General features: G+C 41.6%; 2 protein-coding genes across 3 annotated transcripts; both read right to left on the bottom strand.

Annotated features, from left to right (window-relative positions):
- Positions 1-32,213: 32,213 nt before the first annotated feature.
- Positions 32,214-103,837, bottom strand: MTX2 (metaxin 2). Of its 2 annotated transcripts, XM_075831146.1 has the most exons (11): positions 103,671-103,837; positions 89,439-89,486; positions 78,540-78,556; positions 78,381-78,427; positions 62,041-62,113; positions 53,180-53,256; positions 51,540-51,632; positions 41,815-41,853; positions 41,341-41,466; positions 37,170-37,246; positions 32,214-32,597 (listed from the first exon to the last, which is right to left on the bottom strand). In XM_075831146.1, exons 1-11 carry the CDS (start codon positions 103,805-103,807, stop codon positions 32,387-32,389), a joined length of 945 nt encoding a protein of 314 aa, XP_075687261.1. In that variant the 5' UTR covers positions 103,808-103,837; the 3' UTR covers positions 32,214-32,386. The 2 variants fall into 2 exon arrangements, with proteins under 2 accessions (XP_075687261.1, XP_075687262.1); XM_075831147.1 differs by lacking the exon at positions 78,540-78,556 and having other exon boundaries at positions 103,671-103,820.
- A 28,679-nt stretch (positions 103,838-132,516) lies between these two features.
- HOXD1 (homeobox D1) lies at positions 132,517-133,976 on the bottom strand. The gene is made up of 2 exons (XM_075831505.1): positions 133,406-133,976; positions 132,517-132,848 (listed from the first exon to the last, which is right to left on the bottom strand). The coding sequence occupies exons 1-2, from the start codon at positions 133,974-133,976 to the stop codon at positions 132,517-132,519; spliced, it is 903 nt and encodes a 300-aa protein (XP_075687620.1).
- Positions 133,977-144,179: the final 10,203 nt, after the last annotated feature.

Raw genomic sequence — 144,179 nt, 5'->3', positions numbered from 1 at the left:
ATGCTCCGGGACTCTGTGGATTCCCCTGACCTCGCTGCCCATATATGGGCAGCAATGTCAGGGGCTTCCCCAGAGCCGGAGTCCCGGGCAGAGCGCTAGTATAGGCTCTGCTCCGGGACTCTGGAATCCCCTGACATCACTGTCCATATATGGACAGTGATGTCTGGGGCTTCAGGCTCTGCTCCGAGATTCTGTGGAATCCCCTGACATCACGGTCCATATATGGACCGTGATGTCAGGGGCTTCCAGAGAGCCGGAGTCCCAGAACAAAGCACTAGTAGTGCTCTGCCCGGGACTTCGGCTCTGGGGTTGCCTCTGACATCACAGTCCATATATGGACAGTGATGTCAGGAGCAGAGCTGGAATCCCAGGCAGAGTGCTAGAAGTGGCTCTGCTCCAGGACTCCAGCTGGTGGCAAGACCCTGACATCAGTGTCCATATATGAGGAGTGATGTCAGGGGCTTCCCCAGAGTTCCAGAGCAGAGTCTATACTAGTGATCTGCTATGGGACACCGGCTCAGGGGTTGCCCCTGACATCACATTTCAGTCCAGGAGAATCCCCTGACTTCACTGTCTATGGACAGTGATGTCAGGGGCTTCTCCAGCAGAGGAATCCCCGGCCAAAGCATCGGTAACGCTCTGGATGGGGAATCCACTCTTAGAGGGAGCCCCAATGGATCTATTCACTGGGGTGGGGGCGTACGTGTGGCATTTTCTACAGAGGGCGCTGTGGCATTATCTACAGAGGGCATTGTGGCAGTATCTACAGAGGGCACTGTGGCAGTATCTACAGAGGGCACTGTGGCATTATCTAGGGGGGGTGGCATATTCAGAGGGCACTGTGGCATTATCTACAGAGGGTACTGTGGCATTATTTACGGGTGGGTGTGCAGCAGTATCTACAGAGGGCACTATGGCATTATCTATGGGTGGGTGTGGCAGTATCTACAGAGCCCACTGTGGCAGTATCTATAGAGGGCACTGTGGCATTATCTACAGAGGGCACTGTAGCATTATCTACGGATGGAGGTGTTGCAGTATCTGCAGAGGGCACTGTGGCATTATCTACGGAGGGCACTGTGGCATTACCTACGGGTGTGTGTGTGTGTGTGTGTGTGTGTGTGTGTGTCAGTATCTACATAGGGCACTGTGGCATTATCTACAGAGGGCACTGTGGCATTATCTACGGGTGGAGGTGTGGCAGTATCTGCAGAGTGCACTGTGGCATTATCTATAGAGGGCACTGTGGCATTATCTGCAGGTGGGTGTGTGGCAGTATCTACAGAGGGCACTGTGGCATTATCTAAAAAGGGGCTGCCCAATCTTGACACTCGTGTGTCTGTCAAACGCTGCCAACTGAGCCGCCGGACTGCATTTAGCAACATTTACACTGGAAAACTGGAGTGTTAAAACAAGCACATGGAGAAAACTCGCAAGTTTCCGTTAAGTTTAAACCTAGCGGTATTATTATAGTAATGTAGTATTGTTATAGTAGGTCATATAACTAACTGATTAACAATAATTTTGTATTGTATAACATTTGAAAGTAATGTGGCCTGTGAACTTTACATTTTTTCAATATGTGGCCCACTTACCTGGCCGAGTTTGAGACCCCTGACGTAGAGAATATTATTCGTTATATGTATATGTAGTAATAATCCATATGTAAATCCTGACAAGCCACTGACCACTTTCCTCTTCTCAGGAGAGAGGTCTTAAATTAATAGTCTGTTTTCCATGACCTTTCAAATGTCCTTAACCTTTGTAGGATATGAAACAAGCCACTTAGGCAGCCCTCTAGTCCTCTACAAGAGAAGTGTTATATGATAAATGAATCTTTGACCTAACCCTGCGTCTTCAGTAGCTACAGCTATCTCTAAGCATATAAGGAAGAAATAAGGACCAAATACTGTAAAACCTCCTTAAATGATATATAAAATAGTTCTGATACCTCCGAAGGGGGGAGGGTTAGATATGTTCAATTTACAAAAAGAAAGTTAGAATAGCTGCATATAAGCATTAAAAAGGATTCATGCACACACCTCCGTACGTAAAAAGTCTGATGGAGCATGCCATGTTTTTTTCTGTTGGATACAGAGGTACAATGGACCCCATACGAGACCCCATAATTCAGACCTCAGCTTCCAAAATTCAAACCCCAGAACAGACCCCTTTAATTACTCACCTCTCTCTAACAGGGCCAGGATATCATGCATGTAGAAGAATTGCCGGGAGCGAGAAGAGGTGAGTAATTGAAGTGGTATGTTCTGGGGCTTAAATTTTGGTATCTGAGGTCGGAACTATGGGGTCTAATCTGGGGTCTGAATATTGGGGTCTAGTCTGTGGTATGGTCTGAGGTCTAAATATTAGGATCTGCATTATGGTGTCTGGTCTGGGGTCTGAATAATGGGCTCTGATCTGTGGTATGGTCTGCGGTCTGAATAGGTTTGGGGTCTTAATATTGGGGTCTGGTCTGGGGTGTGGTTTGAGGTCTGAATATTGGGGTCTGGTCTGCGCTCTGAATATTGGTGGCTGAATTATGGGGTCTGGTCTGGGGTCTGAAGTATGGGGTCTAATTTTTGGCATCTGGTCTGGGGTCTAAATTTTAAGGTTTGGAATAATTTTTGGATCTGTTCTGGATTAAAGGGTTTATCGAGGCTTCATAAAAACTGTTACTTTAAGAGCAAATGGTATTTGATATCATTGTTGCAGGCAATATCCTCCATCTATACTGTCCCCATTGTAAGGTCCTTATTGTGAGGACAATACACAGGAAATCTTAAGAAAAAAAGGAATATTTTAACAAACTCCGCCACATGTCAAGCCACGCCCCAAACAAACCCCGCCCCATAGCAAGCCACACACCCATAAACCACGCCCTATTAAAGCAAACATTTTGCTAACTACGGAATGTTACTGACAATAGATATTTATTGTCTTTACAAGGGAGGAAGAGGGGGTTAATCCTCCACCAATTCTCCTTGTAGCCGCGGTCTCTAAGATGAGCACTTTATAACCAAACTCTTAGGCCTCATGCCCGTAATTGTGGCCCACGATTGCAGGCACGACCGTCTGCTGACGGCCGCCCGCATTTTCGGGCCGTGCTCCCATACAAAGTGTGGGAGCACAGGCCGTAAAACACGGGGGAAAAAAACATGCTCCATAATTCCCGGCACGAGTTCTACGGCACGGACACCCATCCATACACGCAGCCAACAGAACTGAATGGGTCCGTAAAAACCGCAGACCATATGGTTGTGTGCATGGGGCCTTACACATAGTATATTAGCAATTTAAAACAACATGTGCTCTGTTAGCTAATGTGTATATATAATAATAGAACCCATTTAATAAATGGGTACACCTCAAGTGTTATCCTTGTTTCTGCTACTATTGTACACACATAGGAGACATCTTTATAAAATAATCCCAACAATATGAAAATGTATAGTATAGCCATAGTATAGTACAACAAATAAGCTACAACTACTCCCTGTGAGCGGAGCATAGGCTGCATTCTGAAGACAACCACTAGTTGGCGCCTTTTGTTAACATAATGATTGTTTGAAGAAGAGAAATCAACCAAAGCTTATCTGTGCTTTATAAATAAGATGTTCTGGGGATCTGGGGGTAACAGTGGTAAAGTGCTTGCCTCGTAATATGTGGAACGTACAAAAATGCTGGGACGAGATAATGTAAGGAAATAAAAATGATGAACTATATAAAGATCATGTATTTCCAAGCAAAGATCCTGTGTGGGGGAGGGGAACAGAAAACACAGAAGGAAACATACACTCTGGATAATTGGAAATCCTGTGACTCTTATCAGCGTGGCACATGGACATTATCAGCTGCAAACAGCCACAGGTAGCGGTAGAGGAGATACAGACATTTGCTCAGATGTGTTATTTCCTGCAACTTGTAAAAGTGCAATTAAAATGAATTAAAATCTTTGTTTGTCTTTTTCAACTTGTTTATTTATTCCCATTTCTTATATAGCAGTAATATATTCCACAGTGATGTGCACACAGTTCATTTCTTGTCTCGTGGAGCTAACAATCTATTTTTCCTCCCTCACAAACACTAGGGCTGATTCCATAGAAAGCCAAATAACCTATTATACTCTGTTCCCATCACGTTTTCTCTTTACGTTTGGCGCATTCTCCAGGTCCGTAGGGCTCTATGGATACATTCAACTTATGCGCTAGGTAGGGAGAGACATACCATATTTCCAATGTGTGCATCTGCACAGGGGCCCAGCAGGTAACGGGGCCCTCTGCCATCTTTAGGGCTGCTAGCAGAATCCTACTGTCTGATAGATTGCATGTAAGGGACTCCTAGCTTACAATTACTAGTGGGTTGTTAAAGCAACATTAGGGAAATACTCTACAATAAGGGGGAAGCCATATGATTGGAGAGTAAAGGCCCTTTACACCGGCCGACAATCAGCCGGTGCAGCGAGTACCAATCACCGAGACATCGTTGATCGGCGCTCGTTTGCTCCTGTCACAAGGTGCTAGTTACTCTGATCGCTCGTTCCTATACATTATTATCATGTCTGCAGCGCGTCCCCCTGTTTACACAGGGGGATGTGCTGCCTACAACGATAATATTTAGCTTTTTTAAAACGATACGATCAGCAGATAATCGAGCGTTTGCTTGTTCATCTGCTGATCGCTGTCCTGTTTACACAGAGCAATCATCAGCAACGAGCGTTATATGAATGCTCTTCTGCACGATAATCGGCAAGTGTAAAACCCCCTTAAGGTCTATGTCCGCCGCTCGCGCTAGGTGTATCTCCCAGTGCACACAATAAACGTGATATAAGCAAAGACTAAGTTTGTTTTATTCTCATTCAAAAGATTTTTATTTTGTGAATTAAAACAACATATAAAAATACAAACACAAAAACATAAACGCAAGTACACGATGTGATCATGAGAAAGCAAAAATGTGACACACAGGTTTGGAGACTCAGAAGGAGATGAGCACATAAACAGGAGAGCATTCATGTAAAATTACTATATCAGACCCAATAGAGTGGGTATTAGAGAGTTAATACTGAATATCCAAGTATATTTTTTGGCGTGTGGGAGGAAATCGAAGTAACTGGAATAACAAAGAAGCACGCAAGCTTGAAGGGATATCATACCAACTAGAAACTAAACTAAAAATGTATTATAATAGTACCTGCACAGTATGCTGAACCTTCTAACTTGCTTAAAGACACGCAGAGACCCGTCAGTGCCACTGATCCGGCGGATTAAGGTTTCAGCGCTAGATACAGCTGCTCTATATACAGGATACAAAGCAGCTGTATCTCAAAAAGTAAAAATTATTTTTAATAAAAAGTAAAGTTCGAAAGTTGCACCAATCACACTGATGTGTGGGCAGAGTAAGAAGGACTCACAGGCTTTCTCTATGAGTCTTTGCAGCATTTAAACAGCTTTTTACGTGAGGATAAAAAAACAAATTATAGGAAATGTTATATCCCTCAGCCCAGAGTCTCCCCTCTATGCTATGCTGACATCAGATAGGGGAGCATAGGAGACCTGACAGATATGCTTGAGGTAGGATTTAGCTTGGGATCATGTTTTTAACAAATCAGAGATTTTCTTGCACGAAAAAAAAACAACAGCACCCTAATATGTAGTAGAGTGGGGCCACCCTGTTTGATGGCAGGCCACAAAGGAGGGAATTGCACTAGTTGAGTCAAAATATAATAAGGATATGAACTAACATTGTAGGACAGCACAAAGCAAGAAAAGCAGTTATGGTGGTGTTGGCAAGAGTGAATGTTATTCTGGGCAGGAATGTTAGAGAAGATGATATAGTATGATGATGAGTTAGTAACGTTTTTAGAATAAATTTTTTAAATTTGCCGTGAATTTGCATTATGCAACGCAGAATATAATTTTTGAAGATTTGCTCATCAATGATTTTGCTTGTACTTTGTTGCGGGTTTCAGTAGAGTCTCAGCCCAAAGACCTTCACCAATGTTATATTCTGTGATGTCTCAATGACACCTCAGAAAAAAATTCAAATCCCTTTAACTCTCTGAACTATTTGGTTGGTTGTCACAGGTTATTATAAACTGAGTATATAAGACCTAAGAAGTAATAAAAACATTAAACCTCCTAACAATGATCAGTATGATGAAAGTTAGATACCGCCTGTCAGGAGGAACCAAATAGAAATACTCGTCCACAACAAAATACAAATATTTATTTCTATTTTTGCAGACTAAAATATAGGTTATTTCTGAAATCTGTGGACCATGACAACGACTTATTTTATGTTTTGACTTACAATGATCTGTTTTGACATTCACTTCTTCAGATCATTGCTGTTGCTATGTTTTGAACAGATTTTCTCAGGTATGAAATCTGTACTATTGAAATTTGCCTGCCACCCAAACACTCTAGGGGAAATAGCAGCAGAGCAGAAAAAAAAATCATTATAATGTTATCGTAGAATGTTCTTTTGAATATATGGATCGAAAGTAAACTATACATTATTATATAAAATCATTTGTCTCCATGTGCTCTACCTGCAGACTACAAGGCTGGATTACTACATTCTACTAAACCTATTTTAAGAGATCATTGCTAAAACTGTGAAGCTTTAAGAAATAATAATCAGATCAGAGCTGAAGGCAGCGATGTACATAAAAGAGATAGAACCTCGCAGCAAAGATCAAGATGGGCCCCCATTATGGTTCCGGGTTATAACCTAGTGTTTGTTTCACCCTCTACTGCTGTTTTAAGACCCTTTGGCCAATACCCCATATTTGCACACATTGCAGTATCTCTGGAGAGGGGAGTCCTACACAGGTACTCGCCTCCCAATAAAGTGGACAACCAGGGATGGGCCCCCTCTCTCCAAAGGCTCCTTAGCAGCCACATTGGCTGCTTCGATAAGTGCTCTTTAAGCTGGAAGATGCATAGTGCAGTACACAGCTTTTACAGTTCTACAGATACATCTCCCAGAGCAATAACATGCACATTCAACCTAGCTAGACATGCAAGTTAAAAGAACACTAAACATACAATATGCACAAAAAAAAAAAAAAAAAAAGATTTCCCAGCAGTTCCTCTCTTAATCTGTTGCCTTCCTTTGATCCTATTTTGTCTCAAATTGCAATTAATATTGAGAAATATATAAAGAAATATTCTCTGTGTATTTCAGGAGATCAGCCATTAATTCCATCCTTCTACTCACTTTCCTTTGTCTGGCTGCAAGACAACTGGCTGCAGCAGGACCCTCCACCCTCTTAAGTCTGCCCCTTTTGCTAAACTCAAACCCCTCAATTGTTCACTAGTTGAAAATTGAACAGATCAACATAAAATTAACCAATGCAGACTGATTAATAGTATGGGCAACTTTATCTCTTATTTCATTTCATTTTTTTCTAGGTAGTCTCATGACTAAGATAGCATCTATTTCAATAGTAAACATAAAGTTAACAAACAGTCAAATACATATTTATTTATTTTTTACAAACACACCTTTGTCCGCAAACCTAGAATCCATGCCAGAGTCTTTGTTTAAATCCCGTTGCTATTAGACATGGTCTGGTGGACGGCATGTCTAGGCACTACGCATGCTGCGCAACATAATACAGATAAAGCACTGCAGGGACCGCTGGTGGCTGGACTCCATTTTGCTATACCAGTGCTTTAACTGTATTATGTTGTGCAGCATGCACAATGCCATCCATCAGACTGCTTCCATAAAGAATCTATGAACGGTTCTGGGCATGCGCAGTCAAGAGAAGGGGATTATGTATGAACTATGAAAACCTTGTGGGGCTACGTCAACACGTTCTGCACTCACTAGAGATCCTGGGATGTGGATGCAGGATCATACAAATCGGGTGCGACAGGGCAAATTGTAAGCATGCCCACAAACATCGCCGTGAATCATGACGCTGAGTTGGGTGGAAATGGGCATAATAACTACTCAACCTATCTTTTATATAAATAACTTTGTTAAATACAACATTTGGGAGACAATGTTGGTCATGATACAAACATTTTAAGTGTTCGTTTAATGGGAGAATCAGAGGAGATAACTGCAGGCGGAGGAGCATTTGGCTGGCTTATCTAAAGTCTTTGGAAAGCTTCAGTTTGCAGAGTATTTCCTTTATCAGAACAGTAGTTTATGCTTCAGGGCTCCTCTTCCTACTATAAGTAAAGCCCCTATTACACCGGCCGATTTTGGTCGTTGCCGCGAGCGCCGATTAACGAGACATCGTTGATCGACGATCGTTTGCTCCTGTCACACGGAGCTATGGATGGTGACAAGCGCTCATTACTCTGATCGCTCGTACCCATACATTATTATCATTTCGGCAACGCATCTCCCTGTTTACACATAATCTTTTACTTTTTTAAAATGATACGATCAGCAGATGATTGAGCGTTTGCTCGTTCATCTGCTGATCGCTGCCCTGTTTACACAGGGAAATTATCGGCAACGAGCATTCTATGAACGCTTGTCTGCCCGATAATCGCCCAGTGTAAAATCCCCTTTAGGCCAGGAAATTTAAACCACAGTCAGCCATTATGGAAGGTATGGAGAACTGTATTTGTTTATCCAGTTACATCCCTGCTGTCTGTGTCTTGTATATGTTACTCCAATTGATAAATACCTCATTGTGTCTTCTGTTCCTTCTTGGATTAGCATACAATTGAAAGGCATGCTGATTTAGGGGTAGTCCACATGCAACCTATGACTGCTTTCAAAAGTGCTGCAGTGTAAAAAAAAATCCCTATTTAGTATAAGAGGTAAGGACTACGATATATGCACCACCACCAAATTCTGTGTGCTCCTACAAGGGAACTCTATTATATACATACACTACTCGCCAAAGGTGTGTGGACACCATTTGTGCCGAAGAGCTCAGTGACTTTAAACATGGCACATAGGATGCCACCTAGCCACAAGTTAGTTTGCACAATTTCTGATCTGCTAGATTTGCCCTGGTCAACTGTAAGCATCTAGGAGTAACAACAGCTTAGCCACAAAGGGGTACCTCATGCAATCTTACAGAGCAGTGCCGTCGAGTGCCAAACCATGTGGTGCGTAAAAACACCTATTCTTTGTTGCATCACTCAATACAGGGTTCTAAACTGCCCCTGGAAGTGACATCAATACAAGAACTGCGTGTCAGGGGATTCATGAGATGGGTTTCCATGGTCGAGCAGATGCACACAATAATTAGATCGTCATGCACTATGACCAGCGCTAGATGGAGTGGTGTAAAGCATGCCACCACTGGACCCTGGAGCAGTGGAAACGTGTTCTCTGGGGTGATGAATCACGTTTCACTATCCCATAATCTGGTGGACGAAACTGGGTTTGGCAGGTGACAGGAGAACGCTACCTACCAGAATGCATAGTGCTCACTATAAACTTTGGTGGAGGAGCGATAATGGTCTGGGCCTGTTTTTCAGGGTTTGGATTCAGCCCCTTATATCCAGTGAAGGATAATATTTATGCTACAGCATACAAAGACATTTTACATAATTGTTTACCAATTTTGTGGCAACACTTTGGGGAAGGTCTTTTCCTGTTCCAGCATGACTCTGCCCCGGTGTATGAAGCAAGGTCCATAGAGGCATGGTGTGATGAGTTTGGTGTGGAGCAAGTTGATTGTCCTGGCCTAAACCCCATTGAACATGTTTGGAATGAATTGGAACGCTGATTGTGAGCCAGAATTCCTCATCCAACATCAGTACCTGACCTCACAAATGCTCCTTTGGCTGAGTGGGCACATATTCCCACAGACACACCAAAATCTTGTGGAAAGCCTTCCCAGAAGAGTGGAGGCTGTTATAGGTACAAAACTCCATATTAACACCCATGGTTTTGGAATAGTTTGTCCAACAAACTCACAGAGGTGTGATGGTCAGGTGTCCATGCACGGTACTTTTGATAGTGTATGTACAAAGGCACAGGCATTAGTTAATGTACACTCAAAATAGCATCAATTTGATATTCAATTTGGCCACCACTGCTTTAATCCTATGTACACGAGCCATTACTTTTGACTTGTCTATTTTTTTATTGCAGCTCTTGTACAATTCCAAAAAGTTGTTTTACATATGCGTGAAAAATGTAAAATCAGTAATAAATGTACTCATACAGAAAGTACAGCCAACTGAATCCCATTTCCTACTGTACATGATGATGGAAATGAATGTCGTAACTGAAGAGATAGAAGGTCAAATATATAAACAAATGGAGCGGGCTGCACAGGCGGGTACTGTTGTGATAATGGGAGATTTTAATTATCGGGATATTAATTGGTGTCATGGTTCGGCTTCAACTGCAAAGGGGAGACATTTCCTCAACCTGTTGCAGGAAAATTTTATGTGCCAGTTTGTGGAAGACCCGACTAGAGGTGAAGCTCTGTTGGATCTGGTCATTTCTAATAATGCAGAGCTTGTTGCGAACGTCAATGTTCGTGAAAACCTCGGTAACAGTGATCATAATATAGTTATATTTTACCTATAGTGTAAAAAAACAAACACAGGCTGGGAGGGCAAAAACATTTAATTTTAAGAAAGCCAATTTCCCCAGGATGAGGGCGGCAATTCAGGATATAGACTGGGAAGAACTAATGTCAAATAATGGGACAAATGATAAATGGGAGATTTTCAAATCTACTTTGGGTAATTATAGTGCAAAATGTATTCCTATAGGTAACAAGTATAAACGACTCAAATTAAACCCCACATGGCTTACACCTTCTGTGAAAGGGGCAATACATGACAAAAAAAGGGCATTTAAAAAATACAAATCTGAGGGTACATCTGCAGCCTTTGTAAAATATAAAGAGCTTAATAAAATCTGTAAAAATGTAATAAAATCAGCAAAAATACAAAATGAAAGGCAAGTGGCCAAGGATAGTAAAACAAATCCTAAAAAATTCTTCAAGCATATAAATGCAAAAAAGCCCAGGTCTGAACATGTAGGACCCTTAGATAGTGGTAATGGGGAGTTGGTCACAGGGGATCAAGAGAAGGCAGAGTTACTAAATGGGTTCTTCCGCTCTGTATATACAACAGAAGAAGGAGCAGCTGATGTAGCCGGTGCTAGTGCTGTTAATATATCAGTTGATATACTGAATTGGATGAATGTAGATATGGTCCAAGCTAAATTAAATAAAATAAATGTACACAAGGCCCCGGGACCAGATGGGTTACACCCTAGAGTTCTTAAAGAGCTTAGTTCAGTTATTTCTGTCCCCCTCTTCATAATATTTAGAGAGTCTCTCATGAGTGGTATAGTGCCAAGGGACTGGCGCAGGGCAAATGTGGTGCCTATTTTCAAAAAGGGCTCTAGGTCTTCGCCGGGTAATTATAGACCAGTAAGCTTAACATCAATTGTGGGGAAAATGTTTGAGGGGCTATTGAGGGACTATATACAGAATTATGTGACAATAAATAGTATTATAAGTGACAGCCAGCATGGTTTTACAAAGGACAGAAGCTGTCAAACCAACCTGATTTGTTTTTATGAAGAGGTAAGCAGAAGCCTAGACAGAGGGGCCGCTGTGGATATAGTGTTTTTGGACTTTGCAAAGGCATTTAACACTGTCCCTCATAGACATCTAATGGGTAAATTAAGGACTATATGTTTAGAAAGTATAGTTTGTAATTGGATTGAGAATTGGCTCAAGGACCGTATCCAGAGAGTTGTGGTCAATGATTCCTACTCTGAATGGTCCCCAGTTATAAGTGGTGTACCCCAGGGTTCAGTGCTGGGACCACTATTATTCAACTTATTTATTAATGATATAGAAGATGGGATTAATAGCACTATTTCTATTTTTGCAGATGACACCAAGCTATGCAATATAGTTCAGACTATGGAAGATGTTTGTGAATTGCAGGCAGATTTAAACAAACTAAGTGTTTGGGCGTCCACTTGGCAAATGAAGTTTAATGTAGATAAATGTAAAGTTATGCACCTGGGTACGAAAAACCTGCAAGCATCATATGTCCTAGGGGGAGCTACACTGGGGGAGTCACTTGTTGAGAAGGATCTGGGTGTACTTGTAAATCATAAACTAAATTTCAGCATGCAATGTCAATCAGCTGCTTCAAAGGCCAGCAAAATATTGTCGTGTATCAAAAGAGGCATGGACTCACGGGACAGGGATGTAATATTACCACTTTACAAATCATTAGTGAGGCCTCATCTAGAATATGCTGTCCAGGTCTGGGCTCCATAGAAAGGATGCCCTGGAGTTGGAAAAAATACAAAGAAGAGCAACGAAGCTAATAAGGGGCATGGATAATCTAAGTTATGAGGAAAGATTAAAATAACTAAACCTATTTAGCCTTGAGAAAAGACGACTAAGGGGGGACATGATTAACTTATATAAATATATGAATGGCACATACAAAAAATATAGTGAAATCCTGTTCCATGTAAAACCCCCTCAAAAAACAAGAGGGCACTCCCTCCGTCTGGAGAAAAAAAGGTTCAACCTGCAGAGGCGACAAGCCTTCTTTACTGTGAGAACTGTGAATCTATGGAATAGCCTACCGCAGGAGCCGTCACAGCAGGGACAGTAGATGGCTTTAAAAAAGGCTTAGATAATTTCCTAGAACAAAAAAATATCAGCTCCTATGTGTAGACATTTTTTACTTCCCCTTTCCCATCCCTTGGTTGAACTTGATGGACATGTGTCTTTTTTCAACCGTACAAACTATGTAACTATGTAACTATGTAAAAAATTACTGTACGTAAAAATGCGGCTATGCATGTGGTTTATGACAGTAAAATACAAATGAACATAAAACATGCAGTCAATTGAAATTAGGCTTATGATTTAGTGTGATGGAGTGCCTGGTGTGTATCTGCCTGTAATTGTATTTTTATTGCGTATGCAGGGGTTCATAATTAAAATCTGGGTCATAAATAAGTGTGGTAATAATTAGAGCACACTGGGAAATGTAATTCTGTATACCAACTGATTGACAAAAACAGTTGGATACAAAATAAGTACAATTCATACTGAATCAGAAAATAGCATTGTATAGAGCAAGGCTTGTGATCATCTTAGAGGAAATATGTGTATAGCAGAATCAAATCTAAAGAGAACGGTGCTTACAGTACATTACAATGGGAATCCTACATGTGACTCATGTTATACAAGCCGTGGGCCTGACAAGAGAAAGGCCTGTAGATGAACCATGCTTCCCGCAAGTGCAGATCTCAGATTCTGAAATCAGCATTTGGGTTTTCAGTGTTTTGACCCGAGTCCCCTTGTGCTTCTTTAGGACCTACAGCTCAGTTTGGACATCTTACCCTCAGAGTTGCTGATCTCAGTGTTTGTGGGTCATGTTGAGCGTTTGGACTGAGAGAAACGGGGTATCGCTGGTAATATGTTCCAGATATACACCATGAGGGGAAGGCATCTTTATTTTCATATGACATCCTCCCTGTCGAAAAAAACAAACTATATTATAAATTGTGGTTTTTCTGGAGTATTACAATTGACAGTAGTCATTTTCTGATCACATTCTGTTGATTTCAGTACCAGAGTAATTAGCAGTGGGTTGTTGATAAAAAAAATAATTTGACATTTAAGATTGCTTCAAAAAAGTCCCTCAAGGACTACATAGAGGGCCATTGTCAGCACTTGGTAAGGAAGGGAAGATTTCAGGGCCCACATTGCCTTGGAGGGGTCCACGTGCCACCTGGACATTCCGCTGTCCAACAAATACACTGCACTGCACTTTGGGCCTTTTGGGCGCATTGCACTTTGAGCGGATTGCTTTCTACTGACAAGCTAGCATGAGTAGCCAATAGACTCCCTTGTGGGCTGTGAGTGAACTGAGGTGACATCACTATGCAGTGTGCCTAAGGGTTAATGTCAGTTCTAACCCCAGCACTGGCTTGGTATTATTGTCATTCCTTGGACTTGGTACACAACCATAACTACCAGGATAACAATATTAGCAGCTGCTATGGGACCCAAAAACTCATGGACTTGGATATCACCGTGTGCCTTGTCCCAGTACTGTGACATCATCGTGTGCATCATCCCAGTATTGTGACATCACTGTTTGTATGTAACATCACTAGAATAGTTTATCCTTGCATTGCGACATCACTTTGCACATTATTCTACTACTGTGACATCATTGTTTCCATTATTCCTAAGGATCAATTTACACCATAATCAATTTGTAAAAAATAAGTGTCGGACGAGCCATTAACGTTTGGAAGGCATATATTTATGTGTAATAATAATCGTATGTTTTTTTGTTAATACGATCGCACTTGAGATCGATTATCTTTCGAGACAACAATTCCGCACCTCCTGTCTCGACTGCTAACAACTAGCTGATGCTTGTTCACAAGAGATAATGTACCGCTGACAAACGATCATTTATAGGTCATCATAAAAGATTTGATCAATGACAAATGAGCCATTATTAATTTTTTTTTGCTGATCGGGCAATTGCTGCACATGCTTACATTGGCCAATGTTTGGGAACTTTTACTTGATATTAAGATTATTCGCATGATAAAGGCTTTTAACTTCATTGAGTGACGGTCATTATCCTTTTACTATAACATTACTGTGTGCATGTAGTTTTGCATAACTTCCTTACAGGGAAAATTCCTTAAAAATGGGTATTTATGATTGTATTAATTCATAAGGGAATTTTTCCGCTACCTAATGTGTTTTGTATTATCCACTATATTTGCTGGGCCAAGCAACCGGCACAGCTGAAAAACGATAAAAATGCAGCAGCTGAGGAGCCCCTTATTACTATATAACCAGGACTGTAATCTGTCAGTCTGAACAAGCGTTGAGGGCTGCACCCAAAATTTCTGCGTGGGAAATGGCTAGACAGAACTGGAGTGGCAAATATAAACTATTTATTTTATGTTCTTTAATGATAGGCAATGTGTAAATGGGCAGTATCTACTATATACACCAAGTGGAGATCTATAGGAAAGTGTAGTATGAAAGGGGTCCAATGTGTATGTGACCCCCTGCACTGACTATACTTTAGACATTTAATCATATAGAATGACAAACTTTCACAATAATTTGTTCCTCAGATGGTGACAGATTCATCACAACTGCTAGAAACTTTCTGCAGACAGATCAATTTATCTTTGTCTGCTACAGACTTAGTAGAAATGTCTTCTGATATCCATTGTACCACATGTAAAACTAGAAGGAAGGCGCAGATCTTTCTGATATAGTGAAGAATATTTCTATAGGTTTTATGTGAAGAACATTAATGAAACATTGGTTTAAACGCGTTAATGACTTCAGAAGAGTCAATGTAGAACAATAGAATTGAGTGTTGGGTTTAATCCTTGATCAAGTGCAATGACAGAAAATATAGTGGGTTGTCAGTAATTCTATTATCTTTATTTCGCTCCCTCTATGTGAAATTAAGAATAGTTTTACACTGCACCAAGAGTATCCTAAAAGCCGGGAAAGGAGGCAAATCCATTATCTAATAAAGTCCAACATTTAATTGTCACAGATGTCTATCTAGAGCGTCCCTAGACTTTCATTAAAAAATGTTCAAATAAGCAGAACTTATATACAGCCAGTCTGCAATGTTTTCTGTTAATGTTGTTTTCTGATATTTTGCAAAACCCCTATATAAGCTGCATATGGGAAAACATAGGCATATACTCACCTCACAATCCCTCCTTTGTGGATCTTTTTTAAATTGGCCACAGCAATAATGCGTTATGCTCTGCATGCTACCGCAGCGGCCAATCATTGGCCGTAGAGCTGACATTTTTAAAAAAGAACGGTTATAAAAAAGACATATGTCCATCCAGTTAAACCAAGTTAAGGAGAGGATGTGAATGAAGAGAAGGGTTAAATCTTAGAATTGTGTTCTCTACTATTGATCCAGAAGAAGGAAAAAACAATAAAACATGAGCCAATCTGGCATTATAGTAAACAAAAATAAAAATCTTGTTAACCTATCCTAAATTTTATCAGTATTGTAGAACTAGACATGGACCGCACATCCACTTGTAATACATTGATCTAAATGGGTGGACTGGTAGCACACATGCTGCCAGGCCATGCCAAGCCTTCTTGGCTCTGAGCCACATACCCCCACAAGTGCAGCACCACAGCGACAGACACAACCACACAGTACCACAACAAGTGCTTTTGGGCCTCTGGGTTGCTCCCTCTGCAGGAGTGGTGTTGCAGTGGCAGTGACCGCCATGCGGTGCTGCAACCAATAGAGTAGGGACCCACTTTTAAAGAGGTCGCCGTGAAGTGGCAAGTGGGCTTATACAATTTCTTCAAAATATTAACAAAGAACCTCGTTCATGTTTATACATTTTTGCCTAGCAGCTATAGATCAATGTATTACAAGTGGATGTGCGGTCCATGTCTAGTTCTACAATACTGATACGATCCTAAATTTTGCTGTTATCAGTGTACCCAGAAATCATATCCTTAATAAATTCTAATTCTTGATTGGCTCCAAAACTTCTGCTGGGGTTCGGGGGTCCATTACCATATCAGAGCCTTAGGCTATCGGTGGATTGACCGGTAATCTAGTGGGACACTAACTGTGAATCATTTTTTAGCTTTTATCAGTGCTGTCAAAGTATTTCTATTAAGGGGGTTGTCCCACAAATAATTCAAAAAAAAGAAATTAGGACATAATATAGTGCATGACAATCTATTTCTAACAGGGCTAGAACCAGCCATGTATCTTACATGGATTCAGAGTTTTCCCCATTCATTGCTCTGCTAGATTTTCCACAGGCAGGAAGCTCAGGGGGCGTGTTCTTTCTGCTGAAGCTCCTCCCCCTCCGTCAGAGCTTGTATAGGCAGATCATCCTGTTTCACTTCCTATGCCACCTCTCTAGGAGAAGCTTTACAAATGGCCCCATTACATGTCTTTTTAGAAGGAGAGCCCAGCCTTATATAACTGAAGAAGAGGGAGAGCCTGCAGCTTACACACAGTGAGAGGATGAGCAGGGGAGGGGAGAGCTCAATGCTGTATGTAAGCAGTGCTGTATGCAGGCTCTCTTTTCATCTAAGGAAACTGCTGGCTCTCCTGTGTGTTTCTTAGGCCCCATGCACACGACCGTGCTCGTAATTACGACTCGTAATTACGAGCATGGCCGGGCACGGCCGGCCATGGGCAGCCGGCCGTTTTTCCGAGCTGTGCTCCCATTATAAAGCATAGTAGCACGGCCCGTAAAATAAAAAAATAGAACATGTTCTATCTTTTTCAACGGCACGGGCACCTTCCCGTGAGAAAACGGGAAGGTACCCGTGGCCAATAGAAGTCTATGGGCCCGTTATTTCGGGTCGTAATTACGACCCGTAATAACGGGTGTTTTTACGGTCGTGTGCATGAGGCCTTATTGTGTGAGTCTCCATCCACACTACAAGCTGTGTTTCTGAATAAAAGCTTCTTCTCTACTTCTTTACTGACAAGCAGAGAAGACATTTTCTATTGGCTGGCGGCAGTTGGAGAGTGGAACTGAGCATGTGCGTCCCTCCTCATTCAGCTCAGTAGGAGGATCTACACATTACTATACAGATTAAAAACCAGGGGGCACCATTATAATTAAGTAACAGTATTATCTCTCAACTGGAGCATTTTTGTAACATAAGATTAGTTATAAAACAAAAGGGAATGTGTTGCTAGAAATTTTTTTTTTTCAGTTAAACAATTAGTATTTGAGTGATTACACATTGTTTTAATTTTTTTTATTTTTTTCACAAGTCAGGAAATATTATAAATTATATTTTATAATATTTCCATGTGCTGGCCACTAGAGGGAGCAGTTCCCAAAATTGCAGCATGGTCACTGTGGTAAAGCAACCTCATTGATTTATGCTGCAAATTTGGGGTGGACACACTCTCCTCTAGTGTCCTCACACAATCCCCCCTCCCTTCTTCTGGCTAGTGCCAGGAGAAGGAAGGGTTTGAATGTCTTCAAACCTCCTACACTGTGTGCCGCCATTTTCTGAGCGACTGCACAGTGTAGGAGGACTAGATACAGGGCTCAGCAGACAGTATCACATCACATACACGAACATAAATTACCTGCTCCTGCCGCCGCCTCCGCTGGTCTACGCTCCTTGCGCCTTCGCTTCGTTGAACATATGGCTGGAAGCCGTCATCTTACTGTCTGGCAGCGGCTTCCAGTCCACATGAAAATGGTGCCGGATTTCGCTCTACGAACGAGCTTGGTTTTGGTCTGTGTGGGATCGCCGCATGCGCCGTTCCCACACAGACGGCGCACGCTTCTGAGAATGGAACAGTACCCGTTCGCATTCTCTATGGGGTTGTATGTGCCGTATTCCATCTTTCTATGTGTCGTTAATCGACACATACAGAGATGAAAAAAAAATGGCAGAACCCATAGAGAAGTAAAAGTAAGAACACAGTAAAAAGTTTAGTCACAACACTAATAAATACAATTTTTGTTTATATTTTATTAAAAGCAATATAATAAAAAAAAATTCATGACACATTCCCTTTAAGGGCAAAAAGTTCAAAAAGACGACTGGGAGTGACTCATTGGCCACCCGTGAGTTGCAGGAACACTTTTTTTTCTCTTAATCACAGGCCTAGTTAGTGTCTAGTTAAGAGAGAACACAGTCAGGGGCAAACATTGCAGAATTAAACATTCTTCTCTTTTGCCAAAACCATCTGAGCTATGTGGGCCATAGCGATCAATCCTATGATAATGTTAGAATCATGATAAGGCCTCATGTCGAATGCTTTGTCTATCAGTTCATGCCATCATGAGTCAGTACTTGGGAAGGGTCCCCCTTAGCCACATAGCAATGCAATGGTGTTTCTCTATGGTATATACTCTGCTGTTGGCTGCGGTGGAGAGATAGTGACTAATAAATATTAGTATGGAAAATGATAATCCAACAACAGCAGGTGCAAGAACATTCTACTTCTAATATACAGTACTTTATTCCCTTGCTGTATTTTTTCTCCAATTATCAAATTTTGTCGCTTTAAAGAAAATGTATACATTTATGACCCTATACATTAATATATGTATTCTTAACCAGTGGATTATATAATTGTTGGAAAATAGATTTTACCTGAAATGTAATATCTCTGCCATGGTGCGGCTACAGTCTTCTCTTAATGTTAGAACAATGAAAATATCAACAAATTGACGCGCCTGAAAGGTTGTAACAGCTTCTTGTATGGTTGGCTTGCCCCATTTCATGGGATGAGGTCATGTGAGCCCAGGAAACCTTGTTGGCACCAATGAATCATACATCTGAATTATCAACTCCGTTGATAGTATAGATCATGATGATTTATGATCGATGATCAGACGCTGACATATTTACTTGCTGCGCGAGGCTTAACATTACGCATGAAATGTTATGATTTAGAAACACGTTATATTTGAGCGTTGGTTTAATTCAGATTGTATGGAGTTTTTATAATATATGTAACATTTTTAGAACTGTCCAAATGATTCAATGAGTAGACAATGGTTTCATCCAAGTATTAGAATAACTACTACCCACTTAATTTGCTAATTAATGATTGGATTTGGCAAAACCCATTTCACTAGTATACATTTAATGTTATGATCTGAGTTTAGCGCCGTCAGTCAGATGTATTTTCCAGGTTGATTTATTAGCACTTTATTATTTTATTTTGGGTATGGGGTTTAAATCCGACTAATGACAAAATTTGCATGTAGTTTGTATATTCTCCCTGTGTTTGTGTGGGTTTCCTCCCATATTCCAAAAACACATGGGTACGTTTTTTGGCTTCCCAAGGGCCCTTTTTACATGGGACAATGATCGGGTAAATGAGCGTTCATAATGGACACGCGTTCCCGATTATTGACCTGTGTAAACAGGGCAAAAATCAGCTGATGAATGAGCAAAGACCTGGTGCATCTTTTACGCGGCTAAAAAATAGGAACAGGGAAATGTGCTGCCGACATGATGCAAATGCATTGGCACGAACGATCATATTAATGAACGTTCTTCTCCTGTTCCCAATCTTTGCTCCATTTGAATAGAGCTAACGAGCGCCGATCAAAAAGCTCTATTGTCAATCAGCGCTCGTTATTAGGTGATGAACAAGGCCAAATATCTGCGCATTTAAAACCACCTTATGAAATTGGCCCCATATGTGTGTGTCTGAGATAGGGAAATTCGATTAGGAGACTCATTTGGGACAGGGACTGATGCAAATGGTGACAAACTCAGTACAGAAGCGTAACTTGATGCTTCCGGGCCCCAATGCAAAATATGAAACAGGGCCCCAACTATCATGCCTAAATTATAGTACTGACCACCTCATATGCACGGAGGGACTTTTATGGCATGCTCAGGCTCCAGACGAGCAAAACCTTTGTACCCCCTATAGTTTCCCTCTGACTGCGGAATATGTTGGTGCTATACAAGCAACGAAAATAAATAATCATAAACAAGAGGGGGCTAGTGACAGGCATACAAATTTTACAAAGTATTCACAAAATAGCTGTTGGCAGAACAACCTTCATAATAATCACCCACCTATTTCTTGAAATTACGCCACAAGGCACTTGGTACCTTCCACTTGGCAATTGTTCACTTTGATTAGAAGTTGCTGGATCCCTTCTGACTTTAAAACAAGATAGCTACTGGCCAAAAGTTGTTTCAGGTTGTGGTCATCATTATCCTGCCTTTAACTACTTGCCGACACGGGACGAGAATGCTCATCCTGAGCGGCGGGTACTTCACGCATTAGGACGAGCATTCTTGTCCTGTGTGACAGCCGTGTCCGCGCAACAGCTGTAATACACAACCGCAGCCCCGCTCTAACAGCGGAGAGAAAAGAAACATCTTCTCTCCGCCGTTAATCCCTTGAATGCCGGAATCAAAGCTGATCGCGGCATTCAAAGTAAATAAGAGGAGGGGGGACGCGATCAAAGCCCATAACTTGTATTGCTAGACAGCCTAGGGTCCATTGAAGTCCTTTATTCCTTGAAGTCCATTGACTCCAGCTTTCATCTTGCCTAAGCAGGTTGGTAATTGGAAGAAGTGATCTGTTGTTTCTGGCCACTTTCCACCTTAGTTTAGTTTAATTTTATTTTATACCGTAAGCCTCTTATCATACAGAAACAAAATAATCAGTGGGTAAAATCTAACATAGCTGAGGCAACCAAAAATATTAGATTGTCATAAAATCCAGTTTAAAATAAAGAAATCCTTAAAATTAGTTTAATATATATAGGCGGGAACAAATTCTGACTGGTCAGAGACTTGTCAGCAGTTCTTATAGGTGGGGTACCATGCGTTTTGACCTCCACAATAGCTAGAACTAAAATTGTATGACACCGTCGGTATGCGCTTTGGCTCCCATCAGCCTCTACGAGTTGATAAAGATGGCCCCAAATGGCATTACTGTCTAAGGCACATGTTCCTCTATACTAATAGTGGACAAGAGAGGGCAACGAGAGCCAAAGGTGCATGGCGCACTGATAAGTAACCCCTTTTATTCTAGCGGTTGGTGGGGGTTACATGGAAATCCAATGACTACTAATGAGTCTCTATGAGATGTCTATGGGGTTGCTGGGTGATGATCACACATGATAGGAATCAATAGCACCTACATTATTCAAAGTGACCTCATAACCTGGATTAAAACATGATGAGAATTGAATAAGGTTGTTTTGGGGTCTTTACCCTTTGCTTTACCAAAAAATTACCCAATATTTCTGTAATCATAATTCTGTATTTTGTATTAATTGAAGTACTAGCTGAGGGACTGAAGGGGCATGTGCCCTGGGTGCCAGGGAGTGGGTGCCAACTAGTAAATTATTTAGATACAGGGCTATGTCAGCAGTCTAAATCTTTGCCCCAGGTGAAGGAATGACCCCAGACAAGGACTAACTATGACAATCTCTAGCCATGGTCTTACCTTTCCATGTTAAATCCTTCATTTGAATGGCCCCCGAAAATATTCTTTCAAATAATCTTGATAATGGATAATTTTATTTGGCCACATTTTACCCAGTTCTTTATGTCGGCTTAAAAAGTGACTAAATATAATAATATTTGATTTGTTTTGCTTCTCATTCTCAATATTCGAAATATAAAATTACACTAATGTCAAGGCTTTAAGAAAATGTTATAAAGCGGCAGTGGCGTGGCTCATATCGTAAACTGACAGACACTGAGAGATTATTGCATGGACAATACCCAGCATATGTCAAATGATTTGCAAATAATTTATGTCACCTTATCTTCCATTATTGTTTTTGCAGAGAACATAAACTGTGTCACTAATATTAAATTGTGTCTGCGGAAAATGCGGAGCTCAGCTCTTCCCCCTCGCTGAAGATGTTGAGCCATCTGCAGAGCCTCACATGCATATGGCCCATCATTTGTCCGACAACTTACACAATGTGAAGGTTTTTACTTGAAATGCCAACCTATGTGGCAGATGATATATGTGTTTCCTCAGTCCTGTGATTACCAGCACAGAGCTGTCTTGCAGTGATCCTCACCTCATCAGTTCCACAAGCTGCACTCTGAGGTGTGTGAAGCATTTGCTGCAAGATGCTTTCTGACATGCTGCAAGAAAATCGCATCCCACTGTGAATATTTGACTGTAGCTATCGAAAAGATTAGGGTCATGATCCAACCTGCAGGAATTAGTATAGGTAATAATTTCATGATGGGAAAGGAATATTTGAAAAACTAAATATTTAAGAGAGGTGGGCCGGGTATTGCAGCATTGGAAATATTGACCCTTAGTTCACTGTTATATTGAAAAGTCTAATAAATTACTAATGGAGGGAGCAGCGGGATTTGTTCCAGTTCCCAAAACAGCAATGATGTGAAGTAAATTTGCTTTTCCTCACAACATACTATTTGTATAGATTTTAGGGTCACTAGAAATGCTTCAGTGTTACAGTATGAATTGTTGTAAGATCCCCAATAGAATGAATGGGGCCTTAGGATTGAACCAGATCATGCTGTTTAGACAGTCATAGCTAGGATTTTATTTTACCCGGTGGAAAAATTCAGTTCACTGCCCTCGCTCTGTATTTAATTACCCTGGCCAAATCAGAGTGACTTGTTGGCGCCCCTACTGGCCAGAGTTGTAGCTAGGCGTTCCTTCACCAGGGGAAAAGATTCCGTTTGCTGCGCAAGACCTGTTTTCAAATACCCTGCCTAAGGCAGAGTGGCTTATTGGTGCCCTCTCGTGAGCTACACCCCTGAGTTAGGTTCAGTGATACCGGACATTAAATATTAATCTTTAGGATATGAACAATATGATAAAATCCTATTATTTTAGTCTGGTCATCAAACAACAAAGCTAGGCAAGCCATACATCGTAAATCAAGTGGGTACTGAACAATTGGACTGGCAAAATAGTCAACACCCCTATCGGCCATTTTAGACTGTCAATCATTGTAGATTTCCAGTGAAGCCATGATTATAGAAATGTATGACAGTCCTTTTGGCCTAGTAAATCTATTTATTTGCAGCTATTTCTGTCTTGCTCATGTTCACTCCCTCTATAGGAGGTCACATCCTCGAGTAGCAGCCAATTGTAAAACATATTTAATAGCAAAGCAAAGCGTTAGAATTATCTAAAAAATTAGCCCAAATAAAAGGCTGTGTGTCAGATTTAATATTTGTTTTGGTCACTTTTTACACATGCTTCGACAGTATCTAAAAAAAAAAGGGCAATGTCTAAGAGGATGTGCCGTAAAATGTGCCAAATTTATTAAAAACTTGCATCACTTGATATAATTATACACCAGCCATGAGGTGGCATAAGGGAGAGACATATGTCTTACAAGCCTAGCGAGTGGTGCCAAATATATTGTCACATGTGCCACATTGATTTTACAGCCATTTGTGCCATAAACATTAGTTTGTAAGATTGGGCATGGCTTACTGCTTGACCTGGATTTAGACACATTTATGAGATGCAACTTTGTTATAAAAAATTGTCAAAAAATGTCAGAAATAAGAAAAAAAAATCACCACATCTCTATTTCACAAAGCCCAGTCATAAAAAAAAGTGAAAGTTAATAGACGTTCTGTAAGGCTGGGTTCACACGAGCATGTTACGTCCGTAATGGACGGAACGTATTTCGGCCGCAAGTCCCGGACCGAACACACTGCAGGGAGCCGGGCTCCTAGCATCATAGTTATGTACGATGCTGAGTCCCTGCCTCGCTGCGGGGCAACTGTCCCGTACTGTAATCATGTTTTCAGTACGGGACAGTAGTTCCACGGAGAGGCAGGGACTCCTAGCATCGTACATAACTATGATGCTAGGAGCCCGGCTCCCTGCAGTTTGTTCGGTCCGGGACTTGCGGCTGAAATACGTTCCGTCCATTACGAATGTAACATGCTCGTGTGAATCCAGCCTTAGGCTTCGTTCATATCTGCTTCAGGGCTCTGTTCCGACTGAGCTTTCTGTCAGGACGGAAAGCTCCGATGGAACGAAGCCTAAGCCACAAGCAGTCATAAATTTATCGCAGCATAGGTCCATAAAGTAGTCCAGCTTAGAATTAATGAGATGTTGTTACTAACTGTACCCCTCCAACATAGGAGCGCAGCAACGCTTTTAGGGGTTTGTCAACAAACATGTAGTCTGATACTATTGACAACCAGCAGAGCTGTAACTATAAGGCTATGTTCACACGGCCTATTTTCAGCCGTTTTTCGGGCCGCAAACTCCCCAAAAAACGGCTGAAAATACGGGGGCTGAACATCTCCAAACATCTGCCCATTGATTTCAATGGGAAAAAAACGGCATTCCGTTCCCTCGCGGCCATTTTTAAAAACGGAGCGTAAAAAAATACCCAGTCAAACTGCATGTCACTTCTTGAGCCGTTTTTGGAGCCGTTTTTCATGGTCTCAACAGAAAAACTGCCGTAAAGAAACGCATCAAAAAAAGCCTGATGCATAAAAAATGGCTGTAAATAAGAGGCTGTTTTCCCTTGAAAATAGCTCCGTATTTTACAGCAGTTTTTTGTTAAGCATGTGAACATAGCCTTAGAGTCAATGCACACTATGCGTATTATGTACGGTTTTGCCGCACGTATTTGTGTGCAGCAAAAAACGCAGCGTAGTACAGTACCAGCATAGTCAATGAGATTCAAGGAAATCTCATGTACACGCTGCAGTGTTTTTCTGCACGTAGATTGAGTGGTGGTGCAGATTTTAAAATCGGCAGCATGTCAATTTATCTTGCGTTTCCGCTTGCGAATTGTTAATGCCTAGTGCTAAGGAAAATCGCATCAAAACGCGGCAAAAACGATTAAGTGCGGTTTTTACCAGCAAATTTCCTACGTATTGCTGCGGTTTTGGTGCGTTTTTTTCTGCAGCAAAATAAGCAACATGTGCATGTAGCCTAATAGAGGCTGTAACTCAGATAACTAATGCAAGGTTTATGAAATACTCAACTTTTTATGTAGATTATATTTATATGAACTGTAAAATTGTGTTCAATAGGTGGACATACGCTTTAATGCGGCCATGCATTCAGTTCAAAACCATAAGGGTATGTTCACATGCTAGACTAAAAACGGCTGTCAAATGCAAAGCTGTTTTCATGGGAAAACAGCCTCTGATTTTCAGCCGGTTTTTTTAAGCATCAAGCGTTATTTGATGCGTTTTTTACGGCCGTTTTTGGAGCTGTTTTTCTATTGACACAATGAAAAACGGCTCAAGGAGTGACATGCACTACTTTTTTTACGGGGCGTTTTTTTGGCGGGCCGTTTTTAAAAACGGCAGAGTAAACAACCCCCTGTGGGAACGGAAATCAATGGGCAGATGTTTGTAGGCATTCAGCTTCCGTATTTTCAGCCAATTTTTGGCCGTTTATGGCCCGAAAAACGGCTGAAAATAAGCCATGTGAACATACCCTTAGTCTCCCGTCATTGGAGGAAGTCACACTCTTATTAGGTTGGATATACACATAGACTTTTGCCATGAAACTGGTGCAATAAAGCAACAAACGTAACTTTTTCATCCCATAGTCTTTCTTTTTGATAGTTTATCTCATGAGATTCACATGTACATACTATCTGGCCAAAAGGATGCAAACAGCGGACCCGCACACAGGCTTTTGACAAGATTTTGGTGTGTCTGTAGGAATTCATGCCCATTCAGCAAAAAGAGCATTTGTGAGGTCAGGCGGTGATGTTGGGACGAGGTCTGGCTCACAATCAGTGTTTCAATTCATCCAAAAGATGTTCAATGGGATTGAGGTGAGGGCTCTTAACGTTTCTCGGAAACAAACTTGTCATACCATGTCTTCATGGACCTCACCATGTACACAGGAGCAGCGTCATGATGGAACAGGAAAGGGCTTTCCCCAAACTGTTACCACAAAGTTGGAAACTACAATTGTCTAAAATGTCTTAGCATTCACTAGTAATAAGGGGCCAAACCCTGAAAAACAACCCCATACCATTATTCCTCCCCCGGCAAGCTTTACAGTAGGCACTCTGCATTCCGGTAGGTAACGCTCTCCAGGTGTCCGCCAAACCCAGATTCATTCACCAGACTGCCATATAGCGAAACGTTTCCACTGCAGTGGTTCGAGTGGCAGCGTGCTACACCCACTCAAGCCAAAGCTTGGCACAGTGCTTGGTATTCTTAGCTTTGCTGACAGTTTGGATCTCAGTAGTGAGGGATACAACATGGGATAGGCGATTTTTACGCATCACACGCTTCAGCACTCGGGGCAGCCCCCCTCTCTGAGCTTGCGTGGTTTATCGCTTCGTGACTGAGCTTTTGTTATTCCTGGATGCTTCTACTTCACAATAATAACACAGTTGACTGAGGCAGATCTAAAAGATCAGAAATTTAACAAACTCACTTGTGGGAAAGATGGCATTCTCGGATAGTCACTGAGCTCTGCAGTATGACCCATGCTACTAGCAACGTTTGTGCATAGAGATTGCATGACTGTGTGCTTGATTTTATGCACCAGTTTGCAATAGATTCAGCTAAAACACCTGAATTCAATAATTATGGGCTTTATATACATACTTTTGGCCATAGAGTATACAACTCTCATATAACTATTCCTATGGATTGCAGTTGTAGCAATACAAAAGATATGCTCAGTATCACTGCTATCTATAGGAAACCGCTGCTGGCCAGGCAGTCAACAATATGCTCTAGAGAAATAGCGGCCTTCCAGTAGAACGACACTTTGTATGAACCCCATCTTTTTCCTTTATATACTAAGCAAATAAAATACCTGCTGACTAATACGCTTTACTGTAAAACCAATAGATCAAACCTGTGTGTAACGTCAGCACAATAATGTCAGGGAAAGTAACAAAAATCATCTTGTGCTTATCCTGATTTTAGGTCAAAAAAGTGAAATCACCTCATTCATCACAGAAATGATCCCTTGTAATGCCTCCATGTTTAGCCTAATTTGGAACCTCTGGCCAGCTGCCCTACTAGCACCAAAAATATTATTCCTCAGCCAGCAGGTGTTCGATAATAACTTCAGTCGTGATTAATACCGCGTATTTCTCAACCTGACTAATGTAGAAAACTTAGAAACCTGCAGAACAAGTGCGTGATAATTGTGAGAGCCGTGGGAGCGCGGTGCTGCTTTTAAGGAAAGAAATCCACAGGAAACGAAGCGTTTATCAGTCGTCCAGCTGATCCTAAGAGGCCTCATTAAGCGCATCTCGGAGACCCATTTGTACGGTGGAGGTGATCTCTTCTCCACAAGACTGAGTTTTAACCGTCTGCAAGAACACTTTGTCCTTTTCAAGTGTGGTTACAAACTGGAGCTTGATAAACTTCTCGGCTGGAATATTTTAGTGATTCTACATGTTAAAAATGTAAAGGTACGCATTCATAAATGCCAAATTTGACATATTTATCTCATTTAGAAGCTGACCTTACTATACCTGTAACATAGGGATAGTGGAAATCATGATCCCTCACTACAAGAATTAGTCCAAGAAATACCCTCCACAATTTGTCAAAAATGAATCACTGGAGTAATTTAAAGGGTAACTAAACGTTCAACAAACTTCTGACATGTCATAGTGACATGTCAGAAGTTTTGATTGGTGGGGGTCCGAGCACTGAGACCCCCACCAATCGCTAAAACGAAGCGGCAGAAGTGCTCATGTGAGCGCTCAGCCGCTTAGTTTCTGTTCGGCTTTTTCCGGAAAGCCGATGTAGCGATATACGGGCTCATAGACTCTCTAATGAGTCTGTACAACGCTACATTGATTTCTGGAAAAAGCCGAACACAAACAAAGCAGCTCAGCGCTCACACGAGCACTTCTGCCGCTTCGTTTTAGCAATTGGTGGAGATCTCCGTGCTCGGACCCCCACCAATCAAAACTTCTGACATGTCACTATAACATGTCAGAAGTTTGTTGAACGTTTAGTTACAATTTAAGACTACGCTTTTACTATAAACTGTTCTTAAAAATATGTTACAGTATTTACACATAAGACTTTCAATTCAACAAATATTGCAACGTTCCCTGGTCACAGAAGATATCCAATGATACAAAGACATATATCCTCCTGACATTATGAAATATGCAAAACGGTAAGCAACAATCATTTGCATTCTTCCTTATGTTAAGTAATCCAACTTATCAAACATTCAATTTTGCCATTAATTTTCCCTCGCCACTGCGTTTGCTAGAATGGGAGATACAGCTCAAATTTGAAATGACAAGCTCTGTCCACCACGGAAGACAGATGGGTTCAACGGCCTAATCTTCCCTAATGAATTCGGGCCATAAGGAAACTTGTTGGGAGGATCATTTTTGAAGAGAGGTTCCCCAGTCCCTTGGTCTACTACACCAGGAGCACCTGACAACAGGACGGGTAGGGGGTTGATCACCTCAAAATAAGCTCTATTACCATATGTAAAACGACATCTGAGACGGGAACTATATATATACATATATACACACAAAAGAAATTGAATGTTTACTCTTTGGTAAATTGTATTAATAGGAAGAATGCAAATGATTGTGGCTTACCACTTTTCATAATGTCAGGAGGATATATGGAATTGTATCATTACATATCTTCTGTGACAAGGGAATGTTGCAATTTTTGTTGAATAGGAAATTCTTATCTGTAAACACTGTATAACACATTTTTAAGAACAATTTATAGTAAAAGCTAAGTCTTAAATTACTCCAGTGATTCATTCTTACTATACATGTAACATATTAATCTAATGTTTGATTTGGTCCGTTTTACAGCAATAAGACATTTATAAAGTCTATGTAGACCGGACAGGAAACCTTAAAAGAAAAAAAAGTAGCAAGACGATAGTGTTTGCTACAAATGATTTGTCTGTATTACATTAGGATATTATAGTTTTATGATATATACCCAGATGCATCATCCATTTGAGTTAAATTTTACAATTCTTTCTGCCTGCAGCCACCTCTAGGGGGAGCTTACTGCATACAGATGTATTATTGACATTAATGGGAGCTGCATAAATCTGTATGTAGTAAACTCCCCCTAGAGGCAGTTGCAGACAGCAAGCATTTTATAATTTAACTCAATGGTTGTGACAAAAAGTAGGTTTGAGACTCCAGAACAGAAAAATGAACCACTATGAAGATCTATTATAAAATAAATCAGGACCTAATGATGATCAAAGTTGGAGGTATACGTTAATAAATAACTTGCTTGAAGAGCATATATACCTAAAAATAAATGCTCTTATCAAGTTATCATAAATTTTATTCAATTTCTTAGATGTATCTGCTCCTAGGGAAACTGGGTGACAACCAATAAGGCAAAACCTTCCCGAGAGGGTCCCAGTCAATAAACCTGCCTGATACAGATATTACCTAATTGACTCACTTGCTATCAGAAGTTTTAAGCTGGCCATACACATAAGGTAACTGTCGGCTGAAATGCCCAACTTTGGTTTTTTTTCAGTCGACCATCGTTTGACAATTATCACGATGACCGACTGGCAAACTGTTTGCGAAAAACGTAAATCAGCCAGGTTTTTTTGGGCTGTGATCGGCTGAAAATGCACGGCGTATTGCATGTGTTTGCCATTTTTCACAAGCCCAGTATGTTTTTATTTCTTTTTTTATTTCTCTTTGGTCTGCCAGTTTGGTATGGCATGTGGCTGGTGGGATCGTCCGTACAAACGATTCCATGGACGATTGACTGATTAAAACCCTATGTGTATGACCGCTTTAGACCCCATGTACACAATAGAATTGCGAATCTGTTTGGTACACATCCATAATACGGCTCTCATACAATTCTATGGACCCACAATGTACAACTAATTTTAAACAGGCACACAGAGGTATTTTATTTACTGTGGGGTGGGCATGCCTTTTTACAGAGATGTTCTCCCCTAGAAGAAATGTATGGAGGCACCAAATGGAGTCCATAACCCTCACCAATAGCCACTCCATGTAGTGATGTACAGGGCCTTGTTGTATGAATGAGATATACCAAGATATACTCCTGTATGACCTACAATGGCCGTCCTCTATTTGGCTCATAAACAGATATATGGAGAGAAGAGCTTCTATATTTATGGGTGAATGATTTTTATTTTAGGTAGAATTGCAAAAATCTATCCTTAAATTAACGCATGTCATTGGCTTAATGCAAACCAAGGGTCCTTTTACATCGGCCAAATTTTGGCCGTAACAACGAGCGCCGATCAAGACAGCTCGTTGATCGGCGCTCGTTTGCTCCTTTCACATTTAGCTATGATCAGCAATGTATGGGAAAGAGCGAATGTTACTACGATCGCTGATCCCCATGCATTAGCATCACGTCGTTTACACAGGGAGATGTGCTGCCCACAACGATAATATTTATTGCTGCATAAACTATATAATCAGCTGATGAACGAGCATTTGCCCGATAATTGGCCCATGTTATACTGACAACTTCAAAAGGCAATGTGCCCATATCACAGGCTGGGTCTGTATACCTTAGGCTATGTTTATTGAGTTCACACTATACCGATATGAACAGATAACATTTTAAGTTGATTCTGAGTGTCTGGTTAATCCGTTGATCTAACACCTTATTTTACTGCTTATAAATTGACAAATGAGAAGTCAATGTTGTTTGCTGATAAGGTAATCACATCCTAGGTCAAAAGGTAAACTATGTATGACCTGTGTGACACGGCCATGCTTCCAACAACCGACCTTTGCTTACTTTAAGACAGGAGGAATGTAAGTCGATATCCACAGGGTTATATCCAACAATGAACGGAGTACAGTAGTATATTTTGCTGCTAGAGTTTTATAATGGAACACGTTTATTACTGCACTCCTATGGCCCATCCAGATCTACACCAAATGGTTTTGTTTTGAAGCAAAGATAAGGATTGGGCTCCAATAGTAAAAATAGTTATTCTAAACATAATTTGGGATTAACAAAGACTGTAAGTAGAAGCTGGCCCGGTCAGGATTGTTAGAAGCCACATTTGGCCACCCATATCAGTCGTTGCATAAGAAATAAATGGCCGACCATGTAATATATGGACGGACCAAGAAGAGCCTGCCAGAGCAAGAGTCGCTCTTTGCTTCGGCTCATAGATAGGGAGTCCTGAGAGGGGACCCCTCCACCATGATGTCTCGAGGGCATATGGTTGTTTAAAACTCTAAAATAAAATGTAAAAAAAAAACATGGAGCAAGAGCAATGTTGTTTTCTTCCCTGTAGTTTTTGGTTATGAGGATGATAAAAATAACTTTTGGGTTATTAGAGTTCCGTTAGGATCAAATCCGATCCTAAGAGAAGGACCTTTTCTCAATAGTTTCTACCATCCTACTTCCTCTGACTAAAATTTGTAGCATTTTTGTCAAATAAAACAGAAGGGATTACAGAACTCGGATATGACCGTGTTAAAGAGCCCAAAAGTTGTTTTTTTACTTAACCAGATTAACGCTACACTTCCATCTTTAGAATGCTAATCTGTTACAGGGGCTAATCACCTTGTAAACACACAGATTTTCGGAGTGCTTGCTTGTTAAACCCTGAAAACAGTAGTTCTACCAAGTCTTGCTGCCTCATGTAAGTAACACTATAATCCCCGGTGTCTAATGCAAATGACATCTCCTTTGTTCTTCCCCTGTCAGGATCTAAAGCCACGATTTGCTACATCTGTAAAGGTCTTGGTCAGGGGCTTGGAGTAAGATCAAAAAGAAGCAAGTGTAGTCTTCTTGCATTTGTTTTAGATTTATTAGAATGCAGATACAGTAGAGTTTTATGAATTCTTTTTTTTTTGTGTGCAATGCAAAGGGTTATCTATTGTATGTACTGTATATGGCAGATTCTTTCTGCCAATTCTCGTCACATGTTTTCCAAAAATGTATGATATGGAAATGCTAGGGCAGTGTGGGGCCTTTGGATAATCTTAAAGATGAGCTGGCAGAACTGTCTCTGTCGTGATCTTCAAAATAGTTCTGTTCGATTCTTCGACAAAAAGCAATGAGGTTGCTGTAGTTTTTCACTTTTTCGCGGAGTTCATCATTAGTCAGCTGAGTGGTGAGGATTGTGAACAGATGTCCGAATACCAGAGCATCCAGCTCAGTGGGTCTACAAGAATTGGACAAGAAACAGATCAGTGCAGTGTTCAAGTCGAAACCATCTGTGATTTCTCCTAATGAGGGCAAAACATGTAAAATAAATTCTGCTAATTTTTCCTTCCATATTAACTCCTTTGATGACACAGGGTAGGTCTGTAAAACATAAGCCCATTACCCAACCGAGGACTTAAAAATGGAGATACTATGTTTATCACACCCGAATCCATTAATCCATTTTTATTTTTTTTGCAGTGCTAGAATATTCATGATGCTATACAACAAACTATATAAAAGTTACAATAGAAATAATCATAATGAGACATAAGGCACTTCTTGTATTTGCTTGGGATTATAGGCAGAAAATATTCACAGCTCCCTAACACGACATTCACTATGCATAGGTCCCTTTAAAAAGTCTAAATTGTATCTCCATCACTTTATGAGATTTTACCTTTGGTTTACCTCCGTGCCTTTTTACATCTGAACACAGGAATCTATTTATTATAGTGACAACTGCCCTCTATTTTAAGAAAATGCATGAGAGGTTGTCACAGCTCCGCCCCCCAGAAGACATAGTATTTTAGTCTAGTTTGTCAACAAGATATGTATCATTAAAAGCATAATGGAAAGGTCTCTGTACCCGATACCTGATCAAGGGGTCTTTTGGAATTAGTCAAAAAGCTCTCACGTGATTCAGTAGCCCAAGTAAGATATCACGGGCCGGATGATAAATGTGCTTTCAGTAAATATGTCAGCATTCAGTGCAGACGACACATGGTTATCATGTAAACCATTCACAGCTATATATATATATATATATATATATATACACACACACACACACACACACACACACACACACACACACAGAACGCTTGCCAAATAGTAATGAAAAGGGTGCGCATGGAATATCGCTCCACACAAGTTAACAGTGGTTCAGAGTTTCAGCTCCGTGCCCTAAGCCTGACCAGTACTGTGACAAGTGACAACTGTTTCTCACCCCTTGAGCCGGTGGGACAAACTACATGAATTGCCTGTCCTTTTGCAATGTCCCCTACAGTTCTGGTGCATAAGAAAAGAGTAGTGCACTTCAAACACTTACAGACAGCTCTTCTGCTCTTTTCATTTGTCTCAAATGCCTACTAAGTGAGAATAGGAACTACATGGTGGTGGCAGTGAGATCCATTTCTGTTGTGTAAATGTCTAAACAAATGGTAATACACATCACAGCAAAATCAAAGAGAAGTGTTTCTGTGAAAGGCGCCACTTCCACTTGACAGCCGTGAATGTTGTGACCTTGTCACCCATGCAGATGTCAGGACGTCATGGATAGGTTCAGGTAACCCATACTCTCTACACTAGTAGAACAAGACATTAAAGGATGTTTTCCACTTTAATAATAAACATTAAAAAAATCACCAGTAAATACAAATCCTCTTTGGCCATGTTGTTAAAAAAATTTTGAGACAACTTTTTGTTTCCGGGAAACCAATATGGCTGTCTTTACAGCTCCTACAGGGATTGACGTCTAGCTTTATAGTTTCGTGCCCAGTTATGCGACAGTGTGAGAGTCTGAAATGTAGAACTACATAACTAGGTAGATTATCCTTTCAGAAGTCTGAGAAACCTGGGTGACATTATTAGGGTTGTCCCATCAGGATAAGACCTGTTTATGTGCCCTATTAGGGTGTATGGACACCTCGGTGGGAGGTAATATATGAGCCAGTGCAAAGAGACGCTGACAAGCAGCGGCTCTCACTCAGGTGGTCTTGAGCCATTCACGTATTACAAGGACGGACATTCATCTGAAAGTCATAGTGTTTCCGTCATGTAATTATGGTGATGGTAACTTCCACTGGCAAAATCAGCTGTCATGGGATGTCATATTGTCTTGAGATCAGATGATTGTCAACCCATATTTAAAGGGGTTGCCTGTGATCGCCATTATGGCTGCCACATAGATTGCCACTCAACTATCTAAGTTTCCATAATGCAAAACTGCCTAGGTATGTAATCATAAGGGAATGAAGAATTTCTAACTACATAAATACAAATTTGCCTTTTAGGAGTCGTAAAAAGCAAGTTGACAACCCCTGTGAGGGTAGTTATATTGGTTGTCACCCAACATTACCAGAAACAGACATAACTACTAAATGGTTAGATAGGCGCGGACGGCCCAATTACTAATATTTACAGGTGATTTTTTGTGAATTATTTTGGGGGTAAATGTTCTGTAAATATGTGATCATGTGTCACACATTCACATTACCTTAGAAGGAGCAAAATTCAAGGTAATAGTCATTGTAACCAATCGGATGCCGGTTTACATCCTCTTTTGAACATTTGGTGATTTTTCAGATTTGCGCAATTTTTGATCTTTACTCTCTAGAATGTTTTTATTATTTTCCCTCTGTGATGTTACAATGACTGAGGGATGGAATCAGGGGAAATCTTCCGCTTATGAAGTTTACACAAGTCACTTGCTGCCCCTTTACGGAACAAAACCGGCCTGCTCCGTCGTCATTCTAGTCTTCTTTAAAGTGTAGCTAAACGTTTGACAAACTTCTGACATGTCATAGTAACATGTCAGAAGTTTGGATTGGTGGGGGTCCGAGCACGGAGACCCCCACCAATAGCTAGAACGAAGCAGCTGAAGAACTCGTGTGAGCGCTCAGCCGCATCGTGTCTGTTCGGCTTTTTCCGGAAAGCCGACGTATGGGAGTACAGGCTCATAGACTTTCTATTGAGTCCGTACACTGATACATTTATTTCCAGAAAAGGCCGAACTGACACGAAGCAGCTGAGAGCTCACACGAGCGCTTCAGCTGCTTCGTTCTAGCGATTGGTGGAGGTCTCAGTGCTCGGATCCCCACCAATACAAACTTCTGACATGTCACTATGACATGTCAGAAGTCTGTCAAACATTTAGCTGCAATTTAAACATAATACATGATGATATTCGTTCTTTAAATTCTTGTAAAAATTTAGATAATAATAAAACTTACATTCTAACTTTGTGCTAAAATAATCAATGGAATGAATACCAAGGGAATAATTCCCTCCTGATGAGTTTAGAGTTGAATTGCTTCCATATGGCCAGCACTGCATAACACAGCTAAAGTCGGAGTCATCCTGATGTATTGCAATGGTCTAATATGAACAGTCTCATTCTAGTCTGATGGCAGCTTACATGTTGTTTAACATCTGACATTATTTGAGCCACTGGTGGACTTTGCAAGGATACAACTTATGGCATGCACAAATATTTAGAACTGCAAAAAACTTGCACGTATATACAACACACTAACAGAGAAAATAGTAGTAGAGTGAATTTATTTGTATTAACCTCAATTTCTAGATTATAGGGGTTGCCTGCTTTGGACAATCCTAATTTGTTAGAAGTGTCTACTGATGATGAGCTGATCATAGGGTATTCCGCTGCAGAGACCTCCAGCGATCAGCTTTGGGGGAACAAGACAAGGGTACAATTCCCCTGCAGCTCCACCGAAGGGGAAATGAAGCATTACACAGACTTGCCAGGAATTGCAGACTCTTTGTAGTCTCTCTGTCTAATAGAGGAGTCCTGCACATTGGATCCACCTCTGTCCCATTTTAGACATTTCTGTCTTTGAGAAAGGACAAGTGCTTGAGAAATGGGGTTACCCGACTGTGGATATCCTGTGGATATACCATAAATGTCTAAGATAGAAATACCCCTTTAACTTAGAATTCCCCGATAAGGTATTTGAAAACTGGTTTCTAAACTCGACAACCCCTTTAAACTGTGTCTGTTTAAGGCTAGTGACCATCTGTATACATTTGTCCCTAAGTTTTATTATTTCACATTTCTTAACACATGCTATTGAAAATGAAGGAAACAAAAGAATCACAGAAAAATCTGTCTTGTCAGATCTCAGTTTTTTAAATCTCATACATGATGGTAGCATCTAGCATCATCCACATACACTAGAGGGCTGGCCACTACAATCTAATGTCTATGGCCAGCTGTAGGGTTAGGGTTCGGGTTCCCACAGAAGGTATGTATTTAAAAAAAAAAAAAAAAAGCTTGTGCAACCTAAAAACCCCCCAAAAAATCATGGCTGTGCATTATTAATATAGTGAAGACTATTATTTATGTTGGACTACAGGAATGTTATTTTCGGCTTCTTTCACACTGGCATTACTATCAATTTACCCCTCTACCGTCAGAGGAAGAGAGGATCGATACATTAAACGGAAAGCAACGGTTCTGTTAGAATTACCATTTCATTTCAATGGTAATTCTTATCTATCAGTTGCTTTCCGTTTGTCTCCGTTCGCTAGGTTTCCGTTTTTTTGAACAGAAACAAAAGTGCAGTCTGCAGAACTTTTGTTTCCGTTCAAAAAAACAGAAACCTAGCGAAAGGAGACAAACGGAAAGCAACTGATAGAAAAGAATTACCATTGAAATGAAATGGTAATTCTAACAGAACCGTTGCTTTCCGTTTAATGTATCGATCCTCTCTTCCTCTGATAGAAGAGAGGTAAACGGATAGTAATGGTAGTGTGAACTTAGGCTTAGCCATACAAAAAAAATACTTACTGCTTATTGAAGAAATAGGGCTGGGTTCCTAGTCTTTGTGAAAGGGCCTGGCAGCATTGATCAAAATCTTCATAGACCTGAGAAAACACAAGGAACATCTTCATAGACCCTAGAACTATGATGAAGAAATAAGGCCTAAACTGGGTGACTACATTAATGTTACAAAACAATAGAATGTAAAATCTTAGTAATCAATAGTTGCCTGCATTCAATAAAAGCTTTATTCAGATAACGATCAGAGCTCTGCGTGGGAGCTGTATACTTCGCTCCGAATATGGGATCTTTTCCCTGACAAACGAAACCCTTTTTGACTGTAAATATATGGCTTCCACATGGAGCTGTGATACAGCCATATACATAAAGCCTTATTTGTTATCCGGATACAGTTTGTTTTGTCTTCAGATAGGGATCCAGTATTTCAGGTCTTCAAGAGTAGGTTCCATAGTTATAAACATAGCCCCATTTATTATCTTACAAAAATTCTTACATATAAATTGCTAATAAATGTACATTGCACCCCTTACGGACAAAAGTGTAATAAAAGGGTGGGGGAAGCTTCTAGAAAATCAAATTACCTACAGAATCCCTGCAGCTTGTCAGCAGACACTTTAGGGAAATTTATCAAAACTAGTAAAGGCAAAAAGTAAAGTAGTCTCCCTTAGCAACCAATCAGATTCCACCTTTCATTTTGCAGAGGCACTTTCAAAAATGAAAGGAGAAGCCCGACTGGTTGCTGTGGACAACTACACCACATTTTCTTCCTACCAGTTATGATAAATATATCTGCTGCTCCATAGGGAGACTGTAGGCTGCCATGACCAGCAGCCTGTATTCTGCTGACATTTTGCATAACTCCAATACCAAAAAATTCTAGAAAGTTCATAATAGTTATTGAAACAGGAGCGATAATGGGGTGGGGGGGGGGGGGACGGGACACACAGCCTGATCTAAAAGCTAAGTGCAGACAAAAAAACGAAGCGGTTTCCAACAACAACCAATCAGATCACTTGTAACATTTTCTAACATACCCTGAAAAAATGAAAGCTAAAATCAGATTGGTTGCTTATGGGTAAGTGAGTCACTTTTTACAGAACTAGGTTTTATACATGAGATTTTCTTCATCTATCTGAAATATTGGATTCTTATAACAATTTTGTGAAAACAAACCAAACAGTGGAGGTCCAGCAGAAATGATAATGAGAGATAAACGTTTAGACTACTAGTCCTTCTCAATGAATTAGAATATCAAAAAGTTAATTTCAGTAATTCAATTCAAAAAGTGAAACTCATATTGTATAGATTCATTACACACAGAGTGATCTATTTCCAGCATTTTTTTCTTGTTGATGATTATGGCAACACTTAATGAAAACCCAAAATTTAGTCTCTCAGAAAATTAGAATATTATATAAGCCCAATTTCAAAAATGATTTTTAATACCGAAATGTTGGCCTACTGAAAAGTATGTACAGTATCTGCCTTCAATACTTGGTGGGGGCTCCTTTTGCATGAATTACTGCATCAATGCGGCGTGGCATGGAGGTGATCAGCCTGTGGCACTGCTGAGGTGTTATGGAAGACCAGGTTGCTTTGGTAGCGGCCTTCAGCTCGTCTGCATTGTTGGGTCTGGTGTCTCCCATGTTCCCCTTGACAATACCCCATAGAGTTTCTATAGGGTTTAGGTCAGGTGAGTTTGCTGGCCAATCAAGTGCAGTGATACTGTGGTAATTACACCAGGTATTGGTACTTTTGGCAGTGTGAGCAGGTGCCAAGTCCTGCTGGAAAATGAAATCAGCATCTCCATAAAGCTTGTCAGCAGAGGGAAGCATGAAGTGCTCGAAAATCTCCTGGTAGACGCAGCGCTGACTCTGGACTTGATATAACACAGTGGACCAACAATGTTGGTCAATGGTCCAAAGTCCTGTTTTCAGGTGAAAGTAAATTTTGCATTTCATTTGGAAATCAAAGTCTCAGAGTCTGGAGGAGGAGTCTGGAGGAGGAGTGGGGAGTCATCAATCCAAGTTGCTTGTGGTCCAGTGTGAAGTTTCCACAGTCAGTGATGGTTTGGGGGGGGGGGGGGCCGTGTCATCTGCTGGTGTTGGTCCACTGTGTTATATCAAATCCAGAGTCAGCGCAGCGTCTACCAGCAAATTTTCGAGCACTCCATGCTTCCCTCTGCTCACAAGCTTTATGGAGATGCTGATTTCATTTTCCAGCAGGACTTGGCACCTACCATACACTGCCAAAAGTACCAATACCTGGTGTAATAACCACAGTATCACTGAGCTTGATTGGCCAGCAAACTCGCCTGACCTAAACCCCATAGAGAATCTATAGGGTATTGTCAAGAGGAAGAGGAGACACCAGACCCAACAATGCAGACGAGCTGAAGGCCGCTATCAAAGCAACCTGGGCTTACATAATACCTCAGCAGTGCCACAGGCTGATCGCCTCCATGCCACGCCGCACCCATAACACCTCAGCAGTGCCACAGGCTGATCACCTCCATGCCACGCTGCATTGATGCAGTAATTCATGCAAGTATTGAAGGCACATACTGTACATACTTTTCAGTAGGCCGTTTCGGTATTAAAAATCATTTTTGAAATTGGGCTTTTATCATATTCTAATTTTCTGAGACACTAAATTTGGGGTTTTCATTAACTGCTAGCCATAATCATCAACATTAATAGAAAAAAAATGCTGGAAATAGATCATTGTGTGTGTAATGAATCTATAGAATATATGAGAGCCACTTTTTTTAATTTAATTACTGAAACAAATTAACTTTTTGATGATATTCTAATTCATTGAGAAGGACTAGTATGTAGGGATGGGGCAATTCAGGAATCCTGTATATACGCGAGTAATACCTTCCTGATATTGATCGCTATCTAACCTTGATACCTCAGTACAACTGTCTACACTTGGCAGGAATTGCCTGGGTGATGTTTTCTCATTTCCTATCACACAGCTGTTAAATATTTGAGAAGCCTTCAAAACTCAGACTCAACAGAAAGAAACTAAGATCTGAAAAGCTCAATTTCTCCCGATGTACAGCCCAAATCCCATAGATTTACTGCCCTAACAATGTGTGACCAGTTTCTGTGAGGACTAGTAAACACCATATCCATTACACTTAGAGGATGTGTACAGGCCAGAGTATAAAATGGGCATTAGATTAAAATAGATAGAGCGTTGAGTTTAAAAATGTAAAGGAGTTACTTCATGAGGACAACCCCTTTCTATACATCCTGTTAGCGGATATGGAATCATAGAGGTAGGTTTCTGCTTAGGATCCCCTCTATAAGCAATAGTGGAGAGCGGCTTATAAAGAATGCTTGGCATGTAATACCGCATTTCCCCTGCAGTGGCCACTGAAGGCGAAATGTATGGCCTCACGCGGCTTCAGGAGTCGGACCCATGGTGATCAGCTGATTACCGGGCTGGCTTCTATTGAGAAAAGTGGTAGTCTTCCCTGAGCAACCCATTTAATTGTAAGTTTCACCTTCAAACTGTACATGTGATAACAATTGCTTAGTATACTATTATTAATGGAATTGCTCCATTAATTAAAGAGGACCGGTCACCTCTCCTGTCAATTTTAGTAAGTACTTGTATTCCCCATAAAATAACAAATTCTGGAAAGTATTTTCTTAGTACTCTATATTATGTCATCTGTTATTCCTCCTAGAAATGTATGAATAAATGGACAACTGGGTGTTACCATTGTCAAAGGAGTGTGTCTACACAGTCTCACCCTGTGAGCACTGATCGGACATTGTCAGTCTGTGAAGGGACACACCCCCAACTGGTAACACCCAGTAGTCAATTTTTTTTTTACATTTCTAGGAGGAATATCAGAGGAACGGCACAATATAGTTCTAAAAAAAGATGCCCCAGAATTGTTATTTCATGGGAAATACAATTATTTACTAAAACAAACATCAAGAGATCCGACGGGCCCTTTTTAATGAGTTGCAACAACTTCGTAATAGATCAAGATTCCCAACAGATTCCTTGCGGCCCATCAGCCATAGGAGCGGTACTGAAATTACAATGTAAAGGAGTGACTCCATGACATTAATATCTTTTTTCATACATGTAAAATTCGCTCTAGAGGTGACAAGACAATAAATACGGTTTCACTACAATATATAGACATACTGACCTGCTCCAGGTTCTTTCCAGCCCAGCCAATAGCTTTCATTTTTCTCTTAATTTCCCATTTCTTTTGCATAACTAAAATAATGTTGAGGGGCCATGAGTACGGCGAGCTGTACCGAGGCTGCGTTATCTGAGTAGGAGGGAGATCCCATAAAGACAGATGATTTTAAGATAAAAACACTTCTACAGTATGGTCTGTATTTCTGAAAGCAAATATTTTCCTATAGAATATGCACGGCTCGCAGCGGGAAATCTCTCTTTAAACATTACTTCTTATAAATATATAGAAAATAGCGAACAGCTATATTAAAATTTGCCAGATGCATTGCAAAATGTATGTGCCAGCAGAAAAAAATACATTGTATCAACTAATGGTATAAAACCTCAATGTTTCATTTATGAGAAGGGACCGACAATTGTGAGCAAAAGTGTTTTCTCATTAAAATTTAACCAAGATAAATGCTTCAGAGTCACTCACCTCCTCTAGTGTAGCTTCATCACACCACTGAATATACAACTGCAAGCAAATAAAGGATATCAAAAAAGATAACGTATAAAAAAAACAAACCAAGAGGGGGCATCTGCATTTACATGTAAAGGGGGTTTTCTTTGTCTTCCAAATACTAACCAATTAAAGAAACCACTACACATACATAATACATGTGTGCGCGCGCGTGTTTGCTCAGTGTCTCTTAGAAGATCCGCACTTTCTATGTACAATTATATAAAGTTTCATAATAAAATGACGGCATAAGTTCCCACAAAGTAATAGTCAGAAATAGCAGGTAATGGAGCTTTGGCTATAAATAGTCCTAAAGCCAGAATACCAGAAAATTGCCCAATGGTCCGGCCTTTCTGGAGAATGGATCTTGTTCACCAGATGAGTTGAGTTCTTTAGAGCAGGCAAGGTGAGCGACATTTTGAACGCCAAAGTCTTTCAGCGGGACCAGAGATGAAGGATTCACTCTATAGCAACCTCTGTGTTTTTGCAATGAGGGCACTTACAATATATCGCTCCGGAAGTCTGACGCATAAGCGCAGGTCCTAACTGCGACGGAGCATTAGAGGCTCCGTCGCAGATCCGGCTGAGAATATTGGAAAGAATAGCGCAGCATCCTGTGCTATTGTTTCTGGTAAAACCACGGACACCCCGACAGAACTAATTAAAAGGTCTATGGGATCCGTTGGCCCCCGGTAATGTCCGTCGTGCAACAGGACCGGTGTTTCAGTCTTTTCTGCTCATCTGACGGAACAGAACAACGGAAAGCCGAACGCAGATGTGAACGCGGCTTAACCTGAATTATCAACATTCTGGAGAAATAAACAACTGCTGTACTATTGGAACTATCAGACTATTGGATGATAGATAGATAGATAGATAGATAGATAGATAGATAGATAGATAGATAGATAGATAGATAGATAGATAGATAGATAGATAGATAGATAGATAGATAGAAATCATTGTGCTCAAGACAAAAACCCTAATTTATATATATTTAAAACAATATATATAATTTTTTTGTTTTACTTTTAGAGAAAATTTAATTTATTCATTTAAAATCGCTCCTCACTGTGGGCTAAAGAGTCTAGAGGGCAACCTCAACCAATGATTGACAGCCTTCCCTGTATCAATTAGGACCGCCCACTGGACTCTTTAGCCCAGTGAGCAGGAATTTAAATAAATAAATTACAGGCCATCATGAATCTATTCCCTCAAATCTATATATGAATCTGCTCAGCTCCTCGTGCTCTATAACATGACGCCTGCAGATGGGACAGAACGCTCAACGTAACAGGTTCCCTTTAATAGGCAGAATTCTACTGATAATTGGTTTGGCCCACGTAATGCCCTATTTTGCTGCGTGTATGAGTCCGCTACTGTGGCAAGAGAACTGAGTGAGCAATTTGAAATCTACCACCACATTGAAGTGACATGGAATATGATGATGGTAAATAATAATTATGACATTAATAATACTAGATGGATATGATAACAAATTGCTTCCCACTGCACCTAAATCAAATGTTACAGATTATATTGCATTGCATCTTGGATTGTGTTAATGTTCTCCTGCGGGGGGCATGTTTTCAGCTCTGATAGTTGGGTGAGATGTAGAGGATGAGTGTTTAGTCATTTCCAGCAGAGTTAGGACAACGTGTGGAATTGCTTCATGCGTGGACTATGATGTGCTTCAGAATCGGAGAACTGTTCGTTTTATGAATCATACTAATCTGAAGCACAGCAGGGGGTGGCATCAGACAATTACAGCAAGTATACAAACATAAGGAAGGAAGCGGAGACTGTAACATAGAAATTACATTCTACAGTGTGATATATACACACACACACAAAGGCCCATGCGTATACAGCCAGGAGTATGTCATATGCATATTGTCTATTGATCGGTACACAGTGCGCTGTCCCTGAACAGATGGAGAAAGAGATGACAACACAATGCACTCTCGATTCTACTCCAATATAACTTACAAAATGTGTCTAATATACGGATAATCTTGGTAACCATCAAATGTTTTTATTAACTCTTTCAGGACCAAGGTCTTTAGATGCCTGAATGCAAAATTAAAATTAAACATTCCAAAAGTGAATATTTTTGTTTTGTTTTCTACTTTAGCTAAATATTTTTTTTCTCTTTTTTGTAGCACTGGTGGGTCTTTGATGTGGTTCCAAAACAATGCCAGTATCTTAATTGTTGTGTTTTATATAGGGTCGAAAATAGAAAAAAAAGTGAAAAAAAACAAGTCTTTTTTTTCCCCCCGATTCGGCTAAAACCCTGATTGCGTGGAAACGGAAACAGACCTCACCCCCCGCAGACACGGACTTGCTGGGTAGAATTAGAGAAATTCAAAATATGGAATTTAGGACTGCTTTGCTCGAAAATTCCTTAGACCGTTTCGGATTAATTTGGGACCCATGGGACTCCTACTGGATTACTCTGTCCTCTGGATAAACCTTAGACTCCCAATCCTTCCCTTGAGTTCCCCTCTTTTTCCTATTGTTTCCCTTTTTCCTATTGTTTCCCCCCCCCCCCCCGTTTTTGTCCTGTCTAGTCTTACCTCCCGTATGGGACTTACATCAATACTACTTGTCTCCCACTTTTGTGTCATTTGAACTTCTGATCTATTGTTCTGTATACATTTTGGAAAATCTTTAATAAAAATGCAGTTGAAACCAGATTGGCGGCAGGTAGGGGTTAATTCAGAATTGCAATAATGCAAATGGACTTTTTTTGTTGGCCGAATAATAAGAATTTTCCAATTACATTAATAGCAGTAGCACATTTCTAGCCATACTGGCTACCTAGTAGGGTTGTTACAATACCAGAACTTTCACTTTGATGGCGATACTTCATGTAGTATTGGTATTCTCAATAGCAAAACGTTACTTTGCAAACAAAAAAAACCCCACAAAAATATAAAGCCCTTTCATTTTCTGATGTGAGGCACATGGTGTGATGAATTTTGAACCTCCAAGTGCCTCATATTAACAGTAATTAACCCCATCATGTATATCCCAGTCATAGATATGTATAGATCAGCAGCACAGGATAAATTTTTCAAGAGGGTGCACGTCTCCTGGGTCACAGTCCGAGTGACCCCTCAGTCAAGATAAAGAAGAAATGGAGACAGCACTACCAAATTTTCAAAGTGAAGATCCTTTTATTCCACGGTGCAACGTTTCAGCTCAATACGAGCCTCTCTCAAGCATGCTTGAGAAAGGCTCGTATTGAGCTGAAACGTTGCACCGTGGAATAAAAGGATCTTCACTTTGAAAATTTGGTAGTGCTGTCTCCATTTCTTCTTTATATCCCAGTCATAATGGGTTAATGTGTGAGTTACATGATAGGGTTAATGACTAATAATGTGATGCACATGGAGGTTCAAAATTCATATCACCATGTGTCTCACATTAATAAATGACCCCCATAATTTCCCTCATATACTGGCAACATTGGGGTTAACCCCTTAGGGACCGGGCCAATTCTGGCCCGGAGGACAGAACAATTTTTTTTTCCCCTCTTTGCATCCCACGCTGTATGAGAATTTGTTTTTTGCGGGACGAGTTGTACTTTATGAAGGTGCCATTTTTTGGTACATTATCGTTTCAGTTATATAAATTTTTATTTTGGAAAAAATGCAGAAGAGAAGCAGTTTTTCTTTTTTTTTTTTACAGCATACACGGACCCTCGGAAATGACGCTATAAATTGGTTACGCAGGTTATTACAGTCGCGATGATACAAAGCATGTATATTATTTTATGTATTAGGACTTGTATTTTAAGGTTTGTTTATTGTAAAAAGTGCATTTGCGTATTTTTTTTAACATTACTTATTTTTAATTAATTTTTCTTTTTTAATAACAATTTTATGTCTATATGCCATCTATTTGCCAGTACATTAGCCTATGTACGGATAGTACACAGGTAGTTGTTAGGGCATCCCGAAGTATGCAGGAAATCTAGTCAGACGGTCCTGGGGTCCTTTAATTGACCCTGGGCAGTCGTCCATATATGGTATGTCCCTCAATCGAGTCACAGGGATTCCCTGCATTGCGATCAAAGGGGGGGGTCTCCCTTCTCATCTTCCCTTTGAATGCCGTGGTCAGCTTTGATTGCTGCATTCAAGAGGATAACAGCAAGATCAGAGATTTCTGAGGCTGTGGCTTTGTATTACAGTTAATGCCTCCCTCCTTATCGCGTGGGCATAGCTGTTGCGCACGCGTGATCAGCGTAATGTGATGCAGCCAATGCTCAGAAGAAAATGGGGGAGGAATCCTCCAGCCCACCGATCCCATGTCCGAGCCCGGACAGCGCACGGATCCTCGTAGCAGCACACATTAAAGATCAAAGCAGAAAAAGAGCAACTTGATCCAACCGTGTAGGCCTGCTATCTGAAGCATCCAACCCATTGTATATGGACTTTTTAATATATTTGGAATAAAGTTGGATTACTTCCTTTTAAACCCAGCGCTGGATCAAGTTTCTCTTTTTCTCCTCAGCCAATGTTCACTAATGAGCGCTGGCACTGAAGTCAGAGAACATGGCGGGCGCTTCACAGTGTGCGTACCATGTTCTCTATAGTATTCGTGACTAAATTCTTGTATTGCACAGCTTACTTATTATTTAAAACCATTTTTCCCTTGCAGTTTCCTTCCTGAGTAGCTGAGTAAGGGGGAGGGGTTAGCTGGTACCAGGTGCTATAAATCAGGCCTCAGTACTCTGTAGAGCCTGCTCTGTGGCTTGAAACAACAAGTGGTTTGTAGATCAAGTGGAGTTCAAAAACCGGAGTTGAAAAGAGGAGTTAAAGCCCCAGTAAGTGCTCTTCTACTTCTTTTTCTTTTTGATTAACACCTGTTCGCTGTTTTTTTGAAACTTGGATAATGGATAGCAAGATTGGAGGTTTTCTTCAGTGCACAGTTTGCCATATGTATGCACGACTGGAGCCGGAGTTCCAGGGTGAATATCTCTGTGGCAGATGTGAGCATGTTGTTCACCTGGAAGCTCGTATTAGAGATCTGGAGGAGCAGAATGCAACACTGAGGAGGATAGACAATCTTGAGCTGAGCTTGCTGCTCACGGAGCATGCAGTTAGTGGGTTACAACTGGAGGGTGAAGACATGGGTGAGCAGGATCAGGTAAGTAGCTGGGTTAATGTAGTTAGGGGCAGTAGAAAGGGGTCAAAGAAAAGGAAGGCCGATCCGGTTTCTGACATTCCAGGAAAAATTGCCAAGTTGGGTGATGATGCGAGGGTGTCAGTCTCAGAAATGGCAGCCCTAGTGGATACTGATCTCCCTAACAGCCGGGAGAACAGACCAGCTAGTAGTCGGCGGGATGGTAATGCAGGTAAGCCAAGACAATTGATAGTCGTAGGGGATTCTATAATCAGGAAGACGGATAGAATAATTTGTCGCCAAGACCACCTCAACCGAATGGTTTGCTGTCTCCCTGGTGCCAGGGTTCAGCATGTGGTGGAACGGGTGGACAAATTGCTGGGAGGGGCTGGTGATGATCCAGCTGTCGTGGTCCATGTCGGTACCAACGACAGAATAAATGGTAGGTGGAGGAGCCTTCAGAATAATTTTAAAGAACTAGGCTACAAGCTGAAGGGAAGGACCTCCAAAGTAGTATTCTCAGGAATACTGCCTGTGCCATGCGCATCACAGGAAAGACAGCGGGAGCTCAGGGAGTTAAATGCATGGCTGAAGTCTTGGTGTAGAGGAGAAGGATTTGGGTTCCTAGAGCACTGGGCTGACTTTTCATTGGGGTACAAACTGTATTCTGCAGATGATTTGCACCTAAATGGAAGGGGGTCCGCTGTGCTGGGGGAGAGAATTCTAGCTGGGGTGGCGGAGTATTTAAACTAGGGCTGAGGAGGGAGGTCAATGTAGAAAAAAAAGGGGTAGCCAGGTTAGAGAGGGGTCAGACTATATTGGTGGGGGGAGAAACAGAATGTGGGGAGAGGACTAGACAACAAGATAAGGAGATCCTTTCGTTACAAAACATCAGTGTAAATAAAAAGGCCCGATTAATGTCAAATCACATTTCTGATAATAAAAGTGAAAAACTGACAGGCAAGTTAAAGTGTATGTTCACAAATGCCAGAAGTCTAGCAAGCAAAATGGGGGAGCTGGAGGCCTTGATACTGGAAGAAAATATAGATATAGTTGGTGTTGCTGAAACATGGCTGGACTCTTCACATGACTGGGCTGTAAATCTACAGGGTTTTACACTTTTTTGGAAAGACAGGGCAAATAAGAAAGGTGGTGGTGTATGTCTGTATGTGAGAAATGATATGAAGGCGAGTGTGAAAGAGACAATAGTGGGTGAAGACTGTGAGGAGGTTGAAACCTTGTGGGTGGAACTAGAAAGGGAGGTAAACACTGAAAAAATTACTTTTGGTGTAATCTATAGACCCCCCAATATAACTGAGGAGATGGATGTTCAGCTATATAAACAGATGGAGCGGGCTGCACTGGCGGGTACTGTAGTGATAATGGGAGATTTTAATTTCCGGGATATTAATTGGTGTCATGGTTCAGCTTCAACTGCAAAGGGGAGACATTTCCTCAACCTGTTGCAGGAAAATTTTATGGGCCAGTTTGTGGAAGACCCGACTAGAGGTGAAGCTCTGTTGGATCTGGTCATTTCTAATAATGCAGATCTTGTTGGGAATGTCAATGTTCGTGAAAACCTCGGTAACAGTGATCATAATATAGTTACATTTTACCTATACTGTAAAAAACCAACGCAGGCTGGGAGGGCAAAAACATTTAATTTTAAGAAAGCCAATTTCCCCAGGATGAGGGCGGCAATTCAGGACATAGACTGGGAAGAACTAATGTCAAATAATGGGACAAATGATAAATGGGAGATTTTCAAATCTACTTTGAGTTATTATAGTGCAAAATTTATTACTATAGGTAACAAGTATAAACGACTCAAATTAAACCCCACATGGCTTACACCTTCTGTGAAAGGGGCAATACACGACAAAAAAAGGGCATTTAAAAAATACAAATCTGAGGGTACATCTGTAGCCTTTGTAAAATATAAAGAGCTTAATAAAATCTGTAAAAATGTAATAAAATCAGCAAAAATACAAAGTGAAAGGCAGGTGGCCAAGGATAGTAAAACAAATCCCAAAAAATTCTTCAAGCATATAAATGCAAAAAAGCCAAGGTCTGAACATGTAGGACCCCTAGATAATGGTAATGGGGAGTTGATCACAGGGGATCAAGAGAAGGCAGAGTTACTAAATGGGTTCTTTAGCTCTGTATATACAACTGAAGAAAGAGCAGCTGATGTAGCCGCTGCCAGTGCTGTTAATATATCAGTTGATATACTGAATTGGATGAATGTAGAGATGGTCCAAGCTAAATTAAATAAAATAAATGTGCACAAGGCCCCGGGACCAGATGGGTTACACCCTAGAATTCTTAAAGAGCTTAGTTCAGTTATTTCTGTCCCCCTTTTCATAATATTCAGAGAATCTCTAGTGACTGGTATAGTGCCAAGGGACTGGCGCAGCGCAAATGTGGTGCCTATTTTCAAAAAGGGCTCTAGGTCTTCCCCAGGTAATTATAGACCAGTAAGCTTAACATCCATCGTGGGGAAAATGTTTGAGGGGCTATTGAGGGACTATATACAGGATTATGTGACAATAAATAGCATTATAAGTGACAGCCAGCACGGTTTTACTAAGGACAGAAGTTGTCAAACTAACCTAATCTGCTTTTATGAAGAGGTGAGCAGAAGTCTAGACAGAGGGGCCGCTGTGGATTTAGTGTTTTTGGACTTTGCAAAGGCATTTGACACTGTCCCCCATAGACGCCTAATGGGTAAATTAAGGACTATAGGTTTAGAAAATATAGTTTGTAATTGGATTGAGAATTGGCTCAAGGACCGTATCCAGAGGGTTGTGGTCAATGATTCCTTCTCTGAATGGTCACCGGTAATAAGTGGTGTACCCCAGGGTTCAGTGCTGGGACCACTATTATTCAACTTATTTATTAATGATATAGAAGATGGGATTAATAGCACTATTTCTATTTTTGCAGATGACACCAAGCTATGTAATATAGTTCAGACTATGGAAGATGTTCATGAATTGCAGGCAGATTTAAACAAACTAAGTGTTTGGGCGTCCACTTGGCAGATGAAGTTTAATGTAGATAAATGTAAAGTTATGCATCTGGGTACCAACAACCTGCATGCATCATATGTCCTAGGGGGAGCTACACTGGCGGATTCACTTGTTGAGAAGGATCTGGGTGTACTTGTAAATCATAAACTCAATAACAGCATGCAGTGTCAATCAGCTGCTTCAAAGGCCAGCAGGATATTGTCGTGTATTAAAAGAGGCATGGACTCGCGGGACAGGGATGTAATATTACCACTTTACAAAGCATTAGTGAGGCCTCATCTAGAATATGCAGTTCAGTTCTGGGCTCCAGTTCATAGAAAGGATGCCTTGGAGTTGGAAAAAATACAAAGAAGAGCAACGAAGCTAATTAGGGGCATGGAGAATTTAAGTTATGAGGAAAGATTTAAAGAATTAAACCTATTTAGCCTTGAAAAAAGACGACTAAGGGGGGACATGATTAACTTATATAAATATATTAATGGCACATACAAAAAATATGGTGAAATCCTGTTCCTTGTAAAACCCCCTCAAAAAACAAGGGGGCACTCCCTCCGTCTGGAGAAAAAAAGGTTCAAGCTGCAGAGGTGACAAGGCTTCTTTACAGTGAGAACTGTGAATCTATGGAATAGCCTACCACAGGAGCTGGTCACAGCAGGGACAGTAGATGGCTTTAAAAAAGGGTTAGATAATTTCCTAGAACAAAAAAATATTAGCTCCTATGTGTAGAAATGTTTCCTTCCCTTTTCCCTTCCCTTGGTTGAACTTGATGGACATGTGTCTTTTTTCAGCCGTACTAACTATGTAACTATGTAACTATGTAACTTTCAAAATACAGGATTCCCGGTAGTAAGCCATTTGCGGATGCAAAGCATCTAAATAGTATCCCTATTTTGATGCATTGCGCAACCCTACTACCTAGGTCTAGATTTGTCTAGTCCCGCCTGAAAAAACAAGTTGAAGGCGTATTCCAACAACAATCATTTAAGGAATTTCCTATGGCAACGTCATAAAGATTTGACAGGTGGGGTAGGGCCCCACCTTTGAGACACATCTTTCCGGAAACCGGGGGACCCGTATCACAGTTGTGTAGCAAAAACCAAGCAGCAGCCACAAGTGGGAGAAGAGGAGGGGATAGGTAGGCACAAACGTGTGCGGCTCACACCGATATAATTTATAGGTAAACTCGCCAAGGTTAGGGAATATGACTAGAAAAAAAAAAAAACTGGTGTGACCATCAACGACTAACTTTTTTTTATTGGGTGGTGTAAATCTCCTAACAGTAAAAATTTTAGAGAAACCAATCAGATCACTGTGGGTAAATGAAAGTTGGCATCTGATCAGTTGCTACGGGCAACAGTGACCTTTTTGCTAGAATACTTTTTTTTTTTTGCACATGGTCATTGTAAATTCAGGGCTGCAGAACGCTTACTAAGAATGTGTTAAGAAAGCAAAAATAATTGATGTCCGTAGAATTAAAAAAGCGCAAACTACGCATTGACAGCTCAGTTCTAGTCAAGACCGTGGTGTAACATGCCGTACCTCTGCCGTCAGAAGCATATTATTAACAAGTTCCATGTATGCTTTCATTTCTGCCTTCTGGACTTCATCTAAGCCGTCACTAAGTGAATGGCCCTATGTAGGGAAAAACAAGTGTTAGAACCAAATCTTACATATGGGCACGTTGTGGTGTATTTTTTTTTTCTTACACAGGTAACTAGAACAAGAAGATGAAATAAAAACCTGGATATAGTTACAAGTTATCAATTCCAGTTAAACAATGCAAATAACAGGATCAATAACATATTCTGTAACACACAGAACGAATACATAACTGCTTACGAATCGTGCTCCTTCCACAAGCTAGCACAGTACCATTTCTTAAAGGGGAGCTCCAGTTTGAGGCCACGTAAAATGTTATATTAGGGAACCGCATTATTAGAAATATACCAAGATTGTTATTGAAATATATTGTTCCTATTAGAGCTGGTAATAACCCTGCAGGTACCGTCACCAGAATACAAGTGCTGTTTATGGTAACCTGTTTTTTGTCGAAGGACTCAGAGTCTGTGGAGTGTGCCAGTGGGAATCATGATCGTCTCTGTCCGCAGCACATTTAAAATATACAGGCGGTCATAAACAGCACCTGCAAGAAACCAAAAGGGAATGCTACCGCCAGCTGGCAAAATGAGAGAGTCCAATATCAACATTGTAGGGAATTGCTGAAAAAGCAGTCACCCAATTTAATCTTAATTTACCCCAATGTTAAACTTCACATTAAAAGTGTAAACAAAAGATTCTGTATATTTGCAATTATTGTCCGAAGCTAAACTGGCCATGCACACGATACAGCAGTCAGTTGAACGCTTGTTTGGCCAACAATTATCTTCCCTAAACTCCCCAATAAACATGCATGCCCCCATACACATAAGGCCCCATTCATATCACGTTTTTTGGCATACATTTAACGTATACACCGGGAAAAGCTCCTAACGTATACGTTGAACGTAGGCTAGGATTTATGTCTAACAGTGGCCTCCGTCATCCATGGGGTATTATGGCATCTGTTTAACGTATACATCATGAGCTTTTCATGATGTAAACGTTAAATAGATGCCATAGTAGTCTATGGGTGATAGATACCACTGTTAGGCATCCGTCAACTATAGGCTATAATGGCATACGTTTAACATATACGTCAGGAAAAGCGAATTGAAAAGCTTATGACGTATACATAACGGATGCCTGTGACATATGCCATACAGTAGCAATGGTCACCCGTAGGCTTCCATGCTAAAAAAAAAAAATCTAAAAATTTATACCACGTGGTATACGGTGTACCCTGGGAGCTTTTCTGACAGATGCTAAACGTACATCACGAACATGATGTGAAAAGGGCCTTAGATTATTGGTCGACCCTACTGAAATGAATGGAAAAAGCGGCATATTACCAGTTTACGGCTATTAAAGGTCCACTAGACCTATCGTAGAAAGTATCTGCACTTCCTTTTAGTAATCCTATTGAGGAACACTAGAGTCAGCCCGCCTGAAATGGATGATAACTGAACAAACGTTCTGCACACCAAATGTACATAACCTAGACTTAAGGTTTAGTGTTCTTTAAATAACTATAATAATACTGGTAGATTTGTTAGGTATGTGTCTTCTGTTATAATTCTTACCTTGGCTTTTACAAATTGAACTATTGGTCCCAGTTCAGATATAACTTGATTCCCAACATGGATAAAAGGAACTTTACCTGTAAAACAAAGGCATAAACAAAAAAGTGTCATCACTAAAAACACTGAACAACTAAAGAGAAAATATGACAGAAACACCACACGTACAATATTAGCTGTGGCTAAAACTGGTAGTAAGTGTTCAATTTCCCTGCAGCACCATTACATGCTGTTTGTCTTCCCTGGGGCAGATGGAATCTTCCAGTAAGACAACGCAACATGTCACACGGCTAGTAATGTCTGACACTGGTTGGAAGAGCACGACCAAGACTTCCAAGTACTTCCGTGGCCCCCTAATTCGCCAGACTTGAACCCAATTGAGCACCTGTGGGACCACCTCGATCATCTTGTTCGCTCTTTGGATTCTCCCCCACGCACCCTCCAGAAAATGTGGGATGCTCTGCAGTCAACATGGCTCCAGATACCAGACAACCTACCAGCACTTTGTTGAGTCACTCCCGGCCAGTCTAGCTACTGTCCGTGCTGCATACGGCGGTTACTCTGGATATTAGCTGGAGGTCATAATAATGTGACTTGACTGAGTATTAGTAGGCTGAAATGCAATGGGAACAGAGCCTTACTTGCTTGCATTTGTATGGGATAGGTGTAGGCCTAATTATTATTCAGCCAACAGTTATATTCCCAGACTCCCCCCAAATACATGCATGTTTTGCTTCACTGAACGAGAAGATTATTTTAATAAGGGGTGGAGATATGCAGCCGCCAGACATACTGGCGTCGCTTAGAGAGTACAAGGAATCGAACAGTTTAAAAAGTATTACTCTTCTTCCCCCCCCCCCCCAACGGACAACCTCTTTGATATGCCCTATTAGGGAATATGAACTTCATTAAAGGGGTCCCCTGCTTATGAACCCCTGCTACAGTGGAAAGCTGCTAGAAGTGCGTCTCCTACTATAGAAGACTCAATGTGGCCACGAATTACATGGTCACCAATCATTTGAATGGGCATCCTGTAATACCATATGAGTGGCCTTTTCCCAGTGATACCAGCTGACCACCAGGGATTAAAAGAGCCAGACCTGCAGGGACTAATCCATTGCGAGAGAAGTTTTACTCTGAAAAGGGATTCTCCAGTTAGGGCAGATGAATTAGAATTTGCGTCCTCTTGACAGAAGTGTAGAATTCACTTACATTTGCGGAGAATATCGTAAATTTAAGGGAACCGCTTATTAATCTAGGCTTAGACAGGAGACCTTGTTGTTTGGTTAAGATTTGCAATCTGAAGAACAAAAATAGAAGACCATGTGCACACAGAAAAAAAAAACTTTATGGAAGATGTCACCGCTGGCAGATCCAACTACCAGATAATCAACCATAAAAAACATCTATGATTTATTACAGAACATACTCCACTAGTAATAAGGGACACGGAGGTTCTTGAGAGAAAACTTTACTTGGGGAGAAGTTTTCTCCCCTATCTTACCAGATAGTACAATGATTTCACAGCCAGAGGAGGAAGGATTACCATAGGAAGCTGATAGAAAAATGTGTAGTTCCCTGTGGCTTCACATGATACTTAGAGGTTTTCGAGTGTTCTTCACCAAATGTTCCCCTCAAGCACATGCAGGAAACCTGCTGTTAGACCTGGTTCACACAGAGTTCATGCTAACAGCAGGCTCTGTCATGGTCCTTTTCAACAGATTCCCTCTTCTCTTGCTCACAGTCAGCCTAAGGGTAATGGATGAGGTGCATGGCACCAACAAAGACCTCATCTGCATCCATACTCTAAAGTGTATTACAAAAGGAACGAAGGGCTTTTTGAACTGCAAGGAGTCAAAGGTTTCATTCACACTGTACTACCATGTTGCTGCTGGACAGATCTTTTCATATTCTGGCATCCATATTCAACATTTGAGACCGCCCTTACATTCTTCTACTTGAGGGAGAAACATAGCGTATCTAAAATGCATTGTATAGCTCAGAAAAGCAGGTGACAATCTTTGGCGTTTTATTTTATCAATCTAATTTGCTTGCGCTCATCGTGCGATGCACAACCAGGCTGAAAAATTCCAAGAAAATAAACAAAACGGAAAGTAAAGAACTCCACTTGAGCGAAGGTAATGTATACAAAACGCAAAGTCATCAATTCTCAGCTCCAAAATGCATGATGAAAATGTAGCCTTACCATTCTTCTTGTAGTGAGCGCTGAGGTCCTGTGTGCCTCACGCCTCAGTGTTGACACTAGCAGCAAATGAATTGATCAACCCTGCCCATGTTGTGGTGAGGCTCGTGTATGCAGAGAATTTCACAATTTGCAGAGATTGTAACATCGGATTGTGCTGATTGGAACTGATGGAGGAGTAGTTGTTGGGTTTTCCATCCTATGTACACGCTAAACTCACATGAGCATGAACTGAAGTAGTGGAGCCAATATTATTAATGGTCTTGCTTTTTGGGGCTCATTCACACGAGCGTGAAACAACGCACGGCCCCATTGATTTCAATGGGGCTATTCACACATGTGTGAGTTTTCACTCAGCGAGTGTCCGTTGCATGAAACGCACTGCATGTCCTATATTGACGCGTTTTCACGCACCTAGTCGCCCAATGAAGTCAATGGGTGCGTGAAAACCACAGACAGCAAGCACATGGCTGCACATCTGCGTGCCGTCTGTGTTTTACGCATCAATTGTATTGAAAAAAAGTGCTTGCGAGTGTGCGTGAAAAACACATGCCACTCGCAAAGCACTGATGCAAAACGCAACACACACGGACAGATTTTACGCACGTTAATCTGTCACGCTCATGTGAATGTAGCCTAAGAGAGAGAGGCACAACCACTCACAACCCTACCCAAAATGTATGAATTGTGTGCCTACCCCGCTCCTTCTGTCCGAGATTTAGAACCGGAGCGCTCAACGTCTTACCTTTGCACTTCTAGTGAAGCCCCAGGTTGGAGTCACTTTAAAATGACATTATGAGCAATTCTCCAAAACAAAAAGCGGCACCAAAAATAGAACTTCTCATAGATAACCAAAAATCACACAAGAAAAGTGGATAGAAACAATATGAACTATCCCGCCACAGAAAAATAACAGGCCGCCATATTTATTACAGTTTTTGGTTGCTAAAATGCAGCTGCCAGATGTTTGGTGGTAGTCCATTGGACAGTGGTCTCCTAACTGTGGCTCTCCAGCGGGTGTAAATCCACAACTCCCAGCATGCTCTGAGAGGCTGTCATTGTTAGGGCATTCTGGAGTTTATAGCTTCACAACAGCTGAAGATCCACAGGATGGAGACCACTGCAATAGACTATGAAGACTATGCTGGACTCTGTTCACCCAGCTCCAGCAATGACGTGCCGACACATGACCACTGCAGCGGTGGCATGTTCAAACGACACATCATCGCTGGAGGCTGGTAAATAGAGACCGGCTAGGGACCAGAAGCATCACCACGGGAGTGCCAAGGAATTCGTAAGGTGAGTATACTGCTTTTTTTTTTTTTTTTTTTTATTATTTTAAGCAATTATCCACACCCGCGGATTTCACTACGGATCATCAGTTAATCCGTAGCAAAATCCGCAACACATGGATTTGCTTGTGGATTTTTACTTCCCAATGAAGCCAATGGGAAAAATCCCCAACAAAACCGTGCTCATTCTGCAACAGGAATAGACATATTGGGGATTAAAAATTCTGCACCTCAAGTCAATTTCTGCTCATTAAATTTCCACAGTGTGTGGATGAGATACTTTACAATCTCATCCGCTTATCAGCTAATGTACCCCGCTGCAGATTTTCTGCTCGCAAATCCGGACAGGAAATCCACAGTCGATCCGCTATGTGTTACTGTAGCCTAACAGTTACCCCTTAGTTAATATGTTTTTATTTAGGTCATAGAAAAAACGTAGTGAAAAGTTACTTGGCAGGGATGGTCTCATCACAGACAATCCCTTTAGAATGAGAATCGCCACAGGTCTGGCATCCAACATGAATTGGCGTTCATGCAATACATGGATGGCACAAGTTCACCAGGTCACTTCCGCTGAGAGAGGAACACCCCTCTATAATGTGCATATGTCCTGATAGGGTATATGGATATAGATTGTCCTGATGGGACAACCCCAATAAAGTGGTTGCGTCACCAACAACCTCCGTTATCCCCCATTAGACTTTGCTTTAACATATAAGAAATAGCACAACGCTAGTATGAACAGAGCCTAAATCACGGTACATGTTGAGAACATAGCAATTGCTCATCAGCTGCTGGGAAGAAGCGGAAATTGAAATGACTAGAAATATGGCTGATCAAAAAAAACCACTAAATATAAAGGCCTTAAAGCATATCTAACCTTTCAGGTGATTTTTCAGAATATGTGTACACATGAGCAAAAAAATATATATTTCTGGCCATTATATAGGACTTGTATTCTGAATGAATTTTTTTTAGCAGTTTTACCCCTCTTCAGGCTCTCTCTCTTATTCTCAGTTTTTTTCAGCGCTAGTGGGCGGAGCATAACTGCGATCACGTCTTCTATACACTGCACACACAGAAGAGGAGAATCCTGCTCTCCTTTTCTAGGACATACATACACATATATATATATATATATATATATATATATTATATAAAAACAAAATGGAGGAGATTACAAAGCAGTAATGAGCAGTGTAAATGTGAATCTAGCACTGGAGTGAGATGGATCACTTACTAGAAGCTGCAGAAGCACCGATGTCGCTCTCTCTCTCTCACTCTGCCCCTGTTCCCTTCTCCAAAGATTTCTATGGTCTGCTGTAACACAAACCCCCAGTGAGCAGATAGTCTGTCTAGTCTGGAGAAGATTGACTTAGCAGTAAATTCAGACTAAGTAAACAGTTAGGCCCTGTTTTTTGCAGCCAGAAAAATGTGCCCCAAAATTCCTTCAGGGGTTTTGAGACAGATTTTGACCAGCCTGAAAATTCTTGCTGTGATTTTCATCCGCGGCCATCGAGCACCACGGTCAAAAGACCCCGCGAAAAACGCTTTATCCGCCTCCTATTGATTTTAATGGGAGGTCAGAGGCGGAACAACGGCAAGAAAGAGAATGGCGTTCGTTGTTTTTTTACCGCGAGCGGCTATAAAAACAGGTGCGGAAAAAAACGCATCTGAAATCAACGGAAGGCAGTTTCGGCCATTTTTTTACCGCTGATTCAGACGCGGTTTCCACTTCAAAATCAGCTTTAAAATACTCTGTGTGAACTTGACCTTAGGTTGAAGGAACGGAGGGGGGGGGGGGGGAGTCTGATAAGTAGCACAAGAGCAATTTCTCTCTAATAAGATATATTATAAAGTTTTACATTTGCTTGTACTATTGATTTATGCAAAGTTTGTTGAAAAATTAGTGACAAATTAGTGACCATTTAAGTGAACTTTCTTTCCCAGACTCCTGAATGGCAAATCTACCTAGCTATGCAATGCTATATCCCCCACACTGCCACGTCAGAAGCTAGCAAGCTATTTTTTGGTGCGTTTTTTGGGGGTGCAGTTACAGTTTATATATTTATAAACATTAACTATTCTAGGCTTCCCTAATAAGCATGGTTATATAATTATATACATAGAAGTTTATACCGGTGTGAATAATGTATATTAAAGAAAAACAGAGCATGAAATAGAGACAAGAAATTAAAATAAATAGCCAACGTGAAAGTGACCATTTGTATGTTTTTCCAATCTGTTTGTGCTGCGTAATATTGGCACAAAGGCCAATGTCTCCCCGCTGTACTAACTGCTTTCCAATACTATATTTGAAGCATTTGGCCTTCGTAGCCTTAATAACTCTTCCTCTGTTTTCTTGCTCAAGCTTTCCATTAGTTTCTCTATCAATTGATGCTTAGAGAAAAGTCAGCTCAGCACCTTCCCCTGGAGATCAATATTCTCTTTATTGTAACACCTACAATAGCTGTAGAGTGGTTATTATTTTTAGATATTTTCTTGATATGCAGAGCCATCAAAGCTCGATTTCTAATGCATTTCTGTTCTGAACAGTAGTGCACAGCTCAGCAGAGCTCAGATAGCGTCTGGATGTTACATTTCATGATACCCTCAGTACTTCATATTTAACTAGGGGTGTATTAATTAGGCAAGGGCTCCATGGAGGCACAGAGTTGCCTAAATTCTCATGACCGACTTCAATGTTTTTCTATGGTAAAAAAAAATAATTAATTGACTACGTAAAAATATCTGACATGGCCAGGTTGTGATCTTTGCAAGTTCCTTGCACCATTTCTACCAAGAGGGAAACATTGAAGTTACCTGCGAGCCACAGTAAGGCCTCATGCACACTTCCATCACCGTTTTCACAGCCGTTTTTCACGGATCCGTGAGTCCGTGATTGAATCAGTGTGATTGAATCATGTGTACTCCGTGTACACTTCCGTTTCACTTTCAGAGAGAAAACTATTCCCATTCACACTATGTACACGATATTGTGAGCGCCGCACATGGTATTCACTGTCCAGCGGTAGTCACTGTCCAGGGTGCTGAAAGAGTTACTGCTGATCAGTGCAGCCCCTCTTTCAGCACCCTGGACAGAGACTACCGCTGGACAATAAGTACCATGTGCAGCGCTCACAATATAGATTATGAATGTTTCATATAAAAATAAAAAAAAAGTTACTACTTACCCAGAACTCCCTGATTCTTCCTCCAGTCCGGCCTCCTGAGATTAAGTTTCAGACCATGTGACTGCTGCAGCGGTCACATGGACTGCGCATCATCCAGGGAGGTCAGACTGGATGTCAAAAGAGGGACGCGTCACCAAGACAACAGCCGGGGTACGAATGAACTTATTTTTCTTTCGATCGCTGCGTTCCAGCACTGATCAGCAGCCTCTTCTCTCTATCAGTGCTGTATAGAGAAGGGGCTGCCGATTAGTGCAGTGCAATATCTGTCTCTATGTGTACCTCTGCCCGCCCAGCCGTTGCTAGGCAATGGCTCAGTCACACACGGACGGCACACGGATGCCTTTCGTGTGCCTTCAGTTTTTTTGACGGACCCATTGACTTGTATGGGCCACAAGGTCAAGGAATCTCAGACAAAAGTAGGACATGCTATACTTTTGTCGGAACGGAACAACGGGACCGTCAAAAAAACTGAAGTGTGCATGGCCCCATTGAAATGAATGGGTCAGGGTGCTAGCCGTAAAAAAAAACGGCTAGTACCCCGAAAGAGAAAACGGGCATGAGGCCTAATAATGCTGCGATTTTACCAACTATATTGACTCGCTGAGCCCTAGAAAACAAAATGCGTTGTCTGCAACAACTAATCTTATGTCAGTCGTCTACTGCAAGAAAGAAGCGGCAGGTATGGGCAACACCTCAACTTTATGTCTAGAGTAATTCCGCTAGAAAGAGGCTGTCTAAGCTTTTTTTGGGGGTGCTACCTATTCATGCACAGATCTCTATTTCACAAAGTGATCAAAACAGTCAGTAGGAACAAGAGCCGTCAGTTTACATTAGTCCTTCCTGATCACAAACCTGGGGAGGCGGTTCCCTAGGTGCCTTTCCTATGATTCAAGGCAGGCCACAATAACAGACATTTACAGCACAATTACTTTTCAACCCATGGCAGAGCTTAATCAGAGTATCACGGTCTTCACCTTCTAAATAAAATCTGAGTGGAAAGCATTGGATTTTTCCATCAATTAGATATAATTCTCAGTTCAGGGACATTTGGCCTATTGAGATATGCTGTTCAAGAGGTTTTTTTATGAGAAGATATCTACATAGCCAAAAATTGGAATAAAATATAGAAGACTCTGTTTATATTTGTCTTCGGTGGTTCGGTCAGGAGTTTACGGTCAAGCTTCCCAGTATTGTCGATGGCAGGATCAGCGATGGAGCAATATTCTCGCCATAAAAAGTACCGGAACCCCCAATTTGTTAGAAATAAGATGATTACAGAGTGTCCCCCTGCTGGGACCCCAGTGATCAACTAAAATCTGTGGGGAAACTTGCCAGTAAGAGTTTACTTTCCCTGCAGCGCCACCACGGGAGAAATTAAGCATTACACTGTGCCTATTTACATCAATGGGCTTTCCGTGTAAGGCAGGACAGGACAGGTTCTCCACAGCAAGAGATACTTTGTAACCGCTCTCCACTCTGGCCAAGAGATGAAAACCCTGAACAGGGGACCCCTCTCTATTAACTCAGAATTCCCTAATAAGGTATGTGAAAATGGGTTTTCATATCTGGACAACCCCTTTAAAGTCAGTGTGGTCTCGGAAAATGGGTCCATCACAGAAGTCATGACTCCATTATCAATAGAACCCATGACGCTAGTGTGAACAAATCCTTAGAAAATGATCTATAAAAGACAAATCACTCACGGTACCAAAAGGTATTATGTTCCGGACAGTGATTTTTTTTGTAACGTTACATAACATGCCGGCTTTCTCCAACGCAAACAAAATATTGTCAATTCGCTTGAAACATAATATGATCATTTGAAACATTAGTTAGGGAAGGTGACTTTACCGCTGTCTCACACACCACATGCAAGTGGCCGCGGGCCTTTTATACACAGCAGCTCCTGACTGTGACTTATGCAGCAAGGAGAAAAAACACTTTGCTTCCCTAGTTCCATACAGAAATTTGAAGCTCTTACAGGTGAACATAATATGCTTAGATTTATCATTTTTATAGCCTTTTCAAGCAGCAAGAATTACAAGTTGTGGAAAGAAAAATAAGTAAGTGTGAACAGTAATGTGGATGTATTTATGACTGGGAGGCTTTTGTGGTGTTTCTATGGAGCCCGAGCCCCATTTCACATACAGCATCTTCAATGAATACCATGCTTACCAGATGGAGACATATATTCAGCGTTTGCCCTACAAACCACCTGGACTGGCAGATTGCACATTTGTAAGAAGGCCTGAAAGACATTGAAAACAGAAATAAACCATTTGTTGGCTGATGGGAAAAAAATAGAGATTTCAAAAGACAATATTCAGCGGATCATTAAACATGTTTTCTAAGATTCCATGCTCTTCGTAGAATTGTACCATAAGCACAAAACATATAAATCCGATAAACAGAGAAGTCTGCCCACGTTGGAGAGACATGACAAGACGTACGTACACGTTCAAAGCGGTTTGTACAAGCGCTCAAGAGAATTGGCGTACACAGAGTGGAAGCTGTTAATTTTGGGGGAATTGGACTGAAACGGATATAAGTCAAGAAATGCCAAGTTGTTAGGTTGAAAAAAGATGCACTATAAATAACGTAGGAAAAATTATCAAAAATGGTCTATGCCGGCTACCTCAAATATATTCGATCTCTTTATTGGCCTCACTGTCAGCACGATGTGGTTTACACTAGTGGCTCTGTCAGGCTCCATTATGAACAAGGCGTTCAGACATTGATTGCACATCGCTAGAGTGTGCCATTAATGTTCAACTGGTGGGGGTCTGACCAATGTGAAACCTACTAGAATGTAGTGATGACTATGGTGGGCTGACCATGCAGCCTCCAAAAAAAAAAAAAAACAGACCGCTGATAGGACCAGAAGGAGCACTTACTTTCCCAGAACTGCTGCTAGTTAATTTTAGCGATCAGAAAATACAACGGTCAGACCCCCACCGATTGGACATTGATAACATATCCTAGCGATTTGCCGTCAATGTTGTAAGTGAAATAACCCTTTAACAATAATAGTCACTGTATCTTGGTAAAACAATTTTCAACCCATGGAAATTTGCACCATCATTCGTAACAAGTGTACGGTTGCTAATATAGCGCAAATATATTCTGCAGTGCTGTACGGAGGTTGTCATCACTTATTGCCTCTAAGGGGTATCACAATCTCAATTCCGTATCTCAGACACACACACGGGTCAATTTGATAGCTAGAGAATTAGAATATAATTACGTTTTTAGGGTGTGCGGCAGAAAACTTGATTACCCAGAGGAAACTATATGGAGAACATCCAAACTCCATGCAGATGTTTCCCTTGGTCCAATTTGAACCCAATTCTGCAAGGCAACAGTGCTAACCAATGAGCCACCATGCGGTCTACGCTGTTACACAATTTTATTGGTCTGTAGTGAACCCGCTTAATCACTTGTGTCCCGATACTGAGAAACATTTTTTTTTTTTTTAAACGCTGGTCTAGGACCATCTTCAAAACCCTATTAGCATTCCAATGTTAGAGGCTGTGACACTAAGTGTGTCCATATACATTAGAAAAAAAACTCAGTTAAATCCGTTAATTTTGGCAGGATCAGCCAAAAACCTGATGTATACGGAGGCCAGTTGAGTTTTCCCCGACAGCAGATGTCGGGGGAAAGAAATCGAGAATGCTGGATTCTAACATGCCCGATCCTTTGTTCCCATGGGAGATTAGCCACTGTCAAAGGATTCTCACATTGGCTTATTCGGCTCTCCCAAGTGAAATAAACATGCACATATTGGGAGGCCACCTTAAGATGCCCATCATACACTATTACTCCTGTGCCCTTTTATCTCTTAGCAAAAAAACAAAAAAAAAAACAATACTATAATTTTCTAATAAAATTCTAGACATTTTACATGTTATTGAACCACTCTCAATACCAGATTACACATTCTTCCCGTTACTATGTAGATGAACAGTTGAATCGCACTTTCAAATCAGATCTTCCTCTTTGACTTGCAGGGTATGATTAATGGAAAATTAATACATGGGCAATAAATGAAGTCTAGCCTGTGTCCGAATTATTTTATATGCATCACGTGGCGTTTTAGAGATGGCTCAGGAGACAGTGTGTCTGCATTACAGTGGGGTCTGTGCAGATGATCTAAGGGCTTTCAGACTTCTACTTATCAAACAATGGATAATAGAGTCAGACAGCAAAGAAATGACAAAACTCTGCTTGTGCAGCCAAAAGGAAGTCAAGCAAAAGAGATTCTTGGGAACGGATTTAACACTTTGTCTCAATAGCCGTTCGTTATTTAACATTTGCTCTTCCAGTTTAATGTCAAAGAATTTGAAATCGACTCCACAAAGACATTCATAACAAGGAGGAAATGAGGCGTTCTAGAAGTCTGAATTTCATCTGTTTAACGGATTGTTACAGATGTTGTACATGTTACCTTGTATGTTTACCTTTGAACATAAACTTACAAATAATATATATATATATATACACACATACATACACATTAATTTATTTTTTTTCTCGCTGAATACGCTGACGATTCTCTGTGAATTTCACCCTATTACTCTGAATGGGTTAAATTGACGGTGAAAATACTCAAAATAATAAAAATCTGCATGCTTTTTTTTCTGCTACATGTGGTTGGGGTTTTGATAACCCAATTTACGTGCGCTGTACTGCACTGTACTGCACTGTACATTGCTGTGGATTTGCTTTGCAGAATTTACACTGTAATCTGCCACGTGCAGATTCAGGTGAGGGTCCCGGAAGTAGGACCTGCATCTATCAGGCATTTATGGCATATTCTGTACTATAAATCTTTAACATAGGAAAACACCTAAAGTTTAGCTAAAATTCTTCTAAATTTTCTACACTGCATTGTGTAAATGCTCTGACCCTCAGCCCATTTTTGTGCCTGACCTGTTTAGCCCAGACATAATTTTTATGAAGCCCCTTAAAAAAGCGGCTAAATCAATACCAAGTCCAACTTAGTGGTGTGCTACTATTCATAAATATTGGTTTCTTGTATTCATGGGAGACATCCATGAAAATCCATGATCAAATTGTGGGCAACCTATAGATTGCTTGGTCATGTATTCCTATTTTCTGTGTTGGCGGTTCAGCAGCATGCACAACATGCGCTGTTTAGCTTGGAAATAACTGGACACAGCCATTAGTGTTGTAAAAGCCAATTTTTATAGAAACATTAAAATGTATGTGTCCGTCTGTTAAATGTATGTTTCACGATGCTGATAGATTCTCCAATCTCCCAACACAAGTTTGTGTCATAACATGACCTATAGTTCAAGAACAGAGCTGTAGCCCCATCCACATTGAGCTGCTCAGCCTTGTAAATAATTTGGACAAATATAAAAAAATAAAGGAAGAACTCGCTAAGGGCGCCAGAGAAATGCAACAAAGTAAATAAATGTGTGGGCTTCTAAAATATAGACGTTAGCATATAAGTTAGAAGGAAACCCACCGGGGTGCGGCGTCACCTGACACCACACTGTTATCCTCGGAACACAAATAGGTTATCTCCAACGCCACAGCCGAGAGACGGATGTGTTTGACAAAACAATTTGTATAACTGGATGGCCAGTCTTCCCAACACAAATTGGCCAGGGTAGTGAGAAGAACCATAGCCGCAAAGTGCAATGGAAAACAAAAAGGTGCTGAAATCTAATAGATAATATAAATGTGGAAATTAACTCCTTAACGACCGGCCACCGACTTTTGACGGCAGGCGGTGCAGGTGTTTTGTCTACAGCGACGTCTATTTGCATCGCTGTAGAAGAGGCTGATGAGCTCCTTAGAGCTCCTGAACTTAGAGCAGCCTGCTGAATACAGCGGAGGTCGGAAAACATTGACAGCGACAATGATCAGCGACAATGGTCAGTGACAGCGGCATGATCAAAGGGAGCTCCCCTCTTTGATCTAGTCATCAGAAACTCTGTGACGTGACGAAAGACCAGGGAATCCCTCTGCAGTCAGCCCTGGGGACCTAGAAAGGACCCCAGGGCTGTCTGTTCAGTTTGCCTGCTGTTAGGGCATACTATGTGCTGCCCAATCAGCAGCCTGTGTCATAGTGTAATGTATTAGCATACAAGGGTATACTAATACATTATAAGTAAAAAATAAGGTTGTAAGTAAAGTTATCCCTTAATGGGATTTATAAAAAGTAACAAAAATAAATAAATAAAAAGTCCCCAAAAAAAAAAAAAAAGGGTCATTATTTTGCATAAAATATATTTGATCGCCCCTACATTACATAAAAACAAAAACCTACACATTAGGTATCTACACGACCGTAATAACCTGAAGAATTAATTTAACAGGTTATTTAGTGTGAAATGTGAAGATAAAAAATAAGCAAACAAGAAAAACTATGCCGAGAATCGCTTTTTCCTATATTCACGCCGTAAAAATATTTTTTTTCTACCCCCAAACTGCGAAAGAAAACAAAATTCTATTTCTCCCACATAAAAACAAGGCCTCATACAGCCACGTCAATGAAAAAATAAAAACGTTATGGCTGCTGAAATGCAGAGAGGCAAAAACAGAAAAATTGAGCTGGTCATTAAGGTCTGCTCAGGCCCGGTCATTAAGGGGTTAACAAACAGTCCAAATGACACGTACGGTGGGAGGCGGGAGATAGCATTTGGCGCTACACTCATCCTCTCGATTCGGAACAGCTTATAGAAATTACAAGATTTCAATGAAGAAGCCTTAAATTCTACTGAAACAAGAGGTCTGAACAGTTTTTCTTTATTTTAACTTTAAACGCATAGTTGTCGTTTTTGTTATAAAATGCCACAATACTTGCTCCATAGATGTTAAACTCTTTGACAACCCTGTTCCAAAAAGATAGTATTAAAAAAAAAAAAAAAGAAGATCTGCACTTTAAACTTGAATACTCTGGATTTAAATATTCCCTACAGAATTACGATATTGATGATCAAAGAGAACGGCATCCTGTATGAATGGCAGAGATATATGGTATACGTGGAAGGGGAGGAACTCGTACTAGATGCCGACAGATGCTTTTGGATTGAGATGTCAGGCTAATTGGAAAAGTACCTTTCTTTTTCTTTGAGTGTCTCTTACGTGATTGTTTTACCTTCATGACCTTGACAGGAGCCTTATGAATCATTAGTTGCCTTATATGACATTGTGGAAGTTATTTCTCGACGTGTTATCCGGGAAAAAAAAAAAACGCTTCCTTCTGTTTCCATGCTGAGAAGATGGTTTGTTGACACCAGATTAAACACGGATAATGTTACTGATGGAAATGTTTAGTCATCAGCAAACATCAGTAAAACAGAAGGCAGTGACTGCTAAAGAGGCAACACGGTGTGCGCTGCAAGAAAACGTGCCCACAAATAACACAAGAGCCTAGAAGTCGGCTACAAAAGTAATGATCAAGCTGAAGGCAACATGAGTCAATTTGGACCGAATTTTTGTTTTTTTTGGTAAGTTTTTTTTATTTTAATTATTTATTCCAGGAGCACAATGTGCAGTTACAAACACTGACCTCTGATTTTACCCTAACACTATGTTCATCTGAAACTTCCTAATTCATAAATAAAAGGCCATAACTAGCGACACAACTGAAAAAGTCTGATTCATAAAAATGATGGTGACTACTATGGGCAGGGTACTTTTAACACATTTCAAGTGCAAAATTCCCCACCTCCTCCGGAACATGTTCATACCCTCCAAAGAAATGTTAAATAGGCACTGCACTTATTTTCTAACAGTGTGCGCCAGCCACAGAAGCCCCATAAATGCCTCCTTAAGTGCCTCAAATACTCCCATACAGTCCTTCAGCCTTAGATACCCAACAAAGTGCCGATTTCACCCAGAGTACCTGCCATTGTGGTTACCTCATGAGCAATTTCAGTGTCTGACACGTCATTGTCATGCGACGCCATGTGAAGGGGCAGGTTACAACTCCAACACTTGCCACAGTGGCCCTGGCTATGGCCGCTATAATGGCAGCCATTAGTGGTTGCCACTTTAGGATATACAGAACCTTTTAAACAAGCGTAGACTAAGATAACGGAGAAAGAACAAAATGTGGATAAAATACAAAAAAAAAAAGTTGCCGCATCAGTATCCTTCATCCATTGCTTAATACCATATTGAAACAGCTGCAAGGATCCTTGAAATTTGGATCACATCCCAACCAGAGGAATGATTCTGAACGTATTACTTTAAATTACTCTGAATATTAAGAACTCATGCCAACGCATACATATTCAATGTTAATTGCCACCTTGTCTGGGTTCACTTACAACACATACTCACAAGCATATGGGCAGATGGAATAGTCCATGTACATAACTGGTAATGTCCTGACAAAATACAAACGTATAGCTTATATGGAAGCTAGAATTAGGATATTAAAAAAAAGTCATTAATGTGACCTAGGCTCGAGCTTTAGAAATGCCATAAATCTAATGGTGGAAAACTTCGGTTATCTCCCACAGTAACAATTTCATCAGATATTTGGATGCCTCTAAAACTTCTAGTTCAAAATTGACTTAACTTCCTCCTGACATGCTTTATATGCAGTAATTTATTAAAATGGACGTGGCCGAACCGATCCTTATATATAAGATATAGTCACCAACAAAGGTCCACAAGTAGCATATGTAAAACATGTTGTGGAAGTTTCTGGATAATGCATCTAGTCCCTAAAAAGAATTATAAAACAATTCCATAGTACAGGGTGGGCCATTTATATGGATACACCTAAATAAAATGGGAATGGTTGGTGATATTAACTTCCTGTTTGTGGCACATTAGTATATGGGAGGGGGGAAACTTTTCAAGCTGGGTGTTGACCATGGCGGCCATTTTGTATCCAACTTTAGTTTTTTCAATGGGAAGAGGGTCATTGACACATCAAACTTATCGAGAATTTCACAAGAAAAACAATGGTGTGCTTGGTTTTAACGTTACTTTATTCTTTCATTAGTTATTTACAAGTTTCTGACCACTTATAAAATGTGTTCAAAGTGCTGTCCATTGTGTTGGATTGTCAATGCAACCCTCTTCTCCCACTCTTCACACACTGATAGCAACACCGCAGAAGAAATGCCTCCCGATCTGACCCCCTTAGACTTTTATCTTTGGGGTCATCTGAAGGCAATTGTCTATGCTGTGAAGATATGAGATGTGCAGCAACTGAAACTACGGATACTGGAAGCCTGTGCTAGCATTTCTTCTGCAGTGTTGCTATCAGTGTGTGAAGAGTGGGAGAAGAGGGTTGCATTGACAATCCAACACAATGGGCAGCACTTTGAACACATTTTATAAGTGGTCAGAAACTTGTAAATAACTCATGAAAGAATAAAGTAACATTAAAACCAAGCACACCATTGTTTTTCTTATGAAATTCTCGATAAGTTTGATGTGTCACATGACCCTCTTCCCATTGAAAAAACTAAAGTTGGATACAAAATGGCCGACTTCAAAATGGCCGCCATGGTCAACACCCAGCTTGAAAAGTTTCCCCCCTCCCATATACTAATGTGCCACAAACAGGAAGTTAATATCACCAACCATTCCCATTTTATTTAGGTGTATCCATATAAATGGCCCACCCTGTATATGACATTAAAATGTTATAGTAGAGGTGTCACGGAGATACAGAAACAGCCGGGTAAGAGCACTCACCATTTTTTAGATCATCCAAAGACTTGTATGCCCATACTCAGCCGTTACTTCATACAACTACTCACCACTGCAGCCAATTGGTGGGAATCCTAGTGGTCAGTCCCCCACTAATCTAACATTACGTGTAAGTAGGTGTAAAATGTTATTTGTGGGACATCTTCTTTAAAGTGTGCCAATCATTTCAGATTAAATTTTAGAATCAGCCCTGGTCATTATATGACTTTTATTCGGCATTTATCACCAGTTTTCCCTTTCTGCAGGCTCCATCACTAATTGCCAGTTTTCCCTGAGCTCAGATTCAGGAGAGGCAGAGACTAGCTGCTATGATGTCTCCCTTGAACTGCACACACAGAGAAAAGGAGATGCTGAACCACTATTTTACTGTAGAACACCCTCAGAAGCAGCAGCAACATGGAGGACCTCATATACAAGTACTGAGCAGTGTATTTGTGAATCCAGCACTGTAGTGAGATACTAGAAGCAGCAGAGTCTCTGCATGTCTTTGTCTCTGCAGCGGCTCCCTCCTCCTCCCCCTCCTCTCTCCTTAGACTTCCATGGACAGCAAGCAGCCGTAACCAAATCTCTCAGTAAAGCTGATAATCTGTCTTCATCTCTGCCTCACTGAGCGTTGGTGAAGTCTCTTCACAATCAAATATGCTTAGGAAATAATTTTTTTCCAGTAGTGACTACTTTTAAAGGGGTTGTCCGATCACGACAACTCCTGTCCATATGTCCTATTTGGGCATATGGACATCATTAAAGGGGAGGTTTTCCTGTATGAGCCAAAATGAAGAGCCTACACAAGCAGCAACTCTTGTCCCAGTAGAACGCAAGCTGTCCATGTATTACATGGTTGGCCATTCATGTGAATGGCCACCACGTTATACTCCATTTTACCTGCAGCATCAGGTATTTAAAAGAGTAACTCCAGTTTAAAAAAAATAAATAAAAAAAAAGTGGGGTTTTTATTGTAATTGTAAGTGAAAAGCTTTCAAGACTTCCAAAGTCTATTTGCCAAGTAGTAGCTAAAGTACGTTAAGGCTACTGCCAGCAGATTTCTACATTTTTCATCCACAGTCATCACACTAATCTTTTTGGGATAGGGACCATTAGGGGACTTTGAGTCTCTGCTGGACTTTTTATTTTTGTATACCTGTGTTTAGTGTCCATACATGAGCAGATATGTTAGTAAAGAGCAGTAAGACATCTGTCCACTGGCAAAGGTTTTAGGGCCCTTGTGCTCCACCAGTACAGTAGGACCATGATCCTGCAAGATATACTATAAATCTACCACAATTATGGCTTTGATGTCAATCCTTGTAAATATATATAAAAATCCTATTTTCCCTGCGATATACTAAACCATTAATCCAATTAAGGTAATTGTGGCATCTATAGTTTACCACAAAGAGGGGTCTTAATTATGTTTGTGTCGATTTTCAGCAAAAATCATTTCTTTTATACCTGTGAATTGAATTTATAGGAAAGTCAAGTTAAGTTTCAAAAACAATTTATTTTGTGCCACCGCTGAACACTTCAGTAATGATATAATATAATTGGTGCAGGATTTAGAAAGAGTAAATTCACTTGTAGCACAGGGGAGGTACGGAAGATAAATGAAGATTCTATTCATTTAGCTGTAATTTCATCTGAGGCTTCTATGAGAGATGGTCGCATTCACAGAGTAAAACGGTTTAGCTGGAAATCTACAGAAGGTATAGAGGATGTCCTACACAAGCCAAGGTGTGCTTCACAGTCAAATTAAACTGGCTTCTAAATTATACGTGTAAAATACAAAAAAATAAATAAATAAATCTGGATTTTATTTAGCATCTGCAACTTTTTTTTTTTCTTTTTCAGGATAGATATGGGATTGAGGAGCCAAGAAACCTAATACACAAGTTGACTTAATCATCTTCAAACATAGATGCGAAAGTTCTTGTACCTTGACTTAAAAATTGCTGTGTAAGAAATGTCATCAGCTATTTCTTATACGGAGTCTGATAGCGGAGTATGGGTATGTGCAAATCTTCTCTCCTATCCTCATAGTAGCCAGGCAAGATATATTATTTAGCAGTCATGAGAGTAAATACAATATTCCCTATTGCAAGGCATCTGCTTTTGATAAAGGAATGTCAATGTTTGTTGCATTTTCTGCCAATGCCCTAAAAATAGGAGCGAATGGAGGCAGCAACTCTTAGTACGATGCTAGGAGTCCCTGCCTCTCTGCAGGACAACTGTCCCGTACTGTAATCATGTTTTCAGTACGGGACAGTAGTTCCACGGAGAGGCAGGGACTCCTAGCGTCGTACATAACTACGATGCTAGGAGCCCGGCTCCCTGCACTGAGTTCGGTCCGGGACTTCCGGCCGAAATACGTCCGTCCATTACGGACGTTAATGTGCTCGTGTCTCGTGCGCTCGTGCCTAACTGCAAATTTCAGAGAACACAGTACAAAGTTTTGGTACTCCCATTCATAAAAATGGAGTGATCAGGTAAGGGAAAGGTTTGTGCATAACATGAGCGAAAAAGATCTGGAGAGATATAGTATGAGAAAAATCAAAAAGTTCTCAACTGATAATGGATCCAGCAACCACCCAAAACTCCCTAAGGGCTCAACACCTTTGTGTACATGGCCTCAAAAGGGAATGTATCACCCAGATTTATTTCCAGACAGTTAAAATTTTTATTTTTTTTAAATCGGTTTTTAATTTATGATTGTAGATTTTATTCTATATTCTGTACATGATTATGGGGGCAGCCATTTTGCCTGAGCAGTTGATCTGCTCTGTTAGCAGCATTTAGAGATATGCTTTACAGCAGCCAAATGGACAATGGGAAACAATAGTCTAGAGATAGCCCATTGACTTATATGGGAGAGTGTTGGGGGCATGCCTTGCGATCCGGTGCAGAGGTCACTGTGCAGGGAGGAGGAGGGGAGTCGTGTACATCAAACATTATCAATGGTGGATGATGCGTGATCTGTATATTAGTGTTAGGGCTCATTTAAACGAGCGAGAATCTCGTCCGTGTGCTGTGAGTTGAGACAACGCACAGCACACTGACCCATTGATTTCAATGGGGCCGTTCACAGATGCGTGAAACTCACTGCATGTCCTATATTGGTGCGTTTTCACGCACCTAGGCGCACATTGAAGTCAATGGGTGCGTGAAAACCACAGACAGCACACGGACGCACATCCGTATGCTGTCCGTTTTTCATGCATCAATTACATTGAAAAAAAAAAAGCACTTACAAGTACGTGAAAAACACATGCCACACGCAAAACACACTGGTGCAAAAACGCACCGCACAGATTTATGCACGTTTTTAACGCATGTAAGTCTGTCACGCTCGTGTGAATGTAGCCTTACCTTTCATTGTAATCCTGCCTGTGATGATAATGAGATGACTGCTGAGAAGTGATCTCTACAGAACAGGAAGGGTCAGTCTATTGTGAGGCCCAGAGGCTAGAGTGAAAACTGCAAGATTCAGGAGATTATATTATAGATGATCATGGAAAATAAAAATTAAAAAAAAAACTAAGAAAACACACCAAAAATTCTTTGATTTGCGGGCAGTTCGCGGGTGACACTCCGCCCCCGGCTGACCCGAAAATCACGCACATGGCTACGGTCGTGTGCATAAGGCCTTATAGTTTTAATTTACAAACCCCTTTAATATATTGAATGAAAATGCAGCTGCTAAAACATTGATGTTATTTATATATTTCAATCACAAAAAATCACGTGGCACGTGGTAAATGGCACGCAATATTCTCATAAACACCACTGGTTCAGCCTGCAACACAGATCCTACCGCTGAGTATCTAGGACTGGCGCCTTATAGTCATTTTCTATAGTTTTTAACATCTACCTCAAAAGGAAAAACAGCCACACAATATTCAAGCCATGTTTTTACGTATTGAAAGTTTGTACGCTTTAACTTCAGATAAGCCTGTGCTGTTTTGTATTCTAAAGCGAGCCGTACTATAAACTGATATCTCTGCACTACTGTCATTTGTTAGATATCTTTATAGATCAAAAATATGCACAATCCTCAGTCTGAATCTGTATTTAATGAACTTCCTATAAAAATCCTTTGAGGCTATTTGAATCTGATACTTTCATAAAGTGACCACATATAACCATGGCTACTATCAGCTGTCAGCGAGGCTTATTAAACTAAACAATGCCCATCCAATACACGCACAGTTTAATTTATCATTGAACTGACAGATAAAAGTACCAGAGCTGTAGTTGGAAGAAACTATATCGTGTTACTACAGATAGTACCTGCATATATACTATATATAATATATATATTTATAAAAAGCGAGATTTGCTATGGTGAACCCTGATTTTGTCACACCCTATGATAAAAAAAGAATTCAAAATAAAGTAAAGACAGGCAGTTATCTTAGATGATCTATAAGGAGTGCTTCTGCATGTGAAATAATGGGGGCAAAAGGTAAACCTAGTTCCATGTAAATAGTGTATGCACACTTTTATTGCCCATGGGCGTTGTCCTAAATATTGCCTAATAGCTGGATCTCCGCAGGGTAATCGGTACCTTTCGTGAGGCATGTAAATAGCGTGTACTGCTACTCCGTTAAGGCCCTTTTACACCGGCCAACACTCGGCCGATGCAGCGAGCGCCGATCAACAACTTTGACATCGTTGATCGGCGCTCGCTTGCGCCTGTCACACAGAGCTATGGATGTAGATGAGCGGTCGTTACTCCGATCGCTCGTCCCCATACATTATCATCATGTCGGCAGCGCGTCTTTCTGTTTACACCGGGAGATGTGCTGCCGACAACGATAATATTTCACTTTTTTAAAATGATACGACCAGCAGATGATCGAGCGTTTGCGCGTTCATCTGCTGATCGCTGCCCTGTTTACACAGGGCAACTGTCGGCAACGAGCGTTATATGAACCCGTCTGCCCGATAATTGTCCTGTGTAGAACCCCCTTTAGTCCTCTCAACCAATCAGAGGAGAAGAAAGGTCTTCATGTCCGGCTTCAATCAACCATCTAAGGGGAAAAGAAACACCCATACATGAGCTCTCTTGGAACCATGTAAAGTCTTTATCATACATAAATAACATTAAGGTCAGGCATTTGCACATAGCTATTTTTCGTGTTCCTGCCTATTTTTACTCTGGTCTTCCATGTTTTTTTTTATCCTACAGCAGTAGGATTTCTTGTTTTATTTAGTAATGCCGTCTGCTGGGAGCAATAAGAAAAAAAAAAAAGGCTGTGTAGCAAGGAAAAGCGGTGAATTTAAGGTATTCGCTACACAAGAGATTATTCACGTGGATTTCACGCTGAAATCCGCATCATTGATATCAATGGTAATTCTGAATGGCTTCAAACGACACAGATTTTTCCGCTGCGGATTTTAAATCTGCATTGTAGAAAAATAAAGAAATAATATGTCACTTCTTGATCCGGATTCTGCACGGAAACCACAGCGAGAAGCCACAGTGACTGGGACTCCTCTGCTTGTGGATCTACATCACATCAAATTGCAATCCATGGCAGAAATCGGTGGGTCAGCCTTATAATTTTATCCTTTAAATCCATGTCATTTTTTCATTTGAAAAATCTGCAGTGTGAACATAGCCTTACAGCAGAAATAACTTCTTGAAACCACTACTGTACATGTAACAATATGCAATAATATGGCAACCTCAACCAACACAACCTGCAGAATAACAAGCTGCACGTAGAGAAATGAACATAGATTCTATAGAGGATTTAAATCTTTATTAAAATATATGTATATGTATGTAAATAGTGGAAACATATTCTGCAGATCTGTACACGAACTGTAGTCCCTCATGTTAGTCTTTGTCCACAGCGGGGCAAAAGATACCCATACACATTAGAGAAAAAACTGTTTTGGTGGATGATTTTATGTGTACTGATGCCTCTGGACTCCGAGGACCTGAACAAAAAAACGTTGGTGGAAAGAGGGCATGTTGGAGTTCAAAATGCCGATCCTTTGTTATGTGTATGGCCAGCCCTCTGCTCCACAGGAGGTTTCGGTCCTCCCTGAGCTCATCTTAGAACACGTGTATTACGGTTTGACAGATGTACCGTCCCAGTCAATCTCCCCACCTGCCACGGTCCACGGAGCGGTAACAAGAAGGAGAACAATCATAGACGAGATACAAGTAAACAATATCCAACAATCACATTGCCAAACGAAAATCAACAGTTTGGTCATCCACTGTTCAGTTGTTCACCCATTACTCATATACAATTATTGTTATATTTGGATAAGATAACTTCACTAATCCCCGAAAGGAAATTCCTGTATCACAAAAGCTCGTAGATTACATACACAAAGAAAAACAAACCAAAACATCATCAAGAACATATCGATACACACAAACAGAAGTAAATAAATATAACCACAGTTATTGACAGACAATAATAACATTCACACATACTCAGTACACATTAGCTACAGCTGATCTACTAGAATAAATAATACTTCAGTTCTACATTAATCAGTTCTCAACTTCCTATAAAATCCCCCTAAAAACTAACACACACTAACAACTCAAGAACTTTACGGACCTATTATAGGCTACTATTGCAGTCGGCACAAACGACTTCATAAATCTATCTTTATTGCACCTAACTTAAAGTAGGCGATTACTAAAGGCACTCTCCGATTTCACAAAAAGTTTATGCAGTGGGTGCGATGGATTCACAAAAATCAACATACACTTTACAAGAACTCTTATACCGTATTTTCTCAAAACTGTCCAACTGGCATCCCACCACAGAACATCCCATGTCCAACTGACATCCCACCACAGAACATCCCATGTCCAACTGACATCCCACCACAGAACATCTCATGTCCAACTGACATCCCACCACAGAACATCCCATGTCCAACTGACATCCCATGTCCAACTGACATCCCACCACCGAACATCCCATGTCCAACTGACATCCCACCACCGAACATCCCATGTCCAACTGACATCCCACCACCGAACATCCCATGTCCAACTGACATCCCACCACCGGACATCCCACCACCGAACATCCCATGTCCAACTGACATCCCACCACCGAACATCCCATGTCCAACTGACATCCCACCACCGAACATCCCATGTCCAACTGACATCCCACCACCGAACATCCCATGTCCAACTGACATCCCACCACCGAACATCCCATGTCCAACTGACATCCCACCACCGAACATCCCATGTCCAACTGACATCCCACCACCGAACATCCCATGTCCAACTGACATCCCACCACCGAACATCCCATGTCCAACTGACATCCCACCACCGAACATCCCATGTCCAACTGACATCCCACCACCGAACATCCCATGTCCAACCGACATCCCACCACCGAACATCCCATGTCCAACCGACATCCCACCACCGAACATCCCATGTCCAACCGACATCCCACCATCGAACATCCCATGTCCAACTGACATCCCACCACCGAACATCCCATGTCCAACTGACATCCCACCACCGAACATCCCATGTCCAACTGACATCCCACCACCGAACATCCCATGTCCAACTGACATCCCACCACCGAACATCCCATGTCCAACTGACATCCCACCACCGAACATCCCATGTCCAACTGACATCCCACCACCGAACATCCCATGTCCAACCGACATCCCACCACCGAACATCCCATGTCCAACCGACATCCCACCATCGAACATCCCATGTCCAACTGACATCCCACCACCGAACATCCCATGTCCAACTGACATCCCACCACCGAACATCCCATGTCCAACTGACATCCCACCACCGAACATCCCATATCCAACTGACATCCCACCACGGAACTTGCTTTCCTATTAAACTTATTAACATCCTCACACCTAACTACTTCCCCAACATATTACCGCAAAAAAAAAAGTGCACTTGCTACTACAGATTGGTAAAACATGGTTAACATTTTAGTACATACGCCAAATTACCTCAATTTTCTCAAAAAATAAAATCTGCTAATTCCTTTTTTTATTAGCAGATTGTATTTCATTCAGGATATTTTCATTCATATTCAATAATCTCTACAGTTTTACCTAGGCCTACCTACAGCAGCCTTGGTGCACAGCACACGTGGTTTAATGGTAATTTCACTAGAGTTTGTGGTTTTATTGTTCTAGACACTCCTGAAATATGGATAATCCTCTACAAGACAAAGACGATCACAAGTAAGAGTCTACGCCTTAACTTAAAATACACTTAAATAGATTTTGTCTCCTCTACTCATTGCTGTCTCAGTTAAAGGATGACCTCAGAATAAAATGAACTCAGACTAAACTAAATAAGGCCGTAAGCATTGGGGGATGTAAGGCTAATGGCCATCCCATGAGTCTTAGAGGACTGAAGACCATTAAGCCTAGAAGTTTGATTGAGTAGAAGTTGACGAAAACACCACAGACAGCACAGCAGCAAACCAAAGAGGAGGGCTTGATATGCAGCAGATGCTGGACACCATAAATAGTTAAATGTTCTCATATTAAATATGGATGATTTTAGACTTGCAGCATTGCCTATCTTTAGAAATAATGTATGGACCTAGGATGAGGAGACATTTGTAGTCCGATCAGGACCAGTGAATAGTTTCACCCCAGCAGATGACCTAAGTTAGAAGATGAAATTGTCTTAGTTGAGCTCATGAAGTGAGAGGTTGGATTTGGCTATAAACCTGAAACAAGGGGAGGCTGTAGGTCACAGCTGCAGATTTTTAACAAGGTAGAGTAGGAGAACTTTGATTTCAAGTATAAATCATTACCTGGACAGCGAGACAAGATGCATTGTCAGACAGCAGAACCTGTACACCTGAGGAAGAGCAAAACACACCACAGCATTAACAATGTGAACATGCTTGGAGCAGTAGGCATATTTATAACAGAGATGACTTTTTTGATGATTTAGGAAAATGGATATATACCACATGTCAGCAGTTTCCTGTATCGAAGCATAAAAAAACAAAACATAAAATTAACATTTGACTGTTCCGGGTTTCCATAAATAAATGGACACCAGCTAAATCATTTCACAAAATAGGTCTGTATCCATCAATGAATATTGACATGAAACTAAACATACATTAATTATGTGTCTTCATGTCTTTTTTTTTTTTTTTTTTTGTGCTATTATGTCTTTAAGAGACAACCCCTTTAAGGACCACATGTAAAAACAAAATGTTTAGCCTATAAGGGCATTTGGATGTCATATTGAGGGGTCCCCCTGCTCAATGCCATCCTCTATGAGCCAGAGCAGAAAGCTAATTAAGTAGGAGTGGCAGACCCAGCACATCCATGTATTTCATCTTCGTGTAATACTACATCACTCCTCCAGAGGCTGTTGCAGGGGAAACGTATGGCCAGATAAAGGTTCTAAGATCTGGACTTGTGACAATCAACTGATTACCGCCGCGGCTATTTTTAGAGAAGGGGTTGTCTTGATGAGACAACCCTATTAAGGCTGGGCCTACATGTAGGGGCAGAATCATTCTGTATATAAGTGTTGCATGGCTCATTCCCATTAGAAAAGAGACACAAACTCTAAACTAGTTTTAACCTAGTTTTGTCTCATTATGGCAAACCCTGTACATATGCACTACTAGGGCACATAGACATCATAGAGGAGGTCATGCAACGTTTCAACTTCCAAGAGGTCTTTCCAAAGACCTCTTGGGGGCTAAAACGTTTGACAGACCTTCGTGAATAAACACTACCATTTTGGATTCTACTTTGGAGTGCCGTAGTTTTCTTCTCTATTCTAGCTTTAGGATAGACCAATGCATGATCTGTGAGGGTCCTAACCCTGTGACCCAGAAAAATCAGCAAAACCGATCTGTAAACAGTTTAAAGTCGCAGAAAAAAAAGAAAAGCAACTCTGTAAATAGTCTTAGTTAAAAAAAAATCCAACCGTTTTGTGTCTACAGCTCCTATGCAAATCTTTGAGGCTTCATGGCAACAGACTACAAATAAAACTATGAAGTCTGATCCTGCAGTCACACCCCCTCTGTCCCCTACTTCTTGCTAACATACATCACATACATATATGGAAGTTTAGCCAGAAGGTGGTAACATATGGAAGGGAGTATGGCTATAGACAAACTATACAAGGTTTGTTTGAAGTATGTTCCCATGGAGACAAATAGGTATACATAGCAGCTGTATACACAAAATAAAATTAGTTGCAAATGTGTACATAGCCATTAAGCACAAATGAAGATCCCCTCCGTACAAGGCAACCCACTTCATGTTACCCTTCATGTGATGCCACCATTTCGATTCCCACTATCACCAGCTCAAAATGCCTGGCTGGCACAGCTGGACGGCAATTTTGGGCTGCCACAGCTGTTGTTGGTTTACACTGTGTGCACAAGATGCATTTGATCCTCCAGGGCTGCAGAGCAAATTCTATTCCTGTGCCCACTTTGTAAAAAGGGATGACTTTACAGGCCACCATATATGATGATATCATCCTGTATTGAAGATAGATATTATAAGAATGAATCATTGAGCCAATAGGAATGATATCAATACCCTCACTCTTGCCACCTTTCCCCTAGGTGCAGGTGGGTCTGCAGGACTCTCTATTATAGGTATGGCGCTGTGTGCAGGACTGGAGTGGGCAGTGCATGCAGGCAATCCAGACATGTTATAATGTATACATACCAATATACCGTACTGAAAAGCCAGAAAAGGTTCAGACCATCAGCACTGATCCACTTTCTATGCCATCAGACATATCTGTTCAGCTCATACGCAAACAGGCCCATCACAGGCAGCATCTTCTAGCATTACCTCCGTCTATAGTTTATAAAAAACGCACTACGACATGGAGGAGATATACCAAAAACCTCCAGAACTTTAATTTTCCAAATAACTTCCATATCTCTTCTGTATAAATAGTTTTAGCAGAATTAGGAGCATTATGGCCCCTCCCATGACAAGCGAGTAATTATGCAAATTAGCTTCTCTGCGGCACACAATAGCAGCGGACATATTCCAACTGATCTAAGCCTAGGAGCAGAGGAGACAGGATAAACAGGGGGGGAAGCAGATTATCCTACAATATATAGATATATAGGGGGGAACAATCCTGTACAGGCTTGTCCAATATATATATATATATATATATATATATATATATATATATACACACACATATTGCAGAGTCTGAAATACAGTATCATACAGCATCCCTGCAGCTGATATTGCAAACAGCCGTTCAAGCCCCACAGACAAAAGAGGAATGACGGGATCACTGCAATAAAAATTCCATGCCTAAAAGACTATGGGCTGCCATGTATTAGTCTTCATTACTTTGCAGCCTTTTGACAATTGTAGCGGGCTGCAGTTCACCAAATGTGGGCAATAATGTAATCTGATGATATATGAAGAGCTGCTGAAGGGAGCAAGGACCACTCCAGCCTGTGTATTTTAACAGCTCCTTCTTTATCAGCCCCTCCACCCCTTTTCCATTAACTATGACACCTCCAATATATGCTGGCTCAGCTTTTTTTTCCTGCAGTAACCATGCCAACTATACCTGCCTCAGTATTATTTTATATAGCCATCGGCAGCCACATTACCAAGTCAATCACAGACTGTTGCCTGTTTGGGGGGGATCTTGCAAGGCGGTGTATAAAGATAGCTCCATATATTTATATTGAACTGGTTCACACGGAGCTCTGCGCGCCAGGACTCATTGCAGCACCAGATTGTGTTTGCTAATAACGGGTTTTGAAACAGCTGGAAATACAATAATATGAGAGAAGATATAATATTTCTATTTATTACAACAAAATCTCTTTTAATTCAGCTTAGACTCTGTTCACATTAGCGTTGTGTTTAGAACGTATATCACGACGCTCTGCCGGATCTGTCGGACGATAGACCTCGGTGGCACCCTACAAAACCTATTGACTTAATTAGTTCCATCATGTTCCTGCCGAAGTGTCAATCGTTTTGACATAAAAATAGGAGCCTGTTTACAAACATATGTCTTGCTAGTCCCAGTATTGGAGAATATAAAAAAAAAAAAAAGGAAAGTAAATGCATATAAAATTCTGATAAGCCATGACTAAGGACCCAGCAGGGGTCTGAAACGCGTAGGCTACCGCCTATCTCCTCATCACTCTCTGTACCTTGGACATTACCTGCCCGTCACCACTATTTTTTCGTAGTTCATTGTTTTGTTTTTAACAAAGATACATTAAAACTTGGAAGAAGATTCCCGTTTTTAACAGATTTGCACTCTCAGCGCTGGTTTCAACTCCCCCTTTTTCTACTGTTTCCCTTGCGTGTGCCGACACGAGGATCCGTGCGCTGACTACCATACCCTACTTCTGACAAGGTGAGCTGGAGGATATTCCCCATTTTTTTCTGCATATAAAATTCTGTTATACCTACCGGCTCGGAAACTGCGAACTCAAATAGTGTGCTACAGAGCATATCCCCCAAATGAAAGATCAATAAATAAAAAATGACCGGTGTATTTATAAGGCTTAGATCACACCTGCATCGGTGTGTGTTCTGTTGCTCTGCTCCCTCAGACGAGCAGAACAAGGGAATAACAGAAGCAACAGTTTCGTTGCACAATGGACACCGCCGCGGGCCAACGGAACCCATTGACTTTAAAAGGTTCCGAACGCTTTCCATCGGGGTGTCCGTGATTTTACTGGAAACAATAGCGCAGATATTTTTTAAAGGCTTGTTCGAAAGTTTAAATAATTAAAGTAGATGCATGAAACGTTACATAAAAAAAAAAAAATACCTGTTAAATCTCTTGCTGCTCTTATGGTGACCGCCTTCCTTTGTTTATTTTCCTGCTGCGATACACAAACATTGGCCACGTGTCGTACATGCTATCATCATTGCTGAAGTCATGGATTGGCTGCAGCGGTCACGTAGATGCACAGCACGTCATCGCAGCAGGAAAATAGACAAAGACCGACGGGGACCACTAAATAAAGCATCGGCGCTGGATTGGCAGGGGAGTATCATTTGCTTAACAATCCCTTTACGATCTAACTTCTATTTAGGCATTTTTTAGTTCATGGAAAGAAAACAATTAACAATTGTTATTCAGACGCCATTAGAGTTCCCACAGGAGTTGTCGGACTTCTTTCCCAAACCCGTAAATGATAGTAATATGGGAATTCTACTTAATGGCTTTGTCCAGTTTAGAAAACTCATTTTTATATACTGCACCCTGTTAGAGATTCTGAGTTAATAAGAGGGGAGGTCTTTTGTTCAGGAGAGTTTTCTCTTGGCCAGAGTGGAGAGTAGTTACAAAGAACGTCTCTCGCTCTGGAGGACCTGTCCTGTCCTGTATTACACAGACAACCAATTGATGTGAATAGGTACTGTGTAATGCTTCCTTTCTCCTGTGGTGGCGCTGCAGGAAAATTAAACACTTAGGCCCCATGCACATGACCGCGCCCATATTCACAGTCTGTGATTACAGGCACGGATGGCTGTGGACAGTTATCTGGATTTGTGGACTGTGCTCCCATTATAAAGTATGGGAGCACGGTCCGTAAAATAAAAAAAATAGGACCTATCTTATTTTTTATGGAAGCTTTCTACTGCACGGATACCTTCCCATAAATATATGCGAAGGTGTCCGTTGGATCATTCATAGAAATGAATGGGTACGTAATTACAGACTAAATCTATTAGCAAGTGCATGGAGCCTTACTCCCAGGTTTACCCACAAATTACAGCTGATGACTAGGGGTCCCAGGAGAGGGACACTTTGTATTTAGCTTATTGCCAAGGGTGCTTCTAACAAGCAGAGATTGTCCAAAGGGGAGAATCCCTTTATCTACGCAGATTTGCCATTCAGGAGTCTGGGTAACCTAGGTGGGAGTTGTAATAGAGGACATCCAGCTTTTCTAGAAAATAGCAATTAGACCTACCGGTAATTGTATTTCCAGGAATCCATCATGACAGCACTACAGCACTACAGGAGGTTGCCCTCTTGACCTCTGTAGGGACAGGAAGACAGAGAGGTTAAAAGGCCCCTCCCACCACCCACTTGCCAGTGTTTTTCAATTACTACACCAGGATGGATGCAACCCTATTTTATTTCTAGGGATAATAACTGACATGTTAAATGCACAAATCAGAATTCAATAAGGGAGGGAATATAATGGTGCTGTCATGATGGATTCCTGGAAATACAATTACCGGTAGGTCTAATTGCTATTTTCCAGTACATCCCTCATGACAGCACTACAGGAGCAATACCAGATTATAATGCTCAGGGCGGGACTATGGATTGGAGGACTTTCCGTCCAAAACTTAAATCCGTATCGGACAGAACATCGACCCTATAATGTTTGTAAAACGTATGATGGCTTGACCAAGTGGCAGCTTTGCAGATTTGGTCAATAGAGGCTTCTCTTCTTTCTGCCCAGGATGCCGAGACTGCCCTTGTTGAATGGGCTCTGATGCCTTGAGGGGCACATAGTCCTTGGGACTTGTAGGCTTCTTGTATGGTGGTTTTTACCCATCTCGCTAGAGAGCCTTTTGAGGCTTTCTTTCCTCTATTCTTTCCCCCGAATAGGACAAATAGATTTTTATCTTGTCTCCAGGAGGAGGTTCTATCCAGATACTGAAGAATTGTTCGCCTGACATCCAGGCAATGGAATTTTTCTTCTTGTTGGTCTTTTGGATCTGGATAAAAGGAAGGTAGAATTATTTCTTGTTCTCTATGGAAAGCGGTAGATACCTTTGGAATAAATGAGGGATCCAGCTTTAGGATGATCTTATCCTCTTGTACTTTTAGGTACGGTTCTATGATTGACAGAGATTGGATTTCTCCAATCCTTCTTGCTGAAGTAATAGCGACTAAGAATGCAGCTTTTAGAGTTAAAAAATGCATACTAATTTTGTCGAGCGGCTCAAAGGGGGGCTCACAAAGAGTCGTTAACACCACATTCAAATCCCAGGTAGGAACTGATTTCTTTAGGGAAGGTTTCAGTTTAGAGACCGCTTGGGTGAATCTTCTGATCCACCGATGTTCAGCCAGAGGAGTGTTAAAAAAATTACCTAAGGCTGAAATCTGTACCTTTAAGGTACTAGGGCTAAGTCCTTTTTTGAATCCCGATTGTAAAAAATCTAGGATTTTTGCAATGTTGGGAGAAAAGGGATCTGGTCCTGGGATTCCATGCCAGGAACAGAATTTCTTCCAAATCTTTTGATAGATTTTTGAGGTAACTTCTTTATGACTTGATAAGATAGTTGAAATTACCTCGTCTGACAGACCGTGGTTCCTCAAGATCTGCCTTTCAGGATCCAGTCTGACAATTTCAGAGTCTCTATTCCCTGGAAGAATAAGGGACCCTGGGAGAGAAGATTCTCCTTGACTGGGAGCATGATAGGATCTTCCAACGCTAGGTATTGTACGATTGGAAACCAACTTCTTTTCGGCCAATAGGGAAGAATAATGATGAGCTTTGTCAAATCTTCCTGGATTTTTCTTAATACCATTGGTATTAGAGGAAACGGAGGAAAGGCATAGGCCAGATCCATGTCCCAGTGTTGGGACAATGCATCTACTCCCAATGGGTTGTCTCTGAGATTTAGGGAGAAGAATGTCTCTACTTGAGTGTTTTTCCTCGTGGCAAACAGGTCTATTTGTGGATAACCCCAATTTCGGGTTAGGAAACGAAAGACTTCCTTGTTTAGGGACCATTCTCCTGGGTCTACTTTTTCCCGACTCAGGAAATCTGCTGATAGGTTCTCTGAGCCTTTTAGGTGGACTGCCGTGACTGATAGGACGTTTTCTTCTGCCCAACTGAAAATTTGTGCAGAGAGGCCCTGAAGAAGAGTGTGTCTTGTTCCCCCTTGATGGCGAAGAAAGGACACTGCTGTCGTGTTGTCCGATAAAATTCTTATATGCTTCCCTTTTATGGTGGGTGAAGCTCTTATAAGTGTCTCCCATACAGCTCTTAGTTCTTTGAAGTTTGAAGACATCATCTTCATTTGACCAGTCCATGTGCCCTGAAAGTGTTGGTCTTGGATTACTGACCCCCAGCCGTGTTTGCTGGCATCTGTGGTAATCACTACATAAGGAGAAGTTCTCCAGGGGACTCCCTTGTCTATGTTGTTTGTGCAGAGCCACCACAGGAGAGATGATTTCACAGTCTCGGAAATTTGCATTTTTAAATTCAGGGAGTTTTGTTTTCGATCCCACCGGGACAAGATCAGATTCTGTAAGGGTCTGGAGTGAAATTGGCTCCATGGAATAGATTGGATGCAAGATGTCATCATTCCCAACATCCGCATACATTCCCTTATGGAACAGGCGTCTTTCCCCCAAAATTTTCTTACTTCTGCCAGTAGGAGTATTTGTTTCTCTCTTGGGAGGAAGGAATGTTGAAGGGAGGAGTCTAGCAGTACTCCTAAGAAGACCTTCTGTTTCTGGGGAGGAAGACTCGACTTCTGAAAGTTGATTATCCATCCCAATTTTTGTAGTAGGGAAAGAACCTGTGACTGATGACTGACTAAGATAGCAGGAGTATCTGCTGTCAACAAGAAGTCGTCTAGATATGGGATAATTACTATACCTTGACTTCTTATGAATGCCATGATCTCTGCCATAATTTTTGTAAAAATTCTGGGGGCGGAGGAAAGGCCGAAGGGGAGGCAGACAAACTGGAAGTGGAGAATGGAAGGACCGTCCTGAATTGCGAATCTGAGGAATCTCTGGTACGCGGGGTGGATAGGAACGTGATAATACGCATCCTTTAAATCGATCGTACACATTGATGTTTTAGCAACCCTGGCGACTGGGACATCTACTTTTGGGATTTCATCCCAAGGCTTAGTGTCCTCTGGATCAAAGAGAAGTCTGTTCTTAAAATCTCTTGAAATGAAGAGCCTTTTTTCTGAATCTTCCCATTCAGTTGTCACCATTCTTTTAAGATTTTCGTTTACCGGAAAAACCCTTGTTTTCTTTCCCGTTAGACCTCCAAACATCTCATCCTGGATGGTATGTGGTTGGTCCACTTCGGGAATATCCATAGTTTCCCGTATTGCTTGAATTAGGGTATCAGACATCTCGGAAGAGAAGAAAAATTTTTTCTCTTGAGTGGAAGAAGTTGAAGGTAAGAGTTCGTCTCTTTCTTCTAACTCATCTTCCGATAGGTAATAGCACTCCTGTTCAGAGTCCGACCCCTGACAAGGAGGCCAATATTTTTGATCCACTTCAATCCGTGGTCTTTTTGCCCGGGAGTGTGAGGGAGTTTCTTGCGGAGGGGCGAGGGAGGCTACTGACTGACCCACTTCCTCACGAATCATAGTCCTAAGTTCGGACATGAACGTTGGTTGTTCCTCCTTTAGTATTTTGGCAATACAATCCTGACACAATTGTTTTTTATGGGACTCTGGCAATTTTTTTGCACAAGTCGCACATTTTTTAACCTTCTTTTTATCAGTTTGTCTCTGAGAGAAATCTTTTTCCTAGAGAAAACAGAAGGTAGGTAAAGTATGGTGTACATACATAAGGGGTCATACCCTTCCCCCAAGGGTGAGACTCACGTGACCCTGGGACATATCTGGAGTTCCATCAGGACGAGGAAGTTCCATATCGCGACAGGTAACAGGCAATGCAATATGCAAACCACAAAAAATAAATCCAAGTTAGAGTTATCAGCTCTAACTACATACCTGTGCGTGTCCCTTTAAATGCGGGCGTTTTGAATTTCCCGCCTTCCAAGATGGCCGCGGACCGGAAGTAGCCCGACGTCATATCCGGTCGGCTATTCGTCCAGCGTGTACCTGGAGTGCAGCCGCCATAGCCGGCGCTAAGGCTTGCTATGCGGTGCAGCGAGGATCCCTGCCGGTGCGTCCATGCCTATGGAGCTGCCGGTCCCCGCCTGGTCCGCGGTCCGGCCGAAGCCTGCTTGGGAAACCCCAGCCCCCACACACTACCAGAACCCTGCCTAGGATTCCTCCGGTAGGTGTCTTAGGGAGGGAGCTAAGGGACCCGTCGTATGAGGGGTGTTAGCCTGGGCTTTAGGGGGAAGAGAAGGGGGAGTGCACGGACCCCCCGATCTTGCCCCCTGCCCGAATTGTTCGCCTGACATCCAGTTTTTTCCTGCACTAATACAGGAGCGACGCTCTCTGCTCCTGACCCTTGTGGGGACAGGAAGAACACTGGCAAGTGGGTGGTGGGAGGGGCCTTTTAACCTCTCTGTCTTCCTGTCCCTACAGAGGTCAAGAGGGCAACCTCCTGTAGTGCTGTAGTGCTGTCATGAGGGATGTACTGGAAACAGACTTTTTAACAACTTGACAGCAGAGGTTAACTGATGGACCAAAAACTATAGTAAACCCCAAAAACCAAAAATCCCACATGTGGCAGTGGTGTATATATAGAGGAGAGCGGGCTCCCTATAAAGTCTATAATGGGTTCCTCATTTTGCTGGAATTGCCAGACAGGTCTAGTGTTTGTTTTCCCCTACATGCCCTTACCATGAACCTTGGGCCAATTTTCCCCCCTGCTAACAGACCAGTTCCTCTGGAGAGGTGGGTCCTGCACAGGTTCCTACCACACAGTAGCAAAGAGAATGGAGAAGATGAATTAAGATTGACGTTTCATACGCCAGTCTTAATATAAAGTACTCTGGAGTAGGATGAGCCTAATTTATTAACAGGTGCAGGGCTCTTAATGAACCAGATGCATCTCTGGCCGTCCGTGCGCCAGAAAAACAAATCTACTCCATCTACAAGCTGGAGTAGATTTGCGCTATAATTTACACCAGTTTCTGGGTTAAATTATAGTAAACTCATTGGGCCGAGGATGGGGGGGCCCCCTTTGCGAAGTGGCGCCCACTTTTTAAAGGGTAACTAAACTTTCAAAACAATTCTGACATCTCATAGTGACATGTCAGAAGTTTTGATCGGTGGAGGTCTGAGCACTGAGACCCCCACCGATCGCTAAAACAAAGCGGCAGAAGCGTTGAATGTTTTTAACATACCATCAGCTCAGAATCAATTCTGGGATAGCGATCTGCAGACGCCTCCCTTTAGTATCGATGGGATATTAATTCTACTGCTGTTAGCAGAGACTGACCATTACATATATATGAGTGATAACGTTCCTGGGGTCATGGGTTGTTTTTAGAATATAGGCAATGTGCCTTTAATAAAAGGTTATTTTCATTATTAGGAATTATGCGAATAGAACAATTCAATACGTTCTGTTAGTAGTGTGGAAAATAGGGTTAGTTGACTTAGAGCCTGTTCACATAAGCGTCGGGTTTCATTTGGGGTTTCCGTTCATCTATTCCGTCACAGGAAGAGATGAACGGAAAGTCGAATGGAAACTATAGCTTACCTTTGATTTCAATGGTAATACTTCCGTTTCAGTTGGTTTCTGTTCCGTAACGTTTCTGTTTTTTTTAATGGAAACAATAGTATAGTGGACTACGCTATTTTTTCCATGAAAAAAACTGAAACTTTACGGAACAGAAACCAACTGAAATGGAAGTATTACCATTGAAATCAATGATAATGTAAACGGAAGCTATGGTATCTGTTCATCTGACGAGATGGATGAATGGAAACCCGACGCTGATGTGAACAGGCCCTTGTAGGCAAATTGTGTTCTGTCATAAAACTTACCTGCCACTTACTAGGACACATTTTTGTCTTTCTTAATTTTTTTTTTTATCAAACAGGATGATGGCCCACTTTCTAAGGACTCCATAGGAGCAGCATGGTCTGCCTCTATAGAATGTATGCCGCTGAATAAATCACATCAAGGTATATTACAAGAAGATGAGCAATAATTACACATTTCTTGACAAACAAATACTCACTTTTCAATGGCTGGTAAAGAGTGGCATGTTCTGGCCAAGGCTCTACAGCTGTGAAAGAAGCAGAAGGTAAAGGTTATTAAGCTGAACCAAACTATGCAAATTTATATCACCATATCCAGCCACGTGAGAAACAGAATTGGAAGTTTTATACTTCATATCTTTTTCCAATACCATTTTTAGCTATAAAAAAACAAAACAAAGAAAACTCTGTAAAAACTGCATCAAAACATAAAGGCATTGTTCACATGGCGGAATATTCGCCCTGATTCCAACTCATTCTCCGCATTGGAATCGGCATATAATCCACTTGTAAAAAGCCTCCCATTGTTTTCAATGGGAAACCGCCACACGAGCAGAATTGAAAAATGCATCGCTAATAAAAAAATAAAAAAAGAACTGACATGTCACTTCTTCACGCATTTTTTGTTTCGTATTCCACTGCAAAAACGTTGGGTATCCACAGGCATGTTAGCCCCATTGAATATGGCTAATCTCTTTGCGGAAACTTACCAGTTTTAACTGCAAAACCACATCAGCCTCGGATTTCTGACACGGAATCTCAGCCAAAACGACATTGGATATTTCCTCAGGAAGAATCTCCCGGGTGAACATGGCCAAAATGTGAACTAGGCCTAAGCTCAGTGCACCTGCCCACAAGACTGCGATTACATCAGATTTCTAAGGTGACAGCCATTTACTATTGTGTGCGACTGACTGTAAAACAACTGATACGAGACGGTGGTTATTCGCACATCTATCTCCTCAAGAGCTTCTAAGTCACAAGACATTGACGCTGCTAAAGGATTGGCCATTACTCTTATCAAAACCAAACACTCTTTAAATAAAATCATATCAGTTAGGCTGCATTCAAAGCTCGTATTGTCCATTGGGACACCAATTCTTCCTTAAAAAAAACGGACAGCGTTAGGCTATATTTAGACGACCATTAAAACGGCTGTGTGACGGACGTTTTCTTTTAATGGCCGTCACAGGGCCGTTTTCAGAACAATGACGTTTTATGGGTGTATTCACACTTGCCGTTTTTTAACATCTAGTGAAAACTGGCTGTCAAAAAAAATAGAACATGTCTGATCTTCGGCTGTTTTCACGGCCCGTATAGAAGTCAAAGGATCAAGTTTTTAAGGTCATTATTTAGAATTCATGTGACAGGCGTTAAAAACTCATCCTGGCCCTCACAAGGGCTCTGGCCGGGGATTCCCGTCTTGGGAAAGCCCTTGACATCACTGTCCATATGGACAATGACGTTAGGGGCTTTGCCATGCGAGAATCCGCAGCCAGTGCATCGGCAACGATCTGCCCAGGGACTCCACTCCTACTGGCGCTATCTATGGGGGGGGGGGTGCTATCTTCATGGCCACTATCAACATGGGCACTGTGTGTGGCACGATCCACAGTGGGGACTGTGGCTTACCCAGGGGGTTGGGACAAAAAAAACCTGATGAATGAAATTCATCCTTTTTTTACCAGGTGTGAAAAACGGATGACAAACAGCCTTTAAAAATGGTCAGACGACCGGGAAATGGATGAAAATGTGGAGACACCCTGATGCAAAACGACCATGAAAAACTGACTGTTGATACGTTTTTAAAGGCCGTTGTTTTTCACTGAAGTGTGAATATAGCCTTGGGCTTTGCTGCTGAATGCATTTTTCTTTAAGCCAAATCCATAATTGGATCCGGTAGAGGAGACATTTTAAGGCCCTCCTTAATATTTACCTTCTGTTTAGGTCCCGTTCCTGGTCTTGGCTTGAAAAATACATGCAAAATCTGCATCAAATCTGCATTGTCTCAACAAGGCCAAAAGCTGGAGGTTTTCCGCTGATACCATCAGCTTCTAATTTAGCTCAAGAAATATACAGACCTCCCACGGACTGAAAGACAGCCATGTGAACGCAGCCTTAAAATGACTTCCATTTTACTTACTGACTGGCACAGCAAGGGTTACGCGCGGCATATAAACCACGCAGCATCACTCTTCTGAATTGTGTGCGCAGAGGTGAACAACATTTGCAGAACAGTAGGCATGGAAATTACACATTGCTACAGCTCTGTCATATTTCCAATCCATCAACTTGATTAATGTTATAATAACTCCATATAAACTTATCATTCACGCTGTAATGAAGTCAAACCCTGGTTTATTCTTGGACTACTAAACTCCTCTAGGCAGCTGCACAGGTAAATAAAATAGTGGCCATGTTTTCCAGCATCCTGCGCATTCAATGAACAGATATTAGCGGCTTAAAAAGATCCGGCTACATTTTCAGAGCAGAATATTACTTCAGGGGTATGTTCACACGCAGAGTCGAAAACGTCTCAAAATACGGAGCGGTTTTCAAGAGAAAGCATTTCCTGATTTTCAGACGTTTTTTGTGCCACTCGGGTTTTTCGCTGCATTTTTTACGGCCGTTTTTGGAGCTTTTTTCAAGAGTCTATGGTAAACGGCTCCAAAAACGGCCCAACAAGTGTCCTGCACTTCTTTTTCGCGGCCGTTTTTTTATGCGTAAAAAAACGCAGCGAAAAACACTCCGTCGGAGAACGCCATTTTCCCATTGAAATCAATGGGCAGATGTTTGGAGGCGTTCTGCTTCCGGGTTTTCGGCCGTTTTTCGGCGTTTACGGACCAAAAACAGGCAGTGTGAACATACCCTAAGAGTTATCATAGGGAAGAGATTTAGCGTTAATATCGATATTAACAGTTTACACAAACCCTCACCCCGATATTTATGACGCAATATTTACCCCTATATAAAGCTTCAAGGGGGCTTTGTAAATTCCTCCAAGTCCAAGTGACCACATATGAGATACACAGGTGATTGCTTATAGAAGGGTGTCATGAACGAAATCACATATGATTGGCTTCCTATTTGGTGGTCCCGAGATCACGGAAAGTGCATTTGAGGGTGATCATGGGTTGGACTATAGTCAAATTCCATGAGGGCACTACAATTTCAGGAAAGTGAAAGGGGTAATTCAATTTAGACAACCTATCAGTAGGCAGAAAGTCCCATATCAGGCGATTTTTCGCCAGAAGAATAGTTTGCAATGCTGTAGGACAAATAAAACATTGCAAGGCTCCCGTATAAATTGATAGCAGTCCATCAACAACGGTGATCCTACAGAGCAAAAGCGGATCTTTGCAATTCGGGATGCCCTCTATTACCTCCAATAGGGCATATATAGAAAGAGGTTCAAAATACTAGAAAACACAGATAAGCATTTCTCACGAGATGGTAGTCTGATCGGGATACTATAGACAGCTATAATTAAGCGGAGAACCTCTTTAACATATTTCCCACTCAGTATCAGGTCATCAGATATACAATGTATGAATCCAACAGTTTCTGGAGTCTAATCAGGCGGGACAGGAACAGTTATAAAATGTATTTTCCATTAGTCATAATCAATAAGGGAAGTATATGGTGGTAAGATGGTAATTATATACTATCTAACATCAGTCAGATCCACCCACATTTGTGAAAGGGCCGATCAATTTTATAAGAGATACCAAAAATCAATGGACTAAAACATCACGATACTAGAGGTCAACACATGCAAATACATAGGACTGATGACCCATTGGCGCAGCAAAAAAATGAACTCCGCTTGGCTTAAGTAAAGATGTTCTGTGGTTGGAATTATTTGAAGATCTGTCAAGGTTTTTCATCACCAGACAGAAATACAAAGCGGCTTTGTGAGGAACTAAAAACCCCTAAGGATAATATTTGTTTTTCCAAGACGGAGACAATTTATCATATTGATAGTAATATACATGTTCCTAGATATTTAACAGATACAAAATTCATTATATACTTCACCCGACTAAGTAGAAGACATTTTATAATAACTTAGTCTGTGTTGCATTTTTGGTCTTATTAAATTGATTTACAGGACCATGAAAATTAGTCAATTTTAATAGAAGTTTCAAAGTGAGAATGTTTGTTAGATATATTGATGATTAAATGTTCACTTGCCAACCGGGAGGAAAAGTGGAGCACAGACAATTTTATAGCAGAATCTATTACATCTTAATGCTTTCCTAATTAATCAGAAAGGGAATTGGAAAGCTTATAAAATAAACATCTGAAAAGAAGGCAATCTCCTGAAGAGGGTTAAGCAGAAACGATGAAGTACAGAAATGCTGTAAAACAGAGGCACACAACCTGCTCTGGTCCAAGAGGCACATTGTCAGATTGGGCCCCATTCACACCACGTTTTTGTCCATATGCCTAGAAAATTTCCTGACGTTTGCGTTAAATGAAGGCTGTGACATATGCTTAAGGGTATGCTCACACACAGAGTTTTGAGGCGTATTTCGGTTCGTAAACCCCTCGAAATACGCCTTGAAAAACTATAGCGAAACGCCTACAAACATCTGCCCACTGAATTCAATGCAAAGATGTTTCGTTCAGACAGGGAGTTTTTTTTACTCCGCGGTTTTAAAAAACGGCGTGTAAAAGGTAACACTTTAAAAAGAAGGAGCATGTCACTTCGAGACGTTTTTGGTGCAGTTTTCCATTGTGTCAATGGAAAAACAGCTCAAAAAAAAAGCCTCAAGTAACGTTTTCGGCTACAAAAACGGCTGAAAATCAGAGGCCGTTTTCCCTTGAAAACAGCTCCGTCATTTTCAGCCGTTTTTGATTTTGTGTGTGAACATACCCTAACAGTGACATCCGTCACTCATAGGCTTTTTACGGCATTTGTTTAACACATACATCAGGAGTTTTCATGATGTATACACTAGACCGATGCCATAATAGCCTATGGGTGACAGATGCCACTGTATGGCATCTGTCACAGGCATCCGTCACCCAAGGATTTAATAGTATCCGCTTAACAAACATAAAAAGCTAATGACATATACGTTAAACGGATGCCGGTGATGGATGCCATACAGTGGCATCCATCACCCATATGTGTCCATTATGTGGAAAAGAACAGTCTACTACGCTATTCCATACCTCTTTTTTTGCGGCATGCTGAAGTATACCGGCCCGACGTAGGTCAAAGTGACACTCTTTTGGCATTGGTCGGGCTAATATAACCCAATGGACACATTTAGTGTGTACGCTGGGAGCTTTCCTAACGTATATCACAAACATGATGTAGGATTGCCCATTTAGGACAACCCCTGTCCATATGTCCAACATCAAGGGGTCCCACATTCGGTACATGCCTCTATTAGCCAAAGAGGAAAGAAATAAGCATCTCTTTCTCTGGGGGATCAGCACAGCCATGTATTACTGGTCATCCATTATCTTCATTGGCAGCTGTATAATACAACATTTCCCCTGCATCGATACATGAACATGCAAGTAACTTTCTGCAGCGATACCATCTGACCATCATGGGTTCCAGCAGGTCGAGACTCTGTGAGGGAACATGCCTTGAAACAGCGGTTTTCCAAGGTGTATAGCCCCCTTGAAACTAAAATAGATAACAATAGGAACATCACAACCTGTCATATCCATCTGCATATATTAAGATGCAATATGGCTGTGACACAATATAACACTACAGTCCTGCAAAATGCCCCATTGGGTCAAAAGTGGAAAAGTATCTCCTAGAAGCCATGTTTCTAGAATACAGTACCTCACTGAGGCACCACACGGCCGTACACAGTGCCCTCAAGAACAGCTGACTAATCTAAGGCAGATTGGTCGCTAGGGATGTTCTGCTTGACAACCACATATAAAAGGCTGTAACCATGAAGAAGTGTAGCAACCAGTTTGTCTCAAATATTTCAGATGTTTTGCTCAAAGCTGGATTTGCACTGTGCTCACAGTAACCAAGGAGAAAAAACGGATTGGCAACAATCTAAGGCTGTGTTCAGATCAGCATTGGTTTCCGTTGAGGGGCTCCATTGGAGCTTTCCATCGGGGGAACCCCTTTAACGGAGAGGCAAATGGAAACCATAGCTTCCGCTTGAATCACCATTGATCTCAATGGTGACGGATACTTTGCTAATGGTTTCCGTTTGTCACTGTTGGTTTGGTTTTTTTGACGGAATCAATAGCACAATCAACTGCGCTATTGAATGCGTCAAAAAAACGGAAACCTTACACAATGGTGACAAATGGAAACCATAAGCAACCGAAGCATTACCATTGAAATCAATGGTAATACAAACGGAACCTATGGTTTACGTTTGCCTTTCCGTTGAGGGGTTCCTCCGACGGAAAGGTCAGACGGAACCTCTGAATGGAAACCGACGCTGATGTGAACAGGCCCTAAGTTCACACTAGCGTTAGTATACGTTTACCTCTCTACCGTCAGAGGAAGAGAGGATGGAAAGATTAAACGGAAAGCAACGGTTCCGCTACAATTACCATTGATTTCAAATGGTAATTATTTTGTATCAGTTGCTTTCCATTGAAATCAACAGTAACTCTAACGGAGCCGTTGCTTTCCATTTAATCTTTCGGTCCTCTCTTCCTCTGATGGTAGAGGGGTAAACGTATACTAACGCTAGTGTGAAAGAAGCCATAGCGGGTGTCCCATTCCCCCTCAATCTGCATTATTAATAAAACTTTTCTAAACATAAATTCAGGTGGAGAAGCTCTTAAAAATATTTCCATCGAGAGCAGGATCGTTAATGGGGGTTTTAAGAACACGTTGGTAATTTCAGAGGTGGGCATTTTATTCCCTGAGCATAAATTTCTGTTTCTCCATGTGTAAAACTGTGAGAAATTTCCCTGAGATGATTAACTACTGCACGGACTCTTGGAAAATATCAATAGCAAGAAAGCAGATCGCACAGTCGAGAACTCAGTGGCTCCAGAAAGCCATATCTCATTAAAATTATAAGACCGTGCAGCCAGAAAGAACACAATTAGGAGTGTTTTGATTGGCTGACTTGCTAGCCTGGACATGCCAACCAGTTTCATAGCACAGAGGCTTAACAGACTGATTCACTGCTCCCCGTTTCATTACTCCAAATCTCAATTTCTTCCGCTGACTCTCAAACTACTCCAGACATCAAGACCAAGCCAAAAAGGTTAACTATTTACAAGGACACACAATCCATGTTAAATATTCCCAACACCAGTACCATTGGGGGGGGGGGGGGGGGGAGATGCAGTGATTGAATAGACATTTTAGACATTACATTCAGCATATATCTTTATTTTTTATAGAATCCACCTACTATTGAAGAGGACCTATAAGCTCTCCTGACAGATCTGTTTTAATAAATATAATATAGGTGTCATACAGCAGCTATACAGACATGTACCGAAACTTATCAAGGGGGTGGAGGAAAAGGAAAAAACTTTCTGTCCACTGACAATATCCACCCACAAGGGTTTGAAATTTGAGGGCTTGTCTGATGAACCCTCTTTTTTTACTTTTATATCCTGTGAACCAGAGACGCTCACAGTTACCGCTTTCTGCTAGTGCATGTAGATTTCAGCTCTCACAATAGAGAAAATTGATAGCCCGCTACTAAGGACCTATTCAGACGAGCGATGATCAAGTGAGCACACGGACTGTACGCTGACTCATTAAAGTGAATGGGCTCATCCACACATCCGATTTTCCTCACTGACTGATGAAAATCGCAGTATGCACTGCTTTGGTCCGAGTCTCGCACCAGACTCGCTTATTCAAGTCAATAAAAAAAATGAGACCGCACACTGACGCTATCCAAGTGCGTTCCGTTCTTCTCTGATAGTTTGCTAGGAGAAAAGCTGAAAAAAAGTAACACTTTTTTGAGGGACGTGAAAAACGAATGATCGCCGATGCTACATGGACGTTAAGAACGGACACATGGAGGCGCTCTGTACAATACTGAATCAACGCCCATGTAAAAGCCAGTTTTTCCCTGATGAAACACAGACAAGTTTTGCAACACTCATCTAAATACAGCGAAGGACCCACGTACACGACAGTAATCACATCAGTAAGGCCTCATGCACACTTCAGTTTTTTCCTTCAGGGTGCTATCCGTTTTTGTCACTGATAGGACCCTGAACCCATTCATTGCAATGGCCCCATGCACACTTCCGTTATTTAAACGGATCCGTTGTTCCGTTCAAAGTAGAGCATGTCCTACTTTGCTCAGTGATTCAGTGACCGTGTGGCCCATAGAAGTCAATGGGTCAGTGAAAAAAACGGATGGCACACTGAAGGCTTCCGTGTACTGTCCGTTTTTGACTGATCCGTTGCCATAGCAACGGCTGGGTGGGACAAAGTTCACAGACTCACAGTCTACAGTAGCCAGTCAGTTCTGAAGATGGATGTGGAAAGAATGATAGCATTGGTGCAGGATCACCCAGAACTGTGGGATACGCGCACAGAATGCTACCACGACCGTTATAAAAAGGACGCTGCGTGGGAGGAGCTTGCCAAGGAGCTTTTGACACGCAGATGGCAGAAGGGAACTAGTGCCCAGCGTCACAAAATAAGTAAGTAAATGCACACATTGCACTGCTTGTTTTCTGAGCACGCTTTTCTTTTGTTCCATTGTATGTAATTCTCAGTAGGTAAACTTTACACACCCACAGTAATGTTATTTTCGCATTGACCTGCTGTCTTATAACATGTGCTTTGCAATCCCAAAATTCTGACCGGTATAGACTTTGCGCAGTTTCAAGTGTGTCAGAGGGTAGCGTAGACCTTGCACAGTTGTATTCTGTATTATTTCTAGTAGAGATGAGCGAACTTATGAAAAGTTCGGTTCGGCTAGTTCGCCGAATTTCACGAAAAAGTTCGATTCGGACCGAACTAGTTCTGACCGAACCTGTAATTTCCATGCGCCAAGCATGGTACTTTCCAGGGTGCTGATAGAGTTAATGGGCTGCACTAACTCTTTCAGCAACCTTGACAGTACCATGGTCGGCGCGCGGAAAATAAAATTTTAGGCCTGATTTACACGAGCGTGTGCGTTTTGCGCGCGCAAAAAACGCAGCGTTTTGCGCGCGCAAAAGGCACTTGACAGCTCCGTGTGTCATCCGTGTATGATGCGCGGCTGCGTGATTTTCGCACAGCCGCCATCATAGAGATGAGGCCAGTCGACGTCCGTCACTGTCCAGGGTGCTGAAAGAGCTAACTGATCGGCAGTAACTCTTTCAGCACCCTCGACAGTGAATTCCGATCAAAATATACACCAATTTGTGAATAAAAAAAAGACGTTCATACTTACCATGAACTTCCTGCTTCCTCCAGTCCGGTCTCCCGGCCGTTGCCTTGGTGACGCGTCCCTCTCTTGTCATCCGGCCCCACCTCCCAGGATGACGCGGCAGTCCAAGTGACCGCTGCAGCCTGTGATTGGCTGCAGCTGTCACTTGGACTGAATTGTCATCCCGGGAGGTCAGACTGGAGGAAGAACCCGGGAGTTATCGGTAAGTCAGAACTTCTGTTTTTTTTTACACGTACATGTATATTGTGATCGGAAGTCACTGTCCATGGTGCTGAACCAGTTTAAGTCTTTCAGCACCGTGGACAGTGACTGTCTCCCGACGTCGCGTACCGGAAAAATTTTTGCCGGGTTCGGTCAAAACGAGTTCGGCCGAACCCGGTGAAGTTCGGTGCGCTCATCTCTAATTTGACACTCCGTTTGGATGTTTGTAAACAGAAAAGCACGTGGTGCTTTTCTGTTTACATTCATCCTTTTGACAGCTCTTGCGCGAATCACGCAGTTCGCACGGAAGTGCTTCCGTGCGGCATGCGTGGTTTTCACGCACCCATTGACTTCAATGGGTGCGTGATGCGCGAAAAACGCACGATTATAGAACATGTCGTGAGTTTTACGCAACGCACTCGCGCTGCGCAAAATTCACGCATCGTCTGCACTGCCCCATAGAGTAATATAGGTGCGTACGACACGCGTGAAAAGCACGCGCGTATATTACGCTCGTGTAAATGAGGCCTTAATGTAATAAAAAATATATATAAATACGTTCATACTTACATTCCTCCTGTCCGGCCTCCAACGATGACATTTCATCCATGTCACCGCTCGCTGCAGCCAATCACAGGCTGTAGTGGCGGTCACGCTCGTCATGTGACCCCCTCTGCAGCCAATCACAGGCTGCCACGGTCTCTGCAGCCAATCACAGGCTGCCGCGGCCTCTGCAGCCAATCTCCTAAAATACTCTGTGCTGCCTTAAACTCTGTGGACAGGTCAGGATCCTGTTTCTTTTAAATGCTGCACTGTAGCGCAGCCTTATATCGTGGATCGAGCGGGTTCCCCAGCAGCATTTAAAAGAAACAGGATCCTGACCTGTCCACAGAGTTTAAGGCAGCACAGAGTATTTCAGGAGATAAGCACGGCCGGCCACGGACAGCCGGTCGTTTTTCCGAGCCGTGCTCCCATTATAAAGTATAGGAGCACGGCCCGTAAAATAAAATAATAGAAAATGTTCTAGCTTTTTAACGGCTCGGGCACCTTCACTTGAGAAAACGGGAAGGTACCCGTGGCTAACAGAAGTCTATGGGCCCGCTATTTCGGGTAATCTCAAACTGTTCTCTATGCTCTGAAAGCTAAGAAAACAGCACCAAAAACTTCTTGGAACCTTTCTATGGGTGTTTCCTGGGACATGTGACAGGTTCAGGTGAAGTTCACATCCGTTTTTTAAACGGAAACACGGAACGGAAACGGAGTGCACACGGAAACAAAAACGGACACACGGATCCATCAAAAACGGGCGCTAAAACGGTGATGGAAGTGTGCATGAGGCCTAATTAGACAGTAATTACGGACCCATTCATTTCTATTGGCAACGATACCTTTCAGTATTTTTACTGATGGGTGTCCGTGCTGAAAAAAATTATAGAACCCATCCTCTTTTTGTCCATAAAAGTCTATGGGAGCTTCAGTAAATACGGACGGCTACGGTTGTGCATCTGTATACCGTCCTTATTTACCGAAGCGTTGCTATAAAACATGCGGAGATCATTTGCACCCTCTTTTTTTTGCGGACAGTATTTCGGGATAGATGAAGTCGGTCGTGTGCATGGGGCCTAAAGGGTTATTCCCATCTTGGACAACTGTGACATATCCACAGGACCCAGACCTATGCCAAGTACAAGGTCATCTGATCCCCGTTCCGCATGGTGCAGCAGCCACTGGCCGAAGATGCTGGGCAGGGACTAGCGCGCGGCTCTCTCCATTCTACACTACTGAAGTTACGGGAGCAGATCTTGCTCGGCTGTTTCTGTAACTACCATTGGACAGTATGGAGAACCGCGCACATGCTGGGACCCGCATCTATCAGCCATTTATGGCATATACTGTCGTTATGCCATAAATGTCTAAGATAAGGTCTGTGCAGATCGTAGTGTAATTTGTTGCAGATTTTCAGTGCGCAATATGGATAGAAAACCTGCACAAATACGCCATTTGTGAACATGATCTAAGCCTCCAATCACATGACGTTTGTGCCATACATTACTGTGCATTTGTATGCCAAAAAAAAAAAAACGCTAAGCATCTGAACACAGTCGATACGTCTGTCCAGTATCACAGTATTCAGATGTTAACCTGTCAAAAAGGACACTTTTGGAAAACATTTTGCCCATAAAAACCTATGGGTATGTCACTGTACAACGCAGCAAATAAACAAGGTGTGAATCCGGCTTTACATTTCTTAACCCTGTAATGACCGGGCCTGAAAAAGCTTTAATAACCAGCTAAATTTTTCCGTTTTTGCCTCTCTGTCTTTCAGCCGCCATAGCTTTTTTATTTTTTCCTTGATGTGGCTGTATGAGGCATTGTTTTATTCAATTTATTTTTTTTCCGCGCGTTTTGGGGTAGAAAAAAGTTACAGAATACATTTTTACAATGTGAATATAGGAAAAAGCGATTTTTGGCAATGGTTTTTTTTTTGTTTCTTTTTTTATCCCGTTCACGTTTCATGCTAAATAACCTGTTAAATTAATTCTTCAGGTTATTATGGTCGTGCAGATACCGAATATGTGTAGGTTTTTCGTTGTTATGTAATGTATGGGCAATAAAATATTTTATACAACATTAAGGACTGTTGTTGGACATTTTTTTATTTATTTAATATATATATACACACACACACACACACATGCAGCACTCTGCGACAGATTCCAACACGGTAATGGGTGCAAGCAGGTAATCCAGATCCGTGAATTATGACACAAACTAAAGAAATCCCGCAGCACTCCGATGGTTCCAAAAAGTATATGATTTATTCAGTCAACAGCTGCAACGTTTCCGTCCTGCTATAGGATATTTTTTTTAATCCTATTAAGGGATAACTTTATTTCTAACTTTATTTTTTACTTATAATGTATTCATGATCTTCTGTGTCACTTTGACACAGGCTGCTGTTAGGGCAGCACATAGCCAGTAGCCACATGGACCGAATTCCCCAGTCTTGGATCGCGTCACCGGATTGCCAGTGACGAGATCGAAGAGTGGAGTCCCCTTTGATCATGCCGCGGACACGGACCGCGCAATCAAGTTGTTAAGCAGCTGGGGGGGGTCGAAATATTTTCCAATCCCAGATGTATTCAGGAGGCCGCTCTATGTTCAGGAGCTGTAAGCTAGAGCTCCTGCTTAGAGGATGAGCGCTCATCAGCCTCTTCTACAGTGACGCCAAAAAACGCTGGGCGGTCTTTAAGGGGTTAAAGTAACCACAAACTAAAGGTTTCTCTTAATCTTAAAGGGTAACTAAACCATTATATTAAATTAATACATCAGAAGTTTTGATCGGTGGGGGTTCGAGCACGCTCCGGTTCTGATAGGCTTTCTTTGGAAAGTCGAGCGAGTGATGTACGGGCTCAATAGAAAGCCTAAGGCTGGATTCACACGAGCATGTTACGTCCGTAATGGACGGAACGTATTTCGGGCCGCAAGTCCTGGACCGAACACCGTGCAGGGAGCCGGGCTCCTAGCAATACATTGTATCAGTTTTACGTAGAATGTTCCTTCAAGACTCAGTTCACGCTGGCGTTTACATTCATCCCATCAAAATAAATTATAAGTTAACAGTTTCTGTTACAAAAAGGAACCTCAGTATCAGTCATGGATCCTTAAAAATTGGAAGCCACGACGCCAGTGTGGACAAATAAGACATGATATCAGAAAAAGAGGGATGCTCGGTGTATATGGAGAGATGACAGACGCTACAATCACTACTTATACAATGCAACCTGTGCACAGTTAGACTTCGGATGTTCTTACTTTTCAAAAGGAAATCATAGCAAGCGTTAGATCACGATTCAGACGTCCTCGGCGGTCAGAGCATAAACTTACTTATGAGTCATGCAAAAGTTTACCTTTGAACTCCATTTCACAGTTTATATAATTAATCCATGCAAAAAACACGAATCACTTTATAGATACATTGTATTACTTATCTCATACTGATCTTGTTATAATCAAGAGCTGCATTCATAATTCTGCAGGATTCAGAGCTGAAATCTCCTTGGATTCCTTGCTGGCTTAATGTAACACATTTATTAATGCAAATGTGCCAATTTATCCTCGAATGGTGCCGAAGTCCTATTATTCAAGCACCTTTTCCGGACATCTTTTTCATACTTGTGGGAAAAAAGCAAGAGTGGCACTGAACTACTATAGCAGGTACCACTGCCTATATTTCTCAATTGACGTGCACCATGTAAGGGAATGTGGTCCATGCCACACGTACAGTCATCTCACTAAGCCCCTGCATTATTGAAACTAAACTGCGAGGGGGACCTCTCAAAACAAGCTTGCTGACTGTTTCCAATGATGACCAGCATCATTGTGAATACAGCTCTGGGCTATAATACAGACTGTAACTCAGGATGAGTTGTAAGACTTACAAAATGACAATATTTTTGTTATAGAGAATTATATCTGTATATAAACCTACATTGCTGGACTTATGCATTCCTGAGGAAGGAAACTGTCTAAAGGTGGCCAAAGTTATAAGAATATAATCACTAATATAAATGTATATCACGTAAAGCTATAAACTATGTATTTATCCTGGTTAGTAGTCGTAATGGCTAAATTATAGCTACTTCTGGGGCCGTCTGACATGTGAAACGTGTTATATCTGCCATGTGACTGCCAGAAAAACTCAGTCTCCCCACTTTTGGTATGGCACTACAAATCCCAGCATGCACTGACAGGCTATAGCGAGACTTTTAGCTCCCCACTCACATGCCTGCAGGTAGCACTGAGGGAGTGTGATGATGGGGACTGTAGTCATGTCTGTAATGTGCTTTATTGCAGGCACAACACGTTTACCTGCTATCTGCGACACAAAGGCGTCTGTAACCAGAGACATTGCCAGGAATCCTCCTCTCCACATGCAAGGTTAAGGTCACAATAACAGGAAGTCTATCAACGGATGACAAGCACGACCCGGGATTACTTCCGCCCATAGCCAAGGTAACGGGAACGCCACTGAATGTTAGTTGTTTGATACTTGATAAAGTTTATTTTAAAAAAAAAATAGCATTCTGCTTGAGAACTGCGCTATAGAGAAGGCAGATTGGTCACGTGACGGAGCTCGCTGCATCGGAGAACTCACGCGCGCCATCTTTGTTTTGGGCAAAGCAGTGTACTGTAGTGGATTAGTGAGGGAAAATTAGAGATTTTGGGCGAAATATTGGTATTTTTGTGTGTCTACTCGCTGTTAGTAATGAGAATGACTTCTAAGAGTTCTTTATAAAAAAATAAAGTGACGTTAGTTTAGTTAATTCAACCCAGTTTACTGCAGTAGGAGCCAGCAGCGGCAATGTTTAACACAAATTTCCACTTTTGTACAATAATTCACATTTACAATCTATGAAAGAAGTCGAGAAACGTTGCAAATACTCCCCTGTACTTATCTTGTACTAATTTTGAGCTCTATGTTGTTTTATTTACTCCCAAAGCAGGCACAGGGAGTTATTGCTGTACAGGTTCCCGGCGGCTCAGAGTCCTAGGGTTGCCACCTTTTTTACCCAAAAATACTGGCCAGGTTCAGAATGTATTTACATATGTCAGTTTTGCAGTGTTGGAAACGTGTAAATACACCCCATCATGGGTAAAAAGTATGTCACGGTGCGGGGTGTGGACCCACTGGGACGTACCGCGTAGCGGAAAGGCAGCTGGCCAACCAGGTACAAAACAATGTCTATAGTCCAGAAAGGGTACCAGTGGCAATGTAGACAGTAGCGGTGATTTAGGTTTATGATAAGGCTCCGACAGCAGGCAGACACCCGGTGGGTGTAACACAGCAGATGCAGCGGAAGACACAACCAGACTTAAAGAGGCTCTGTCACCACATTATAAGTGTCCTATATTGTACATGATGTGATCGGCGCTGTAATATAGATTACAGCAGAGTTTTTTATTTAGAAAAACGATCATTTTTGACGGAGTTCTGACCTATATTAGCTTTATGTTTCTCAATGACCAACTGGGCGTGTTTTACTTTTTGGCCAAGTGAGCGTTGTACAGAGGAGTGTATGACGCTGACCAATCAGTGACCAATCAGCGTCATACACTTCTCCCACTTCTCCCTATTCATTTACTCTGCACATAGCGATCTAGCTATATGCAGAAATGCTGAAAAGCCATGCCCCGCTAGCTACACCAACCAGATAAGACATGCCCACATAGGAGACACTCACCAAAGACGCCACATCCTAAGTGTCCCTGGAAAAAAAAATCAAATGTTGGCAACTATGCTCATTATTTGTTCACAATTTTTAATGTAACTGGAGCATAAAACCATTTCTACATTTTACAAGCAATATATTTATATAAGGGAGTTACCATAACAATAAATTAAAGGAAAATAAATGAAAGAGGCCTCACATAGCACCCTGTAGATAGTGCCACACACAGCCCCTTCTCTTGTAGATAGCGCTACACACAGCCCCTTCTCTTGTAGATAGCGCCACACACAGCCCCTTCTCTTGTAGATAGCGCTACACACAGCCCCCTGTAGATAGCGCCACACAGCCCCCCCATTTAGATAAGGCCACACACAGCCCCTCTTTTGTGGTTAACACTACACAGCCCTCCTCTTGTAGATAGCGCCACACACAGCCCTCCCTTGTAGATAGCGCCACATACAGCCCTCCCTTGTAGGTGGTGCCACACAACTCCCCCTTGTAGATGGTGCCACACATCCCCCCCTGCAGATGGTGCCACACATCCCCCCCTGCAGATGATGCCACACAGCCCTCCCCTGTAGATGGTGCCACACAGCCCCCCTTGTAGATGTTGCCACACAGCCCCCCTTATAGATGGTGCCACACAGCCCCCCTGCAGATGGTGCCACACAGCACCCCCCTTGTAGATGGTGCCACACAGCCCCCCCCCTTGTAGGACGCAGATACAATTTAATATGGCATTTGCTAGCGCCGGGGCCCCCCCGGTGCTGGCGCCACCACTGGGCATGATAGGGCTCGTGCAGCCCGGCCCATAATTGTAATGTATCGGGCAGCATGGACCCGGTAGCAGCAGGGGGCCCTGAGGGGATGGGACCGCCACAGAGCAGCCATATCAAAACAGCTGATCACTGCTTAAGGGCGCTCTGTATGCGGGATGGCTGCAGCAGTGATAGATCTGCTTTTTTTATACGGCTGCTCTGCGGCTCCCCCCCTTTCCTACATCCTAATTGCACCCGGCTGCATGCCCCGCCTGCCCCTCCCCTAGCTACGCCCCTGTAACTAATCGCCATATTCTGGGGTCAAGAAGGAATTTTTCCCCTGTGATACTCATTGGCCAAACGTGTCCAGGATTTTTTGCCTTCTTCTCGATCAACAGCTTTAGGTATAGGGATGTCATTCACATTAATATACAAATAAAAGTGGTACATATAATAAAATAAATAGTATTACATATAATAATTCTCTTGTGTCCTTATTTCTCAGCATGTGGTGAAATTCAGTATCTAGGGGAGCTTTCAGAGCTTTTTGTTTTTTCAGCTCTGTGTCACTATTTACAAAAATTATTTTATCTTTTATTATAGCTGCCTCAGGTACATTAATGGTGGCTGTTGTCACAATGGTATTGTGCAGCAGCATCAAAATAAAGAAGCCTATAAAAACCATTATCAGTGTGGGTACCCAAGTGCGGCTACTCATTTTCTCTGCAGAAACCTACAAGGTATTAAATAGCGTCCATTTAAGTTAATAGGTTTTCATGTACAGTAATAAATGACTATGTCAAGTCCTTACAGTAACTCTCTGCTCTAGGTCATAGAGGGGTGTCCTGAGCAGAAGATCCCTCTATAATAGAACGTATGGGAAAAAAATGGAAATACAAACGCAGATGTGAACTCAGCCTTAGATCTCTTTCACACGGCAGTATTTAGGTCACTAATTTTCATCAATATTTGGAACCCTCACAGTGAAAAAGTATAATGTAAAGATTTACATTTACCTGGATTTGGTTTACAAATACTGGTGCAAAATATTGCCAAAATACTGCCGTGTAAATGTGGCCTTTAATTTTACAATCCATCACCTATTGATCTCAATAATATTAAAAACAGATTATGACAGATTCTGTGAAGATGAAGTATCTGATTATTACTGATACACTTTGGCACCATTTTGGTACAAAGACCCCTATGGGCTCGACAGATGCAAAAAGAGTGTCATTTTGGGTAAGTATACTTTTTTTTTTACTGTATAGGAATGCGTAGCTTGCTGTACTGTCCTGTACAGTTGACTACCGCAAAAAAATGTTTATCACAGGGTTTAAGTTTTTTTAAATTTACAATGGAGTCCCTATGGACGACATATGCAACTGCAGGGTATACAGTTGCATATGTTAGGGCTTTATGTTCAGCATATATGGCAAGAGAGTTTCACGATGTATGCGCCAGATTGTCCAAATACAATATGAATAGAGCCTTACTTTCACAAGGTTTACAGTCTCTATGTGTGCTAGCTGTCTAGACATCAGAACATACATACTGATCACACCAAATAACCAGGTTCCGATCTGTATTTCCATGTTAAGGCTGTTTCAGATGGGCAGAAGACCCGGTTCTACTGAAGTTTTGTTTATTATAACCAACAGGAGATAAAACTGGCATAAATTACATCTTATATATCCTATTTATTGTCAATTATATTTCATGTTCAAGTATTTGATAATGCTGTGTTGAGGGTTGACAAATATGTATGATATTGTTTTGACAGGTTACCAGTCACCTTATCTGTGTATATACAGGGCAGGGCTGTCACTGCACATCACCTGTCACTACTGAAGAAGGCTCTGTTGACCATGATAGCCTGGGCACACAGAGCATGCAACCCCGATCCCAGAGTTGGCATTTGCTTGGATATTGCCCTGTGCAGTACTTTCTGTTGATGCTTCCTTTCCCATATGGTGTTTTGTCCAAATAACACTTCTATACAGTTGCCTAAAAACAATGCAATACACAGTAAGAATAATATACTGTACCGTGCCTAAGCAGCAGCGCCACACAATGTAAATACCAATATACAATCACTAAATAAGAGTTTCATGTGTAATTTAAAGGGGTTGTCCTAGAATCAAAATTATCACCTACCGACAAGATCGCTGGGCACCCATCGCAGTGAGGAGGAGCTTGAGTGGAGCGCCAGTCGAGCATGCACCTGCCTCTTCATTCAATGTCTATGGGACTGATGGAAACAGCTGAGCACTGTACTCGACTGTTTCCGTCATTCATATAGACTTTGAATAGAGCGCCAGCATGCATGCTCGATTGCTTCTCCATTTAAAGTCCTCCTCACTGCGGTTGGGCAGTGAGGAGGAACGGGGGTTCGGGACCCCCGTTCTCATGATCGGTCAGGGTTCCAACTGTGGGGACAATTATCACCTATGCTGTAGATAGGTGATAATTGTGGATTTTGGTACAACCCCTTAAATACAATAAGATTTCTGGTGGTCAAAAATGGCCCTAAACTATCCCTGAGCCCCCCCCCCCCCCCTTCACCACAGGTCACATACCTCTAAGACCAGCCATGCCTGATACCACACTTGGTGTCCAAACCTATGGAAGGGCATCTGAACAGAGAAGGACTACATGATTTAGAAGTGTTATTTGAGCACTGTATGACCATTGTTGCGCACTTTATGGTACACCATAAAGGGGGCAAGAATAGAAGATACTGCATAGGGCACCAACCAAACACAGGCTGACCCTGTGCATATATACAGTATATATATAATAAAAGTTGTTAATGATATGAAAGGCTGCTTTCCCAAGAATACTGGTCTAGCTCTGTGATTAGGTGGTCCCTGTACTTCTAGATCTCAGTTAAGAAGGCTGAAAAAGAGATAGTGCTCCCAGCTCTTTTTTGGTAATTTTACCTTACATACGGTACTTTCAGTCATGGAGATGTAATTTTTTAAATATTATTTATCAATATTATTTCAAGGTGCAATATCCTCTTAACCTCCACTTTGCAATATTGTGTTCGCTGCCATCTCTTTGAATCAATAACTTTCTCTTGGAAGCCAGGTAACCTATGAATATGTTTATCAAGTTTTCTCCAAGTGTATCACAAAATATGTTTAGTATATTCCTGCCATTTTCTGGATTTCATGCATTATTCATCAGCAGCCAATGCAAGGCTATAACTGGTAGAAAAAATGTGATTAGCAAAGGCAAAATTATAATAGTTATGTTACAAGAAAGGGGAGATTGACACTTTCTATTATACAGTAATATTGCAAGTTCACCCTCTATGTGTACGGTGCTTTACTGTTAGGAATATGTCAGCAATGCATTTAATAGTATTGTAAAGTAGTATGGCATACAAAAATCATGGTAGGTGCATATTTAAAGATGCATTTCATCTTATGACACTACTGGACGTGTTATGCTTTCTTGGTAAATATACAAATATTGCATAATGCACGTGACAGACAGAGATGTCTATTACCAACCAATTTTCGTGTAGAGAGTACAATTAAAAGCACATTGCCAGCAGTAATATGTTTTTTTATTAATGTTTGACCTACTTTGGAAAGTGTAATATCACTGACTTGCTTTATTAAGGAGCGCCTGTCACCAAAAAAATGCTTTTCTATGTCTTGTGTAATGTCCATTATTAGAACGGAAAGCACACAGGAAAGAAATAAGTTTGTGTGAAAAAGGCCATAAACTCATTCGCTTTAAAGGGAAAGTTACTGAAAATGACTTGAATGTCCACTAGAGAATATACATACACTAATACTGATTATAGCCCGAAAATTGGTAACGGATAAATTTTAATGGCTTCTGTGTGACTCTATACAGTTAATTGAAGTGAGCACAGTTAGGATACGTCCGCACAGATCAGATTTGCTGCGGAATATTTTGCAGCAAATTCGACCCAGAAGCAGCATGGAATTCTGCCAGAAAATCGACTCCAACTTGTGTGAACTTTGGTGCGGATTTCTCGCTGCGGAAAACAGCAGAGCTTAAAAAATAACAGTATACTCACCTCCCCTGGTTCTTCCGTGGCAACGTGTCCCTGGTCCTTCAACTGGCATCTGTACACCCAGGCTCCTCTGATTGACTGCAGTGATCACATGTCGATGCAATGCGTCATCACTGGAGGCTGAGTGTACAGAGACCAGCCGGGGGACCAGGGATGCGTTGCTATGGGAGCACCAGGGAAGGTAAGTATACTGTTTTTTTTATTTTAAGCTTTGAAAATAGTGGACCTGCAGATTTTGCTTCGAATCCACAGGTAAACCGCAGAAAAATCCACAACACAAGGATTTTCTTTAAAAAAAAATTTCATCTATCCAAACCATTGGTGTTATCATCATTTATGTTAAGCAGGGTTGGATTGCCCCAATAGAGTAAAAAACACAGACAAAGGCCATACTTGCAAATGGACACAGCCAGGCCAGAAATGCTGATGAAAGGGCGAGCAGGTGCTTTAAATAATAATAGCCACTCCCACTAGTCTTGAGGGGAGTGGTGTGTGGTGCATGGGATGTGTAGTAAGAAATAATAAATGAATAGTGTGTGTGCAAGTGTAATACTATAAGTGAAATATAGGGGGCAGTAATAAATGAAGTGCCTCAATAGAAATAAATGGATAATGGGGTGCAAGTGAGTGAAACATGGAGGGATAGTGTGTACGTCATGAGGCACAACGTGTATAGCCAGGTAGAAGCCTATTTGTGACGCCTTGATAATTCATAGAGCGGGCTACCCTGCTTGCTATGCCAAACAACAACACACCATGCTCTCCCAGCATCAAAGACCCGGCTGTGTCCAAGAGAAGCGAATATACATAATAATGAAAAATACCTGGGGTATTGGTAATCATTTTGGCCAAAAGGACGCAAGCTCGCAATCCACGACAAGGATCCCCAGACTTGCGAGTCCCTAACTCCTAAACTGGAACAGAACGTTCCTGATGCACAAACAGAACCGATAAAAACACAGGGACATATACAAAAACACCGACAAAGGCCATACTTGCAAATGGACACAGCCAGGCCAGAAATGCTGATGAAAGGGCGAGCAGGTGCTTTAAATAATAGAGTACCAGCAGATTTCCCTGGTGGGCCCAGGCACTGACACAACAATGGGCACAGCAGATAACAACCCTATTTGGAGGTGACTTTGTAGCTAATTACTTGCCACTAGGGTCTATTTCTTATGGGTTGATTCACAAATGACCTCTTTGACTTTATTGATGATATGTCCTTTGTGAAAATTCTAACAATATTATTTAAGATGTAATTATAAGTGGACGTGCACATGTTCTGTATAGCTGGAGGGTGGACCCTCAGAATCATATACTCTGGTGGGGCAAAGGAGACCCTGTCTGACACTGATGTAAGAATCATATTATATTCTTTGTTAGAGCTCATGCATACAGTCGTATTATTTTGTATTGAGTCATAATAGGACTGTCATATAAGTACATTGGGCCTCTACTGTATCTCTGTGTGCCTTTTTCTGTTGGATTCCAAGAGACCCTTAAAATACAGAAACACAAGTAGAAACTCAACAATTATTCTTTAGCTTTAAACTCTACTTTACCTCTCCGAACAACACATAGATCCTCATTCTAGATATTACCTAAATAATTGTATTTGGTTTTATTGATCAGTACATTTGAGAATTTGTGTAATCACATTGTTCCTCATTTTACTTTATCTTGGCTAGCTCTAGGCTAAAATTCAGCATAACTAATATTCCATTGTAGCTCCTACCAACTATCCCCATTCATCATATGGTTACCCTGTGTTACATTTTTGCAGATTATATTGCCTTGATACAATGGAGATCTGAATTAGCAAAATCCTCCAATGTAGTTGGTCTGGTAGATACTGTATCATGTTCCGTTTTGTATTGCCACATACCTCTGCTCATTGATGCTACTATATGGCTCTATTTGTCTGGGTTCAGACCAGCATACAAAAAAATACTTAATGGGGTATGCCAGCTACAAACATTTATCACCTATCCACTGGATGGATGCGAAATGGTAGATTGGTGAGTTCAACTGCTGGGACCCTCTCTGAGTGCTACAGCAGGGGTCCCCTGTCCCCCCAGTTGCATGACTGTGGCAAGTGGGTATTTGAATGGAGTGGTTCTGTCGCATCGCAATACTGTTGTGGTTTTTTCTATCTTGTACATTGTTTGCTAAAATAACAACGGTGTTGCTGACCCATTGATTTCTATGGGATGAGGAAAAAAACAAAGACATTCTAAATAATTTTTTTAGTTTTCTTTAGTTTTTAGATGATTGTATCAGTATTACAAAAATGAAATAAAATAGAAAAAACTGCAACAAAATGCTAGTGTGAATATATGCCTCCAAGGTATTAGCTAGGGGGTTCAGAAATGTATTAACCCCGGTATAGTTATAAGCCTAACCACTGTGTAATGTAAAGTTCTGCAACTTTCTAACATATTTTGTATTTCAATGCCTAATTATTTTCGAGATCTTTGTTTGCTGTTAGTGGATGACAGCACATATAGACGAAAGATGGGCATATACTTTAGATAGGGCATTAGGTAAGTGGGTTCCAAATGTGGACAACTGTGATACTAACCTAACTTTAAAGAGAAAGAGCAAGATTATCAGTTACTGGGAAAGCTAGATGACAAACAGTAAGATTGACATTACCGCTCCCACAGGGGTTGTCACGGAGTTCTCCTGGAGCTCTAGCTAGAAAACTAGACAGAGTTACCATTCAGTAGTCAGGGAAAACAACCCCTGTAGAAGTAGTAACGATATTGTCACCCAGATGTCCCATACAGATAACAGATATAACTTTTTGTGTGTGAGAAAATATGTAGTTTAAACGCCCCTAGCCATTCACAAATATAGTGTTTATCCTGACTACCAACATTATTATTATCGTTATTATTATTATTATTATGTGACCCCAAAATAAAAATTATGAACAGACAATTAATAATTGGGAAAATATACTATAATATAAAAGTAATAATAATAGAAATTTAAATTACTTTGATTTATTGACACTGATTGTTTTAGTACCACTATTCACAATAGTTGGATAGTTAGGGTATGTTCACACGGCGGGGGTCCGTAACGGCTGAAATTACGGGGATGTTTCAGCCTGAAAACATCCCCGTAATTTCAGCCGTACCGGCATGTGCAGGCGCTTGAACGCCGCGTCAATTACGGCCGTAATTAGCGCTGCTATTCATTGGAGTCAATGAATAGCGGCTCCAATTACGGCCAAAGAAGTGACAGGTCACTTCTTCTACGCGGGCGTCTATTTACGCGCCGTCATTTGACAGCGGCGCGTAAATATACGCCTCGTGTGAACAGACAAACGTCTGCCCATTGCTTTCAATGGGCAGATGTTTGTCAGCGCTATTGAGGCGCTATTTTCGGGCGTAATTTGGGGCAAAAACGCCCGATTTACGTCCGTAAATAGGCCGTGTGAACATACCCTTAATGGCATTCTTTCATCTCTGACAACCCCTTTAACCCCTTAAGGACGCAGCCTAGTTTTGGCCTTAAGGCTCAGAGCCCATGTTTCAAATCTGTCATATTTCACTTTATGTGGTAATAACGTCGGAATGCTTAAACCTACCCAAGCGATTCTGAGAATGTTTTCTCGTGACACATTGGGCTTCATGTTCGTGGTAAAATTTGGTCGATATATTCAGTGTTTATTGGTGAAAAATTGCAAAATGTTGAGAAAATTTTGAAAAAATTGCATTTTTCAGAATTTAAATGCATCTGCTTGTAAAACAGACGGTTATACCACCCAAAATAGTTACTAGTTCACATTTCCCATATGTCTACTTTAGATTGGCATCGTTTTTTGAACATTCTTTTATTTTTCTTGGACGTTACAAGGCTTAGAACATAAACAGCAATTTCTCATATTTTTAAGAAAATTTCAAAAGCCTTTTTTTTAAGGTACCTCTTGAGTTCTGAAGTGGCTTTGTGGGGCCTATGTATTAGAAACCCTGATAAAACACCCCATTTTAAAAACTAGACCCCTCAAAGTATTCAAAACAGCAGTTAGAAAGTTTTTTAACCCTTCAGGCATTTCACAGGAATTAAAGCAAAGTGGAGGTGAAATTTGCAAATTTCATTTTTCTTGCTGAATTTCAATTTTATTCATTTTTTTTTCTGTAACACAGAAGGTTTTACCAGAGAAACACAACTAAATATGTATTGTCCAGATTCTGCAGTTTTTAGAAATGTCCCACATGTGGCCCTACTGCGCTCGTGGACTAAAACACAAGCCCTAGAAGCAAAGAAGTACCTAGTGCATTTTGAGTCCTCTTTTTTATTAGAATATATTTTAGGCAGCATGCCAGGTTTGAAGAGGTGTTGAGGTATCAAAAAAGTAGGAATCCCCCAATAGTGACCCCATTTTGGAAACTACACCCCTCAAGGAATTCATTTAGGGTTGTTGTTACCATTTTGACCGCACAGTTTTTTCACAGCACGTATTTGAATTGGGCTCTGAAATGAAAAAAATGTCATTTTTTCCAATAAAATGTCATTTGTGATCAAAATTTCTTATTTTCACAGGGAACAAAATACCCCATTTTGTTGCCCAATTTGTCCTTAGTGTGGCAATACCCCATTTGTGGTGATAAACTGCCGTTTGGGCCCATGGGAGGGCTCAGAAGGAAAGGAGCGCTATATGTTTGTTGGAGTCCAGATTTTGTTGGATTGGTTTTCGGGTGCCATGTCGCATTTGCAGAGCCTCAGAGGTATCAAAGCAATGGAAACCCGCCAGAAGTGACCCCATTTTGGAAACTACACCCCTCAAGGAATTCATTTATGGTTGTTGTTATCATTTTGACCACACAGTTTTTTCACAGCACCTATTTCAATTGGGCTGTGACATTAAAAAAATGACATTTTTTCCAATAAGATGTAATTTTTTATCAAAATTGCTTATTTTCACAGGGAACAAAATACTCAATTTTGTTGCCCAATTTCTCCTGAGTGCATCAATACCCCATTTGTGGCAATAAACTGCCGTTTGGGCCCATGGGAGGCTTCAGAAGGGAAGGAGCGCTGCGTGTTCTTTGGAGTACAGATTTTGCTGGTTTGGTTTTCGGGTGCCATGTCGCATTTGCAGAGCCCCAGAGGTATCAAAGCAATGGAAACCCACCAGAACTGACCCCATTTTGGAAACTACACCCCTCAAGGAATTCATTTATGGGTAATGTGACCATTTAGACTCCATAGTTTCTTCACAGAACTTATTTGAATTGGGCTGGGAATTAAAAAAATATATATTTTTTCCAATAATATGTCATTTTAGCTAAAAAATTCTTATTTTCACAAGAAATAAAATACTCCATTTTGTTGCCCAATTTGTCCTGAGTGCGGCAATACCCCATTTGTGGTGATAAACTGCCGTTTGGGCCCATGGGAGGGCTCAGAAGGAAAGGAGCGCTGTGTGTTCTTTGGAGTACAGATTTTGCTGGATTGGTTTTCGGGTGCCATGTCGCATTTGCAGAGCCCCAGAGGTATCAAAGCAATAGAAACCCACCACAAATGACACCATTTTGGAAACTACACCCCTCAAGGAATTCATTTATGGGTGTTGTGACCATTTTGACCCCATAGTTTTTCACAGAACTTATTTGAATTGGGCTGGGAATGTAAACAGAATTATTTTTTTCAAATAATATGTAGTTTTGGCTGAAAATTTCTTATTTTCACAAGAAACAAAATACCCCATTCTGTTGCGCAATTTGTTCTGAGTGCCGCAATACCCCATTTGTTGTGATAAACTGCCGTTTGGGCCCATGGGAGGGCTCAGAAGGAAAGGACCACCATTTGGCCTACTGGGGATTTTCTAGTGCGAAGTCATGTATGCAGAAGCCCCTGAGGTACCAGTACAGTTGAAACCCGCAAGAAGTGACCCCGTTTTAAAAACTACACCCTTAAGGCATTCATCTAGAGGTGTAGTGAGCATTTTGACCGGAGACCTACACCCCATAAACTGTAATGTGGGTTCTCCCGGGTATGGCAATACCCTACATGTGGCTGTTATCAGCTGCCTGGGCACACAGCAGGGCTCAGAGGGGAAAGACGAGGGGGGATAAGCTGTGCGGAGTGCATCAGGGTAAGTAAAATTGGGGTAAATTGTAAACCAAGGGATGTATGATAAATTTTAAAACACTTTCATACAGAGCTCTGGTTATTCGGGACACGTGTCACATTGATATATTGTGTCATCCATTATCGCCCTCTTATAGCAGACTTTGCACCTCTTTTGACTTTTTCCCTTCTTGCCAGTTTGGGGAACTTCTCCTGGAAAGTGTTGCCCTGGTACGATGCGTGTGGGCTCGCTTCCAGAAGTACTGGGTGCCCCCCCTTCTTGGTCCCTAAAGATTAGGTTCTTGATAATCACCTCTTGAAATTCCAGGAAAGTTCCCGTCTGGCCTGCACATCGACGTAGCATGTACACATTGTACAATGCCATCTGTATGATGTGCCCGGCCAGCTTCTTATACCACACCGCATGGCGCTGTAGGGCTTCAGGACTTGATCTGACAAGTCCATCCCTCCCATGTACCTATTGTAGTCCAGGATGCAGTCTGGTTTGGGAGTGGCCTTTCCTTCATATATCCTAAACCTGTAGGTATACCCTGATGCACTCTCGCAGCTTATACATCTTCACGCCATACCTTGCCCTCTTACCCGGCAGGTACTCGCGGAATTGAACCCTCCCTTTAAAATGTACCAGGGACTCATCAATAGAAATACACTTCTCTGGGGTGTATGCTTGGGAAAACCGGGCACTGGAACGGTCTAATAGGGGTCTCCGTTTATACAAACGGTCAAAACTGGGGTCATCTCGGGGTGGGCACGGCTTATTATCAGTATAATGTAAGAAGCGAAGTATTGCCTCATTTATTTATTTTTTTAGGTTCCAGTTCAGTTCTGAAGTTGCTTTGAGGGGCCCATATATTAGAAACCCCTATCAAATACCCCATTTTAGAAACTAAACCCCTCAAAGTATTCACAACAGCATTTAGAAAGTTTATGAACCCTTTAGGTGTTTCACAAAAATTTAGAGCAAAGTAGAGGTGAAATTTACATTTTTTTTTTGTCAGATAATCCTCTTTATACCATTTTTTTTATAACACAAAAGGATTTATCAGTGAAACGCAACTTAATACGTATTGCCCAGATTCTGCAGTTTTGAGAAATATCCCACATGTGGCCCTAGTGCAGTAATGGACTGAAGCGCCGGCCTCCGAAGCAAAGGAACACCTAGTGGATTTTGAGCCCTCCTTTTTATTAGGCACCATGTCCGGTTTGAAGAGGTCTTGTGGTGCCAAAACATTGGGAACCCCCCAAAAGTGACCCCAATTTGGAAACTAGACCCCTTGAGGAATCCATTGTAGTTTTCTTGGGGTGCATGCGGCTTTTTGATCAGTTTTTATTCTATTTTTAGGTGGCGTGGTGACTAAAAAACAGCAATTGTACGATTGTTTTTTTTTTCGTTTTTTTTTTACAGCGTTCACCGTGCGCCATAAATGACATATTCAATTTGTTCTGCGGGGCGATACGATTACGGCGATACCAGATGTTTATAGTTTTTTTTATGTCTTATGGCGTTTGCACAATAAAATACGTTTTGTAAACAATCATTCACTTTTTGTGTTACCTTATTCTAAGAGCCAGAACGTTTTTATTTTTCAATCAATAAAGCCGTGCGAGGACTTATTTTTTGCGTAACGAACTGTAGTTTCGATCAGTACCATTTTTAGGTACATGCGACTTTTTGATCTCTTTTTATTCCATTTTTTGGGAGGTGAAGTGACCAAAGAATTGTGATTGTGGTTCGGTTTATTATTATTTTATTTTACGGCGTTCACCATGCGGGATAAATAATGAAATAATTTTGTAGTTCAGGCCGTTACGGACGCGGCGATACCAATTATGTATAGTTTATTTGTTTGTTTATATATTTTTATTAATAATAAAGGACTGATAAGGGAAAAAGGGGGATTTTTACTTTTAAATCTTTTATTTTCTTATTTTTACACAACTTTTTTTAACTTTTTTTTTACTTTATTACTTTGTCCCACTAGGGGACATGAGGGCAGGAGGCCCTGATCGCTATTCTAATACACTGCACTACATGCGTAGTGCAGTGTATTAGAACTGTCATCTACTCACTGACAGCAAGCATAGTGGGTCCTGACGTTGTCAGGACCCACTAGGCTTCCGTCTATGGCATAGCCGGACGCCATTGTTTGGTGTCCGGTTGCCATAGTCACCATCGCCGGCAGCTATCGCGTAGCAGGCCGGCGATGGCAGCTTAACCCCTAAAAAGCCGCGATCTCTATAGAACGCGGCTTTTAAGGGGTTAATCAGCGGGGACACAGCGATCGGTCCCCGCTGTAGGAGCTGTGACAGCTGCTGAACAAGACAGTAGCGTCACAGCTCCTGTATGTGTCGGGAGGCCGTTACTCCCAAGACGTACTATTACGGCATGGAGCGCGAACGATACAGCTGCCATGACGTAATAGTACGTCAAGGAGCGGGAAGGGGTTAATATGGGAGCCACCGGCTTCAGCTCCAGAAACCTCTGCAAACAAATGATTTTGATGGCAAAGGCTGTGGCCAGCCAGATGTTTTCCCTGCAGCGGCCATAATATTACATGTATTATGTGTAGTGGCCATTCAGAGCAAATGCCTCTGCTTGTTAGTGGCTATAGCTCATAAAGGGGGTCCTGATTGGGGGACCCCATCTATGACATCCATATGCTCTAAGAGGATAATCCCTTTAAAGGGTAACTAAACTTTTAGAAAACGTCTCACATGCCATATCGACACGTCAAAAGTTTTGATCAGTCAGGGTCTAAGCACTTGAAACCCCCCACCGATCGCTAAAACGAAGCAACAGATGCGCTCAGGTGAGCGCTGAGCCGCTTGGTTTCTTATCGGCTTTTCTCGGAACGGTGTACAGGTACAGACTCAATAGAAAGTCTATGAGCCCTATGATCTATGATCGGGGTTCTCAGTTCTCGGACCCCCACTGTTCAAAACTTCTGACATGTCACTGTGACATGTCAGAAGTTTTCTGAAAGTTTAGTTTCCCTTTAAGGAAGTCATTATCTCCTTGGCTATCTTTATATGCTCTGCAGCCAAATTCCATCTATCCCATATTGTGCTTTCAAAACTTGAGGTTTAAGTGTCAAGTGGTACCTAGGAAAATAAATCTTCCCTTTATAACGTGATCCTGATGTACAATCATTATATAGTTGAGCAACATGAAAGAAATCCATGAATGTCTCTATTCAAGCTGTGAACATATCCAACATGTGTGTTTTCAGCTTCATAACCTTGTTCCAATAAGACCTACATTCAGGTGGACCATGATGTGAGATTTTATCTAGATCATTACAACGTGGAGTGATTTATGGTCATGCGCTTGATACCTTGTATGTATAGTTTTAGAAGCATAGGTATCGAATGTCAGGGCTTTTCACCGTACATAATCCATCACTTATAATCTTCCTTTTATGATGATTAGATTTGAAATGAGGGTTAAACTCTCAGTCTATCAGCTGCTTCAAATTCTAAAGTGATGGAAGGATAAATAGATAGATAGATAGATAGATAGATAGATAGATAGATAGATAGATAGATAGATAGATAGATAGATAGATAGATAGATAGATAGATAGATAGATAGATAGATAGATAGATAGATAGATACAAAATCCAAAAATGGCGACAGCACACTGCAAACACTAATGCCACCTAAACACTATAAATAAATAAATAAATAAATAAATAAATAAATATTGCTGCTGAATCTACTTACAATAGTGAGGTTCTCAGCGCACATTTTGATCAAATTGTGTGAGCCCACCTGCCACAACAAGTCGACCTCTATAAGGTGGGTCATACACCCGCTGCTCATACACCCAGAACTGTGACTAAGCCGCCTACATATTGGGGATGGTAGGAACCAGCATTAAACTAATTAAAATCACCCAGGGCAGAATGGGAGGAGTGCAAGATCAAAAATGGAGGCAGTCAACCCCACATATATGTAATACACAATAAACCAGAAAGTTTGATAAGCACAAAATGTGTATACAGGTGCAAAGAAGCCCAAGACTGCAAACAATACAAAATCCAAAAATGGTGACAGCACACTGCAAACACTAATGCCACCTAAACACTTAAACACTATAAATAAATATGCATTGCTGCTCAATCTACTTACAATAGTGATGTTCTTAGCGCACATTTTGATCAAATTGTGTGAGCCCATCTGCCACGACAAGGCGACCTATAGATAGATAGATAAAGACAGACAGACACATGCATGTGCCACACTTTTGCACCATGTTTGACAAGAAGGCATTGCTGAGTTAGGAAAGGGGCATGGTCTACCAGAAATGGGCATGACGTGATATGTGCTACATTGTGCCAAAATTTTGCAGCAAAAAAGTTGATCTAAAGTAAGATCTAAAGAGGTGACATAAAGTTCGACAAAAAGTGTCTAAAACACCCAAAATTTATCATACAGCATGAGTCACTGTGATAAATTTGGCTTATCTAGTTCTAAGCTATCTAAATTTAAGACAGTATTCAAAAATGTGCCTATTTCGTTCCATTGTGGCTGCGTCAATACTTATACTATGTTTATGGCTCTAATATTTATAGTATTATATAGTATCTCCGTGGGACCTCGGCTGTCAGGATGCATAAATCTGTACATAATTCTTACTGCTTGACCATTTTTCCCTATCTTTATGCTTGTGTCTGCGCTTAGAATCTGATCATGGTATAATGTAAGGCACATGGGGCTCCTAATTTAGTACCTCCATATGTCTCACATTAGCAACCCCATGTGCCTCACATTAGTTACACTAATGTGAGTTAATAATTACAGTGAGTTACTAATGTGAGGTACATGAGATTATTAATTTAGTAAACTCTTATGACACATTAGTAGCCTTATTGCGCCTATTTTGTAACTGTATGTGCCTCACATAATCCCAATTTGTCCCATATAATCCCAATTTGCCTCACAACCCCATTTGCCTCCCATTACACCCATGCGCCTCACATATTGGGGTTACTAATGTGAGGTACATGGCGTTATTTACAATTACAATGTAAGGCACATGATGTTATTAATTTAGTAGATCCATGTGCCTCAAACTAATAATAGTATAGGCCTTGTTTTAACCCTTGTTGATGTTCAGCTTGTATCTTCACCTGTCAGTAAACCCAGGTAAGTGGACCTTTCCAAAAAAATAGTTGTGTACCCCTGGTATACAGTATCTATAATATTCCACTTCTCCAATATACTGCAGGTACGACATAAGGAACTGTAACGCCCCAAGAAGATAAAGTGGACGTATAAACTGCAAAATGTCCCTTGTAAAGGATAAGTCACTGGTGTATTTGACATAATACATTTCAGGGATATCCTAATAATGTCAATACAGACATGTCCATGTGTAAAAATGACTGATCTGTACACAAAAAGTGCAAGATGCCAACAATAACTACTTGTCTTTCGAAGTGAAGCTTGTTTGGAACCACTAAAGTGATTATATGAGGGAATGACTTGTGATTTTAGGATCAGTCACTTCACAAATGGAAGCAATCCAGTAGCAGCCTGCAGGACTCAGCAATTTAAAGGGAATGTGTCGCTAGAAAATGTTTTTTGTTTTTTTTGTTAAACAGTTAGTATATACAGTGAAGGAAATAAGTATTTGATCCCTTGCTGATTTTGCAAGTTTGCCCACTGTCAAAGACATGAACAGTCTAGAATTTTTAGGCTAGGTTAATTTTACCAGTGATAGATAGATTATATTTAAAAAAAATCTGAAAATCACATAGTCACAATTATATATATTTATTTGCATTGTGCACAGAGAAATAAGTATTTGATCCCCTACCAACCATTAAGAGTTCAGCCTCCTCCAGACCAGTTACACGCTCCAAATCAACTTGGTGCCTGCATTAAAGACAGCTCTTACATGGTCACCTGTATAAAAGACTCCTGTCCACAGACTCAATTAATCAGTCTGACTCTAACCTCTACAACATGGGAAAGACCAAAGAGCTTTCTAAGGATGTCAGGGACAAGATCATAGACCTGCACAAGGCTGGAATGGGCTACAAAACCATAAGTAAGACGCTGGGTGAGAAGGAGACAACTGTTGGTGCAATAGTAAGAAAATGGAAGACATACAAAATGACTGTCAATCGACATCGATCTGGGGCTCCATGCAAAATCTCACCTCGTGGGGTATCCTTGATCCTGAGGAAGGTGAGAGCTCAGCCGAAAACTACACGGGGGGAACTTGTTAATGATCTCAAGGCAGCTGGGACCACAGTCACCAAGAAAACCATTGGTAACACATTACGCCGTAATGGATTAAAATCCTGCAGTGCCCGCAAGGTCCCCCTGCTCAAGAAGGCACATGTACAGGCCCGTCTGAAGTTTGCAAATGAACATCTGGATGATTCTGAGAGTGATTGGGAGAAGGTGCTGTGGTCAGATGAGACTAAAATTGAGCTCTTTGGCATTAACTCAACTCGCCGTGTTTGGAGGAAGAGAAATGCTGCCTATGACCCAAAGAACACCGTCCACACTGTAAAGCATGAAGGTGGAAACATTATGTTTTAGGGGGTGTTTTTCTGCTAAGGGCACAGGACTACTTCACCGCATCAATGGGAGAATGGATGGAGCCATGTACCGTCAAATCCTGAGTGACAACCTCCTTCCCTCCACCAGAACATTAAAAATGGCTCGTGGCTGGGTCTTCCAGCACGACAATGACCTGAAACATACAGCCAAGGCAACAAAGGAGTGGCTCAAAAAGAAGCACATTAAGGTCATGGAGTGGCCTAGCCAGTCTCCAGACCTTAATCCCATCGAAAACTTATGGAGGGAGCTGAAGATCTGAGTTGCCAAGCGACAGCCTCGAAATCTTAATGATTTACAGATGATCTGCAAAGAGGAGTGGGCCAAAATTCCATCTAATATGTGTGCAAACCTCATCATCAACTACAAAAACCGTCTGACTGCTGTGCTTGCCAACAAGGGTTTTGCCACATTGTTTGCCAAAGGGATCAAATACTTATTTCTCTGTGCACAATGCAAATAAATATATATAATTGTGACAATGTGATTTTATGTTTTGTTTTTTAATATAATCTATCTCTCACTGGTAAAATTAACCTAGCCTAAAAATTCTAGACTGTTCATGTCTTTGACAGTGGGCAAACTTACAAAATCAGCTAGGGATCAAATACTTATTTCCTTCACTGTAAATGATTACACATTGTTCTAATTTTTTTAATTTTTTCACAAGTCAGGAAATATTATAAATTAGATTCTAATTTATAACATTTCCGTGTGCTGGTCACTAGAGGGAGAAATTCCCAAAATTGCAGCATTGGCATGTGGTAAAGCAACCTCATTGCTTTATGCTGCAAAATTGGAGAAGACACACTCGCTCTAGTGTGATCAGACAATCCCTCCTCCTTTATCCTGGCTAGTGCCAGGAGAAAGGAGGGGGTTGAATGTTCAAACCTCCTACACTGTGTGCCGCCATTTTTTGAGCGAATGCACAGTGTAGGAGAATTAGATACAGTGGTAATCACACAGTATAACACGAACATACACACACATCACATACACAAACATAACTTACCTGCTCATGCCACCGCCGCTGTCACTACCGCTGTCGCTGCCTCCGCTCCCTCCGCTCCCTGTCCTTGCTTCTGAACATATGGACGGAAGCCGCGACCGGAATTAGTCATCTTACTGTCCTGCCGCGGCTTCCGGTCCACATGAAAATGGTGCCGGATGTCGCTCTGCCGAAGACCTTCCTTTTGGACTGTGTGGGAGCGGCGCATGTGCCGTTCCCACACAGACTGCGTGCACTATAGTGACTGGAACGGCTCCCGTTCGCATTCTCTATGGGCATGTATGTGCCGCATTCCATCTCTGTATGTGTCGTTAATCGACACATACAGAGATGAAAAAAAATGTCAGCCCCCTTATAGAAGTAAAAGAAAGAAAAAAGTACAACACAAAAACACAAATAAATAAAATTTATTTTAATGACATAACAAAAGCAATAACATATAAAAAAAAAAATTGTGACAACTTCCCTTTAATATTCCCTGCCCCTGCAGGAAGCCTCAGCAGAATACAGTCCATCAGCAGATTGTTTTGCCCATTAAGGGTATAGAAACCACCATAAATTGTAGCCTGTATTGTACTAATGTCTCCAGGGGAGAAAGTACAAGGGAATGTGATTTCGCCTTCCACCATACATTATTATTATTATTGTGTCACTCCCTCTTTCCTATTCCTCATTAGGGGATCGATCCCCACAAAATTGTAGAATGAAGAGACCGCTACACTCGCTGAAGAGCAAGGTCCCCTTCATTATTAATCTAGGCACAGCAACGTCTGGCTGTGCCTGGTACTCCAGTTCAGCCCTACTCATCCCCTTCCACTTGAATGGGCTGAGCTGCAGTACCAGACACAGCCACACTCATATGTATGGTGCTGTACACTGATAAACAATGAAGTGTATGCTTTGCTCCAGTGATCGCCACAGGCCCTTTATTCAGCTGATCACACGATTTGGTGGGTGATCCCCCATCTTTGATACATTGATGGCTTATCTGCACAGCAAACGCAGATAATGTTGACTTTAGGTTTAGTGTCCATTAAAGAAAAGGTCTCTTCTCTCTGCAGTTCCAAGATGTTCAAGGAATTGGTGATGAATTGATTAATATTTGAACAATACACTATATTCATGCATTTCCTTCACTGAGAACACATCACAGTACAAAAGTAATACGTGATTTTCAAATCCTGCTACAAGACAGTTTTAGAATGTGAAGTCCAAACACTAATACCTGAATGTTGAATGAACACATTTAAGTGTATCAATATACCCAATGTCCATTCAATTATTAATAACTCCAGTCATAAGAAGCATTATTCCATTATCTGGAGACTCTTGGTTAGGATGCATAGAGAGAGAAGCAAATTTTTACTTTAGACAACAATAGTTAAATATTTTATCTTCTGCAAAACCAAAGACACTTTAGGGGCTGCTGCATAAAAAAAACTTAAAGGTAACATCCAAAAGTTAAACTAAAACGGGTATTTTCTGGAAAGTTTCTAAAAATTTATGGAAACCTTAGAGGTGAGAATTAAGGTTAGGTGAAAGACGCAATAACAGGAGAGTTGGTATTAAAGAATGTAGAGCCCTAGGCAGAATTTTTTTTCCAAACAGACACAGGCCATATTAGAAACTGTGGTGTACATCTACCTTTCTCTAGCGCTTGTGTAATGATCCACAGACTTGAGGCTATCTCTTTCAGTCAGAGGCGTAGCTATCACATGTGCAAAGATAGCAGTCGCAACTGGGCCCTGGTGCCCGAGGGGGTCCTAAGGCCCCTCTGCCCCATACGACACCAGTATTAAAAATGTCACATTGTAGGTGGGAACCCTGTTACAGATTTTGCATTGGGACACAGGAGCTTCAGGAAGACGCATGTAGTTAGAGCCTAGGTTTTCAATCTGTGTTTTGTGTATCCCAACGGGTACGTGCCTTGTCTCTAGGGGTACTCACACTGTCCTCGTGCTGTTCTATTTAAAGGCATCACAGTGTATAATCGTAACCTTGGGGGTCATTTGATATAATTTATTTTTGTAGGAGTTACTACTTGGCCCACAATCATTGAGAAAATCTCATTTAGAGAAATGGCAACCTGCATTTTGATCTACTGGTCACTGCTCTATAGAAGATCAGCAAATCACAATTAACTGTTTTGCCATCACTGGTCTAGATCATGGCTCATTCATACTGTAACCATTAATACACCCCTTGACTGCAGCCTGTGGCTTTCCAGCTGTTGGGACACAATAACTTTCAGCTGAAGAGCTACAGGTTAAAAACAACTGATATACACTAATAATAAATGTACATAGTAGAACTTTGAAACGTCTACAGTCTTTGCTTCCACCACTGCAGTTCCTTTTAAATAAATTACTCTCAGCAGTGACTTGCTGCTGACACGCCGTGTGGCTGATGCTCCATTCTCCAATATCCATTGAGCTTCCTGCTGCTTCGGCAAGATGAGCGGTGGGAGTGCCGTGGGATAAAGTTGATACATGTTTAGCACTACACTTTCAGCCAACAATGTTGGGATTTTCAATGCCTTTTCTCTTTTATCTTCCTGCCTCTTCTGTGCTTCCCCAATGAAGTTCCTCCTTTTCCACAGCAAATAATGCACACAGCAATGTTGTGGCATAGCAAATAATGCACACAGTGATGTTACTGCTCAGAAATTACCTACAAAGAAATGTCCTAGCACAGGACTAATGTAGCGCCCATGGCCGCGGGCCGTCGGGTTCACTCACCTCCCGACGCCCGCAGCCATGGATCTGTGAGCGCTGGCCTCCGTCTCCCTCCTAGGAGATGCCAGCGCTCACTTCCGCTCTGTCCGGCCGGGTCCCGTAGGGTGCGCGTGCACGCTCGCGCCCGCTCTTAAAGGGCCAGCGCGCGCACATGAAAACAATGATCATTAACCCACATGATTCCCTGCTCTATAAGAATGCCCCAGCCCTTCTGATCCTTGCCTGAGCGTTTCCTAGTCTTTCCCTGTCTGTCTCGCAAATGGTCCCTTGGTGTCTCCCGTTCCAGCTGTTACCCGTGCCCTGTTACCGTTCCTGTATTCCGCATTGTTCCTGTGCCTACCCGTGTTCAAGTGTCATCTGCCACGTCAAGTGGCATCTGCCACGTCAAGTGCCATCTGCCACATCAAGTGTCATCTGCCACATCAAGTACCATTTGCTACGTCAAGTGCCATCCGCTCATCGGATACTGCCCGCCACATCTGGCGCCACTTTCCGCACCTGCCTCCATCCGTGCTGAAGCCACAGTCACCGTCCGGACTATTTCAGGTACCTAAGCATTACTGTCTGCTATCTTACTTTCACATAGACTGTGACCTGGTCAGCTGCCTCCCTGCTACGGCGGAGCGGCCTAATGGGTCCACAAACTCAGTGTCCGTGACAACTAATAGACAATGATGTCATAATTAAGGGATAATGCACGCAGTGATGCAACTACATAGAAATAATACACACTTGTAGATGTCACAGCACATGTTTAAAGGAATCGTCTCATGAAAACTACCCCTGTCCATTCGCCTCATTGGAGCTTGTAGTCCCCTCCTCTAAGATCCAGAATGGAGAGCCAACGCATATCAGCAGCTCCCATTCAGCTATTTATCGGGGGTTCCCGGAAGACAGATCCCATGATGAGCTGATCGCTACTACGGCTCATTCTGAAAGCAGCCCAGAAATTCAGTCCTATAGGTGGATACGTCCCACCTAGAGCATGCTATATTTAATTCCTAACTTTAAGAAAAATAAGAATAAAAAAAAATGCATCAAAAACTTCAGCAAGTTGTTGTGTGAATGAGATCTAATCCCAAACTCGCTGCTCTCATCAATTGCTTAGCTGGAACAACTCTCTGCTACTAGTTTTTCCATCTATTAATAAGGTTTGTAGAGGGAAGTTCATGTGGTCCTTTCTTTTCCTGGTTCTCATCACTTTGTGATAATCTCTTTGAACTCCAATGTTGTCCAGGCAATTTCACTTTTCACCTACTCCTACCACACTGACATCTAGCTTTGTCATCTTATTCCTCCCAAGGCGATCATTACCTCAATTCTGTGTTGTTCCACCCACACTTACACGTAGTGCATTATATTAGTGCATACAATACCCATTCATCACATGATGTTTACTTTGCAACATCCCACTTAACATTTTCTCCTTCATTCGTTTTTTACTAGGTCTTGTGGTTATTCGCTTGGCCTGTATGGATTCCCTCAATGAAGTTCTTATTCTATCCTTGTTGTGGAGCAGTGAAGAATGGCTCAAACATGAATTTCCAAATGTATAATAATTTACTAACTATATTCTAGAACATGGATCATATTATAAAGCCTGTATACATGGCAAACTACCACATTATTATAATGAATTATTATTGTCATTGATTATTATTATTATTATTATTATTATTATTAGTTGTTGTATTATTAGTTCTGAATCCCTTGATTTGTTACATAGTTATAAGGTTGAAAAAAGACACAGGTCCATCACGTCCAGCCTATAATCCTACTGTGTTAATCCAGAGGAAGGCAAAGCCCCCATGAGGTGGATGACAATTGCCTCATTAGCAGAAAAATTCCTCCCCGACTCCAAATATGGAAATCAGAAAAAATTCCTGGATCAACATCCCATCTCCAGAATCGAGTACTCATAACCTGTAATATCATATTTTTCAAGAAAGACATCAAGGCCCTTCTTAAACTTATTCAAAAAAATCAACCATCATAACATCCTGAGGCAGAGAGTTCCATAGTCTCACCGCTCTCACAGTAAAGAATCCTCATCTGTTACGATGGTGAAACCTTTTTTCCTCTAAACGTAGAGGGTGCCCCCTTGTCCTTGTTACAAACCTAGGTGTAAAAAATCAATAGAAAGATCTCTGTACTCTCAAGTTATATATTTGTACATTGTAATTAGATTGCCCCATAGCCGTCTTTTTCTAAATTGAATAGCCCCAAGTTTGATAACCTTTCTTGGTATTGCAATCCACCCATTACCGTAAATACCTTTGTCGCCCTTCTTTGCACCCGTTCTAGTTCAGCCACGTCCTTCTTATACACAGGTGCCCAAAATTGTAGAAAATAGTCCATAAGTGGTCTGACTAGTAATTTGTATAGCAACAAAACTATGTTCTTGTCACGAGAATCTATGCCTCTTTTGATACATCCCATGATTTTATTTGCAATGGCATCACCTACCTGGCACTGGTTGCTAAAGATAAATGTACTGTCCACCAATATCCCCAAAACTTTTTCAGTAGCAGTTTTAATTATATTTATTTTCTTGTTGCTAATATTTGTGCACCTTCTGTAAGTGATTGTGCTTAACATGGTGATCAGTGATCAGAGCTGGGTCCTGGGTTTGAATCTGACCAAGCACAACAATCCTCAGATTCAATCCCACATTCCAAAATCATACTAATAGGTTAATTGGCCATAGTAGGAACAATAGACACTAAATGGGGCCATTCAGACGGCTGATTTTTTGACAGCCCGGTAAACCAGAACGGATGCAAAATGGCCGAGAAAAACGGACCAAAACGGACGTTTTTAACGGCCGACACTCTGACCCTGTCATGTGAATAGAGCCTAAGGCTATGTTCACATCTACGTCAGGGTTCTGTTCCAACGTTCCGTCTGAGCTTTCCGTTGACATAGCTGCAGCGATGATGTGCTTGTATACCCGATCACTGGTCTCAGTGGGCATTGACGATTTAACACAATTTAACACACATCGGTCTACCAAAAATAAAGACAGCGGAAGTCGTTTTTTGTTTTACAGTGGCCAAGTCATAGTTCAGCATCCAACCTAATACAAAAAGTTGTGGCAATACCTGAATTCGGGTGTTCACGCAATGCAGACCACCAACAGTTGAAGTGATTCTATAGGTAGGAATGCAAAATTATTCTTCCAACCCAATATTTTCTGAAGATGCGTGTAGGCAAGGAGGCTTTGCTGTACTCAAGCCTCAGTTTTATGGCATTTAATCATTCACATTGTCTAAAATTTTGAAACCTCTTGTGGAAACATTATCTTTTCTGATATTGCTAGGTTTGCAGCAGTTTGTTACCCATGTTACCCATATACAATCTAAAAGAGGTGGTTCACAATTTGGGGTCTTACATTGAAATCCAACCAGGGCAACATCTGCATGTAGCTTTTATGTTTTCTTGGGGTTCCACTGAGTAGTCGGGTTTCATATCCATGCTTTGCTTATTTGTTGCAAATTTTTAGTCCCTATTCAAAGTGCAAATCCACAACAAAAGTACAGTAAAGTGAATAACGTTTTATAAAACCTCATGTCACACTCTGGAAATATTATTGCACATTTGAGAGCATACTGACAAAGTTGCGGATTTCTTCCAGATTTTGCTGTGGAATTTAAAAATGAAATCTGCTACAAAATGCTCTGTTAATTCTTTGGGAAAATTAGTAAATTAAGTTGTGGGGAGAATCTGCAGTGTCTGGATATGTCCTTAGGAGACCAAATGGAGATAGAGACTAATGTGAGCAATGTGGATTATGTTACTACAAATAGCAGGAGGAAAAATTGATGTAATCATTGTTGTTTAATCTACTAGTTTTTATATTTTGGGGGGATAATAAAATACTGCATTTAATGATTTGCTTCATAATATTAATAACCTGAAGTATGTTATTGTACAATAAGGCCATGTTCATGAGGATTTCGGTGCAGGGATAGATAGATAGATAGATAGATAGATAGATAGATAGATAGATAGATAGATAGATAGATAGATAGATAGATAGATAGATAGATAGATAGATAGATAGATAGATAGATAGATAGATAGATAGATAGATAGGAGAGAGAGAGATAGTGAAATTAAGAATAGTTCACAATAAGTATGTATTATAAATTGGGAATGTCTTTTGGATTCTATGAGGATTTAGGTGCAGATATAGATAGATAGATAGATAGATAGATAGATAGATAGATAGATAGATAGATAGATAGATAGATAGATAGATAGATAGATAGATAGATAGATAGATAGATAGATAGATAGATAGATAGATAGATAGAGAAATTAAGCATAGTTCACAGTAAGTATGCATTATAAATTGGAATGTCTTTGGGATTATATACATATATACTGGTCCTATATTGGGAATGTTTGAGCTGTTCACACTATCTCAGGTATCGTCTTCAGTTGCCTCCTGCGAACTTTGTGTGACCCGGGCGTCCTGCAAGGACTGTGGGTGGGAAGATGCCATCCTGTTGTCACAACGTGTCAAAGATAGGGTGGACTCCGTTTTCTACAGAAATAAACATTTAAATGGCAGCGTGTACACTGAAACTTCCTTTGCCAAATACACTTTTGTCTCTTGACACATTTGATCTGCACAAAGGACACCTGAGATGACATTTACAAGTAGACAGCCTCTTTTCTCTGACATGGTCAATCTAAAGTTTCACGAAACGTGTATACATTGCTGCACTTTGTGTCCCCATAAACCAAAGACGTCTTGTTTCCTAAATGTGTCTTATTTTGGAGGGAGAGGATTTTGATGTTTATCAAAGAAAGAGACATTGCAATATCAAAGGCCACCAGGAGAAACCTGGGGTCATGACTGAGGTGACATGCTTTGATGTCACACACCAATCACAAATTCTGTTGTTGTAGTCAACAGGTCATTTACATGAGATTGCCAAAGGCAGATGTTTAAAATAAAGAAAATAAACTTACAAGAGATGAATATTATACCTATAAAAATAATAGGGAAAGTAAACTAAAGACCCAAAGCGGTGACATAGTCACAAACCCTAACCTTTGCTACACTATAACTGCTATAATGATATGCAGTTCTGAGCTAAAAGCAAGCGTCGTATAGGCAGAATGCATTATTGGATGCCGGACTAAAGGATTTTCTTCCCTCTCTACTACACGCAGACTATATAAACGTATAACACACACACACACACACACACACACACACACACACACACACACTGTAGAATATATTATACATGTCGTACTGTGTTCTGTTTCTGTGTATATATATATATATATATATATATATATATATATATATATATATAGGCTCATACTGGCACAGCTAGTGACCCCCTGAACTTGTTGACACGTGTGTCTTTGATTTGATCAGGCTTTTGTCATTCTGGCTTTAAAAGTGAGAATTTGTAATTCTCCCAGTCAGATCCCCGTTTGAAGTGTATCAGTCTTTTCATATGCAGACGGATGAATCTAAAAGAACAACCAGCCCTAACACATACACTTGGTTTTCCTTTGGATTACAAAGTAGACACTGTTCATGTTCCCAGGCTTCACCCCCAATGACCTTTTCATCTCCTAACTGGCTACACAAGTACATATAGGGTATACTTTTATATGATGAACCCCTCAAAATATTCCCAGCATAAATGAAGCATTCTCATGATGCGCTGCATTATATTTATTTATAATTCTTCCAATTGTATTTTGTATTAAAAAAAATATATATATATACACAACAAATACAATCTTATAAATTCAGCCCTATGGCCAAATAATACCTGAAGTTCCCAAAGTCCCCTGCTATTGATATTTGCCTATTTTGCTTCTTCAAAATTGCATATAATTATTCAGGCACAGGGTAAAGCCATTTCACATGTAATAGTGCAAATTTAAATAATAGTAATAAGGTAGTTATGTGAATAGTCGGTCTTTGGTCATATGCTGCATAGATGCCATTACATTGGGATAATGCAGGGGTACATACATGGCATGACCCCCAATAGTAAACATTGCAAGTTATTAAGGCCAGTATAAACAAAGTTCATCAACAATAATAATCTTTCTGACGCATGCGATATGAGCTGCATATAGTACATACTGCACTGGGCATAGTATAGAATGAAATAGTTACCACTATTATATGTACAACTATGTGTTAAATGCCTTTCATATTGCAAAAGTCACTGCATAGTGCAAAGTCTTCCCTGCAAAGTCCGATCTATGATGAGATCTCACTGGAAGGGGAATGGAGTTCTGTCTTATGTAGGGACTTCTGCTTAGGATCTACACAGACATTAGAAGGTCCTGAAGATGGGGAACTTGGCAGAACCCCTTCCCTTTCCCTTTTCTTCTGTTTCATCCTTCGGTTCTGGAACCAGATTTTGACCTGAGTGTCATTCAGTTGTAGAGAGTTTGCAATTTCTATGCGCCTGGCTCTGGTCAGATACTTGTTAAAATGGAATTCTTTTTCCAATTCTGTTAGTTGTTTGGTTGTGAAATTTGTTCTCATTGTGCCGGGAGAACAGGCGACTCCACACTCAGGAGGCAGCGCTGCAAATCCAATAACACAAATGGTTACAATTTGCTTCAGTTTTACAGAAATAAAGGAAACAAAATGTATGTATCCGGTTATTAGTCTAAACATAGCTGTTTCACTACTATAAATATTATTGTAAGATACTGCGCACTGTCCAATTTGTTATATATTGTGATGATAGATAGATAGATAGATAGATAGATAGATAGATAGATAGATAGATAGATAGATAGATAGATAGATAGATAGATAGATAGATAGATAGATAGATAGATAGATAGATAGATAGATAGATAGATAGATAGATAGATATTGTATAATGAATATAACATAGATAGATAAATATTTCCCTATATATAGTACAAATAAGATAGATAGATAGATAGATAGATAGATAGATAGATAGATAGATAGATAGATAGATAGATAGATAGATAGATAGATAGATAGATAGATAGATAGAACATTACACTACTACCTATAAAAAAAAACCAATTACAATAGAACGATATGCATAAATATATACATAAGTCGAAATTGAGATAATTCTCACATAGATAGATAGACTTACTTTTCTTTGGAGCATTTCGTTTAACTTTCATCCAATCAAAAGTGTTTAGTGATGTCTGGGTCTCAGATACTGGGGAGTTTGGTTTGGGATAAGAACCAGGAGAAGGCGAGAAGTTCTGAAAGTTTCCTGTATATATGTCTAGTTGTTCCTTACGTGGAGCCAACTGATTGTCTTCTCCAAGGGTTTTGTAAATCATCTGCCCATTGAGTAAGAAAGGTCCATTTCCTGAAAAGACGGAGCTGGTGTACTGGATATGACCTCCTGTATCCTCCATCGGATGGTTAGATCCATAGGAATAGTCATATTCAGAGCTGACAGGTAGATAGTTATAATCTGCAGGTGCAGCAGTTTCATAGGGAACATCTAGGCTACATGGGGCATAAAGTGCTGGAGTCTGGTGTGGAGGCTGATGAGCAGATCCAGGATGGACACCAAGTGGTAAATTCCCCATGTACTGATTGTCAGCGCCAGGTCCAGGGTAGGTCTGTAAAGGAGCATTTCTTTGGTCACTGCGGCAGAATTTTGGTGAGAAAGCTACAACATCCCCAGTATATTCCAAGTAAGTATTCATTTCAGCCAAAGTCCTTTATGGAGTAGTTATAAGTCCTTAGGTTGTGATCTCACTGAGTGCTTAGGGCTTCACCTGATCTTGTCTTCTGGACTCGTCTCATTGCTTAGTTAGTAAATATTGTCCTGTGTGGAGAGGTGGTCACAAGCTGCCTAGCATCCAATCAGAAGCGTGGAATGCCTGGGGTCCAGGTGGAGCTCACAGCTGGTGGTGCACTGGCTGGACTTTTAAACTTTCCAAATGAAAGAGTGACCAGACGTCTGTGGCACCTCATCCAAGCGCAGCTCCTTACAGAGCTCAGTGCCCCCCTCTTCATCAGATCTGTAGGTCCCCCTCTTCATCATGTCCCCTCTCTTACCATCAGAAGGTCTCCAACATTGTCAGATCTCCTGCTGCCCCTTACCACAGAGCTCCAGCACTATAGAAGGTAACCTCCCTGCTCTCCCTGACAGCACCTCTGTTTGTGATGAAGAGCACTGATGGTTTTGGAGAATTTCTCTGCAGATCAATATCTTGAAAACTCTTATGAAACGTTTTTGACGGTCGATCTTCCACTTTACATTATTAATTATATTTCATTATTTGCAGACTGATGCATTTGTAATAAGTCCCAGGCATCAGCAAGTCCTAAGATGCAGCACACAGTCTATGGATTGTGTGCATAAAGTGCAATGCGTGTTCTTGCTTTCAAGGAACTATATTTTATGGGATGATGATGATCATGATGATGATGATGATGATTATTGTGGTGGTGGTGGTGGTGGTTAAATGCTTTGCTCCCATCTCTCTTTTTAGCAGTGACTGCAGCTAATGGATGTGGTGTAGGGTTCAGGATGCTAATGGCTCTTCTGCTGTCCCCTGGTAATACTAAGTCTCCCTGTAAGGTAGAATACATTGTGCTGTGGGAGGAGGACAGTGGAGTGTAGTCAGGGATCTCTGGATCTTAGGCTTTATAGAGAACAATAAAACAATGTGATTACAATGCACTGGAGACATGAACTTCCCTTATGTCATTATACTCAGTGCCTGACCCTGCATTAAATCACACATGTGCTGGATGATGTATCTTTACACTACAGCAGAATATTAAAGCTGTATAAATATATATGTACCTGTAGTTTCTCCTATTATAGCAATTGTGGATTTGGCCTGGGGCTATGGCAGGCATTGTTTGGGATTTTATTGCACCTCCACTGGCAAGTTGTACAGTGCATCCGCCACTCTGTAAGCAAGACCTTTTACATTTTTGTAAGAAAGAAGAGGGGACAATGTGTATTTTGTTTGTATAAATGCTTGTGTGACAGTGTTTGTTGGATGTGTTGTGCGTTTCAAGATGTGTATGTGATCTGTGTGTGTGTATGTGTATTTGTAGAGAACATGTTAATGTCTGTAGTGTATGTGAGTGTATAGGGATGTATGTGCAGTATGTGTGTACTATATGTGAGTGTATAAGGGCTTATATTGAAGTCAATGGGTGCGTGAAAATCACGCATGCCACACAGAGGCCGTGGGACGCGCGTGATTCACGCAACAGCAGTCAAAGTATGAATGTAAACAGAAAAGCACCACGTGCTTTTCTGTTTACAAACATACAAACAGAGTGTCATAATGATGGCGGCTGCGCGAAAAGCACGCAGCCGTGCACCATATGATGCTGACACACGGAGCTGTCAAGTGCCTTTTGCGCGCGCAAAACGCTGCGTTTTTTGCGCACTCAAAACGCACAATCCGGCCTAAGTGTGTATGTATTTATGTGTGTTTATAGTATGAGTGTATACCTGTGACTGTATGTATTTGTGTACTGTATGTGAGTGTATAGGGGTGTACATGTTTGTGTATGTGTTTACTGTATGTGAGTGTATAAGTGTGTATGTATTTATGTTTGTGGTATGAGTGTACGCCTGTTTATGTATTTGTGTAGTGTATAGGCTGTATATGTTTATGTATGTGTGTACTGTATGTGAGTGTATAAGTGTGTACAGATGTAGCCATCTGTATCTTGACTTTTAACGCATTAAAAGATTTGTCCAGGTCATCAGTATATCAACGGTGCGGGTCCGACACCCTGACCCTGCATGGATTAGCTGCTTCGGCTGTCTGCGGGCACTGGATGTCATTGCACAGTATGCAATATACGGAGCCAGAAGCAGTTGGCTCCGTACATTGCATAGCGGCCGTGCCGTCAAACTGCAGCTTTACTCCTATTCACTTGAATAGGAGCAGTACTGCAGCTCGGCCGCTATTCCATGACCCGAGCCAACTGGTTCCAGCATGGACGTCCAGTGCCCGGAGGCAGCCGGATCAGCTGATCCATGCGGGGTCCGGGTGTCGGACCCCCACAGATCATGTACTGATGACTTATCCAGTAGATAGGTCATCAGTTGTCGAGTTGTGGACAACCCCTTGAAATACACAGTGTCAAGAAACTTTAACTTGACTTTTTCAATGGGTTTTCAATGGCTTTTGTTGTGTGATATAACGCTGCAGCAAGTTATCAGTCAAGATAAACTTGGCTACTTCTGTATGTATGTAAGTATTTATTTATTTATTTATGTTTGTAGTGTGAGTATATGCCTGTTTATATATTTGTGTAGTGTACAGGGGTGTATATTTTTATGTGTGTGTACTGTATGTGAGTGTGTACGTGTGTATGTATTTATTTACGTAGTTTTGTAGTGTATGTGAGTTTATAGTTGTATATATGCATGTAAAAGTGACAGAAAAGGGAATAAAATGTACTAAAATCCCAGAATAAGGCCATACTAACTGATAGAAGTTCCTAGCAGGATGCAGACAAGCGACAATGTTATATGAGGTTGGTTGCACTGCTACAAATCATGAGGGGGTGGCTGCTTAGTATTATAATTGCTTACAAATAAGTATTTATTCACACAGTGCAATCAAATCACGGTTTATTACAGTGATTACCTCAAAATCGCAGCAAAACGTATAATTGTTTTTTGCTAAACTGTGCTGAAACCATGGCATTTTGGCACAACTTCATGGAAATCGCGGCACTAAACTGCAAATTGACCACACCGTGTGAATAAGCCCTTAGGCTTCTATAAGGTGCCAGCCACACAGTTACGTGTAGTGCACCATGCTGGCTAACAGCCTATTAGTCACGCCCATACTATTTGACCAGGCGGGCATCCCAGCATCCTTCAAGCACAACGCACAACGTACAGACACCTCATACTCCCCCAACATTACAAGGCCACACTGCATCTTGCAAAATAGTAAACATTAGATATTAGTTAATATTTTGCTCAAAATACGATATAGCTCGCAACCTGCGCCTGGGGTCGTCATCATACTGCGATTCCCTCCACTAGCATTACAAACAAATCACAGAAAATGTCATTAAATTTACTTTAAATCACAGAAAAAGGCCATACTTACTGACACAAAGAGCAGGTTAAAACACCAGATCCCAGCAGCATGCAGACAAGCCATAACAATATACAGTATGTTATAACACCTCATGTTTATTATTTTTGCAGGACGCATTTTGACTATGTGTTGTAGGGAGGAATAGGGTGTCAGTGCTTTATGTGGTGCGCTTAGAGGGTTCTGGGCATATCCTTCAGATATAATAGTATTGGCGTGACTAATAGGCTACTAGCCAGCATGGTGTACTACACATAACTGTGTGACTAGCACCCTATAGAGGCTTTATCCATGTGAAATTATAATACTAAGCATCCACCCTCCTCATAAATGGTAGGTCTGTGTGGGGCTGTTCATCAGTATTTTACAGTAACAGGCAATAAACCACCATTTCACCACACTGTGTGAATAGACCCTGACATTGTTGCTTATCTGTATCCTGCCGTGAACTTGTGTACTAGCCTGTGTATCAGTAGTTTGGAATTCTCCGATTTTAAATGTGTGTGGGTATGTTTGTAGTGTATGTGAGTGTATGTGAGTCTATATTTGTGTGTGCGTGTGTGTGTGTGTGTAAGGCTGCGTTTATATGGTATTTGCAAATATCCAACTGTCCAATTATTATTATGATTGAGTATGACTGAACACAGATAGGTAAGTGCTGGTTCACATACACGACCGTCCCGTATGTTTTCCCTTCGGCGTAGTACAAGAATATCGTCAGGAAACTGATGACACAACTGATCCAGCAGATGTCGGCTGCAAAGTCTCTTTTTATTATTTAGAATCAAACTGACGTCCTTCATGGTGTCCCCATAAATCCATTTCTTGGGGGATTATAAGGATATAACTATCACTGGAATAGTAAGAAGATAAATGTATTTCTGAGATGTAAATATACAGTACTATACTGTACAGTAAATCAGACAGGATATGGGGTGTACTTATACTTATCTGCCATTTTAATATTATCCAGATGCTTTAGTCTTTCTTCTTGTGAGATTTCTGTGAGTTCTTGGAGTAATTAAACTCATATTTCCAGTGGTTTTAACCCAATATTAGTATTGTGGCCACCCAGCGATGCATATAGTGAGTGATTTACTTAGGTTTTATGCACACTGCCATATTACAGATCCGTGTTGTATAGGGCACCCATAGAAGTGCAGGGATCCTTACTGCACCTCCGCATGCCTCTGATTTCTTATAGAGTTTTTCTGAAAGATTCTGTACAAATCCGACAAAGTAGAAATTGTGACATGTTCCATATATGGGTATGTTCACACGGCCTATTTACGGACGTAATTCGGGCGTTTTTGCCCCGAATTACACTACCGTTCAAAAGTTTGGGGTCACCCAGACAATTTTGTGTTTTCCATGAAAACTCACACTTATATTTATCAAATGAGTTGCAAAATGACTAGAAAATATAGTCAAGACATTGACAAGGTTAGAAATAATGATTTTTATTTGAAATAATAATTTTCTCCTTCAAACTTTGCTTTCGTCAAAGAATGCTCCATTTGCAGCAATTACAGCATTGCAGACCTTTGGCGTTCTAGCTGTTAATTTGCTGAGGTAATCGGGAGAAATGTAACCCCATGCTTCCAGAAGCCCCTTCCACAAGTTGGATTGGCTTGATGGGCACTTCTTGCGTACCATACGGTCAAGCTGCTCCCACAACAGCTCTATGGGGTTGAGATCTGGTGACTGCGCTGGCCACTCCATTACAGATATTATACCAGCTGCCTGCTTCTTCCCTAAATAGTTCTTGCATAATTTGGAGGTGTGCTTTGGGTCATTGTCCTGTTGTAGGATGAAATTGTCTCCAATCAAGCGCTGTCCACAGGGAATGGCATGGAATTGTGAAATGGAGTGATAGCCTTCCTTATTCAAAATCCCTTTTACCTTGTACAAATCTCCCACTTTACCAGCACCAAAGCAATCCCAGACCATCACATTACCTCCACCATGCTTGACAGATGGCGTCAGGCACTCTTCCAGCATCTTTTCAGTTGTTCTGCGTCTCACAAATGTTCTTCTGTGTGATCCAAACACCTCAAACTTCGATTCGTCTGTCCATATGTAATGGTGGGGGGGGGTAGGGAAACGGACAAGTGAGCCCTAATCCACCCGCCACTCTGTCCCTGCCTACTTGCAACGACCCGCCCTAGACGACGGGGTACAACTGGGCGGCGGTCCCTGCGCTCAGTAAGTGCATGACAAACACGACAAACAAACAAGGGAACACAAGCAAGGGAAATGGGCAGTTGCTCGCGGAAACACCGTGAGCAACAGAGTAGTGAACGAGCCGAGTCAAGCCAGGAGAGTGCGAGGTACAAAGCGAAAAGCAGAAGAGTAGTCGGTAAGCCGGGGTCTGTATGGAGCAGGATCAAAAAGTAGCAGGAGCTGTAGCTGGGCCAGGAAACCTCAAGGAAAGAATTCACAAGCACAGATGGACAGGAAGAGCAGGCTTAAATAGACCGAGGGCGGGAGCTAGCTGAGTCTGGCCAGGTTGCGATAGGCTCTCCCACTCCTAAGCCTGCCAGCCTGAGTGGAGGAAGCTGGTGTCTGTCTCAGGGATGTACACTCAGGTGTTGACTGATTAATTCTGGGAGTTAACCCTGAAGCAGTGCCTGGCAGATCCTTTACAGTACCCCCCCTTTTATGAGGGGCCACCGGACCCTTTCTAAGTGGACCTGGCTTACTGGGGAAACGCAGGTGGAACCTCCTGACCAATACCCCAGCGTGAACATCCCGGGCGGGTACCCAAGTCCTCTCCTCGGGCCCGTATCCTCTCCAATGGACCAGGTACTGGAGGGAGCCTTGGACCATCTTGCTGTCCACGATCCTGGCCACCTCAAATTCCACCCCCTCAGGGGTGAGGACGGGAACAGGAGGTTTCCTCGAGGGGGCCAAGGACGGGGAGCAGCGTTTCAGGAGGGAGGCATGAAACACGTTGTGTATACGAAAAGACGGGGGTAACTCCAGCCGGAAAGAGACAGGACTGAGGACCTCAATGACCTTATACGGCCCAATAAACCGGGGAGCAAACTTTTTGGACGGAACCTTGAGACGCAAGTTCCTGGATGACAACCACACCAGATCCCCGACCACAAACAGGGGGTTAGCAGAACGTCTTCTATCGGCCTGAGCCTTCTGTATGCTCTGGGACGCCTCTAGGTTCTTCTGAACCTGGGCCCAGACTGTGCACAGATCCCGATGAACGACCTCCACCTCGGGATTGTTGGAACAACCAGGTGAAACGGAGGAGAACCGTGGATTAAACCCAAAATTACAGAAAAAGGGAGAGACCCCTGACGAGTTACTGACCCGGTTATTAAGGGAAAATTCGGCGAGGGGAATGAAAGAAACCCAATCAAATTGACAGTCAGAGACAAAACATCTTAAGTATTGTTCTAGAGACTGATTAGTCCTCTCCGTTTGGCCATTGGTTTCAGGATGGAAGGCAGAGGAGAAGGACAGATCAATCCCCAACTTATTACAGAAGGCTCTCCAAAACAATGAAACAAATTGTACCCCTCTGTCAGAAACAATATTGACGGGGACCCCATGGAGACGCAGGATGTGTTTGATAAACAAGGTAGCCAACGTCTTGGCGTTGGGTAGTTTCTTGAGGGGCACAAAGTGGCACATTTTACTGAAGCGGTCTACCACCACCCACACCACCGACTTGCCTTGGGATGGAGGCAAATCGGTGATAAAATCCATGGAGATATGTGTCCACGGTCTCTGGGGAATGGGCAACGAACGCAGTAAGCCCGCTGGTCGGGACCTGGGAGTCTTGGACCTGGCACAAACCTCACAGGCGGCAACGTAGGCCTTAACGTCTTTAGGCAAACCAGGCCACCAATAATTTCTGGTAATGAGGTGTTTGGTACCCAGGATGCCTGGATGGCCAGATAGTGCGGAGTCGTGATTTTCCCTAAGTACCCTTAGCCGGAATTGCAGGGGAACAAACAGCTTGTTCTCAGGAAGGTTCCCAGGAGCTGAACCTTGATCAGCAGCAATTTCAGAGACTAAATCGGACTCGATAGAGGAAATGACTATACCTGGAGGCAAAATACAAACAGGATCTTCCTCCGAAGGAGGGCTGGCCATGAAGCTACGCGACAGTGCATCCGCCTTAATATTTTTAGACCCGGCCCTATAGGTAACCAAAAAATTGAATCTGGTAAAAAACAACGCCCATCGAGCTTGTCTCGGGTTTAGCCTCCGGGCAGATTCTAGGAAAACCAGATTCTTGTGGTCGGTAAGGACCGTTACCTGGTGCCTAGCCCCCTCCAGGAAGTGGCGCCACTCTTCAAATGCCCATTTAATGGCTAAAAGTTCGCGGTTGCCAATATCATAGTTACACTCCGTGGGCGAAAACTTCCTAGAAAAGTAAGCACAGGGGCGGAGATGGGTGAGGGAGCTGGTACCCTGGGACAAGACGGCCCCCACTCCCACCTCGGACGCGTCAACCTCCACAATAAATGGCTCCCTTTGGTTGGGCTGAACCAGCACGGGGGCCGAGATAAAGCACTTCTTGAGGGTCTCAAAAGCCTGGACGGCCTCAGGGGGCCAATGGAGGACATCAGCACCCTTGCGAGTGAGGTCCGTAAGAGGCTTAGCGACGACCGAGAAGTTAGCAATAAATCTCCTGTAATAGTTAGCGAACCCCAAAAAACACTGTAGCGCTTTCAGGGAGGCAGGTTGGACCCATTCAGCCACAGCCTGAACCTTGGCAGGGTCCATGCGGAATTCATGAGGAGTGAGGATTTGACCTAAAAATGGTATCTCCTGTACCCCAAATACACATTTTTCGATTTTGGCAAACAGTTTGTTTTCTCGAAGGACCTGGAGCACTTTCCTGACATGCTCTATGTGGGAGCACCAGTCCCTGGAAAACACCAATATGTCATCAAGGTACACTACAAGAAATATCCCCAGGTAATTTCTCAAAATCTCATTTATGAAGTTCTGGAAGACCGCAGGGGCATTGCACAACCCAAAGGGCATGACGAGGTATTCGAAATGGCCTTCGGGCGTGTTAAACGCAGTCTTCCACTCATCCCCCTCTTTGATGCGAATAAGGTTATACGCCCCCCGTAGATCCAATTTAGAGAACCATTGGGCCCCCTGAACCTGATTAAAGAGATCAGGAATCAAAGGAAGGGGATACTGGTTCCTTACCGTGACCTTATTCAGGCCACGGTAGTCAATGCATGGCCTAAGACCCCCATCCTTCTTCCCTACGAAGAAGAAGCCAGCACCTACCGGAGAAGAAGAGGGACGAATGTAACCCTTGGCCAGGGATTCCTGGATATACTCCCTCATGGCTTCACGTTCGGGACAAGAAAGGTTAAATATCCTACCCTTAGGAAGCTTAGCTCCTGGTACCAATTCGATAGCGCAATCGTATTCTCTATGAGGCGGTAATACTTCGGAGGCCTCTTTAGAGAAAACATCAGCGAAGTCCTGAACAAACTCGGGTAGCGTATTCACCTCCTTGGGGGGAGAAATAGAATTAACAGAAAAACATGACGTACAACATTCATTACCCCATTTGGTTAGCTCCCCAGTATTCCAGTCAAACGTAGGATTATGCAACTGCAACCAGGGAAGACCTAGAACCAAATCGTACGATAATCCCTGCATCAATAGTACAGAGCATTGCTCCAAATGCATGGAGCCAACAAGGAGTTCAAAAACAGGGGTATGCTGTGTAAAATAACCATTAGCAAGAGGAGTGGAGTCGATACCCACTACCGGAACAGGTTTAGGCAAATCAATCAGAGGCATAGCGAGAGACATAGCAAATTCCACAGACATGATATTAGTAGAGGACCCTGAATCCACGAAGGCACTGCCGGTAGCAGACCTACCACCAAACGAGACCTGAAAGGGAAGCAATATCTTAGTACGTTTCATATTTACGGGAAATACCTGTGCGCCCAAGTGACCTCCCCGATGATCACTTAGACGCGGGAGCTCTCTGGCAGCATTCTTACGCTTGGGACAGTTGTTTACTTGATGCTTGACATCCCCACAGTAGAAGCAGAGACCATTCTTCCTGCGGAATTCTCTACGTTGTTGAGGGGACACGGAGGCCCCGAGTTGCATAGGTATTTCTGAGTCTTTAGGGGAGAAACGAAGCAACGGGACTTCGGGAGGCATCATGGGGGAGTCGGAGGAAAAAACACATAAACGTTCACGTTGTCGTTCCCTGAGACGTCGGTCAAGTCGTACCACTAAAGCCATAACCTGGTCTAAGGAGTCAGAAGAGGGATAACTAACTAGCAGGTCTTTCAGGGCGTTCGACAGACCCAACCTAAACTGGCACCTTAAGGCAGGGTCATTCCACCGAGAAGCTACGCACCACTTCCGAAAGTCAGAGCAATACTCCTCAACAGGTCTCTTACCCTGACGTAAGGTCACCAGCTGACTCTCGGCAAAGGCAGTTCTGTCAGTCTCGTCATAAATAAGTCCGAGAGCAGAAAAGAAACAATCAACGGAGGAAAGTTCAGGGGCGCCAGGAGCCAAGGAGAAGGCCCACTCTTGGGGCCCTTCCTGGAGCCGGGACATAATTATACCCACCCGCTGGCTCTCAGAACCTGAGGAGTGAGGTTTTAAGCGAAAATAAAGCTTACAACTCTCCCGAAAGGAGAGAAAAGCCCTCCGGTCACCTGAGAACCGGTCGGGCAACTTGAGGTGGGGTTCAAGGGGTGCGGTGAGGGGAACTACCAAGGTAGCATCAGGCTGGTTGACCCTCTGAGCCAGGGCCTGGACCTGTAGGGAGAGACCCTGCATTTGCTGAGC

This window comes from Rhinoderma darwinii, chromosome 6 (genome assembly GCF_050947455.1).
Source record: "Rhinoderma darwinii isolate aRhiDar2 chromosome 6, aRhiDar2.hap1, whole genome shotgun sequence".
NCBI lineage: Eukaryota > Metazoa > Chordata > Amphibia > Anura > Rhinodermatidae > Rhinoderma > Rhinoderma darwinii.
Note: the sequence above shows the minus strand (reverse complement) of the source record. Positions and strands in the feature narration are given on the sequence as shown.

Bases quoted from the DNA above. Each gene is read 5' to 3' on its own strand.
- HOXD1 (XM_075831505.1), bottom strand. From the start codon at position 133,976: ATGAATACTTACTTGGAATATACTGGGGATGTTGTAGCTTTCTCACCA. The intron at 132,849-133,405 runs GTAAGTCTATCT...TTGGATTTGCAG, and splicing joins ACGAAATGCTCCAAAGAAAA to CGCTGCCTCCTGAGTGTGGA.
- MTX2 (XM_075831146.1), bottom strand. From the start codon at position 103,807: ATGGGCGGAAGTAATCCCGGGTCGTGCTTGTCATCCGTTGATAGACTT. The intron at 62,114-78,380 runs GTAATGATTTAT...AATGTCTTTCAG, and splicing joins CATCTTGTCTCGCTGTCCAG to GCCTTCTTACAAATGTGCAA. The intron at 53,257-62,040 runs GTAAGCATGGTA...TTTGTTTTACAG, and splicing joins TGAATATATGTCTCCATCTG to GTAAAGTTCCTTTTATCCAT.